Raw genomic sequence first — 144179 nt, 5'->3', positions numbered from 1 at the left:
AAGATGAGAATCAGACGCAGAGAAAGGTCTAGACTGGAACCATATATTTGAGAGTTATTGTAAAAAAGATATGCTGAAATGGAAGCTAGAATTTCTACCTCACCACACCCACGTATACACAAAACATAGGCCTGTCCTTGCCTAGGTAGGTGAGGAAAAGACCTCATTCTGATCCGTGTGTTGGACAGGTCTTGCAGAATGCTACATTCTTAGCTCATCTAATAGCACCTGCATGGAATGGAGTCAAGTACGTGCAGTTATGCAAGTTCAATTGTTCTCACCCTAAGACTAAGACATACCCAGGCATAACTGAGAACAGAGGCTATGTGAACCAGGGTCAAAGGAGTCACAGGAGAAATTACCAAAGTTAATGATGCTAGGTCCATTTCACAATAAGGAGCCAGATAAGAGAGGAAGATGATTTCTGAATAAAATATGTGCCTGTTGCACAGATTACCCTTCCAGTCTTAAGGACACATGCCTCATGTCCTAAGTTGAGATAGGTTTATTGAAAGGAAAGAAACACCCACAGACACTCCATGGGGCATTGAGAGCACAGAGGAGTCAATGGCTTTCCCAGAACTACCTCTGTGCAGAGGTGAGCACCATGAGCAAGAGCCACGGCAGCCCTAGCATGAGATTCGCCAAGCGCCACCACTGCGGCAGGCATCCCAATTGGCAGTGGTGTCATGACAGGTAAGGATTAACAGTGATGCTCCTACCACAGACACCAGAGCCTTAACACTAGCTATCAGGGTCATCAGAAAAGGTAAAACAAAAAAGTGACACCTTTTCCTTCCAGTGTGAACCATACCTGAAAAGAAGGGAAATGGCAGGTGCCATGTAGCATCCAGAAGCACATGAGTCCATGTGGACTTCTTCCAACACTATTTAAGAAGAATTTGAGAATCTGGAATTTTCAGAGTTTGTAGAGGTAGAGCCTATTTGTGACTTATTTTCATCTTCATATTAACCCTAAGCCAGTGTGACTTTGGAAGGGCAAGTAAAACTGAAAAACAGGGCTACCCAAGTAAAGAAAAAATAAATTTTAAAACTCCCACCATTTCCCCATGCATGAAAAAGTATCTATATCCAGCCACCCTCATAATGCAGAAGTTTCTGATTTTTTTCTATTAAAAATGACATAACCATTCCCTTTCCTGGCAATTAAATGCTTACAGCAGTTATTTGTCTCAAAAGCTCTCTTGTAGTCATATGGGCCCCTTTTGCTTCAAGACAAGAAAGAAGAATCTTGTAGGATCCTGCTTTCTAATATTCATAGTGATCAGAAAAGCACGAGTCCTTCGAGAATTCAAGGTAAACCTGATACACAATAGCAGGCACTGTTCTCACAGCTAATTGGGGGAACCTGGATGGTGCCCAGGTTTGAACCACACAGAAGTAATTATTCCTTTCCCTTCACAGATAACTTTAGAAAAGCATTCGCTTATATTCATGAACTTTTCCCACTACAGCATGAGAAATGCAGGAATGTAGCTCAGCTTGCCTTGCTTAGAGAAGTTTCCCAAAATTGAGTGCATTTGTTTAAGCTCGTTTCCAAAAAAAAAAAAAAAAAAAGAAAGTTTAGCTCAAAATTTGCTTTTGGGGAGTGGAGGGATGGAATTTTATCAGATTGGTGGGAAAGTCATGGTGAGTGTGCCAAAGAATCATATTGCTTTCTTTTTCTTTAAAAAAAAAAAAAATACCAAAAAAAAAACCCCTCATGCTGATTTTGCAGTGGGAAGCCTGCCCAAATGACAAATTAGGCAAGATGAAATGCAGTGGTTTGGCCTTTCTGGAAATTTAATTCTCAGGTTTCGAAAAATCTGGGGAAAACAAGAAATCTTATTGTTAAAGGACAGTAAATTAGCATACGGCAGCAACCCTAGTAAGAAAAGCTTGCCTGCAAAACAGGAAAAGTATGGAGACATTTTGAAATGCAAAGGCTGCCTATGAGACAGCCATTTAAAATAACTACATGGAGATAATCCAAAACATGGAGAGAAAGAAGCACAGGAGTAAAAGAAAGAATGAGGAAATGATGTCCAAGGAACTGAAAGTCTTATACGGTTTTCAGCCTTTGCTTTCATTTTGCCCAAATGTCAGGAGGACCCAGGTGCCTTAGGCTGAGATTTTAAACAGAGTTTAGATCAGTAAAAACTTAGAGATAAAAAATCTAAACCAAGGGATTCCCTGGTAATCCAGTGGTTAGGATTCCGAGTTCTGACTACTGAGGGCCCAGGGTTCAATTTAGTTGTCAGGGAACTAAAATCCCAATAAGTTGTGAGGTGCAGGCAAAATCTGAATCAGAAAAGAAGAAGAAAGGTCAAGAACGCAAGAGGTGAGAACCAAGTGGCCAAGCCAAGGTCAGGAACACTCAAAGTCACACTCAAAGTCATAGGAAAGGGGCAGAAGACCACCATGTTCAAGTTCACTTACTCAAAGAGACCAAAGCCAAAGAGGCCAAGGGGTGGCTTTAACACTGGCCTTTTCAGACTTTTCCAAAGAAACCATAGATAGAGGAGAGTAGAGTCACATCCCCTAGAGAGCCCGAAGCACTTAGCCAGCATTTGTAAATATCATATAGCTTAAAAATTAATGAAAATTTTGCATTGTCCCCATACAGCAACCTTGTTCTTATCAATATAAAGTTAATATAAGGTCAGTTTCTCCCACTGAGCAAAACAGAATGCTCAAGAGGACACACCATATGCAAAAGCACAGGAGAACCCCCACCCTTGTGCTAAATGAATTTTTTAAAGGAGAAGAAATCAGCCCAAGAAAGAAGAAATAAAGGAACAAAAACCATAATTCATGTCCTAACTTAGTAAAGATATTTTTTGTAGATTCTCCATTTTAGTAAAGGACAAAGGCAGACTGGATATGGAATAGAGTTTGGGTGTTGGTTACCCAGAAAGCAGTAATCAAGGCAAAGTTAATGAACAAAACATTACTGGGGTGTGGGATGGGGATTAAGATAAAGAGTTATTATTTCATGGAAATGGGAATTCAGCTGTATAAAATGAAAAGTTCTGGAGATGGTGATATTTGCATAACAATAAAATGTATTTAATACAACTGAACTGTATACTTTAAAATGGTTTAAAATGTGATATACACACACATATATAGGAATATTATTCAACCATAACAAAGAAGAAAATCCTGCCATTTATAATAATATGGGTGGTCTTGAGGGCATTATGCTAAGTAAAATGTCAGACATAGAAAGATAAATACTGTATGATCTTGTTAATGTGAAATTTAAAAAAAAGCTGAATTCATAAATACAGAGAAAAGATTAGTGGTTGCAAGGTGGGAGGTGAGCAAAATGCATGAAAGTGATCAAAAGGTACAAACTTCCACATGTACAATGTGGTGACTATAGTTAATAATACTGCATTATAGTTTGAAAGTTACTAAGAGAGCAGATCTTAAAAGTTCTCATTATAAGAAAAAAGATTAATTGTGTGAGTTGATGGATACTGACTTACTGTTGTGATCATTTTGCAATATATACAAATATCAAATTATCATGTTGTACACCTGAAACTAATATGAAGTTATATGTCAATTATATCTCAATTAATAAAGTATATTTTATATTATGCATGCTAAGTTGCTAAGTCATGTCCAATTCTGTGAGACCCTATGGACTATATCCTGCCAGGCTCCTCTGTCCATGGAATTTTCCAGGCAGGAATACTGGAGTGGGTTGCCATGCCTCCTCCAGGAGATCTTCCTGACCAGGGATTGAAGCCACGTCTCATGTCTCCCGCATTGGTAGGCAGCTTCTTTACCATTAGTGCCACTTGGAAAGCCCTACATTATGTATTGTTGCTGTGTTCAGTCACGAAGTCTTGTCTGACTCTTTGTGACCCCACGGCTGCAATCATGCTAGGCCTCCCTGTCCCTCACTATCTCCTAGAGTTTGCTCAATCTTATGTCCATTGAGTCAGTGATGCTATCTAACCGTCTCATCCTCTGTCAACCTCTTCTCCCCTCAATCTTTTCCAGCATCAGGGTCTTTTCCAATGAGTTGGTACACATCAATAGGAATCAAGTGGTTTGATTGTCCGGAGCAAGACACAGTTGAGTGGCACACATGTGTAACTGCTCAGAGTCCTATAGCCGTAGGGGGCTAGAGGAGGCCATAGGGACCTGAAATGATGTTCAATCCACAGATGAAATGTAAAAACAGAGGGAGACAATAATACTCTAAGTAATTATCTAATGCAATATTAAGCAATGCTCCAGTTTTGAAATATCATTAAATACACTGTTTTACAATTTCTGATCATTTGCTTGCCATCTTTTACCATTGCTGCATACCACCTTTACAGTTAAACATTGGATATTGTCTTCAAACTAATGCTTTTGATTTGATTTTTGGCAGGTTATTGAGATATAGTCTACATACAGTAAAATTCACTCTTTTAAGGTGTTGAGTTTGATAAATTTTAATAAACACAGTTGTGTAACCATCACCACAATCAAGATACATATTTCTATCATCCCAAAATTTCCCTTGGGCCTATTTTTATTGTCCATATCCACCCCTTTCCCCAGGTTTTGGCAATCAGAGATCTGATTCCTGTCCCTATAAATCGGCCTCTTCCAGCCTGTTTTTTTCTTTTTAAAGAATCATACAGTATGCTATTTATAATGTGGAATATTACTCCAGCCATGAAAAAATGAAATAATGCCATTTGCAACAACATGTATGGACCTAAAGACTTATCACTTTTATGTGGACTCTAAAAAAAATGATACAAATGACCTAATATGCAAAACAGAAATAGTCCCACAGACATAACAAACTTATGGTTACCAAAGTGGGGGAATACTTTAGGAGTTTAGAATTAATATAAACACATTACTGAATATAAAATAGATAACCAATAAGGACCTACTCTATAACACAGGGAACTATACTTGACACTATGTAATAATCTATAAGGGAAAAGAATGAATATCTCTATATAAAACTGAATCACTCTGCTGTATACCTGAAACTAACACAACACTGTAAATCAACTGTACTTCAATAGTTGCTTAAATAGGACTTCCCCGGTAGTGCAGTGGATAAGAGTCTGCCTGCCAATGCAGGGGACACAGGTTTGTCCCTAGTCTGGGAAGATTCCATATGCCATGGAACAACTAAGCCTGTGTGCTCTAACTACTGAGCCTGCTTGCTGCAATTACTGAAGCCCATGCACCTAGAGCCTGTGCTCCACAGCCAGAGAAGCCACCACAGTGAGAAACCGTACACTTCAATGAAGAGTAGCCCCTGCTCATAGCAACTAGACAAAGCCCATGCAAAGCAACAAATAGCCAGCACAGGCAAAAATAAATAGATCTATAATTTTTTTAAATATATAGGATTAAATAAACAAGTAAAGTCAACATCACCAAATAAATCATGCAGTATGTGATCTTTTTTACTTAAATTTGTTTGATATGTGAATCCTACTATAATACATATCAAAGCACAAACACATTATAAACATGAAAATATACCATCTATATCATATCTTCCAGAGAAGGCAATGGCACCCCACTCCAGTACTCTTGCCTGGAAAATCCCATGGACGGAGGAGCCTGGTGGGCTGCAGTCCATGGGGTGGCTGAGTCGGACACGACTGAGCGACTTCACTTTCACTTTTCACTTTCATGCATTGGAGATGGAAATGGCAACCCACTCCAGTGTTCTTGCCTGGAGAATCCCAGGGATGGGGGAGCCTGGTGGGCTGCCGTCTATGGGGTCACACAGAGTCGGACACGACTGAAGCAACTTAGCAGCAGCAGCAGCAGCAGCAGCATACCATATCTTCTACCATTCTTTGAGAAACATCAAGGGGATTCAACTGGGCTAGGCTGGGAGTCCGTGTAAACTAGGATGAGACCATCAGGTGGATGTGAAAAGCACAGGCAAGCATCAGCTGCTAGAAACAGAGGTGAGATGGAGTCTACCATACAGACAAAGGAGTCTACCATGATCAGGTAGGTGGGCAATGGGAACAGAGGACTCATAAAAAACTGAGCCCTGGAATCCCAGGCAAGTGTTCCTTGATTTAGACCCAGGGTTTATGGGCTATTTACAATCTCTGTGTGGACACTGGCCAGAACAGGGGAATGATCTTTCTCAGAACTTCTAGAATACCAGACTGGTGTCCAAGAGAAGGACTCAAACTTGGGGAATAAGTCTGGTTTCCAGTTAGTTCATTCTCTTGTTCAAGAAATATTTATTGAGCACTTACTATGTGCCAGGCACTATTTGTGAGTTTCAGGGATACAACACTGAAGAGAAAGAGCAAGTCTTCAGTGGAGTTTACATTCTAGACTTATAGACAATCAATCCATGAATATATAATATGATTTCAGACACTGATGGGCTTTCCAGGTGGCACTAGTGGTAAAGAACCCACCTGCCAGTGCAGGAGGCATAAGAGACCTGGGTTGCATCCCTGGGTTGGGAAGATCCTCTGGAGGAAGTCATGGCAACCCACTCCAGTATTCTTGCCTGGAGAATCCCATGGACAGAGGACCCCAGTAGGCTACAGCCCATAGGGTTGCAAAGAGATGGACACAACTGAAGCAACAGCATGCACACATGCACAGACAATCATAAGTCCTAGTTACAGATAGGAGCGCTCTTCCTCACTCATAGACAGCCTCTTTCTTGCTGTTTTTCCATTTGGTCTTTGCTCACTTCAAGTGCATGAATTGAGAGAGAGAGAGAGAGGGCAGTCTGTGGTATCTATTTAAAAGAGCACTAATCTCATTGGACCAAGAACCCACCTTCATGATCTCATCTGATCCTAATTACTTCCCAATTAAGGCCCAATTTCTAAATACACACCATATTGGAGATTACAGCTTCAACATATGAATGTGAGGAAACACAAACATTTGATATTTAACAGGCCATAATTTTTCAAGTGAAAACCAATGTTTTAACCAAGTCTCATTTAATTAGTTGCAACTTTGCAGGTAGCTCAGTGGTAAAGAATCTGTCTGCCAAACAGGAGACACAGGTTCTTTCCCTGGGTCAGGAAGATCCTGTGGAGAAGGGCATGGCAACTGACTCCAGTATTCTTGCCTGGAAAATCCCCTAAACAGAGAAGTCTAGTGGGGTACAGCCCATGGGGTCACAAAGAATCAGACATGACTGAGTGGCTAAGCACACGTTTTATCAGTTAGGTGTTTTTTTTTTAACCCATCCTCTGAAGAATCACAACAAAGAACCTCTTTCCAGAGTCAGCACAGAAAGTGCTGAGTATCACTTCATCTTTCAGTTAAAAATAGGTCTTTTATTCAATGTAGGAGCAAAGGAGGTCTTATACTACCTCTAAATGTCAGTAAGTACTCATTTAGATCCCACAGCGCATCAGGCACATAGGAGATTACAACTTGGAATTCAAACTAACCTTCTTTACTTTGCTGCCTTTTCATTTTCTTCCCCTCCCATCTCACTCTAGCCCCATAATATTGTTCTACTTATTCTTCACCAATAGGTAAATCACCAGAGATAGAAAACCTAACTGAAAAAGCTACCTAATCAAGAGCTGTGATGAAAGTTAATGTGTGTTTTCCTCCTTGTGATCCAAATAGAGAAACATCTACTCTTGCAATTGTGTTCATCTGTTTGTCTTCTAAACCCACAAGTCCCATTCATCTCTTAGAGCAATTTGGAGAAAATGGGTAAAAAAAAAATCTATCTGAGCAGGAGCTAAAGGGGACTTGTATTTGGACTGTATACAATTTCTAAGTTCTCATCTCAAGAACAAATTAAGATCAGATGGGAATAATTTAAGCTATTTATTCATATTATATTTTAAAATAAGGAGCCAGCTAGAAAGGTGGCAGCATAAAGTCAGCATATTCCCTAATGTCCCTTTCTAAAGTAATATTTCTAAAATAAAGTAATGTTTCTAAAGTAATATTAACAACTTGAGAAAACAAGGTAATATGAATTGATTTACCTCTTAGGGAAGGTAATATGCCACTCTCTATTAAAAAGTAAAAAAAGCATACCCTCTAACTCAGGAACCCCACTTTGAGTAATGTGGCAGTACATAAAGATTTATGTAGTAGTCCTTTGATTGCTGGTTATTTGTAGTGATTTAAGCATTGTGAAAGAAAATGCTAACCCAAAACACAGTGCATTATGTTTGGGTTTACGGACAAAAATTGCCTTTTTTAAATCTACTACAGTAAGAGATATCCAAGTGTATTACTCATCTAACAGCCCCAAGACAAAATGAGCTTCACTAGATTTTAAGTACAATGGACCTTTATGAAAAATTTAATAAGCTTCTTGGTGAACCATTTACATTAGCTGTTACATTTTAAAATCATTATCAATTTTCACAATAACCACTGTTTCATGGCTTATGTAATTATCTAACAGTATTCCTAAAATGTTTGAAATAAGAAACCTCTATAAAGAGTGTATACATGTGTACAAAATAAAGTTTAGAGGAAAGTTCTTGCCTTTTTCCTCTTACGTGTTAGGACCTTGAGAACAAAGTTTAAATGCACTTTTTTCCCCTAAGAAGTGAGGATGCATTTCTTATGTAATATCTATCCATTACCTGAATAAATTGTGATAGCTAAGTAATATGAAATATTACAGTTTTATTTTTTAAAGTGAGTTTGGATCTATATTCATCACCCCACAGAAAATCCTATGTTATGTAAAGTGAAAAAATAAACTTGTTGAATTTCTTCAAGAAAGAAAATTTTGGGTACAGCAAAGAAAAATGAAAGCATAGGCCAAAAAAGAATCCAGCATAATAGATACAGAATCTGTAATATTGTAATCCTAATTTTAAAAAATAACCAAAAATTATCTCCTTGTAGATATATGAATATATGTGTTTTATATACATACATAAAAAAATATATAAAGATATATATGCATATGTATATGTCTATCAAGATATATATATGCATATATATCTTAGTATGGATCACAAAAAGGAACCAAAAAAAATTTTATTCTAGGCTATTGAAAGTGAAAGTCACTCAGTCATGTCCAACTCTTTGAGACCCCATGGACTATACAGTCCATGGAATTTTCCAGGCCAGAATACTGGAGTGGGTAGCCTTTCCCTTCTCCAGGGGATCTTTCCAACCCAGGGATTGAACCCAGGTGTCCCGCATTGCAGGCAGATTCTTTACCAGCTGAGCCACAAGGGAAGCCCATTAATAGTTGGAGAGAGGGGATATCATAAAAGTTTTCTTTATACATCTTTATATTATTTAGTTATCATGATCATAAATTACCCTTACAAATAGCAACAGAAGAAATAAAAGTAAAAAAGGAAAATGAAGGGGGAAGGGAGCATAAATGGTGCCAAAAGATTTTTTCAAAGTTTCAAATGCAAATAATTTATTTCCAGTAGCCTATATTTGCCCTTATTTTAGTATTTTCTTCCTTAGGTTAATTCTTTCTACCTTGAATTCATTCAGGATTATTTTTTATAAATTAGATTTATCTAATTTAACAGTTCTCAGCTTTATAAAAAGGATTTATACATATTCATGAATAATCTAGCATTAAATAATGCTGTGTAAAAAGGAAGAACACCAGAGATCAAATTTCCAACATCTGCTGGATCATCAAAAAAGCAAGGGAGTTCCAGAAAAACATCTACTTCTGCTTTATTGACTATGCCAAAGCCTTTGACTATGTGGTTCATAATAAACTGTGGAAAGTTCTGAAAGAGATGGGAATACCAGACCACCTGACCTGCCTCTTGAGGAACCTGTATGCAGGTCAGGAAGCAACAGTTAGAACTGGACATGGAACAACAGACTGGTTCCAAATAGGAAAAGGAGTACGTCAAGGCTGTATATTGTCACCCTACTTATTTAACTTCTATGCAGAGTACATCATTAGAAACACTGGACTGGAAGAAGCACAAGCTGGAATCAAGATTGGTGGGAGAAATATCAATAACCTCAGATAGGCAGATGACACCACCCTTATGGCAGAAAGTGAAGAGGAACTAAAAAGCCTCTTGATGAAAGTGAAAGAGGAGAGTGAAAAAGTTGGCTTAAAGCTCAACATTCAGAAAACGAAGATCATGGCATCTGGTCCCATCACTTCATGGGAAATAGATGGGGAAACAGTGGAAACAGTGGCTGTCTTTATTTTTTGTGGCTCCTAAATCACTGAAGATGGTGATTGCAGCAATGAAATTAAAAGACGCTTACTCCTTGGAAGGAAAGTTATGACCAAACTAGACAGCATATTAAAAAGCAGAGACATTACTTTGTCAACAAAGGTCCACCTAGACAAGGCTATGGTTTTTCCAGTAGTCATGTATGGATGTGTGAGTTGGACTATAAAGAATGCTGAGCGCCGAAGAATTGATGCTTTTGAACTGTGGTGTTGGAGAAGACTCCCGAGATTCCCTTGGACTGCAAGGAGATCCAACCAGTCCATCCTAAAGGGGATCAGTCCTGGGTGTTCATTGGAAGGACTGATGTTGAAGCTGAAACTCCAATACTTTGGCCACCTCGTGCGAAGAGCTGACTCATTGGAAAAGACCCTGATGCTAGGAAAGATTGAGGGCAAGAGGAGAAGGGATGACAGAGGATGAGATGGTTGGACGGCATCACTGACTCAGTGGACATGAGTTTGGGTAGGCTCCAGGAGTTGGTGATGGACAGGGAGGCCTGGCATGCTGCGGTTCATGGGGCTGCAGAGTCGAACACAACTGAACGACTGAACTGAACTGAAGTTGTAAGCAATCAGTTTACATGTTTCTAATGTGAGAGAGAGAGAAAGAAAAAAAAAAACTTGAAGAATGAATCAGGGGCCATAGCACTTTGATTTCAATACATTCATCTATAATTTGCCAGTGCCTTCAGATCAATCCTTATAGGTATATATTAAGTTGCTGAGAATTATCAGGACTTCCCAGGTGGTGCTGGTGATAAAGAATCTACCTGCCAATGCAGGAGATGCAAGAGAGGCATGTTTGATCCCTCGGTTGGGAAGATCCCTGGGTTGAGAGCAGGAGATGGCAACCCACTCCAGTTTTCTTGCCTGGAAAATTCCAAGGACAGACGAGGTACTGAGATTTATCAAGTAAAATCACTCTCCAAAGTTCAAGTAAGTACGTATAAATGTGTCCACTAGTGAAAACATTAAATAACATTTGGAGAGGATTGTAGAGAAAAGTGAGTACTGCCTTAAGTACCATAGCTTAAAAGGGTGCTCTTTGGGAGACTGACCTTGAGAACTGGAATAAAATGATATAAGGACAAAGATGCCCACAACCTTCAGTACCCTACTGTTAAACACCTCCTTTGTCTTTAGGCAGGATCAAGCACAATTCTGACTCCACAGTCTGCTCTGGAAGCCTGAGGCTATGGGGTGCTGGGAAGAGCAGAAAAAGCAACCTTAGTTGCAGGCTGTCTGATGACAATGACCTTGGGCCAAAGTACTCAGGACAACTGAGAGGAAATACGTGCTTCTTCCCTGGCTTAATCCTTGCCTGTTGAGTAGAATATACAAGATACTGTGAATATGTAACTTCATGATTTTGATCAAAGGCAGAAGAGCAATTACAGATAAGCATCTCTTTGGAAGGAATGATACTAAAGCTGAAACTCCAGTACTTTGGCCACCTCATGCGAAGAGTTGACTCACTGGAAAAGACTCTGATGCTCGGAGGGATTGGGGGCAGGAGGAGAAGGGGACGACAGAGGATGAGATGGCTGGATGGCATCACTGACTCCATGGACGTGAGTCTCAGTGAACTCCGGGAGTTGGTGATGGACAGGGAGGCCTGGCGTGCTGCGATTCATGGGGTCGCAAAGAGTCGGACATGTCTGAGCGACTGATCTGATCTGATCTCTAGGAGCTCTCTACAACTTCAAGTTGACTCTTTTTATAACTCAAATTCCTCCCCTCATGACCTCCTTCTTCAGGGAAGAAATCTTACCAAAACTCATCCCAAGAATTTTCTTCATGGTGAGCTAACTAGATCACATGTACGTGCTGTCACTCAATCATGTCCGACTCTTTGCAACCCCATGGACTATAGCCCACTGGACTCCCCGTCCATGATATTTTTCTGACAAGAATACTAGAGTGAGTTGCCATTTCCTCCTCCAGGGGATCTTCCGAACTCAGGGATCAAACCCTCGTCTCTTGCATCTCCTGCACTGGCCGGCAGATTCTTTACCACTCGCCACCTGGGAAGCTCACATCACATGTAACTCTGCCTTCAATTACTGCTTATGATATTTGCATATGGTTTCATGTATTGGAATCCTATTACCAAAAAGAACCAAGAAAATTGGAGACAAGGAAAGCACAGACAGATTTTTAACTCCACTTGGTCAGACTTCTATCAGGTAAATAAGTCCAGAGCTCTGCCTAGTTTCTCAATATGATGTTAATAATATACCCTTTATTACAGTTCCTTACTCTGATTTATGTAAGATGTTAATTATCCCATCTTCATAAGGTGACAGACATCCTCTTAATCAGGCCCAATTACTGCGTTGAAAAGCATAGTTATGACTACTGATAACTCTGAGATAACTCAAAGTATTTCATTGTTCTGTGCTCCCCTACTTTGTAAGGTCTCCATCATTCCTTTACAGAACTGTTTGATTTTGTTGTTTTGGATCACCACTCCAACTCCCAGCTGGGGTAGGAGGAGACTTCTCATACTCCTCAAAAGAGATCAGATCTCAGTCACTTATCTCTGATCATTGGGTTTCATCTTGCCCTAATTCCACTTCAAGACCAGTCCCTGTAAAGTGTTCAGTTCCAGACAACTCAGGACATGTCTCAGAGGATCCAGGAAACATCCCACAGCCCCATCAACCTCGCTCCTATGTAGGTCAACACTGGTTACCTAAGAAGTGCATAATGGGGATCACTCTGAATGCCCATGGTTGAGTTACAAAAACCACAGAAAGAGGCACCACTCAACACATAATTATTATGAAAGTTACTTGGGATAAATATGGTGGCCTGTTCTAGGCTCCATTTAGTCATTAAAATAAGCTCTTCCATCTGATGAGCAAGACCTATATTCTTAACTCCCACTCCCACTCTAACGCCACAAGCTGGAAAGTGCTGGCTAATTTACTTCTTCTTGGAGAGGAGACGCTGGCTTGAGTTTTTGCTTCAAATTTTCATTGACAGCAAACATTATCTTGAGCTCTTTCTCTGCTGGGAAAAGGGTGACGTTGGTTTTGATTTCCTGCCCCATAATTTGTGTCATTTTCCAAGAAAATGTGTGAATATTCACAGCTGACAAACAAATTCGGGTATACGTAAAATCCTTACTCATGTGTGGTTCATACTTTCCTCACCTCTGCAAATGGGGGCTGTCAAAAACAAATTAAGTAATTACAGAGTGTTGCTGCAGCTGTGTGTATCCTTCATTACATTATATGACTGTGGTTAAGGGATGACTCTCTTCTGCCTAGTTTTTAAAATATTTATAATGGAAGGTGGATTGTCAGGGCATGTTCCACTGTTGCCAGAAAAAACAAAAAGTAAATGAAAATGACGTCAATGGCATGGCATGGCTGTGTGTGTGTGTGTGTGTGTGTGTCTGTCTGTCTGTCTGTCTGTGCATCTACACTAAATGTTCTGCTATGCTATAAAAGTTACTCTACTTACCTATTTCTTCTAATTTATATAAAGATGTTCTATTTTCATAAAAATAGAACAATTTTTTTAAAATAGAACAAATTGTCAATTCTCAAAAGACTCAATAAATAAAATATACTTAGTACAAACAGTAGGATTAATTAACCCAAATTTATCATTTCTTTTAAAAATTAGCTATCTCCACTGAAAAATAATATATAATTATAACAAATATTTATCCAAGAAAATAGCACCTTTAAGACCTAATAATCTTACAAGATGAGAGGTTGATTTACTTTTTGTTGTTTGAAATATATAAGAGGAGAATAAAAGGTAAAAAGGATTGAAAAATGGTTGATTATTCTAGAATGTCTTGCTTTAAAACTCCTACATTAACCTTTGGACACGGATATCCTCAAAATTCTTAATTTCAGCATTCTAAACTAATAAGAATGAGAGAAGAAAATTTATCATTTAATAATGTGTGTCTACTTTCTTAGAGAAAGTTCTCCATTTCTTGGTGGGCAATTTTCAACAAACTGGATTTTCACAACTGTAACAATACTTTCACTTAATGTAAATACAATACAAAAGGCATCTGTATAAAACAGAAGTTGTTCTACAAGTATTGTGAATTAAATTTATATCAAATTTGTAAGATACTACAGCTTATTTTAAAATATATCACACAATGAATGTTAGAGTTTCAGTTAGAAGCAACAAAAAAAGGTCAAAATTAAAAGGCAACAAAGAAACGTAAGCATAAACCAAGAAATGGACCATAATCAAATGAATAAAATGTAGCAAAAACAAAAAAAAATAAGACATAACCACTCTAGAAAAAAATAGAAAATCCCCATTGTGCCAAATAAACAGAGAAACCAAGGCCAGAGGACAGAGAGGACCCAACAGCAGCTTCAACTTCAATCACAGACAATAGAGGCTCAGGATTAATGAATGTTTCTACGGGGACCAGAGATAGAACGTCTTCATGGAGCAAGATCTGTAGTTGGACTTCCCAGGTAAGGCATGGAGCCTTGAAGAACTACCTCCTCCATGAAGAGACTAAAGTAACTCCTTCCACCTAACTGTAAAAGCAGTTCAAAAGATTGCCACCTCTCCAGGGCCTTGAGTGAAAAACAAATCAACTGTGAGAAATCAAAATGCAAGGTACCCATTAACACAGATGTAGGGTTTAAGTGTGTAACACCCACACGATTAAGACACCACAAACCATGCAATTGATATGAACATAAAAATTGTTGCTATAAAAAGCACTTTTTGCATCCTAAAAAATGTGAAATCATTCTTTGGGAATACCTTAAAAATAAGGATTTAAGAAAATTCCAGGAAAGTGGGGGTGGAATGGAGGTGGGGAAATTACCATAGCTGAAAATCATTTATAAGTTCAGTGAGAAATCAAGACACAATGGAAGAGATTAAGAAAATGCAGTCAGTAGGAAAATTAAGCACTCCCCAAATATAGATTATATACAGTATGAAAGGGACTACAAGGAAGTATAATAAGATACTTAAAGGAGATAATGAAGGAACAAAAACCATAAGGAAAAGCTTAGAAACAGAAAATGAACAGGCCAACTTAAATATATATATATATATAACTTAAAACATCTAGAAAAGAAGGGCAAACTCTTTGAAGTTAAAAACAAATAAAAATATCCACACCCAGATATGTTATAGAAAACTTTCCAAATTTCAATGATAAAGGAATAAGAAAGTAAAGACAAGTTATCTATAAATAAATGGTGATTAGAATGACAGTAGACTTCTTATTAGCAATCATGATTCCAGAAGGCAATGAGACATCTTGAAGCAATGAGGGAAAATAACCCAAGCAGAGGATATACATGGCTTCCCTGGTGGCTCAGTGGTAAAGAATCTGCCTGCAGTGCAGGAGATGCAGGTTCAATCCCTGGGTGGGAAGATTCCCTGGAGGATGGCATGGTTACCCACTCCAGTTTTCTTGCCTGGAGAATCCCCATGGACAGAGGAGCCTGGCGGGCTATAGCCCATAGGGTCACACAGAGTCGAACACAACTGAAGCGACTAAGCAGCAGCAGCAGCAGAGGATACACATAGCTAAACCATATAGATGTGATGGTGAAATGAAAAATTTTTTCAATTTTTGAATTGAAAAAGTTTACTGCCCACAGTTTTTCCGAGAAATGACTATTAGATTGAACCACATGAAATGTCTGATATTCAGCCATTTTTGATGCACAAAAATGTCAATGTCTTATGATTCAATGAAAAGACATGTGCTTCAAGGAGAAGAAAAGTGAAGCATTGATGAGCAGTTATTTGTAAATCTAAACAAACATTGATTAGTAAGGGTGGCTCAGTTTGGAGAATATATCTGCATTGCAGGAGACTCAAGTTCCATCCCTGGGTCGGGAAGATCCCCTGGAGAAGGAAATGGCAACCCACTCCACTATTCTTGCCTGGGAAATCCCAAGGACGGAGGAACCAGGTGGGCTACAGTCCATGGGGTCACAAAAGAGTTGCACAGGACTTAGTTACTAAACAACAATAAATAAAAATATTATTTAAAAAATAATAAAATAACCACGGAAGTTGGAATGAGAGGAGAAAGCTAATATGTATCTAAGGGTATGAGCATAAAGCTACTAATTAATATTAAATCATATTAAGTCATGTGTTGATGTTAAGATGTTTTAAGATCGACTTTTTAAAGGTCAGAAACAAAATATAGAACTTCCAAATTGGTAGTTGGAATGGGGGATAGGAATAAAGAAAACTCAGTCTTTCCAAGATAATTAGGAAAAGAAAGTGAAGTTGCTCAGTCGTGTCCAATTCTTTGCAACCCTATGGACTATAGCCCACCAGGCTTCTCTGTTCATGTGGATACTCCAGGCAAGAATACTGAAGTGGGTTGCCATTTCCTTCTCCAGAGAATCTTCCCAACCCAGGGATCAAACCTGGTCCCCCACATTACAGGCACATTACCCCCCTTTACCCTCTGAGCCACCAGGGAAGCCCCAAGTTAGGAAAGCAGAAAGTGAAAGCAAAAATAAAAGCCATGAGATATAGACACATAAGCCCAATGTTCTAGTAATCAAAGCAACTGTGTAATGAAACAAATAACCCTATAAGGGAGAAGATTCCCAGGCAAGATTTTAAAGAACAGACCAGCAAAACCCAGCTATGTGCTTTATATAAACATATCTACAATGGCTCAAAAATGTCAAGAATAAATTAATAAGAGGATGAAAGAAGATACACCAGGCAAATATTCAGAAAGAAGAGGAAGATGAGGATGAGGAAGAAGAGGAGGAGAGGAGAAGGAAAGAGAAGGAAGAACAGGTAAAAGGAAAGAAAGGGGAGGAGAGAGGGAGAGAAGGCAGAAAGGAGAGGGGAAAAGGGCAGGAAGAAATCAGTATAACAATATCAGACAGAGACTAACATCAAAAAAGATATGATTTCACAGGAAGAGTCTTTGAAAGTGAAAGTGTTAGTCTCTCGGTCGAGACTCATTGCTACCCCATGGACTGTAGCTCACCAGGCTCCTCTATCCATGGAACTCTCCAGGCAAGAATATGGGAGTGGGTTGCCATTCCTTTCTCCAAAGAAAGTCTTTATGTAATGATAAAAAGAACAATACACCAAGAAAATACACTTGCTTTAAATTTGTATGCACCTAACCCGGTAGTCACAAAACGTGTTAAATATTAATAGTCTTGAAGAAATACTGACTGAAATTAAGACCACATTTTATTTCTTCTGTTTACAAAAATATTTTCCACTATCAATTAGTTTTAATTATGTAATAGCTTGTTCATTGAAAAAGATGTTGGTGACAATTATGTCCTCAACTAGAAATTAATGGTGCACAAAACAATGTCCCTGTCCTCATGGAGCTTAAATTCCAGTGAGCAGAAACATTTATTTAAAAGTAAAATTTGAAAACACATGGCTCACATGTGAGAAATTATATCTAAAATAATACATAGTGCTCAAATTACTTATTCAGTCATATTGCCCAATATCTAAATGGTTCTCTGATAATAAATTGGATATCATTAAGAGATTTGTTAATGTTTTAAGAGCTTCACTTTGTTCAATGAGTTTCGTATGTTTGTTCACATATTTGCTTCTCACTTTTATTGAACATGTTTACAAGGATGATATCCCAAAAGATGAAACAGTAAAAGACAGTAAGAATTATCTAATGTTAAATATACAAACCATTTTAAAAAATAAGATATTACTGCCAAACTGTGTTTGCAGCCAAACAATAATGGTTATAAAAATAATTGTTGTTGTTGTTGTTGTTCAGTCGCTCAGCCATGTCCAACTCTTTGTGACCCCATGGACTGCAACAGGCCAGGCTTCCCTGTCCTTCACCTCTCCTGGAGCTTGCTCAAACTCATGTCCATGGAGTCAGTGATGCTATCCAACCATCTCATCCTCTGTTGTCCCCTTCTCCTCCTGCCTTCAACCTTTCCCAGCATCAGGGTCTTTTCCAATGAGTCAGCTCTTTGCATCAGGTGGCCAAAGTATTGGAGCTTCAACATCAGTCCTTCCAATGAATATTCAGGGTTGATTTCCTTTAGGATGGACTGGTTTGATCTCCGTGCAGTCCAAGGGACTCTCAAGAGTCTTCTCCAACACCACAGTTTGAAAGCATCAATTCTTTGGCTCTCAGCCTTCTTTATGGTCCATCTTTCACACCCATATATGACGACTGGAAAAATCATAGCTTTGACTATATGGACCTTTGTTGGCAAAGAAATATCTCTGCTTTTTAATATACTATCTAGATTTGTCATAGCTTTTCTACCAAGGAGCAGGTGTCTTTTAATTTTATGGCTGCAGTCACCATCTGCAGTGATGTTAGAGCCCAAAAAATTAAAGTCTGTCACTGTTTCCATTGTTTTCATAATTACCAACTTGTTACATGAGAAATGTAGCTAAGATCCACTACAGTTACATGGTTTAGGAAGTATAAATAGCAACACAGCACTGTAGGACACTTTCATCATTTGCTTTACTCTCTTAATGTAAAAAGCATAGATCCATTTACAGTTCTTCTTTGTACATATGTGTGTGTTTCCATTGAATCATATATTAAGATGATATAAGAATGTAAATACTTAAATCTTCATGAAGCATATCTCTTTTCATTAACTGCCAAAGTATATCTAATATATACCAAAAGAACAAATTGCAGCATAAGTTTTTTAGATATGGTCGAAACATAGTTGGCATAAGCTACCAAAAGAAAGGTAGTCAAGTGGCAAGGGATATTTAATTTACATCCTGAAATATTTACAGAAACTATCAAGTATTGATGATGATTGATAAAATGACACAAATAAGCTCTGCTGTAAATAACATGCATAGTTTTAGCTAGTATAAACACAGTTGTAACAATTAGAATGAAAAAAAGTCCTGAGATTACATCTGGTTCCCCAAAAAACAACTTGATATGAAAAAAAGACGTTTCCATATGCTTAGAAAGCTTACCTTGAATAGAAATGAACATTTCAAATTAACCTGGCATTTATGGAGCCCCATTTCTCTGTACATGCATGCTAAGTCACTTCAGTTGTGTTTGACTCTTTGCTATCCTATGGACTGTAGCCTGCCAGGCTCCTCTGTCCATGGGATTTTCCAGGCAAGAATATTGTAGTGGGTTGCTGTGCCCTCCTCCAGGGGATCTTCCCAACCCAGGGATCAAACCCACGTCTCTTACATCTCTTGCAATGGCAAGCTGATTCTTTACCCTCTGGGAAACCCCTATTTTGCTGTATGAATGATTATTTGTAATCTCTGAATTAGTGATCATTTCTAAAAGCTGTTTTCCTCATCACCGTTGATGAGGTCAAGTAATTGAGAGTTAAATCCGAGAATATATGTCCACAGATGGTCCCGCATTTGATTGGAAGAAGCTTTCCTTGGATTTAATTTTCTGGTCATCATGCACTGAAATGAGTCATGATGCTTTTGCCTATTTTATCCAGCCAGGTCCACCCAGAATCTCTATGTGTGAGTTACTTAACTTGCACCAATTCTGAGGAAGAGGGAAATGCCAGATCTGCCATTACCTGAAGTTTCCTGTGCATTCCTTGAGCCACTGAGTTTCCCTTTTTGTGTCTTCTAGGAGGAAGTGGTGCAGAGAGAGAGGTGGTGAAGCCAAAGTTCTGCCAAGGTGAAGAATGTGACAGAAGATCCCTGCAGAAAGTTGAGGCCCCACAGGGTATCACCTACCTAGTAGAACTGAAAAAGAGCTAAACTCCACCACACAGGAAGAGGACAGCATGTAAACCTGCCCACCCCATCTTTGAAGCTAAGGAAATGGAGAAAAGGGAAAACTCTCCTGGCAGTGAGACTCACTAGGTGGTTCTCAGTGGGGTTTGCAGTACCAATTCTTAGTGCTTTAGGCAGTCCAAAGTATCTTAAGTGGAGGAGTCAGCTTAAAGTAGCTGCATAAGGAATTACTAGTGAGAATAAAGAAGAAATTATATTTAAAGAGATAAGATTTTTCAGAATTGCTGACAGATAATGGTCTTCAGATCATGGTGCTCAGTGAAACCCAAGAAAACACACACTAGACACATCACTGAACAATGTCAGAGATGAAAAGAATTTTTAAAAACAGCCACAGCAGGTACATAGATCTACAGAGAATTGGCATTGGGGTTGATGACTGACTTCTTGATATCCAGCCACTGGAAGTCAGAATAAAAGCCACTGAAAGAAAGAAAATAACCAGCAAACTGGAACTCTATATCCAGTAAATACCCTTTTCAAATAATAATGGTAGAATCTAGGTAGGTATATGGGTATTCCCTACAACACTCTTTCAACTTTGCTATGTTTGAAAATCTTCATAATAAAATACTAGAAAAATACTTTTCAAGAATGAGTTAAATAAAGACATTTTCAGATAATTGAAACATTATAAGGACTATACTTCAGACAAGAGAATTGTCTAACATCAAAAGGATTTAATGTAAAAACAAATGGTGAGCAGAGATATTGTAGTAGTAAATAGGCAAATAAATTTTTAAAATTCTGTCTAAACCAATGGTAATACTCTGGTTTGTGGCAGAAAACATTCTATAGATAAAATACAACTGCAGTAGTATATAAAAGGGAAGGAGAATGGAGTTTAAGCATTCTGAGGTCCCTTTTATCAGAGAACAATAAGGATACTGATTAACTTAAACTTTGATAAGCATATACATTAAAGTAGCTTTGATAGTGACATAAAAATAGAGAAGGCATAACTTGCAAACAAAAACAGAAAAAAATTCAAAGGCAAACATCCATGTCATTGCAGATGGAATTATTTCATTCTTTCTTATGATTGAGTAATAGTCCATTGTGTTCCATTCCAATATACATATACCATATCTTCTTTATCCATTCATTCAAATAACCAGATGATGGACATTTAGGTTGCATCCATGTCTTGGCTATTGTAAACAGTCTTGCAACGAACATTAGGATGCACATATCTATATCTTTACAAATTACGTTTTTCTCCAGATATATGCCCAAGAGTGGGATTGCAGGATCACATGGGGGCTCTATTTTTACTTTTTCAAGGAAACTGCCTACTGTTCTCCATCACATCAGATCAGTCGCTCAGTCGTGTCCGACTCTGCGACCCCATGAACTGCAGCACACCAGGCCTCCCTGTCCATCGCCAACTCCCAGAGTTCACCCAAACTCATGTTCATCGAGTCAGTGATGCCATCCAGCCATCTCATCCTCTGTTGTCCCCTTCTCCTTCTGCCCCCAATCCCTCCCAGCATCAGAGTCTTTTCCAATGAGTCAACTCTTCACATGAGGTGGCCAAAATACTGGAGTTTCAGCTTTAGCATCATTCCTTCCAAAGAAATCCCAGGGCTGATCTCCTTCACAATGGACTGGTTGGATCTCCTTGCCGTCCAAGGGACTCTCAAGAGTCTTCTCCAACACCACAGTTCAAAAGCATCAATTCTTCGGCACTCAGCCTTCTTCACAGTCCAACTCTCACATCCATACATGACCACAGGAAAAACCATAGCCTTGACTAGACGCACTTTTGTTGGCAAAGTAATGTCTCTGCTTTTTAATATGCTGTCTAGGTTGGTCATAACTTTCCTTCCAAGGAGTAAGCGTCTTTTAATTTCATGGCTGAAGTCACCATCTGCAGTGATTTGGGAGCCCAAAACAATAAAGTCTGACACTGTTTCCACTGTTTCCCCATCTATTTCCCATGAAGTGATGGGACCAGGTGCCATGATCTTTGTTTTCTGAATGTTGAGCTTTAAGCCAACTTTTTCACTCTCCTCTTTCACTTTCATCGAGAGGCTTTTTAGTTCCTCCTCACTTTCTGCCATAAGGGTGGTGTCAGCTGCATATCTGAGGTTATTGATATTTCTCCCGGCAATCTTGATTCCAGCTTGTGCTTCTTCCAGTCCAGCGTTTCTCATGATGTACTCTGCATAAAAGTTAAATAAGCAGGGTGACAATATGCAGCCTTGACGTACTCCTTTTCCTATTTGGAACCAGTCTGTTGTTCCATGTCCGGTTCTAACTGTTGCTTCCTGACCTGCATACAAATTTCTCAAGAAGCAGATCAGATGGTCTAGTATTCCCATCTCTTTAAGAATTTTCCACAGTTTATTGAGGTCCACACAGTCAAAGGCTTTGGCATAGTCAATAAAGCAGAAATAGATGTTTTTCTGGAACTCTTTTGCTTTTTCCATGATCCAGCGGATGTTGGCAATTTGATCTCTGGTTCCTCTGCCTTTTCTAAATCCAGCTTGAACATCAGGAAGTTCACGGTTCACATATTGCTGAAGCCTGGCTTGGAGAATTTTGAGCATTTCTTTACTAGCGTGTGAGATGAGTGCAATTGTGAGGTAGTTTGAGCATTCTTTGGCATTGCCTTTCTTTGGGATTGGAATGAACACTGACCTTTTCCAGTCCTGTGGCCACTGCTGAGTTTTCCAGATTTGCTGGCATATTGAGTGCAGCACTTTCACAGCATCATCTTTCAGGATTTGGAATAGCTCAACTGGAATTCCATCACCTCCACTAGCTTTGCTCGTAGTGATGCTTTCTAAGGCCCACTTGACTTCACATTCCAGGATGTCTGGCTCTAGGTGAGTGATCACACCATCGTGATTATCTGGGTCGTGAAGATCTTTTTTGTACAGTTCTTCTGTGTATTCTTGCCATCTCTTCTTAATATCTTCTGCTTCTGTTAGGTCCATACCATTTCTGTCCTTTATCAAGCTCATCTTTGCATTAAATGTTCCTTTGGTATCTCTGATTTTCTTGAAGAGATCTCTAGTCTACCCCATTCTGTTGTTTTCCTCTATTTCTTTGCATTGATCTCAGAGTAGAATGATGAATTTCCTTCACCGAACTGAAACTCCCAAGTCGCTAGTAATGACTCTTTAGACATGGTAACTTTGTTTTTAATCCTCACTCTCTACAACCCTCTGCCTTTATTTCCCTTTGACACAAGACATACCTGGAGGGACAAAATATGGTCCCTCATTCTGAGTTCTCTGTCCCAGTTCTTCCACCTCTATTATAATAACCTTAACCTCTGATTTTCTGTCCTTCTCCAAACCTATTCCACTTCAGCAACCCTCAAAACTGAACTTTTCCAGCAATTTTTTTTTTGGTGGTCCAGTGGTTAAGACTCAGTGCTTTCACTGCCTGGGCCTCGGTTCAATCCCTGATCAGAGAACTAAGATCCCACAAGTCACGCGGCATGGCCAAAAAAAGAAAAAACAAGCAAACAAACACCTTAACTTTTCCATCACAATCCTGGTGCTGGGGATTAGACAGATTAGACAGACCCAGATCCCTTCTTGATCTCTGAGCCAACTGCAGTATTGAGTAAAACTGCTTTAAAGGATAAAGCTGCTTTCCAAATTCTTATATATTTAAGATATTTTCTGAATACAGTAGCCAAAGACATTTGTAATGATTTTGTCACTACAGCTATACTTTGAGAATAGCCAACAGTGAGTCTATCTCACAAAGCATGTCACATGAGAGTGATTAGTGATTAACCAAGCAGTAAACTGGAATTCTTGCAAGCATACTGACCCGAAACAAGCAGAGGGCAGATTCTGACCTGGTAGGAGAAAGAAATGGGAGAGGGGCAGTGGCTAAAGGTGATGGTGAGAAAGAACCAAGGAGAAGGAGAACAAAACAGAGTCTACTTACTTTTTAACCTGGATCAACTCTGAAAATGTTAACATATTATTGGAGTGGAACATTTACCAAAACCTGTCAAAAGGGAAGGAGAAAATAAGTTGATCCCCAAAAGTACAAATCCCTTTTCTCTAAAGGGTAGAGAACAGAATTACTGATTAGTATTGAATTTCTATATTTTTTTCTCTGAAATACTTTTAGCCAAATGAGAAAGGCCTTAACTCTCATGTAGAAGACCAGGATCCTAGGTCAAAAGAGCTTCTTTTCAGCCACAAGTATTAATTCACCTTCTAGCTAGATTCAGAGAGACAGCATAAACCAGAAAAAAAAAAAAAAAAGCTAAATTAAAAGGAGAGATTTAAACACCTGCTCAAGAAATACAAGAGATATCACAAGACAAAAAATGAATGTCAAAAGCATAAGATCCCCAAGAAATGCTAAAAAAAAAAAAAAAGATGGACTGATAATACTATTACTGCATTCATTTCCATGCTGAAAGTAAGTGAAGGGAAAGAAAAGACCTCACATGAACTCCTCTGAATAAGTACCTGGAAACTGGGAGAATTTGATGGAGAAAGAATGAGCAAAATGTTGCATAAACAGACAGCTTCAGAAGGTGGTGAGCTGGCAAGCGGGGGGTGCTGCCTCATTTGCTCAGCCCACTGCCCTGTTGCTAGGGGAGAATAACACTGTGGGAGTGAGTCAGGCAAGAAAGAAGAGAACAGGAGGCGTCCTATCTCTGCTAAGTCAGCTGTGGAGATAAAGTAGCACAGACACTGGAGACTCATGGAATGGAAGCTGATGAGCCAGAGGGGAAGAATGCATCCTAGCTCCCAGTCAGCAGCCACATCAAAGATTTCAAGGATTAGTAAAAATGCCCAACCCATTACGCAAGCAATCCTGGATACCCAGAATCTAATCTGGTTGATGAGTTTAATCAGGCCAGTTTTTTGTGGACTTGGTACAAAATGCTCAAATGACTTTTCTCCAGGGAAGCAAAACAGAAAAACAGTCTTCATAAAGCACCAACCTCAGCATTCTCCAATGGTAATAAAATGATTCTATATATCTGCTAATTCCTGAACATAAAACCGAGATCACCAAAGACCATATCATAGTCCCAGACTCCTTTCTCTCTAGATGAAATGAAGTCTTGTTTATCTAGGTTATTTGAGGAATATCCAACCTATGCACTTATTTGCAATCCCAGAAATCAAAGGATAGGTACACTGCACCCTCTACTGGCTTTGCAACTGCAGTTCAGTTCAGTTCAGTCACTCGGTTGCTCCTACTCTTTGTGACCCTGTGGACTGCAGCACACCAGGCTTCCCTGTCCATCACCAACTCCTGGAGCCTGCTCAAACTCATGTCCATAGAGTCGGTGATGCCATCCAACCATCTCATCCTCTGTCATCCCCTTCTCCTCCTGCCTTCAATCTTTCCCAACATCAGAGTCTTTTCAAATGACTCAGCTCTTTGCATCAGGTGGCCAAAGTATTGGAGTTTCAGCTTCAACCTTAGTCCTTCTAATGATTATTCAGGATTGACTTTCTTTAGGATTGACTGATTTGATCTCCTTGCAGTCCAAGGGACTCTCAAGAGTCTTCTCCAACACCACAGTTCAAAAGCATCATTTCTTTGGTGCTCATCTTTCTTTATAGTCCAACTCTCACATCCATACATGACTACTGGAAAAACCATAGTTTTGACTAGACAGACCTTTGTCAGCAAAGTCAGCAAAGCAATTGCAGTTAAAGAGAAATTTAACCTCAACTTTCAGCCTTTCGCTAGATTCCTTTCTCCAGTGGCCAAGAAATTGAAGGATGAAGCATATTTCTTTAAGGTTAACTTTAAGTTAACCTTAACCAAAGATTTATACAACATAAAATCTATAAATATACAAGATTTATCTCATTAAAGAGCTAACATAAAAATGTTCAAACCCTTAAAAATAAACTCTATTCATGTATTTTTGCTGATATTTGCTGGAATTATTGAAGTTTTCTGCTTCTGATGACCCTGGAGAGTCAAGGACTAGAAAGTGAATTAAAGAAAGGAAAGTAATAGAGCCATTTCAGATGTTTCAAAGCAATGTTCCCACATATTTCTCATTATCTCTCTTCTCAATATTTGCAGAACTTTTGTCACCCCATTTCTATCACTGAAATGTACAGACACAAAAGTATCTACCTTCAATTTCTCTGAACTCCCAGAAAAGAATTTAGAGTACAGATTTTAAGTAAAAGTGAAAATTTTGCAGTGTCCCTAATAACTGAAAAAGAATAGGCTATTTCCCTCTTATCAATTACCTAGCAAATAGTCCATCTCTCTTCCAAGGTTGCAGTTACACCCCTAACTGATGTATTCAACCAAATTCACTCATTTTGTCATCTGGTCAATATTTACTGAGCACCTATAATGTGTCAGGCAATGTTCTGGGTGCTACAGACAAACAGTAAACAGATAGCCTCATCCCCTGTTTCACTGAAAAGACAGAAGACAGCTTAGAGAGTTCCCATTCATTCTCCTTACATTTCAGTGAGTTTGTACACCTCCACACCTACTAGATCAAATTTCAACTCCTTAAAGTCTTCTTTGATCATCTTCACACCAACTCTGATTTTCCTGAAATGTCCTATTATTAAGCCACTACACATTTCCTATCTAGACATGTGTAGGTGTACAACTGTAGGTCAATAAATTAGTTGTTACTCATGTCTGTTATTGTCTTGAATTAATATTTAAATATTTCATTGTCACTGGACTTGACATATATCTGTGTTTTTTCCTAAACTAAATTAAAAGTTCTTTGAAGCAAGACATACATGACTTGACATGGAATTATATAAGAAATGTTAAAAGAATATAAAAATAAATCATATTTAGCAACTCATGTGTTATGAAAAGAATAATATTACATTAAATACAATCCATCAGCAGAGTTTTATATACTGTGATAGTGAGCTGGTTATTAATAAAAATTAGATTGTTTTATGCTAAGATGTTAATTGTAATCCTCAGGGCAACTTCAAATAAAATAATGCATCAGTTCAGTTTGGTTCAATTCAGTTCAGTTGTTCAGTCGTGTCCGACTCTTTGCAACCCCATGAATTGCACCACACCAGGCCTCCCTGTCCATCACCAACTCCCCGAGTTCACTCAAACTCATGTCCTTCGAGTCGGTGATGCCATCCAACCATCTCATCCTCTGTCGTCCCCTTCTCCTCCTGCCCCCAATCCCTCCCAGCATCAGGGTCTTTTCCAACGAGTCAACTCTTCGCATGAGGTGGCCAAAGTACTGGAGTTTCAGCTTCAGCATCAGTCCTTCCAACAAACACCCAGGACTGATCTCCTTTAGGATGGACTGGTTGGATCTCCTTGCAGTCCAAGGGACTCTCAAGAGTCTTCTCCAACACCACAGTTCAAAAGCATCAATTCTTCGGCGTTCAGCTTTCTTCACAGTGCAACTCTCACATCCATACATGATAATGCATAAAACATAGTAAAAGAAACAACAGCAAGAGAATTTAAATGGGATACTAGAATCTATCTATTTAGTACAAAAAAAAGCAATAGAGAAATTAGAGGAACAGAAAGGATATAAGATGTATAGAAAGTGAAAGAAAGTGAAAGTGAAGTCGCTCAGCTCTGTCCGACTCTTTGCGACCCGGTGGACTGTAGCCTGCCAGACTTCTCTGTCCATGGGATTCTCCAGGCAAGAATACTGGAGTGGGTTACCATTTCCTCCTCCAAGGGATCTTCCCGACTAAGGGATCAAACCCAGGTCCCCTGCATTGGAGGCAGACGCTTTAACCTCTGAGCCAGCATAAATGCTAACTTAGCAGTAATTATATTAAATGCAAATGGACTAAACATTCCAATCAAACTCACTGGATTTTTTTAATGATCCAATTATATTGTGCCTACAAGAGACATTTTATTCAAAGACACAAATATATTAAAGTTTAAAAATGGAAAAATGATATAGTATGCAACCAGTAACAAAAAGAGAGCTGGAATCCTATATTAATATTACATAAAATTGACTTTAAGGGCTGGAGGAATCAACCTTCCTGACTTCAGATTATACTACAAGTCATCAAGACAGTATGGTACTGGCACAAAAATAGAAATATAGACCAGAGGAACAAAATAGAAATTCCAGAAATAAACCCATTCACCTGTAGGTACCTTATTTTTTACAAATGAGGCAATAATATACAATGGGGCAAAGACAGTCTCATCAATAAATAATGCTGGGAAAACTGGACAGCTATGTGTAAAAGAAATTAGAACACTTCCTAACACCATACACAAGGATAAACTCAAAATGGATTAAAGACCTAAATGTAAGACCAGAAACTATAAAACTCTTAGAGGAAAACATAGGCAGAACACTCGATGACATAAATCAAAGCAAGTCCTCTATGGCCACCTCCTAGAGTAACAGAAATAAAAACAAAAGTAAACAAGTGGGACCTCATCAAACTTAAAAGCTTTTGCACAGCAAAGGAAACTATAAGAAAGGTAAAAAGACAACCCTCAGAATGGGAGAAAATAATAGCAAATGAAACAACTGACAGAGGATTAATTTCCAAAATATACAAGCAGCTCATACAACTCAATCCCAGAAAAACAAACAACCCAATCAAAAAGTGGGGAAAAGACCTAAATAGACAGTTCTCCAAAGAAGACATACAGATGGCTAACAAACACAAGAAAAGATGCTCAACATTGCTTATTATTAAAGAAATACAAATCAAAACTACAATGAGATATCACCTCATACCAATCAAAATGGCCATCATCAGAAAGTCTACAAACAGTAAATGCTGGAGAGGGTGTGGAGAAAAAGGAACACTCTTGCACTGTTGGTGGGAATGTAAACTGATACAGCCATTATGGAAGATGGTACGGAGATTCCTTAAAAAACTAGGAAAAAAAAAACCATATGACCCAGCAATCCCACTCCTAGGCATATAACCTGAGGAAACCAAAATTGAAAAAGCATACGTATCCCATTGTTCATTGCAGCACTATTTACAATAGCTAGAACATGAAAGCAACCTAGATGTCCATCCACAAATGAATGGATAAAGAAGTTGTGGTACATATACACAATGGAATATTATTCAGCCATAAAAAGGAATGCATTTGAATCAGTTCTGATGAGGTGGATGAACCTAGAACCTATTATATTATATACAGTGAAGTGAGTCAGAAAGATAAAGATAAATATTGTATTCTAACACACATATATGGAATCTAGAAAAATGATACTGAAGAATTTATTGGAGAAGGCAATGGCACCCCACTCCAGTACTTTTGCCTGGAAAATCCCATGGACGGAGGAGCCTAGTAGGCTGCAGTCCATGGGGTCGCTAAGAGTCGGATACGACTGAGTGACTTTACTTTCACTTTTCATTTTCATGCATTGGAGAAGGAAATGGCAACCCACTCCAGTGTTCTTGCCTGGAGAATCCCAGGGACAGGGAAGCCTGGTGGGCTGCCGTCTATGGTGTCGCACAGAGTCGGACACGACTGAAGCGACTTAGCAGCAGCAGCAGTCACTTTTACTGTAAAAAAAAAAAGTTGGCCTAAAGCTCAACATTCAGAAAACCAAGATCATGGCATCTGGTCCTATCAGTTCATGGCAAATAGATGGGGAAACAGTGGAAACAGTGGCTGACTTTATTTTTGGGGGCTCCAAAATCACTGCAGATGGTGATTGCAGCCATGAAATTAAAAGATGCTTACTCGTTGGAAGAAAAGTTATGACCAACCTAGACAGCATATTAAAAAGCAGAGATATTACTTTGCCAACAAAGGTCCATCTAGTCAAGGCTATGGTTTTTCCAGTAGTCATGTATGGATGTGAGAGTTGGACTATAAAGAAAGAATTGAAGCTTTTGAACAGTGGTGTTGGAGAAGACTCTTGAGAGTCCCTTGGACTGCACGGAGATCCAATCAGTCCATACTAAAGGAAATCAGTCCTGAATATGCATTGGAAGGACTGATGTTGAAGCTGAAACGCCAATACTTTCGCCACCTGATGCAAAGAACTGACTCTTTGGGAAAGACCCTGATGCTGGGAAAGATTGAAGGTGAGAGAAGAAGGGGATGACAGAGGATGAGATGGTTGGATGGCATCACCGACTCAGTGGACATGAGTTTGAGTAAACTCCAGGAGTTGGTGATGGACAGGGAGACCTGGCATGCTGCAGTCCATGGAATTGCAAAGAGTTGGATATGACTGAGTGACTGAACTGAACTATCCAGGGAGGACTCTGAAGTCAGACTATCTATGTTGAAATCCAACTTCTATGGCTTAATAATGCTACGGTCTTAGATGAATAGCTTATCCTCTGTGAGGCTTGTTTTCTCTAAGGACAGGATTAATGATAATAGTAACCACCTTTTAGGGCTGTGTGAGGCTTAAATGAGGCAAGGTGTGTAAAGCACTAACATGGCCTTATTCATTATAGAGCTGCTCAACATTCATTGAGTGTTGAACTTAATGCTCTGTCCCCAACAGACAGAAGTAGAAGATATGTAAATAAATTAATGCAGTGAAGCACTCTAACTCTGAAAGACATCCAAAGAACACAGGAGGGGTTCCCAAGGGGTGAGAGACCCTGTGTGTAAGTGGGATGGTCAGGGACACAGGATATAGGAGTTTTATGGAAGAAGTACCATTCGAACAGAGCATTTATTTTATTTAACATCAAAGAAAATTATTCATTCCCCAGGTTGAGAGAAATAGGGAAATAGGACATTTCAAGTGAATGGAGGGAGGGATAAGAGGAAATCACCATTTGTTCAGGGGGCTGTGATTAGCTCAGCACAAAAACAGATCCAAGGTGAAGAGCAGTCACTCTTTATGACCCCATGGATTGTAGCCTGCCAGGTTCCCATGTCCATGGGATCTTCAGGCAAGAATACTGGAGTGGGTTGTCATTTCCTTCTCCAGGGGATCTAAGGGATCAAATCTGGGACATCTGCATTGCAGGCAGATTCTCTACTGTTTGAGCAACCAGGAAAGCCCCAAAGGCTAGGTAAGCAGGAGCTTAAATCCCTGTTTTCCCCCTCACGAGGGCAAAATGAATCACCCCTTTCCCACTCCAACAGAGGCATCTGCTTTGGTTGGTTTTCTTTCCAAAGATCATAGAGAAAAACAGAGGAAGGACTAAACCCGGAGCCAGCTTGTGTATTTCCAGAGTGTTCTGGTCATGTCAATGCTGATAAGGAGAGTCATTGTTGGCCTGAGTCATTGTCATCACTGAGCGTTCAAAGGCCACAGGACAATGATTATGAGTGACAAATTTCCTTGATAAATGCATCTGCACTTTGTACAATTCCCAGTTTCCCTTGTGTGCCTCCAGCATGCACTACTTCCACTGGACACCAGAGGTTGACACAAGATGGCAGCTCCCAGAGGAGTGCCTTCAATTACCTACAGCAAATATCTAGGCATAAGCCCTCATCATAGGTGATTCTGGCCACAGGTCAACCTAGCGGTTTCTCCTAATTAATAGCTTAGAGTATTGAAGAAGCCAGAACTGACCACAACTCTCCAAGTTTTTGGAAAAGCCCAGCTGGCTGGGTGTCAGCCTTCTGTAGACCAAACCTTAGTGTGTTGTTTAACCACATCACCCTTTCCTGGAATCTGGCCCTTTGGCTGACACTCCTCTGTGGAGACACAGTGTCCCTCTTGCGGTTCAGAAATGCCATTTAGGTTTTTCGTCTGCCTCAGCATTCCCAGTTCTCATTCTTTCGATTTCTTCCAACCCATTCTTCTCTCAGAAATAAGCTCAGTCTTTTCTCACTCATTTCTTCAGTTAATTTCTTCAGACTTGCTTTATTTTTTTTCTTTTCCCTCAAAAGACCTGATGTCCCATTCTTTTCTGACTCTTTGATTTTTCCATTTCTCTTTCCCTCTGCCCTCTCTCTCACTTACCATTTTTTTTTCTAAATTGACCTCAGATGAAAACAAATAGATTAATCATGTTATATGTCTCATGACACTCTCAGCACATTCTATGTATGGCCCTCATTTATTTGGCTCATGCTTTTTCTAATTTCTTGTTTTTAATAGTGTAGTAAGCACCAGTGAATCTAATAACTGCTGAAACAAAAAGGGGGGGATCTCACAATATTCACAAGACAACATTTAGTAGCCGTCTATCCTACCCCCTGGTTCCCCAACCCAGAATGGCCAGCATACCAAATCCTGGCCATCATCCCCTCCTTTAATACAATTTTATTATTTCTATATGTAGTTCTTTTTTAGAACATCTTACTCTAGTATCTTAAGTCTATGAAAGGTATAGTGCTATATCTACTGTTTTGTTTTAGCTTTATTTTATAGATTTTTTTCCTTTTTATTATGAAATAAGTTCAAAATTACAAAAATATTTCAAGGATAGCACAAAGAACTCCCCATATAGCCCTGATATAACTTTATTTATATTTGATTTATATATTTGTTTATAGAGTTATTATTCTCCAACGCATTTGAAAATAAGTTGCATATATCTTGCCTCTTCACCCCCTAACACACCAGTGTGTATGTCCTAAGAACAAGGAAAATCTCCTACATAACCACAAATGAGAACATGTAACATTGATTCTATACTTATATTTTAGCAACAGTCCATTTTTAAGTTTTTTCAACTGTCCCAATAATAGTGTTTACAGCAATTTTTTCAAGTACAAAAATCTGATCCAGATTCAAAAAGCATTTAGTTGTGTGTCTCTAGTCTTCTTTAGGAGAAGGCAACGGCACCCCACTCCAGTACTCTTGCCTGGAAAATCCCATGGACAGAGGAGCCTGGTAGGCTGCAGTCCATGGAGTCACTAAGAGTCGGACACGACTGAGCGATTTCACTTTCACTTTTCACTTTCATGCACTGGAGAAGGAAATGGCAACCCACTCCAGTGTTCTTGCCTGGAGAATCCCAGGGATGGGGGAGCCTGGTGGGCTGCCGTCTATGGGGTCGCACAGAGTCAGACACGACCGAAGCGACTTAGCAGCAGCAGCAGCAGCAGCAGCAGCAGTCTTCTTTAATCTCAAACATTTCCTTCACCATTCTTTGCTCTTTACGACATTTAATATTTGTCTGGTATTTTATTAACATCACTCAATTTGGGTTCTCCTGATGTTTCCTTTCTATTGCATTCAGGATTTATATTTTGGCAGGAATATCACAGAAGTGATGCTATGTGCTATGTTTTTCTCAGTAAATCACATTCAGAGGCCCCTCACTGGTGACATTAGCTGCCCTGTTTCTCCAGATGGTATGTTAGCATACATTCTTTGGGAAATCACTATTGCACTTCATATTATACTGCTAAGATTCACCCATAATAATACATGTCACTTTTCTCTTTCTCTCCCACACACACATATTTTCTTATTTTCTTTCTCCCTTTCATTTTCCAGCCACATTCTTACTCAAAATCAGTTTGGAAGTATACAACTCTTAGTTGAAGTATATACCTTCTGTTATTCAATTACTACAGACTAAATCTCCAAAGATTGGTGTATAACATGCCAAAGATATGTATTGTTATGAAAACAGGTGGCTTAGCAAAGCAACAGATGACAAAGAGATCAAAAGGGGCCCCTTCAACCTGTCAACATTTATTAACTGAGTAACTATATATTCCCAGCACCATGCTTGACTATAAGGGGCCATATAAGGTACAAAACCACAAAGGGCTTAGAAGCCCAACGTGTTGTGCGCCTCCTCCCACCAGCAGTGCGCCGTGGACACCTTTCTCACGCGTCAAGGCTCAGCTCAAAAGTCACTTTCTCCATGAAGCTACCCATCCCTGCCCCAATCCTGGGTACTTAACTGAGAACCTACGACTTGCCAAGCATAGTATTACCATATATGCTCTCCTCACAACGTTTAAGAGGGCTCTGCCTTCTTATTTCAGCTTTCATGATACAAACTGTGTCCTTTACTTGGTCTATGTAGTGCCATGCTTTTCACAACTTTTTGCTTTTTGTTAATGCTTTCACTGTTTAAAATGACCCCCAAGCATAGTGCAGAAGTGCTGTCCAGTATTCCAAAGTGCAAGAAGGCCGTGATGTACCTTACAGAGAAAGAATATGTGTCAGATAAGCTTCCTTCAGGCATGAGTTTTAGTGCTATCAATGTGAATTCAATTTTAATAAATCAACAATAATACATTACATAAAATCTCCTTAAACAAAAACAAGTTTATGTATTGACCAATTTACCTAGTTGTGTAAATATTATGACCAGAGATTGTTAGGACCCTGTATTTTCCCTAAGAGTAATGCTTTGGTATTGCTAATTCAGTGTTCCCGGTGACTGTAGAAAATAACAATACTGTAATAAAAATAAAAGATGAAAACATGAAGAAAAGAAGCCATTTGTTGGAGACATGATATTAACAGATGAAAAGTTGCTTCATGAACGAACCCACACAAAGCCCAACATATACAGATTTTATTATTGATATGATAAAGAAGTGCCAGAAAGTGGATTATCATATAATAAAGAAAACATACAAAGGGGAAGGAGTACATTTCCTACTCAATGGGAAGAAAATATTCTGTAACAATTTCTTTCCAAAAGAGTGAATATTTATTATGCAAATTGAAGTATATCAGGCTGCCCTGAATTTAACACTCCATAATTAACAACTTTTCTCCTTGTATTTCATTGAGCACATTAGAAATCTGAACGTTTCACATTTGCAAACATATAATAGCACCACACTTTTAACCACAAGTATTTTCAAGGGCCCACTATAATTCTCTCCCAAATTTTTATGAATACTTTTTTCTTATAAAAAAAACAACAACATTATCTCCATTGTTTTAAAAAATGCACTGGAATATTTATCTCTGACCTCTTCATAAAGCAAGAAGAGAGTTTTCCATTGACTTTGTAAAGCAGATTCTACATTGTTGCATGATGGGAGAGGGCCTGACCTGACAGTTCCTTATCCATATGATTGTGGTAAAAGTAGACATAACATTATGGCTCAAACAGAACAAAGATGAGCTTCCAAAGTACATGGTTTAAATAATTCCAGAGCTTTGGGACACAGATCTCTTTTTTTAAGACACGAATCTCATGTAACCATAATCATGATTGGTGGTGGGGAAGTTTAAAAACAGAGTGTCCCCCAAAACCTCCAGACTTAGTTATACCACAGCTAAATCAGGTGATTCCAACACATGATTCATATCCCACAAAAAATGAAATGTTTACAAAAAAAGGCTCCCAAAGTAGCTTTTTCTCAAAATCCATTCAAATTTTTAAGCCAATCTTTCTATATTTTGTTTGCCATAACTACCATGTTTCCTATTCTAAAATAAAAGGTTCATTCAAACACATACACACACACAATTTTCACATCTAAGTTTTAGCATTCTGACATATTTTAAAAGCAAATTTGCAGATGTAGGTTGCAAGTCAAGCCTATTACTACAGTGATGTGTATACACATACATTATTTTATCATGGAAACTTTTCAGTTCAGTTCAGTTGCTCAGTCGTGTCTGACTCTTTGCGACCCCATGAATCGCAGCACGCCAGGCCTCCCTGTCCATCACCAACTCCTGGAGTTTACCCAAACTCATGTTCATCGAGTCAGTGATGCCATCCAGCCATCTCATCCTCTGTTGTCCCCTTCTCCTTCTGCCCCCAATCCGTCCCAGCATTAGGGTCTTTTCCAATGAGTCAACTCTTCGCATGAGGTGGCCAAAGTACTGGAGTTTCAGCTTTAGCATCATTCCTTCCAAAGAACACCCAGGACTAATCTCCTTCAGAATGGACTGGTTGGATCTCCTTGCAGTCCAAGGGACTCTCAAGAGTCTTCTCCAACACCACACTTCAAAAGCTTTACACATACACAAAAATGGAAGAGGGAATAGGATAGCAAATTTCTATACACCGATCACCTAGTTTCAAAAATTATTAGAGATTATATTTTTAAATGCAAAGAAAAGCATCATACCTTTTCCTACCTACAACTGTAGAAACAATAACATGACCACCAACACTGAATGCTTTGCAGAATATGAGCTGTTTGACCTGCAAACACATTAAATTTTGACCTGAAATGCCCAGGAGAATAGCTGCATAGAGCAATTTTCCTAAATCCTTTATATAAAATTGCTTAAATCTCTTGCATAAAATTAATGCTAAAAATTCATGTTGACTCTAACAACATCTGATTTTTTAAATAAATTTTTTAGTGTTACAAAGTTATGCATTTTCATTTTGTGAAGTTTGCAAATGCAATTACACAAATTTGCATATGGTTGGGTATTCTATGGTATTATAAAATAATTGTTCATTTCTTGGTACAATAACAATATTACATTTAGGTAAGTAGTGTTTTGTTCTTAGGAGATGCATTAATAAAGTTAACTGAGGGAGAAACGTTATAATGTCTGCAACTTGCTTTTCAAATGATTCAGCAAAACTCTGCTTGTGTGTATGTGTGTGTGTGTATACATGTGTCTGTAGATCCAAGGCTGGCAAAACTTTTCTGTAAAGGACCAGATAGTAACAGTTTTAGGCTTTGTAGATCAAAAGACAAAATCAAGGATGTTTTGGAGGCAACTGTGTAACTAGTTAAAATGTTGCTGCTTAAAAATGTAAAAAACCTTTGTACAAAAACAGGTAATGAGCCAGAATTGGCCCTGACTTTAGTTTGCCAACTGTGACATACAGATACATACAGATAGATATACTTAGGGCAAACATGAGAGAGCTGACAATTGTTGAAACTGCGAATACGTGTTCATTGTATTAGTCTTTCACATTTTCCGAATGTTTGAAGAATTCCATAATAAAAAGTTGGAGAAATGCAAATACATGAAAACACAATGAAAATAAATCTCTTCCACTGTAATAAGCACATAGAGATTAACATCGTGGTAAAGTAGCTTTTATTTTTAGTTCCTGGAATGTGTGTTTCTTGCAACTATAATGAGATCCTACTCCGTATAAAGTTTTATAGCCTGCCATTTTCATTCACCATTTAGTCATAAGCATTTTCACATATTATCATATAACAGACATATATTCTATTGACCAAATGTTTTAAGATATTTTAACTATCTCCCAATTATTGAACATTCCACCTACACTAGTTTGTTTTTGTTTTGTTTTTTCTATTTTCTATTCTTTACTTTTAAAAATTTTAAAGCTCTGGAAAAATTATAAGAGCAATATAACAATGAACATCATATACCTTCCACCTGGGTTCACCAACTACTAACAGTTTAACAAATTTGCATTATCTCCACTCTGTATAATTGTTTTTATTGCTATTTTGAGAATCTTCAGTACACTAGCCTTAAATTTCTTACTAAAATATTTGAAAACTACTGAAGAGCTGATTTCCTCAGGGTTTCCAATGTTCACATTAAATGTCCTCTGAGACCTAACTGATCTCGCAGGAAGAAGACTCGAAAATACCCACATATACTAACAAACCCAGGAACTATTTTTAAAGGAAACTCAAAATCTTCACCTTGCCAACCAAAAGTTACATCATGAATTAGGAGTTAGATTTAACAGGCCCCTAATGCTTTACTTACTCTGTAAAGAGACATGGCACCAAACATATTTTTCCAAAATGAGCATGTGACATGTCAGAGTGTCATATCACACCTCTGTAGTAATTTAACCTTCTCTTTATACTATTTGTCTTGGTCCCCATCTTCATCCCAGCCTTGTGGAAAAATTCACCTAAACTGCTTTGCATGTTTCTCTTTGACTCTACTGCCACCTAGCGTGGAGAAAAAAGAATTCTGGGCTCTGTAAAAAGAGAAATTCAATGTGCTTGTCTGGATTCAAAGCCTGTTTTATTGCAGAATATACTCTTGGGAACTAAATCCACCATGGTCTTCTTGCTTTGCATCATGTAACATTTCTAAGAAAAAAGTCATACTTCAAAAAGTAGACTATATTTCACATTATGGTGCAGAGAAGGAAATGGCACCCCACTCCAGTACTCTTGCCAGGAAAATCCCATGGACGGAGGAGCCTGGTAGGCTACAGTCCATGGGGTCGCGAAGAGTCAGACATGACTAAACGACTTCACTCTCACTTTTCACTTTCATGCATTGGAGAAGGAAATGGCAACCCACTCCAGCGTTCTTGCCTGAAGAATCCCAGGGACAGAGGAGCCTGGTGGGCTGCCGTCTATGGGGTCGCACAGAGTCAGACACGACTGAAGTGACTTAGCAGCAGCAGCAGCACATTATGGTGAAACAAGTTAGATGATAAGGCTTTGTTTTTCCAACGTCATGTGGCCTGTTTGGCCCTTTCACTCCAATCATGCACTTGTGCCTTTCAGATGGTATTTTCCTTCTTTCCAGTGTGACAAGTTGGAAGGAGGGTGGAGAAAAGAGGGAAAGGAGAAATTCAAAGGAAAGAGAAGAATGAGAGGGACATAGATGACAGGGAAAAATAATAACAACACTAAAGATGGGGTATAGACACAGGAAAGAAAATGGGAGAGGGAAAGCACAGGGGGAAATGCCAAACAGCCAAGGTATAAAGAGGAAAGGAAAGAAATGGAGATGGCAAGGGGGGGTGCCAAGATCATGTGATCATTCACTGATCAGCCTTGGGAAGGACCACAGGGCCAGGCCTGCACACATTGGACAGTTTAGAGAGCTCAGGCCTCACTGAGGCCCCATATCCCACCTCAGTGCACACTGGCTCCTGCTCCCCCTCACCCTGCTCCATCCTTTCCCTCCCCACCTCCTTTCCCACAGGACAATGGTGTTATCTGTTACACATGCTGTCCTCCTGCACTAAAATGTAAGTTTCAGGAGGGCAGAGATCTTGGCCTTTTTTCTTCCTGTTTTGTTCTTTGACATATCCCAAGTGTGTAGAGCAATGGATGCTACATTATGACATGATTTAATAAACATTTATTGAATAAATGAAGACATGGGGAGCACTCTAGAAATGGACAAGATGTATTTATAACATTTGTTTTGCTTTATGACAGTGATACTGTTCTCCTGGGTAGAACACATTTTCCATCACAGGTTGCTGCTGCTGCATCACTTCAGTCGTGTCCGACTCTGTGTGACCCCATAGACGGCAGCCCACCAGGCTCCCCCATCCCTGGGATTCTCCAGGCAAGAACACTGGAGTGGGTTGCCATTTCCTTCTCCAATGCATGAAAGAAAAGTGAAAGTGAAGTCGCTCAGTTGTGTCCAACCCTCAGTGACCCCATGGACTGCAGCTTTCCAGGCTCCTCCATCCATGGGATTTTCCAGGCAGGAGTACTGGAGTGGGGTGCCATTGCCTTCTCCACCATCACAGGTTACCACCTAGTTTTTAACACATCCTGCTACAGACTGAATATTTTTGCCCTGCCCCACCCCGCTCCCATTTATATAAGGAAACTTAACGCCCAATGTGATGGATGGTATTAGGAGGTGGGGCCTATGGGAGGTGCTTAGCTCATGAGGGTGGAGTCCTCAAGAATGGGATTAGTGCCCATATGAGAGACCCCACAGAGCTCCCTCAGCCATTCCACCATGTGAGGACACAGGGAAAAGTCTGCCCAACCACGCTGGCACTTTGATCTTGGACTTTCAACTCCAGAGCTGTGAGTAATAAACTAACTATTTTTCGTAAGCCACACAGTATTTCACTATCAGTTCAGTTCAGTTCAGTCACTCAGTTGTGTCCAACTCTTTGTGACCCCGTGAATCTCAGCACGCCAGGCCTCCCTCTCCATCACCAACTCCCGGAGTTCACCCAGACTCACGTCCATTGAGTCAGTGATGCCATCCACACATCTCATCCTCTGTCGTCCCCTTCTCCTCCTGCCCACAATCCCTCCCAGCATCAGAGTCTTTTCCAATGAGTCAACTCTTCACATGAGGTGGCCAAAGTACTGGAGTTTCAGCTTTAGCATCATTCCTTCCAAAGAAATCCCAGGGCTGATCTCCTTCACAATGGAGTGGTTGGATCTCCTTGCAGTCCAAGGGACTCTCAAGAGTCTTCTCCAACACCACAGTTCAAAAGCATCAATTCTTCGGCGCTCAGCCTTCTTCACAGTCCAACTCTCACGTCCATACATGACCACAGGAAAAACCATAGCCTTGATTAGACGGATCTTTGTTGGCAAAGTAATGTCTCTGCTGTTGAATATGCTGTCTAGGTTGGTCATAACTTTCCTTCCAAGGACTAAGCGTCTTTTAATTTCATGGCTGCGGTCACATTTCCCTTCTGAGGAGATAAGCACTTCCTAGAAATTATCTTTGGAACATTGTTTTTAGTCGCTAAGTTGTGTCCGACTCTTTTGCAACCCCATGAACTGTAGCCCACCAGGCTCCTCTTGTCCATGAGATTTCTCAGGGAAGAATACTGGGGTGGGTTGCCATTTCCCCCTCCAGGGGATCTTCCTGACCCAGGGATCAAACCCACCTCTTTTGCATAACAGGTGAATTCTTGACCACTGAGCCACTAGGAAGTCCAATTGGAAACATTAGGAGCAGCTGAATTCACAAGTCAAAAATCAATAAAACAGTGTTTTCAAGTATCTCATGGGTGGATATTCACTAGATAGATAGATATACAAAGGCTGATCTGGAAATGTGGCCCTTGAGGCCTGCTTGTAAAATGATGCTGACTCGACAAGTGCTCACACAAGAAAGTCTTGCCAGCCAGATGCTAATGCTACTTTCAGATCACACATCATACTTTTCAACTGTACTGTTTTGTGGCTTTAAAGGAGGGGAAACTGGATTTACCCTATTTCTCCCTTTCCATCTTGGCCTCCCATGTCATGGACATGATAGTCATGACAGCCCAGGGCCAGGGGTCTCTCCCACCTTCCACCAGACCACTGTGAGTCCTGCAGCAACTATCATGGTGTTACCAATCCTAGTGGGGTTCTATAACTCAAATGGGACTTGTAAACAATTTGGATGAAACTGCCAGCATAGTTTGGCAACCGTCTGTGACCATGGGCAAGTTAAGTAAACTCTTTAGGCTTCTGATTCCTCATTTGTAAAGCAATAATGTAGTTCTGTGTGGTTTTTAAGATAGTGGATTCCAGACAATGAGTCCATTGGTCAGTTACAAAAAAATTTTTTTGGATGACCCAGAGGGATGGTATGGGGAAGGAGGTGGGAGGGGGGTTCAGGATGGGGAACACGTGTACACCCGTGGCAGATGCATGTTGATGTATGGCAAAACCAACACAATATTGTAAAGTAAAAAAAATATATATATATATATAAAATAATTAAAAAAAAATTTTTTTTAACTTTAAGGATTCACATGGGCTTGCCAACCCTTTTACGTTCAAAATAGATTAAAGATGTTGACAACTACAATCATCTATCACCCTTCCTCTCACCCTCACTACAAACAGTGAAGAACTGACAGAGATCCAAATGAGGACCCAAAAGTAATTTTATTAGGGGGTTGGTTACGTGCCAATACACCACATAGTAACAGGGAGCCTTACAAAGCTGAATAAGGGGACACCGGCTGGCATCTCTGGAGGAGCTGGGCTTAGCAACCACACCTGATGCCAAATCAGACACAGCACAGCCTATTGGATAAGTGCCTCCTTTGCCCAGACAAGCTGGACCTTGCTCTCCACACCTGCCCTGGGGGCTGTGAAGTGGGCACCTCAGCTACTGCCCCAGAAGACCCCAAAACAGGTCAGAACAGAATGTTAAGATAGCTTCAACGCCACACACACTGTAAGCCAAAATTCACTGCCTTTTCTGTTTTCCATTCCACATGATATTCCATTTAATGCTCAACATCACTCACCAGATGTCCTGCAATGAACATCAGAAAAAAGTCTAAAATACTCTAAATAACACAAAGCCTGTGACACAAAAACACCCAAATATTAACATAAGCCTACATTAATGATTCGAAGAAGGCAATGGCACACCACTCCAGCACTCTTGCCTGGAAAATCCCATGGACGAAGGAGCCTGGTGGGCCACAGTCCATGGGGTCACTAAGAGTCAGACACAACTGAGTGACTTCACTTTCACTTTTCACTTTAATGCATTGGAGAAGGAAATGGCAACCCACTCCAGTGTTCTTGCCTGGAGAATCCCAGGAACTGGGGGAGCCTGGTGGGCTGCCGTCTATGGGGTCGCACAGAGTCGGACACGACTGAAGTGACTTAGCAGCAGTAGCAGCAGCACGTTAATGATTAGATATCCAGAGAGGTTGAATTGTTCTGTGGTAGGAATCTTCTTCTCAAGAACATAATCCTGACAGCAGAACTGTCTCTCTCATGAGTGTTACAGACAGAAGGTCCTGGATCCCAGTGGCACAAAAGGCACTTTTAGGACAAGTCAGAAGTTAGAGGTACCATCCACATGCTAGCTTCCCAAGGGATGGATCCTGAGAGAGGAACCATAGAAATGGTGGCACCCCTCTATCTCCTTGATTGCTCTGTGCTTCTCAGTTGAGGTAAAGAATGTATCTTACATTGGGTTTTTTAGGTCACATGAGGCACCTTTGCTCATGACCTAAGCATCATGATATACGATGTGTGATATATGAGTGATATTGTAATATACGAGTGTGTTGGGTATGAACCATCACGGGTGGTGTCCCTGGCCCTGAAGAGTGTTTTAAGACAGTAGGTGTTGATGGTGGACAATGGAAATGTGGATGCTGTGATTCAGAGACCATGTCAGTATGCAGGGTCTTCTTCCACTGCTCTCTGAGCCACAGGTCCATGCAACACCATCCATCCAAACAGGAGCCAGATCACAAGACTGAGATCTGCACCTGGATGACAAGGAATGGAGGGTAGGAGCCGCAGACCCCATGGGTGCTTCCATATTTAGTCCAACAAGTACTGTCATTTATGCTTTTATACATGAATATATCTGTGTAACCACAATTCAGATCAAGACATAGAACATTTTCACCAATCTAGAAACTTCTTTCTGCCCCTTCCCATTCAATATACTCCCCCCACCCACCAGAGTAGCTATTATTCTAAATTCTACCACTGTATATTATTTTCTCTGTTCTTTATTTTCACAGAAATGAAACCATATAGTAACTCTCAAAAAGAAAATGTATCTTACAACTCCCAGAAAGATGCTAGGACTCTGGTATTTTTAAGCCATTCTTAGAACTATTGGTTCAACAGGTACCAGCTGCCACGTTGAAGCTCTGGCTCAAGTTTCCACAGAGAACAGTCAGTTAAATACATACAATGGAATTATTAGCTAGGCTTAAAAGGAAGGAAATTCCAACACCTACTACAGTAGAAACCAGCCTTGAAGACATTATGCTAAGTGAAAGAAGCTACTCACAAGAGGATATACAAGGTATTTATCTTTGTATATAGGGCATTTGGCCACCTGATGCAAGGAGCTGACTCATTTGAAAAGATCCTGATGCTGGGAAAGATTGAGGGCAGGAGGAGAAGGGGATGACAGAGGATGAGATGGTGGGATGGCATCACCAACTCAATGGACATGAGTTTGGGTAGACTCCAGCAGTTGGTGATGAACAGGGAGGCGTGGCATACTGTGGTTCACGGGGTCGCAAAGAGTTGGACATGACTGAGCAACTGAACTGAACTGAGAAGGAATATATATGATTCCTCTTACATGTGGTACTTAGAACAAGCAACTTAATAGAGGCAGAAAGTAGAACAATGGTTGTCAGGAGCTGGAGGAAGGAGGGAGTTATTGTTTCATTAGTTCAGTTCAGTCGCTCAGCCATATCCGACTCTTTGTGACCCCATGAATTGCAGCACGCCAGGCCTCCCTGTCCATCACCAACTCCCGGAGTTCACTCAAACTCACGTCCATCAAGTCGATGATGCCATCCAGCCATCTCATCCTCTGTCATCCCCTTCTTCTCCTGCCCCCAATCCCTCCCAGCATCAGAGTCTTTTCCAGTGAGTCAACTCTTTGCATGAGGTGGCCAAAGTACTGGAGTTTCAGTTTCAGCATCATTCCCTCCAAAGAAATCCCAGGACTGGTTGGATCAGAATGGACTGGTTGGATCTCCTTGCAGTCCAAGGGACTCTCAAGAGTCTTCTCCAACACCACAGTTCAAAAGCGTCAATTCTTCAGCGCTCAGCTTTCTTCACAGTCCAACTTTCACATCCATACATGACCACTGGAAAAACCATAGCCTTGAATAGACGGACCTTTGTTAGCAAAGTAATGTCTCTGCTTTTTAACATGCTATCTAGTTTGGTCATATGGGACCAGATGCCATGATCTTAGTTTTCTGAATGTTGAGCTTTAAGCCAACTTCTTCACTCTCCTCTTTCATTTTCATCAAGAGGCTCTTTAGTTCCTCTTCACTTTCTGCCATAAGGGTGGTGTCAGCTGCATATCTGAGGTTGTTGAGATTTCTCCCAGCAATCTTGATTCCAGCTTGTGCTTCTTCCAGCCCAACGTTTCTCATGATGTACTCTGCATAGAAGTTAAATAAGTAGGGTGACAATATACAGCCTTGACGTACTCCTTTTCCTATTTGGAACCAGTCTGTTGTTCTATGTCCAGTTCTAACTGTTGCTTCCTGACCTGCATATAGGTTTCTCAAGAGGCAGGTCAGGTGGTCTGGTATTCCCATCTCGTGAAGAATTTTCCACAGTTTATTGTGATCCACACAGTCAAAGGTTTTGGCATAGTCAATAATTTCACTGGGTACAGAGTTTTAATTTGAGATGAAAAAGTTCTAGAGCTAGATGATGGTTATGGTTACCCAACAATGTGAATATACCTAATATCACTGAACTGTGCACTTAAAATGGAGAAGGCAATGGAAACCCACTCCAGTACTCTTGCCTGGAAAATCCCATGGACGGAGGAGCCTGGTAGGCTGCAGTCCATGGGGTTGCTAAGAGTCGGACACGACTGAGCAACTTCACTTTCACTTTCCACTTTCTTGCATTGGAGAAAGAAATGGCAACCCACTCCAGTGTTCTTGCTTGGAGAATCCCAGGGACAGAGGAGCCTGGTAGGAGGCTGTCTATGGGGTCGCACAGAGTTGGACACGACTGAAGCGACGCAGCAGCAGCAGCAGCAGCAGTGCACTTAAAAATGGCTAAGTCTGTAAATTTCATATAGATTTCACAATTTTAAAATTTTTAATTATGAAAAATCTCTTAGTCTGATTGTGGAACTACAAACTCCATTCTATGATTCTCTTCTATGATTCTCTCCAACTCTCAGCTATGCAGTAATGCCAGACACAATGAAACTGTCAAAGCACTGAGGCTCTTTTAGTAAATTCTATAGCCAGCCCTGCCCTCTTGAACTCTCCACTTTGGCTCATGGAGGATCTTCCTCCAACATTTCCACATCTAGGCCAATGCTGGAAAGAGTTTCCACTCCACACACACGCCATCCAAAAGGAAGAGAAGCACCAACAGATGAGCTGACATTTACTGTGCATGGCTCACTGGTGGGCAAGGTCTGGGTAAGAGTTCACTGCACCTATGTCTCTTTCAGTGGTTAAGTAGGCTAAGCCCAGCCCACTGTGTTGTTGTTTAGCTGCTAAGTCATGTCCAACTCTTTTGTGACCCCATGGACTGTAGCCCATCAGGCTCTTCTGTCCATGGGATTTTCCAGGCAAGAACACTGGAGTGGGTTGCCATTTCCTTCTCCAGGGGTTCTTCCCAACCCAGGGATTGAACCCACATCTCCCACATTGCAGGCAGATTCTTTACCACTGAGCCCCCTGGGAAGCCTGGCCCACTCTAGCAAGCCATAATTCTGTCTCTGCTCCACCTCCTCTGCTTGTGACTGGGTATGAGTCAGATTAGCCTTGTGGAGAGGATTTGGTTGAATCTGGTTGCAAAGGAGGGAGAAGGAGACTGCCTTCTGGACTGGATTTACAGTGTTACTGAGCCCTTGCCCAGCCCAGGGCCAAAGTGATACTTTGGGTCTGACCCACCTGGGTCTCAGTTTCTTGAACCTCTTCTCCTCTGACAGGTGCAAGAGAAGTAAAACTTTAGCGATCTTAGGTTTTCAGCTGGGGCTCTTAACAACAACAACAACAAATTAACAAGAGAAAAACGAAGCATGCAGCTCACATCAGTCAGGAGAAACCTAAAAGAACAGTAACTCAAAGCAATGGCTGAGAACTCCAGATTGTATAGCAACTTCGACAAAGAACAACAAGTCTTTAGAGAAATGGGACAAAAGAAAGTAGTTTTAGGCTTCAAAAGTGGCAGGCTGTGGGGAGGTAACTATACGGGAGGACACTAGTGGAGTAAGGTTTGTTCCTACATTTTCTGGTGTCTCTGGGCTGGTAAGAGCCTATCTCCAATAAAAGGAGAATTTATACCCTGACTTGAGGCACAAAAGGCGGAGCTTTTCCTACATTTGTGCTTCTTAATTGCTTTCAGCTTAAAATAATTTTTCCTGTCAGAGACATATTTTGGGGTGACACATTCTGGTTTCATTCACAGAAAAGGGGGCAGCAAAGAAAAGGTAGAAGATGAAGGTTTCATTCCTCCCAAATTAGAAAAGTAGGACAAATATTCTTTTCTTTAATCTCCTTTTAAATTGAATATATGTTGCGTTACACAAAATATATTTTATTTGCTTTTCATTTTGTTCAAGTGCTGAAAATCTCCTAATTATCATCAGTTCATGAAGATACATTTGAGGGACATTTGAGGAGTATTTCCTCTGAAGCACATTTTGATCTAAAATTCTGTGATACTAATATTGTTGCCTCTTCTTCCACTGGGGCTTCCCTTGTAGCTCAGATGGTAAAGAATCTGCCTGCAACACAGGAGACCCAGGTTCAATTCCTGGGTTGGGAAGATCCCCTGGAGAAGGAAGTGGCAATCTACTCCAGTATTCTTGCCTGGAGAATCCTATGAACAGGGAAGCCTGGCAGGCTACAGTCCATGGGGTCACAAGAGTCAGACACGACTTAGCGACTAAACCACAACCACCTTTTCCACCACTCCTCCCAGAATCCCAGGAAATAAGGGGGTAATAAAAGATGGGAGTGGAAACCAGGATTTAGTGCCTTACAGAATGCTTTAGTAAAGACAAATACTTGACAAATAGAAGAATAAGCTTTTCTCCTGTGATAGCACAATCCAGGACCTCATCTGATCTGTTTATCTAAATCTAGGATCTGCTTAGACTGGGACACTCTTATGTAGATGGAAAAAAATACCAGGAGTGACACAGCCCAGGGCATACTGCACCAAAAATGATTTCACAATAGGTACCCAGTTTATTTTTGCTTCACAAGGCTATGCACAAATTCAGGTTTCTCTGGTTCATCTCCTTTGTGTTAGTATTTATCTATTAAAGTGAAATAACCATGTCTTCATCACTTTATACACCCCAGGACTAAAGTTAAAATGAAATGACTTCATTTCATGAAGTTCTCCAGGTGTCTGGGTTCATAAGAACTCATCTATTTCTCTGAGAATTATTAACTCATTCTCTTCACCATGTTCCCACATGGAGAGGAAGAAAGAGAACTCTGTGTCCCCATCCCCACATAAAAAGTATGTGCAAAGCACTCTTTGCAAGTAACTTTTCTTTCAGCTGACATGTACTAGATTGTTCTAAAAAGAGCAATGGCATAAGAAAATACAAGAACAGATGATTCAAAGACTCCCTTGGAATTGCCACAGCCAGCTCCTAACTTAAAATGCAAGGGTAGGCGAAACATCTGTATTCTGAGTCACTCCATTTTTCAAGAAGGGAGCCTGTCATTAGCCATCCTGTTGCATAAATCTTTGTGGTAAGTGGGCTCCAGAGCTGGTTCACAGTGTGCTCGATCTTGACACTGCAACTGACCCCCACTCCACTCTCACACAAACTCAACATAATTTGAAGTCATTTTAATAGACTACCTGAACCCAGGAGTTTAAGTTTATATTTTTAATAACCATGAGGCAGTGTGTGTGTGTGTGTGTGTGTGTGTGTGTGTGCGCGCGCGCGCTCACCTGTGCACACGCACATGTATGGAGGGGGGAGCTGGGAGAAAGAAGTCAATTACCTTAAAAACCTACACAGGTTTCTGACCCTGGTTCACTAATGCCAGGAATGATACAAATTCAAGGATATTGCCTTTTGTGGGAAGAGATCTTATAAAAAAGTGAAAAGGGAAGCAGATTTTTCTCTAGAAAACTATAGATAGTTTTTCCAGATGAGAGCTTGGTTGAGACACTTTGATTAACGAAGAAAAAAAGATGATGGCAAAAGAAAAGACACTGATGCACAAAAAAAGCTAACAGCAGTTAAGACAGTCAAGTTCACCAGTGTGCTTTTAGGACTTACTGCCTCTTCTGATGTGACTCCTATGGGGAAATTTCACTGTTTATATGGAGAGTGTAAACATATCTGTTGACCTAACAAAATACTGGTTTTCATTCCTCATCCCCTCCTCCCCCAGCCATGGTAAATAGCTTCACATTTAGGCTCACAGGCTTTGGGGTGAGTTGGAGGTTCATAACCTGGCTCTGCTATTCATAGTTGTGTGTCTTGGGACATGATTACTATCCCCTGAGTCCCAGTTTCTGCCCCCATATGATGGAGATAATGGCCAGGTCTGTCTTGAAGGGCAGTTGTAAGGATATAAGGAGATAATGCAGGTAACCACCACAGTTCAGCTCCTGGCACATAAAAAGGGCTCCATAATGGTTGAAAGTGGAGTGAGATGGCAGTTTGTTGTTGATTTATCTAGATAAAGGCTCACTCTTATGAGCACCTGGAACAGAATAAAACTAAAGCTCTCCAGGGTAGGCACCAAAACCTCAGACCCTAAAGTGACAGTAACACAAGACATGCTTATTAAGATAGCCTTGGATGAAGAGATGCAACAAAACTTGAAAGAAGAACTGAGGATGGCAGAAACACCTACTTTGAAAATTCCAGCAGGCTCAAATGATTGCAAGAGGAAGATGGCACATTACTGCCTCATCAGTACCTGAACCAAAAATTTCCAGATGTACAAGCCGGGTTTTGAAGAGGCAGAAGAACCAGAGACCATATTACTAACATTCATTGGATCATGCCAAACGCAAGGGAATTCCAGAAAAACAACTACTTCTGCTTCATTGACTACCCTAAAGCCTTTGACTGTGTGGATCACAACAAACTGTGGAAAATTCTTAAACAGATGGGAATACCAGACCATGTTACCTGTCTTCTGAGAAACCTGTACGCTGGTCAAGAAGGAACAATTAGAACTAGACATGGAACAACAGATTGGTTCAAAACTGAGAAAGGAGTATGACAAGGCTATATATTGTCACCCTGCTTTTTTAACTTATATGTAGAATACATCATGAGAAATGCAAGGCTGGATAAGTCACAAGCTGAATCAAGATTGCTGGGAGAAATATCAATAACCTCTGATATGTAGATGATACCACTCTAATGACACAAAGTGAAGAGGAACTAAAGAGCCTCTTGATGAGAGTGACAGATAAGAGTGGAAAAGCTGGCTTGAAACAGCACTAAAAAAAACTATCACTTCATGGCAAAGAGAAGAAGAAAAAGTGGAAACAGTGGTAGATTTTACTTTCTTGGACTCCAAAACCACTGCAGACAATGACTGCAGCCATGAAAGTAAAAGATGCTTGCTCCCTGGAAGGAAAACTATGACAAACCTAGACATCATATTAAGAAGCAGAGACATCACTTTCAACAAAGGTCCATAGAGTCAAAGCTATGGTTTTTCCAGTAGTCATGTACAGATGTGAGCTGGACCATAAAGAAGGCTGAGTTCCAAAGAACCAATGCTTCAAATTGTGATGCTGGAGAAGACTCTTGAGAGTCCCTTGGACTGCAAGGAGATCAAACCAGTCAATCCTAAAATAAACAAACCTGAATATTCATTGGAAGGACTTTTGCTGAAGTTCAATACTTTGGCCACCTGATGAGAGGAGCCAACTCACTGGAAGAAGACCCTGATGCTGGGAAAGACTGAAGGCAAAAGGAGAAGGAAATGGCAGAGTATAAGATTGTTAGATACCATCACTGGCTCAATGGACATGAATTTCAGGAAACTCTGGGAGTTAGTGGAATACAGAGGAGCCTGGCGTGTTCCAGTACATGGGGTTGTAAAGAGTCAGACATGACTTAGTGACTGAACAAGAAAGAACATGTCTTAGGAAGTGTGAGAGTTATTCACTACCCTCACTTCCTCTCATCCTCCCTTCCTCCAATCTCTCCTCAGATGCCATGGGCTAGAGCACTGGACAGTCTTCAAACTTTGACCAGAAATGATATTCTAATATAGCACGGCAACATTGCATTTCTCTGTTATTACTTACTTTTAATAGCTGGTACTAGACTTCATCTTGCACAAAGTCTACCTTTGTTGGGAAAGGGTCTGGGGGGTCACAGATGTTGGTTGGAATCATGGCTTCTGCTAAATGATCCTGCATGGGGTGAGATGCCTGTTACACTGCTGGAGTGGAAGAGAAAGAGTCAGGAGGGAAGAGGAAACTGGGATAGAGAGAGAATAAAGAAGAGTCAGTGAAATGATGAGAGGGTAGGTAGCAATGGAAGAGACAGCTCCTCAAATTCTCACCAAAACCACTAAATCCATGAAAGCTTGAGTGGGTTATGGTATGTGTAGGGTTTATGTCTGAGTTGAGAAGTTACAAAAGAGAATACAACCTGCAGAATCAGGAGCTAGAGAGGCAACATGATTACACAAACATGTATCTACTAAAGACCATGTCATGAGCAGATATGCAAAAGTCAAAAAGACCTAGAGAAAATGAAAGTGAAAAGTGAAAGTGAAGTTGCTCAGTCCTCCGACTCTTTGTGACCCCATGGAATGTAGCCTACCAGGCTCCTCTGTCCATGGGATTTTCCAGGCAAGAGTACTGGAGTGGGTTGCCATTTCCTTCTTCAGGGGATCTTCCCAATCCAGGGATCGAACTCTGGTATCCTGCATTGCAAGCAGACGCTTTACCATCTGAGCCACCAGGGAAGATGGGAAGGTATGAAAGTGGTGCATCAAGCAAGGGAAGTGCCCAGGTCCATGTATGCATGCAACCATGCGCACCATCACTGATACATCAGTACTGGTTGAACTCTTTATTATGTGCTGGGCACCGCACCAGGCTGTGGAACACCATGGAGACAAAACCAGAGTTCTTGCTCTCCTGGTGTTTGTGCACAAGTGGGAGAGATGGACATTGATCAAGTGATTGCACAAACTTTGGTAACATTGTGACTATGAGGGGACCTATAAAGAAGGAGTACATGACACTATGAGAGGAGATAACAGAGAGACTGGCCCAGCCAGAGAGGTCAGAGAAGCTTCCCTGAACAAGTGATCTTACTGATGTGAACATTGAGTGATGAGACATTAACTGGGTGAAGAAAGGAGAGAAAAGCATCCTGGGAAGACAAGTACATATACAGGCCCTGGGTGGCAGGTTTCAAGACTGAAAGAAGGCAAAGTGTGGCTAGGGCAGACAGCCCAGGAAAATGGGCAGCGTGGCATTGGAAGGCAGGGAAGGACCAGCCAGGTTCCTTGGGGCCTGTGGATCATGTGATGGTATCAGTCTTTATTTTAAGGGCTGCTGCTGCTGCTGCTGCTAAGTCACTTCAGTCGTGTCCAACTCTGTGTGACCCCATAGACGGCAGCCCACCAGGCTCCCCTGTCCCTGGGATTCTCCAGGCAAGAACACTGGAGTGGGTTGTCATTTCCTTCTTCAATGCATGAAAGTGAAAAGTGAAAGGGAAGTTGCTCGGTCATGTCCGACCCTCAGCGACCCCATGGACTCCAGCCTTCCCGGCTCCTCCATCCATGGGATTTTCCAGGCAAGAGAACTGGAGTGGGGTGCCATTGCCTTCTCCGATTTTAAGGGCAGTCAAAGGGAAATCGACAGAAATCCCCAGGAAAGTCTGAAAATGGCAAATGAAACATGTTTATACTTTATTTCTAGTTTTCTCATCATTCCTACTGACCACCAATCAATGTGTAACAGCACACCCCAAATCAGAAAAGTAAACATTTGTTAACCCATTAATTCCATTTAAATCATTTGTATTTTTAAATGAACTTTCCATCAAAGTTCATTTTTCCATACAAGGAAAAACTCCCAATTTTGAATTACCATCAAAACATAAACTCCAAGTGTGTAAATTCGTAATTCAGTATTTAGTCATCAGTTACTGAAAGAATACTGAATTAGAAATCAAACAACCTGAGATTTTAGTTCTGACCCTAGCAGTTATTAGTCACATGGCTTTGGATTAGTCCCCAAAACTCACTCAGTTTCAATTTCCTCATCTATATAATAGGGTAATAACTCTTGCCCAATGTACTTCACAGAATTAAAGTGAGAGCCTTTTGTAACACCAAGTAGATTATTATTAACCTTTCACCAAACTGCAAAGCAAATACACAACTTACTCAAATCAGAAAACGTTTCATTTTTAACCTATCAAACTGTTTTGCAATACTGTTACAAAATGAAGCTTCATCTTTAAGGTCATTGCCCTCAAGCTCCTTATAAAACTTATTCTTTTGTACATAAAATTACTGCTGCTGCTAAGTCACTTCAGTCGTGTCCGACTCTGTGCAACCCCATAGAGGGCAGCCCACCAGGCTCCGCCGTCCTTGGGATTCTCCAGGCAAGAACACTGGAATGGGCTGCCATTTCCTCCTCCAATGCATGAAAGTGAAAAGTGAAAGTGAAGTCACTTAGTCGTGTCCAACTCGTAGCGACTTCATGGACTGCAGCCCACCAGGCTCCTTCGTCCATGGGATTTTCCAGGCAAGAGTACTGGAGTGGGTTGCCATTGCCTTCTCCACATAAAACTATGGACAGACTGAAAATTTTGTCTCATTTGATTGTAGCATGCTGCTGCTGCTAAGTCACTTCAGTCGTGTCCGACTCTGTGCGACCCCATAGACAGCAGCCCACCAGGCTCCCCTATCCCTGGGATTCTCCAGGCAAGAACACTGGAGTGGGTTGCCACTTCCTTCTCCAGTGCATAAAAGTGAAAAGAGAAAGTGAAGTCGCTCAGTCGTGTCCGACCCTCAGCGACCCAATGGACTGCAGCCTACCAGGCTCCTCCGTCCATGGGATTTACCAGGCAACAGTACTGGAGTGGGGTGCCATTCTGTTCAAAGTTCTGTTCATATATATAATAAGACCCTGTTGGTTAATTTTAATGTAGTTGGCCTTCCAAGGTGGCTCAGTGGTAAAGAACTCATCTGCCAATGCAGGACACAGGTTCCATCCCTGGGTTAGGAAGATATCCTAAGGAAATGGCAACACATTCCAGTATTCTTACCTGGAAAATCCCATGGACAGAGGAGCCTGGTGGGGTAGACATGATTTAGCAACTAGAACAAAACAAACAATTGTATATGTTAATTCCAAAATCCTGATTTATCACTTCCCCCTCTCCTCTTTGGTAGCCATAAGTTTGTTTTCTATGTCTGCAAGTCTATTTCTGATTAATTTGTACTATAATCTCCAGGCTCATCCATGTTACTATAAATGTCATTATCTCCTTCTTTTTATGGCTGAGTAATATTCCTGTGTGTGTGTGTGTGTGTGTGTGTATGTATGCTACATATTCTTTATCCATTCATCTGTCATTGGACATTCAGATTGCTTCCATGTTTGGCTATCGTAATTAGTGATACAATGAATGTTAGGGTACATGTATCACTACTTTACACAAAAAATAAACACAGAAAAGATTAACAGGAAACAAGTTTGATTATCTATGGGGATTGGGAAATGAAATGGAAGAGATGGAAAGGGGACAGGACCTGTCTGAATATAATTTTTATATAGTTTCAAATTTTGAACCATGTTAACATTTTATATATTAAAAAAATAAATTAAATAAACAAGAATGGGTGGGTAGGAGGACCTTAAAGTGAAACAAATAAGCTTAATTATAACCAAGTTAATAAGACAATTACAAAGAAAAAAGAATCCAAAAAAACATCTGAACATAGTAACAAATTATTCTGACTATACACTTTCAGTGGGATATATTCTAAGGACAAAAAATCTTGACCTTTACTTGGTAAGCTTGTTTTGCATAATGTTGATGAAGCAGTTCTGAAACTGTTTTGGGTATATTGTAGAAAGGAGCAAATGAGTAAACATAGTGATGTTCTAAGGAAGCAGGGAGTTCACTGTGGGAGAACAAAGATACAAACATGAATGGAGGTAGAATTCTATCAGACTGGGTATCAATTACAGCATCATTATGAACTCATGATCTTTAAGTGTTTCTAGTCCTGTCCATTGAGAGGACCTAAAAGCAATTTCACTCCAGAGCAATGAGCACACAAGGGTGTGTTTTCTAAACACCATTCTCTAAGTCCTTTGGAAAACTAATTTCAAGCTAAACACCATTCTCCAAGCCCTTTGGAAAATTCCTAATTTCAAGGTGAGCATGGAGCATTTTCTTGTGCCAGAAATTAAGGAAGTACCCAAAACTGAGGAGGATATGTCAGAGATATAAGAACACATTTAAGGGGCTGCCACTTGCCAAATTTGGGACAATATGAGCATCAAGGTAAATAATGACAGGATTATAACACACTAAATAAAATAGAATCCATGAGTCCACAGGTGGTATTGTTTTTCTTTTTTTTTCTGAAGCGATTAGAAGAGAAAGCTCTCCTTTAGAGAAGAATGCCAATAAACATAAAAGAGATGAGAGAAATTTAAAAAAGCACTATTTCATAACCACCACGGTAATGTATGATGGATACTAAAACCATTGGGTGAAATACAGTGAAACAGGATCTTCACATAGCCCCAAGTATTCCATCGCAAGTCACTTATTAATGACAAAGGGAAAAGGAGTCTTTATAATGGAGAAAAACAGTAGATAACACCTTAATCAAATAATCCAACTTATCATCATTAAAAGGACATATTCGTGTCTTATGTCCTCTGTTGTGACACGCTCAGATGTGTGATACATCATCTGTGTAGCACTCCTGCCAAAAATGTTTAACGTCAAGTCTAACCATGGGGAAACACTTAAGACATCTGCAAAATAATGGGACTGGACTCTTCAAAAATATCCATATTACAAATGAAATACTAAAAAAAGAAGAAGAAAATACTGTCAACCTGTACTACAATAAAGAATACTAAAAAGACATGAAAATAAATCCAATACAATGTATGATCCTTTCTCAAATCTTTAATACAAAAAAAAATAATAAAACAATGCTAAAGGACATGACTGGAACAACTGCAGAAATTGAAATATGGACTGCATATTTAAAAAGTAGTATTACATCAATAATACTAAGAGTGGTAACTGAATTGTGGTTACATAGGGAAATATCCTCACTTTTAAAAGATACATGCTGAGTCTGGGGGCCAAGGCATCCAGATATCTGCAACTAACTCTCAAATGGTTCAGCTAAAGAATATACATATGTACAAAGGGAAGAAAAGAGGAACAGCAGGAAAGGAAGAAAATGTGACACCAACAAGTAACTCCAGTTTGGCAGATCTTTGCCTAGAGTTTAAGCTCTAGCAGAAAGCCTCCCAAAAATATTGGAGACAGCCAAAGTTAGCAACAAAAAAATTAACTAATTAATACAGGACACCCAGTAAAGTCTGAATTTCAGCTAAACAAGCAATTGTTTTAATATAAGTATGTCCCAAGTATTTTATCTGGCAGCCCCACCCTGAGAAGCACTTCAGACTGTTCCATGCCTAGGGGATAAAGTACAACAGTTAAAGAATACTAGAACAGTTCAAGATTAGAGCCATTAATATTTTTGTTTACTATTTTTATCAAACTCTACTCCATTTTCTTTAATGAAGACTACTCTTCAAGTTATACTTTATCCTTACATATTGTTGGTACAATCCTAATTTAGGCTTCATTCTTCTCACTGCATTGCAAAACCTTCCCACACTTCCACCAACTTTGACTTCTAAATACTTTTCCCATCCCCTTCATTTTTCTCTCTTCTGTTTCCACCTGTTTGGCCCAGGACAGGATAGTTGCAAAGCAATAGGTGTTACTTGGCAGGGACTGCTTCAGGAAATTTTTGTTAACCCCACCCACTATTGGGCTTCCCTGGTGGCTCAGATGGTAATGAATCTGCTTGCAATGCAGGAGAACTGGGTTCAATCCCTGAGTTGAGAAGATTCCCTGGAGGAGAGCATGGCAACCCACTCCAGTATTATTGCCTGGAGAATCCTCATAGACAGAGGAGCCTGGACAGTCCATGGGGTCGCAGAGAGTCAGACATAACTGAGCAACTAAGCACAACACAGCACAGAACCCAATGTTATTAAATGTCTTGACCTAGGCTGGTTAGGGATCCTCCCCTCCTAAGGGGACATAGCAGTTTGGGTACATTTGGCATCCATCAGGCCAGAACAGCTCATTACACTCTCTTAAAAGCCCTCTTATCACTGATTCTCTTCCTTCTTTGGTCTTATCAGCTTCTCTTATTTTTCTTAATGTCTAAATGTTGGACAGCCTCAGTGTTTAATTCTGGGCATTTTCTCTCTCAATTTGGGGTCCAGTGCTTCCCAAAGGTCAATCATATGTATATCATCTTTATTTTTGAAACCCCTCAATAATTATTATTTTCTTTAAATGGGTAAGATTTTTTAAACTCATATATTTGAAAAAAAGATTTTATATCACAGGTATAGAGAAAGATTTAATATCATAAATACAAGATAATCTAAAAATAAACCACAAATACATAAATGCAATCTTCTTAGATTTAAAGTAATCAATTAAGTCATTATTAATATATATATACTAAAATGCACACCCCAAAATTAGTTACTAATGAGAACTGAGCTGTTCACAATCAGTCAAGAATACTGACTGGATGGTTGGCATTATGTTTCTTTTCATGCTTACAGTCAAGGAACCTGAAGACCACGAGGGAAGATAATTTGCTGAAAATCAAGGTAGAGGCAGAGCTGAAGCCATGGCCCAAGCTGACTAAACTGCAGTTTCAGACAGTAGTCTCAAGGAAGGAGAATTCAGAAACACTGGCTCCTGTGGGTATTGAAAGGTTATTGCTGAATCACACAAAGATGCAGGGATTCTTGGCCTCCGGAGGAGAAAAATTCAATCCGGGGCCAGAGACAAGGCTTGATCGCTCAGAGCCTTTGTGTAATAAAGTTTTATTAAAGTATAAAGGAGATAGAGAAAGCTTCTGACATAGACATCAGAAGAGGGTAGAAAGAGTACCTGCTTGCTAGTGTTTAGTTAGTCAGTTCAGTCACTCAGTTGTGTCCGACTCTTTGCAACCCCCTGAATCACAGCACGCCAGGACTCCCTGTCCATCACCAACTCCCGGAGTTCACTCAAACTCATGTCCATCAAGTCGGTGATGCCATCCAGCCTTCTCATGCTCTGTTGTCCCCTTCTCCTCCTGCCCCCAATCCCTCCCACATCAGGGTCTTTTCCAATGAGTCAACTCTTCGCATGAGGTGGCCAAAGTACTGGGGTTTCAGCTTTAGTATCAGTACCTCCAATGAACACCCAGGACTGATCTCCTTTAGGATGGACTGGTTGGATCTCCTTGCTGTCCAAGGGACTCTTAAGAGTCTTCTCCAACACCACAGTTCAAAAGCATCAATTCTTTGGTGCTCAGCTTTCTTCACAGTCCAACTCTCACATCCATACATGACCACAGGAAAAACCATAGCCTTGACTAGACGCACCTTTGCTGGCAAAGTAATGTCTCTGCTTTACAATATGCTATCTAGGTTGGTCAGAACTTTCCTTCCAAAGAGTAAGCAGCTTTTAATTTCATGGCTGCAGTCACCATCTGCAGTGATTTTGGAGCCCCCAAAAATAAAGTCAGCCACTGTTTCCACTGTTTCCCCATCTATCTGCCATGAAGTGATGGGACCAGATTCCATGATCTTAGTTTTCTCAATGTTGAGCTTTAAGCCAACTTTTTCACTCTCCTCTTTCACTTTCATCAAGAGGCTTTTTAGTTCCTCTTCACTTTCTGCCATAAGGGTGGTGTCAGCTGCATATCTGAGGTTATTGAGATTTCTCCCGGCAATCTTGATTCCAGCTTGTGCTTCTTCCAGCCCAGCATTTCTCATGATGTACTTTGCATAGAAGTTAAATAAGCAGGGTGACAATATACAGCCTTGACATACTCCTTTTCCTATTTGGAACCAGTCTGTTGTTCCATGTCCAGTTCTAACTGTTGCTTCCTGACCTGCATATAGGTTTCTCAAGAGGCAGGTCAGGTGGTCTGGTATTCCCATCTCTTTCAGAATTTTCCACAGTTTACTGTGGTCCACACAGTCAAAGGCTTTGGCATAGTCAATAAAGCAGAAATAGATGTTTTTCTGGAACTCTCTTGCTTTTTCCATGATCCAGCGGATGTTGGCAATTTGATCTCTGGTTCCTCTGCCTTTTCTAAAACCAGCTTGAACATCTGGAAGTTCACAGTTCACGTACTGCTGAAGCCTGGCTTGCAGAATTTTGAGCATTACTTTACTAGCATGTGAGATGAGTGCAACTGTGTGGTAGTTTGAGCATTCTTTAGCATTGCCTTTCTTTGGGATTGGAATGAAAACTGACCTTTTCCAGTCCTGTGGCCACTGCTGAGTTTTCCAAATTTGCTGGCATATTGAGTGCAGAACTTTCACAGCATCATCTTTCAGGATTTGAAACAGCACAACTGGAATTCCATCACCTCCACTAGCTTTCTTCATAGTGATGCTTTCTAAGACACACTTGACTTCACATTCCAGGATGTCTGGCTCTAGATGAGTGATAACACCATCATGATTATCTGGGTCATGAAGCTCTTTTTTGTACAGTTCTTCTGTGTATTCTTGCCACCTCTTAATATCTTCTGCTTCTGTTAGGTCCATACCATTTCTGTCCTTTATCGAGCCCATCTTTGCATGACATGTTCCCTTGGTATCTCTAAATTTCTAGAAGAGATATCTAGTCTTTCCCATTCTGTTGTTTTCCTCTATTTCTTTGCATTGATCATTGAGGTAGGCTTTCTTATCTCTCTTTGCTATTCTTTGGAACTCTGCATTCAGATGCTTATATCTTTCCTTTTCTCCTTTTCTTTTCGCTACTCTTCTTTTCCCAGCTATTTGTAAGGCCTCCTCGACAGCCATTTTGCTTTTTTGCATTTATTTTATGACAGAATGTGGTCCACTGGAGAAGGGAATGGCAAACCACTTCAGTTTTCTTGCCTTGAGAACCCCATGAACAGTATGAAAAGGCAAAATGATAGGATACTGAAAGAACTTCCCGGGTCGGTAAGTGCCCAATATGCTACGGGAGATCAGTGGAGAAATAACTCCAGAAAGAATGAAGGGATGGAGCCAAAGCAAAAACAATACCCAGTTGTGGATGTGACTGATGATGGAAGCAAGGTCCAATGCTGTAAAGAGCAATATTGCATAGGAACCTGGAATGTCAGGTCCATGAATCAAGGCAAATTGGAAGCGGTCAAACAGGAGATAGCAAGAGTGAATGTCGACATTCTAGGAATCAGCGAACTAAAATGGACTGGAATGGGCGAATTTAACTCAGATGACCATTACATCTACTACTGTGGGCAGGAATCCCTTAGAAGAAATGGAGTAGCCATCATGGTCAGCAAGAGTCTGAAATGCCATACTTAGATGCAATCTCAAAAATGACAGATAATCTCTGTTCGTTTCCAAGGCAAACCATTCAATATCATGGTAACTCAAGCCTATGCCCCAAACAGTAAAGCTGAAGAGGCTGAAGTTGAACAGTTCTATGAAAACCTACAAGACCTTTTAGAACTAACACCCAAAAAAGATGTATTTTTCATTATAGGGGACTGGAATGCAAAAGCAGGAAGCCAAGAAACACCTGGAGTAAGAGGCAAATTTGACCTTGGAGTACGGAATGAAGCAGGGCAAAGACTAATAGAGTTTTGCCAAGAGAATGCACTGGTCATAGCAAACACCATCTTCCAACAACACAAGAGAAGACTCTACACATGGACATCAGCAGATGGTCAACACTGAAATCAGATTGATTATATTCTTTGCAGCCAAAGATGGAGAAGCTCTATAAAGTCAACAAAAACAAGACCAGGAGCTGACTGTGGCTCAGATCATGAACTCCTTATCGTCAAATTCAGACTTAAATTGAAGAAAGTGGGGAAAACCATGAGACCATTCATGTATGACCTAAATCAAATCCCTTATGATTATACAGTGGAAGTGAGAAATAGATTTAAGGGACTAGATCTGATAGATAGAGTGCCTGATGAACTATGGACAGATAACAGAATTAGCCAGGTTTAATCCAGAGACTGTACTCAGGCAGGATATATTATTGTTATATAATCCTAAGGAACAATAATATATCCTGCCTGAGTAGTCTCTGGATTAAACCCTCTGGCTAATCCTGTTATCTTAAAATGTAAATTATGGGAGTAGGTCTGGTCTTTAAAAGGATTATGTAACAATAATGTATCCTGCCTGAGGACAGTCTCTGGATTAAACCTGGCTAATTCTGTTATCTTAAAATGTAAATTATGGGAGTAGATCTGATGAACAACCTTCAGACATTCTTTGGAATTGTTATGTAATTATTATATATTATATATATATATAATATATATATTATATATATTATATAGTTGTTATATAATCCTAAGTAAAGGGGCTTCCCTGGTGGCTCAGACGGTAAAGCATCTGCCTGCAATGCGGGAGACCCAGGTTCGATTCCCGGGTCGGGAAGATCCCCTGGAGAAGGAAATGGCAATCCACTCCAGCACTCTTGCCTGGAAAATCTCATGGACGGAGGAACCTGATAGGCTACAGTCCACGGGGTCGCAAAGAGTCGGACACGACTGAGCGACTTCACTTTCAATCCTAAGGAATGTAGAGGAAAAAAAAGTTTATCCTTTCTTCCTCCTTGAGAATTCCAGACCCCTCTCTCCTTAGGGACCCCTAGACTTCTTATCAACCTGCCTAGGAAATAACTCTCTGTTATCAGGCTTCAGTCAGGGGAGAGAAGCTTGGTGCATGGTAGAATAAAAAAATAAAAAGTGAAGTGCTAAAGGTTGTGGTCACATTGCATACAGACCAGTTAAGCCATGTTACTATATGCCTATGACTTTACCCTTTGAACCTGTTTCCTGGCATAATTCAGGAACAGTGGAATTGTGAGAAATCAGACACACAGTACTGATTGCTCAGCCCAGTTGGTTACACAGTCAGTAGCAGTTTCCTTTCTTCCTCTCTCATTTTTATATCACCAACATTGCCACAGACCTATGCATCAACCAGCTCTATCTCCTTTTGAAGATATAGCTAATTTCCCTCCACTGCCTTGTGTCCAGTGCTGGGAGAAAGGACCTCATCTGTGCTGGGCTAGTTGGCAAGGAGATGCAGCAGCTTCCTGGTGTCTTTTGTGGGCTGAGTCTGTAAAGACAAAGATGGCCTAGAGACAAATTTTGCAGCCTCAGATAACCCCCAATTTTCAGTTGCAATGGGAGAGTTGCAGGCTCTATGGGGGAAGTATATGAGGCCAAGGATATTCCCAGGTTCCTGATTCAGTGAATGCTGAGACCTCTTGGGAAGTTAAACCCAAAAAAAGCCCTGGCAGAGCAGGGCTGTGGGGAACCTAAAGTCAAGCAGAGGAAGCTGAAATTGGCACTTTCGGGCATATCTTGGGATTCCATGAGTCCCTGAAAAGAGTTAAGATGTTTCTGGATTCTTCTTGATACCAAGGAAGACAGATGGTAAAGCAGCCAGGAGACTGCCAATTAGGAAGTAGTTGACCACACACACTGAAAATCTCCTGGAAGTTGCAGCTAGATCTCAGGAGAGATGCATGATGCCATCAAGTGCAGGATGGGTCAAAGTTGGCAAACCACTGGAGATGGACTAAGCTGGGTGAACTAACCACGAGTCCCTGACTATCACACTTCAGTATCAGATACCCAGCAACAAGGCAAAGAACAGACTGGAAAGACCAGAGAAGCAAGAAAACCCCTGAAAGAGCTTGTGGATATGCATCCAGGGACACTTCTTTTCAATCATTATGACTCCAGATCATCACAACCCCACATGGCATGCAAAGGGAATGGAGAAAGAAATGTGAACTATGGGGCATATATCCAAGAAACCAAATCATCAAAGATGTGACTTAAATTAGCAAAGACTTGAGATATGTTAACTGACAAGTTAAAATTTTTTCCCCATAGTTCCCAGAGGGAAGTAGAGCCCAGGGTAAGATTAGCTCAGTTTTGGGGGGTCTTGGGGGGTGGGGTGGGAGGAGTACATTCATCTAAGCAAAGCCCTAAATTTTCAATTTCAGGACATTCTGTATCTTTACTGTATTTTTCAACACTTTGAGAACAGAGACTATTTCCATATATCAGGCACATATCAGGTGTTCAACATTTGTTGAAAAAACGAAAAGGATGAATGACCCTAAATAAATGGCTGATTCTGGAACAGTACAGTCTAGGTTTTAATTATTTGCATATACCAACTCACCAATTTTCCCAAGGTTTAAAAACACATACTGGAAATAAAATTTTTTCACTTTACACAACTTCTTAGATAATAAATATAAGATCCTGGAATAATTTACCTAAGAGATTTTATAGCAGGCAGAAGCAGGAGATTTTGTTAGACCTTTGCAATTTGTTAATGACCTCTAAACTAGATAGCCCCCACAATGCTAATTCAAATTGTTGGAAACACGTCTGGATCATGAAGCAATCACCTCAAAGATTCAAAGTGAAAGTTGCTCAATCTTGTCGGACTCTTTACGACCCCATGGACTATATCATCCATGGAATTCTCCAGGCCAGAATACTAGAGTGGGCAGCCTTTACCTTCTCCAGGGGATCTTCCCAACCCAGGGACTGAATCCAGGTCTCCCGCATTGCAGGCGGATTCTTTACCAGCTGAGCCACAAGGGAAGCCCTCAAAGATTCAAAGAAACTCAGTATTCTCTCCAATGACATCCCAAAAGGAATCAAACCAAACTTAAAAATGCAAATACAAATACTTTAGACCCTTAACAAGATGTATCCTCTACTACTCCTCCAGAACTCTGAACAGTCAAGACCAACTTTTCCTAAACCAGTTCTTCCATATAGAATTACTCGACTAGGTGTGGTGGCCCATATAATAAATGCAGTTATGTATCATCACACTCCCTTTGGACTCTTTATAAAACGTCAGTCTGCCTGTCAGATCCTTGGCTTGTCACATATTTTCAAAACCAAAGCATCTAGAAAAAGCATTATACAAAAGTTGTACCTACCTACTAAAGGTGTTTTAAATCACCTTTAGTATAGACAGTGGTTAAGAACAGACTTATTAGTGTTTGGACTCCAGTGGTTCTATTTACTTCACCATAAACACTATTTCCCCACCTTTAATGGAGGTAATGATATTTTCCCAGTGGAGCTGTCCTGAGGATTAAATGAGTAATTATTTGTAAAGCACTCACAACGGTGCCTGGCAACAGCCAGTACGTACGTGTGGGGATTAACGCCATAATCCCCACAGAATCTCATGGATTCAAATTTAAATGCTCTTAAAAAGCAGATAAATTAAAACTGTCGCATTTTCTAGACACTCCCTAATTAGTTGCTCGAGGCTTTCAAAATATTTATAACACGGCAGATAGCAAGGAAGGTAAACTCAACAGAAAAGAGAGAGGGAAAAAAGGAACACAGGTTGTTTGCTAATTCCATTAGAAAATTCTCCGTTCAAAAATTCGCGTGTATGAATGTCCTCCTTGGTCATTCTACGCGATTATACATTTTTTTCAAAACAAGATTTTGTTTTTAAGAGAAACTAACCCGCACACAATCTAAGGTGGGGGGTGGGGGGAGAGGGACAGCATTTCCCTGAGCCACACGGAGACCTGGGTGAACAGTGGACGCTTAAACGTTAGCGTTTCTAGAGAGTCGGTAACTAAGACCTCACAGAGACGGTCAGTCATTCGAATTATCAGAAAAACAGCAAGTGCTACGAGGCCTCAGACCCAGGCTGAACTTGCCCACAGACAACCCCAAGCATCCAGGGGTAAAGCCGAGCCTCCGAGCCGACCCGGGCGTATTGCTGCGCCCAGACCGCGAGCTTCGCGTCTCCCCGTGGAGAACCAGAGGCTTCCTCCGCACGCTTTCCCGGTGCTTTCGAGATCCAGGAGAAAAAGGAAGCGAGGTAAGTACACCTCCAAGCGAACAAGAGCTGATAGCCGAAGCCCCGAACCCGACCGATCCCCCGACACCCGTAAAACGCGCGGGCGAAGCAGCGTCTGCGACGGCGGAAGCGGGAGGGGCGGGGCGGTGGGCGGCCCTCCGGGTGAGGCGGGCGTTTCCGGCGTGCGCGACGGAGCGCTCGGGCGGGGGCACCGCCGGCTCCCAATCGCGCACAATGAGACAGCGCTGAGCGCCGGAAGTGGGGCTGAAGGAAAACACGGAGAGGGAGCCCGGCCGGGACAGGAAGAGGCGGGGGGCCGCGGCGGAGTGGTGAGTGTTCCTGGGCGCCTTTTCCCCTGTGTCCCTTTCAGACTCGCGTCCAGGGTGGCTCTCCGGTGGGTTCTCCGGTCTCCAGAGTTGAGGGCGGGCCTGGCCCGAGAGGTACGTTGACTCTATCCTCTGCCGGCCTCCTCGCCTCAGTTCCGAGGACCAGGGATCCCCCAGGCCGGCGAGGACTGAGCTCTCAGGCTTGAGTCCGCACCTTCACTTTGTGTCAAACCCTGCGGGGACTGGAGGAAAAGGGATCGGGGTGGAGGCACTCGCCCCCAGCCCCCTGTCCGGCCGGGGAGGACCCCGGAACCCCATCGAGGAGGCAGGTCACTTCCTGCTTCCTGGTCCCCGCGGTGGCTTCGTGGCCAGGAGTGCGGAGACGCCTCCTGTTTCTCCGTCTCCAACTCAAAGGATGGAAACTGAGGCAGATCGGGGGTGGGGCGGTCACTTGAGGATCGAGGAAGGAGAATTGCTGTTTCATGACAAAACCAAAGTTGTTTGGGGTGGGGAAATGAGGACTGGGGTGGTTACCGGGAGTTGACCCTTGGTCGTAAAGCCAGCCCCTATAACCGGAGCGGAGCCTTGGTCGGAAGCCCAGCGTCTCCCGTAGCCCAAGCGATCGGAGCCTGTCGGTCTGAATAGTGGCGAGCGGAGCCGAGGCCCCAGGGTACCGAGAAGGGACTGAAAAGTGGAGTCGAGAGAAGTACTGCCTTCACAAAGTTTCGGTTACTCTCTATTAACACTTAAAAGTAATTGCCAGCTTGTTTTTTTTAAAGACTGGGGAGTTCTCTGAAGTATAGGCTCGGGGTGAGGTATTTGGTTTTTGGGGGGGAGAAGGGGAGGTGCTGAAGAAAAGAGCTTTCGATATATAGGTGAATGCCAACCAGCTTGGTATGAGTGACATTTTTTAATATTACAGTTTTTAAGACAGATTTAGTTTTCATCTTCATATTAAATAGTACTAATTTCTATGAAGATATAAAACTAAGCCTCCCACTTCTAACATAACATAATTCTAACACTGATTATTGGAATGTGATGGAAATTAGGAAAAGGGTTTCTTGCAGGCTTTAATACATCTGTACAATGTGTGTGATATTTTGTGAATTTGATATGATGCCTTGTTATATTGATAGTTTGATGTTTCTCCAAAACACCTTCTTTCAGGTGAAGAGGAAGAAAACTGAAGTCAAAGACCATGGGAGATGCCACAAAACCTTATTTTGTGAGGCGTCCTAAAGAGCGAGGGACTACAGATGATGATGATTTCAGAAGGGGTCACCCCCAACAAGATTATTTAATAATGGATGATTATGCTAAAGGCCATAGCAGTAAAATGGAAAAAGGCCTTCCCAAAAAAAAAGTAACACCGGGGAACTATGGGAATACCCCCAGAAAAGGACCGTATGCTGTTTCTAGCAATCCATATGCATTTAAGAACCCAATTTACAGTCAACCCACTTGGATCAATGACAACCACAGAGATCAGAGTAAGAGATGGCTATCTGATGAACTTGCCAATAATTCAGACAGTTGGAGAGAATACAAACCTGGACCTAGACTCCCTGTTATAAACCGACCAAGAAGAGACTCTTTTCAAGAAAGTGAAGATGGATATAGGTGGCAAGATGGAAGAGGCTGCAGAACTGTAAGACGACTATTTCATAAAGAGCTGACAAACCTGGACACCATGTCAGAAATGGAAGCGGGAAGCCCTGGTAATGTTTCCAACTTGTCAAGTTACAACCCTGAAGTCAGCAGTCTTATTTTTCATTCAGAGGAGCTTTATTATTTTCAGCAATGCAGTTCCAATTTTTCATAGTTTTGGCTTATTTAATGTGATTATTTTAAGGATAATCATGTTATTTGGGAAGCTTCAACACACTGCATATATTGATCCCTTTAAAAGTTAACTTTGCCACAAGGCTCATTTTACCTTAGTAAAAGTATGTTTCCCATTGGTGCTTTTTAAAGAAGAGGGTGTGATCATATCCCCCTAGGGATATATCATAATTTCTGAGTGGTATGTATGTGTTTTCTAAATTATATATTGTAATTTTGTACTTGAATTATGTATGTATCCATAATATAAATGACAATGTAAAGCTTAAAAAAAAACTTATTCGATATAAAAACATAGTATAGACTGCATGTATCTCCTGGTACAGAGGAATACACATCTTTTGTGTGAAGTATCAATGTCTAGAGGAGGAGAGTGCAAGATTTTTTTTTTCTCAAAAGTGGACATGGCAAACAGGTTGAAAAACATTGGTTAAAAAGTTGGAAATTCAGTTAAAAGCTTTGCCTTTTAGATCCCTTCTTCCAAAACACAAATAGATTTTGTCCACGTAGCAGAGAAACAGAAGAATCAAACAGCCTTGTAAATCTTTAAGCCGAAAAGAACTTGAAGGAATTGCAGTGCTGTCATGATGTATCAAAGGTAGAATCACAGTTTTACAGAGCAGGTAGCTGTGTCTCCGGTGAGGTTAAATTTGTCCCCACTTGTTTACGCAAAGTGGTAGATGAGGAAGTGGAACTGAAATCGTGTACTGTGCTGCTCTGGCCATGAACTCAGCCTCACTGACCTGGAATCTGACAGAGAGAAATGAACACGTATTCATAATTTCTGGGCTTTCAAAGTTTGTGTATATTTAAGTAGTTCTTTATTACTGTGTCCAAGTGGGACATGGACATTTTAATTTAGTTACCAATTGTTGGTCTTTCAGAAAAGGTTGATTTTGAGCAGCATTATAAAAAGAAAGGTTTACAAGTCAAAAGTTTGCCACCAGATAGATATTATAAGAGACTGAAAATCTGTTTTTCTTTATTCCTGTCTAGTCTTAAAAGGAAACCTTAAGTGATATTGAATGGGACCTGCATTTTTACTATCTTTTTGTTGAAGTCAATCCAAAATGCCAATGTTTTCTCTATAATGAAATTACAGGCGTTTGCTTTCAGTTTGGAAATTAAGGACTGTTCAGTTTTTATTCCTTTAAAAATCTTTGCAAAGAAAATATTAAGCCCGTAATATTACTTACTGTAGCAAGAAGTTCAGTTTAAAGTATAAACTTTAAAGTATAACCTAAGGATACTCAGAGTATCCTTAAAAGGCTCTCATTAAAGGAACTGAAATTTTCTTAAATCAAACTTATACCTTAATAACAAAGGTTCTATTAAATGATACGAAAAGATGTAATGAAAATTACTGTAGCATTGCTTTGTTTTTTGATACTAAGTTTCTATTTTTCAGTTCACTTTACTGCCCCTACCTATTTCATTCCTCAAATATCCTAGATTGCCAGCTTAATATAGTTGGGACAGTGCCATTAATGATCTTAGCTGGAAACATCCATTCAAATACATGTGTCTTTTGTAAATGGCATAATGGACCATATTCAAATAAAATATGAGAAACTTGGAATACTGTATGTAGAGAATTCATATTACTTACCTAGAGCCTGGGAGGAGCCAGATAGTCTTCCTCTAAGTAATTATGGAAATTTTTTTTAGCAATACCCAGCTTTGCTATTTGACTGTTTTTACCATGCAGGACTATGAGATTCAGTTTAGGATTTTGTATAACCTTGTCAGTTCTGCTTAATTTAATTAATTTATTTGTTTATTTTACAAAGTAAAAGGGAGTTCTAGTCTATTTTAGATGTGAATAGCTTTCCTACAAGAAAGGATTTTTTCTTGTATTGTTATATAGATGAATTTCAGAATTCCATCCATGTGCTAATCTCTGTTTCAAATCCCTTTATTTGCTTTAGTCATGTGTGCCTGGACAAGATACTTTCTTGGACCAGCATTTTGTGCATCTGTATGCTGGGGATAATATTAGCATCCATGATAGGATCACTTCAGGGATTAATCTGAAGCCACCTAAAGTGCTTACGTTGCATCTGTTGCATGAAAAAATACTCAATATTGGTAGCTGCAGTTGTCATCATCAGGCAGAATTTCTGCGGCCCTCCATTTCTCTTTGTAAAATAAGTTAACTGTACGTTTGGAGAGAAATTAAAGTCACTCTCTCTAGAAAAATTATATAGCAAATATAGCAAGAAGCCTTTGTAAGCGAGAGAGAGAAGTGAAAAAAGTAATTTGGTTCCATATCAGTTTTTGTGTTGGTGAACCAACAGTGGATTTTTCTGATTGTGTTACATGTGTCAGTGTAAATCTTTAAAGAGAGTTTTGCCTAAGAAACTTCTGCCTGGAATACTGAAGTTAGATGCAGTTATTCAGAGTTTGTAATGATAAATTAGAATAGACACACCTCTGAGTTAAAAGAATTGCTTATCTCAAAGCTTTATTCAGACCAGGAGTACCACGCTTAAAAGATTGTGCTAATTTAGTTGTGAATAGAGGGAGTGTTAAAAAGCAATAGACTGATTTTAACTATTTGTCTTTTACTATTTTGTTTGGTCTATTTTGATTCCTATTTTAAAAAAAAAACTATTTGTCCTAATACTTCTTTATTTTTTTAATTGCTGCTTTATTGTAGTATCGAAGCTGTTTGCAGAATTTCATTATATTCATCTCAGGGTAGTTTGAGTACACTGTGTGCTGCTTTTCCTTCAGAGCTGTTGGTGATAGCTCTTTTTTTAAATTAAGGGCCCTATACCTCCCTTTCCCAACATAATTTCTTTTCAATTAACTGATTCATTGTACCTGCTCTACAAGGAATGAGTTCCACTGAAAACCTGTCGTGGCAGCTGCTTCATGCAGAGCATTTCAGTTGGTTTATATTTTCAGAGAATAATTTTTGATAAGCCATTTAAAAACTATTCAGTCCACTTAATCATAATTTTAATTGAGGAAATGAATTTCATTTTACTTTTATATGGTACTAGCAACTTCATTTTCAGAACTTGATGGAAATTACCGAAGCTGTTTAGAACAGTTTTTTTTTTTTTTTGTAGATGAATTGCACAAATGTCTTCAGTTTTACTGAAGTTGAAAAGTCCTAACTCTTAAAAAAGGAACAGATTTCATTTATTATAAGGACTATAGAACTAACAGCAGAGTTTATAACCAGATGAATTAGTCTGTATTTGCAGAAAGCTTTTATTTCAATTGCTAATTTGTTTTTGTTTTTTCATTTGAAATGTGCTCTGTGCAGGCTCATCAAAGAAGCTAAAATGAAAGTAAAGATAAAATGGTTAATAGTTGTCTTCAGTAAATAAAATTTTGGCTTCAATTTCTTGAGGTTAACATGGGGGAGGGCCCGATTCTATGATTGCATGATTTACAATTTAGTGATGGACTTTCACTCCAGATAAGAATGAAGTTGATTTCTGAGTTCTTTGGAGATATACTGTCCATCTTTACTCCATTGGGGTTGTTTACTTACAAAAAATGAAAGCAAATGTGGACAGTTTTCTTTTGAATACCAAGTATCCTTACAGATATATTAGAAATTATTAAATATGTACATTATACATTATATTATGATATATTAATTACATTAGAATTACTGATGTACTTGCTTTCAAGTGATAATTTTTACTATTGCTTGAGTAAGCTCAGCAGTATACCAGGAAGAAATGATAGAATCAGATTTTATGGTTGAAGTAGAAGTCTTTTGTTTTCCAAAAAGATGGCTTCCGTGGATTAGTGTATCCACATGTTGAGGTGCTTAATGAGCATAAAATTAAGCATTTTATCCATGGGAGAGGTGTACCTTCCCTTTTGCTCTGTGTTCAGATGTCATTCAGCTATCACGTGAGTTCATGAATAAATATGTAAGTTCTGCTTTTGACTTGGGGTTATTCAGTATCGCCAATAATATTTTCCCCCTAACTTAAGAAAACAAGAAACCGAGGTCCAGACCTCGGAAGCCACGGAGAACTAGAAATGACGAAAATGAACAGGATGGAGACTTGGAAGGCCCTGTGATCGATGAGTCTGTGCTTTCAACGAAGGAGCTGCTGGGCTTACAGCAGGCTGAGGAGCGGCTGAAAAGAGACTGCATTGACAGGCTGAAAAGGGTAACAGCTTTATTTGTTAGTTAAAATCCTTGTTTTGGTTTAAACTATGTTAGTAATTGGAACATGTGCTTTAATGAATTATATATCCTACTTTGGTATATAAGCACTATAGATCAAAAGTGATGTTCAGTTTGACTTAATAAAATTTCTTTTTTTAGAATTTCTTTTAAAAAACAATCATTAGCATAATGATAGTGACAGTAATTTATTAACAATTTAATAAGTGTACAGGAAATCATCTTCTGGCCAGCTTTTGTTTACCTGTATTTTGTCTCTGTACATCTTTCTCTCTACATGTCTCTCTAAATATGTATTTATATACAAATATATACATGTCTGTAAATCTCTTCAAATTGTAGCGACCAAGAAACTACCCTACAGCAAAGTACACCTGCAAACTTTGTGATGTTTTAATTGAATCCATTGCATTTGCTCATAAGCATATCAAAGAGAAGAGGCACAAGAAAAACATTAAGGTAAGTGTAATGTAACCTAAACACATATGTTTGTCAATTATTACTTGTCATCTTTATGACTTTCCTTAAGACTGTGATACTAATAATTTGGTTATTTATATTACTGAATTTATGTTAACCAGAATACTTTATACTGGTCAGATATGTTTTGCTGGGTAGTCTTGTGAATTTCCTTAGGACAGTATCAGGACGAATGAAGCCAATGCTGGAACCTAGATATGTGTCCTTATGCCAGTAATAACAAAGTAAATAATTTGCCATTACTGTTTCTAATGTTCTTTCCTTACACTTTTTCCTTATTCCTCCCTTCCCTCTATTATCATTTTATGTGCATAAAGAAATGTGTGCGTGTTTGATAAGATGAAGACTAACACAGCTAAAGGGAGAAGGAGGGCTGAGAAAAATATTCGAGGGTACTGTGCAGGGTGTTGTCTCAGTGACTGGTAGAAGGTAAAAATGGTGTGAGTCATTTTTAATCTCAACATTGATCTTAAAAGGAGAAGCAAGAGGAAGAGTTGCTCACCACGTTACCCCCGCCTACACCCTCCCAGATAAATGCAATTGGTATTGCCATTGACAAAGTGGTACAGGAGTTTGGCTTACACAATGAGAACTTGGAACAGAGACTAGAAATTAAACGTATCATGGAAAATGTGTTCCAACACAAGTTACCAGGTATTTTCTAGATTTGCTTTTCTTTTTAGCTACCTAAAATACCCCATTCATTTTTCTTACATTAGTAATTTTTGCCTAATAGAAATCAATTTGCCATGTTCTAAAGCTCTCAGTTTTTTGTTTTTTATGTTTTTGTACTGAAGCTCTTTATGTTTTTGTTTTTCCTGGCTTACCCTGGGGTAGTAAAGACTTTTACATATGTTGTTATTAACCTGTCTTCATTGTGAATTTCATTGTGTTCGTTTACATGTCCCATATTATTAGAGCACCGTGGGACTCTTGTGTATATGTTTTGTTTACCTTTCTATTCTCCATCTCTAAGTTCAGTTCCTTTTTTAGTTGAAGTATAATTGACTTACAGTATATCAGTTTCAGGTGTACAGCATAGTGATAATATTTTTTATACATTACAAAATGATCACCACACCTTTCTACCTATGTACAGTGACAGAATATTTTGAATTAAAGTGTCCTGGAGTCATTTTCAAGTTATTTCTTTCCAGAAAAAGTTCTGTTTAACCATGCTTAAAAGAATTGCACCATCTAAAATGAGCTTTGAAAACTAATGTATAATAAATAAATTTTGTGCACTGTTGAATTGATGTTTCTAAGTTATGTCTATGGAGCCATGAAAAACTATTTTTTTATAGAAAGCTCCACAAGTGATTCTAATACACAGCCAGGGTTGAAATCATTATTTGAGTTTATCATTGTACTACCCATCAAACTATTCATTTTATTGAAATATTCATATAGTATGATTCATATTCATATATTTGTGTTCAGAAAAATAAAGAACAAGAATCTGTTCATTTCCTTATATTAGATATCTCATCTTTGATGTTGTAGACAAGTTCCTGAGATGTCATTTGTAATTTTGATTTTTGTCATAGATTTCCATTGTAAAATTGAGTGTACTTTGTCTTGGAAAAAATTGTTAAAACCCAAATAAATTACTTTACTTAACCTGGGAAAGAGAAAAGATACAAAGTTCCCTTTTTTGGCCCAACAGTAGTAAAACATTGGGGGGGAAATGCCATAAAATAAATATAGGTGGTACCATACACATATCTTCCTCTAAAGAGTGACTCACTTGCTGCCTAACATTTTAAGTTATATCAGTGATATTATAATCACTTTCTAAAGTTTTCCTGAAAAGATTGTATTATGTTAAATTAAACTTTTTGTTCATAATGTAATGAGTATTCATATTGAAATGCTGATTTTTATGATTATTGTTTTACTGAACCATGATCTTTATAGTAAATTACACCTATGTATGCTTTCAAAAAGGTGAATGAAGTATCTGCATTAACTCTTCAGTGTACTCCGAGGTTTATAAACATATAACAAAGTTAGACATCTCTTTTCGACTTCCATATTTTAAAAATCATTTCAGCCAGTATTTTCTCTGCAAAATGTGAAGTAATAAAGGAAGTATTATTGTATTTTACAACTGGTATGAAAAGAGTGGCTATTAAAGTAAACTGCATTCAATGCAGTCTTCCCTTTTAAATAATAACAGTGAAAACAAGAGCAAAGAGTCACCCATTCGTGTCCTTTCCTTGTGCCAGACTTGAATACTGTTTTTCTTTTGTGTGTAGTTTTAATTGATGGTTCCATTTCTGAAATAGCAGTGTCTTGCATTAACTTTTGAGAAATTTTACTTTATAAATGACTTCTATTTATTTAAAACAATTTTTTTTTTAGATTGTTCTCTGAGATTATATGGGTCATCCTGTAGCAGATTGGGTTTCAAAAATTCGGATATAAACATTGACATTCAATTTCCAGCCATTGTAAGTACAAAATAAATCTTAGAATTTTCACAGAGTGGTATGGAAGTTCTATTTTTTTTTTTCTCTAAATGTGAGCTATATGTGGATATATTTTAGATGTTTGAGGACAGTTTAAGTGTAATGTTGGTTTTTTTCCCCTAAAACTACTTTGTTTCTAAAAGTATAATTTTTTCCCAAAAATTTTTTTTAAGATTCTTCTGCATGCCTTCAATTTTAAAGAGTATTTCTTCTTATTCTACGTATCTTTCATGCTTTCTTCAAACACTGGTTTTTTTTTAACCATGTGAATCTGATGGCGTTACTTGGCTCTATTAACTTGAAAAGATTATATTATCTTGACAATTCAGCTTTGCAGTGACAGGATTTCAGATTTCAAACGGGTGTGGTGTGTGTGTATATATATGTACACATATACATATATATAAACATTTAAGACCTGCAAACTCGATTTGTTCCTGAGTTCCCTCTTACATACACCCACCTTGTAAAAATAATTACACTTTTGAAGAACTGCACCTAGCCTAGATTTCTGGTTTAAACAGGGTTCAGAAAGATGTTGATGAGTCAGAACTTTAAAACTGGAAGGCACTTTAATAGGTTATTCATTTACTTACTGGTGGTTCCTGCAGGCCAGTTTGCAAATGGTTTATGCCCATTTACTTGGGTTACTGCTTAAAAATAGAAATAAAGATTTCTGACCTCCTCCCCCAGATTTTCTGTTTCACACTCTCTCAATCCTTGCCATTCCCAATTGCTATAGCTACCTGGTCAGTTGACCAAGATTTTACTTTTCTTTTAATCTTAAATTCTAATTAGTATTTTACCAGCATGGCAGTTATTTTGATTTCATGTCATTCATTCTTTGAGTCTGTGTGATATGCCAGGCACTATACTAGGTTCTAGAGGACAAAAAAAATATGATTGCTTCTTCATGAAATTCATACCTAGTGAAGGAGATAAGTAATTATGTATAGATAATTTATTATAATAAGAGCAATTCAGGAAAACAAGGTTCTGTGACAGAATACAAGCAGTCCTGAAGCCCCTTTGAATGGATAACATTTAAGCTGAACTCTGAAAGATGAAAAGGGATGGAGAGAGTGAAGGAGTGTTTTGGCTTGAGGGCACATCATTTGCAGGCATTAAGCATGGCCTGTTCAGGGAGTTAAAGGGAAAATTGTTAGGGCTGTGAAGGGACCTAGAGAAAGAGGAGCATAAGATTAGGATAGAGATGTAGCCTGGATCCCAAAATAGGGGAAGCTGGAATTTCATTTTGGCCTAAGGGCATTAAGTAGCCAGACAGAGTTTTTAAGGAGGGTCAGAACTGGATCTAATGCATGGTTTTAAGTGGTTTTGGTTCCCTGTGTAGCAAGGATTAGAGAAAGGCAAGACAGTAAGCAATTTGTTGAAGTAGTCTCACAGAATAATAGTATAGTATTAACAGTTTGACAGCTTCTAGCCACAACTTCAGAGAAGGCAATGGTACCCCACTCCAGTACTCTTGCCTGGAGAATCCCATGGACGGAGGAGCCTGGTAGGCTGCAGTCCATGGGGTTGCGAAGATTTGGACACAACTGAGTGACTTCACTTTCATGCATTGGAGAAGGAAATGGCAACCCACTCCAGTGTTCTTGCCTGGAGAATCCCAGGGACGGGGGAGCTGGTGGGCTACCATCTCGGGTCGCACAGAGTCGGACACGACTGAAGCGACTTAGCAGCAGCAGCCACAACTTGGGAGATTTGCTGAGAGGCTAATTAACTCAGGAATTAGTGAATCAGGAGTTAACTGAGTAGTCAGTCTCTTTTTACCCACAGTCATCATCTTTCAGTGCTCATCTCTCTGTGTCTGACTGTGTGCACATAGCATAATGATTAGTTCCTTTACTCAGGTAGTAAGGTGCTTTCTAGTTTGGAGAGGCATTTGGGTAAATTCAGATGACTGTGTATTATCTCAGTGATGCCAAAGTACTTATGAATTATTTGATGTATTCATTGATTTATTTCCTAGATGTCTCAGCCAGATGTTCTCTTACTTGTCCAAGAATGTTTAAAGAACAATGGTAAGGCCAAATTCTTTCCAAATTTTGTTGTTAATTTTTTTTTTTTTGTCTGTAATTTAAATATATCTTATTTCTCAAGCTTTGAAAATAGGAAGTCATGTTTTTTGATTTACTTGTATGAGTAATAGCCAATAAAAAAACTAAAGCAAATGCCCATGAATTATTAGCAGGTTAATTGGAGTCTTGTTCTACTATGCAGTTGTTCTACTATGCAGAATAAGTATTTTGTAAGTAAAGCTTTTTGCTTGGTGATAATGTCACAATTTGTAAAGATTATACAGGCCCTAGCCTAAGACTGATAAGAGTCAAAATATGTAAAATTTACTCTTGAGGTTAAAACTAAAGGATGTTCATCTATATTCCATGGCTCAAATTAATACTTTATGAATAATAAATAGTGTGACTCAACTCAGATTAATGAATCAGCAAATAATTGTTCCTAGGTATGTTATCATATGTCCAAAGTAATGTCCAACTGGGACTTGACAGCTTGTGTGCTTTCCATAGGCCTGGTTAAATTGTCTCATCCCTGAATTAGTCTTTCCCATCCTTTTTGTTTTGACTGAATGAAACGTTTAAACTTTTCTTCTTAGTTCAGTCAGTATGTATTTTGACGCCACATGTTTTAGTAGCTTTTGCAGCAGTTTTGTTTTTTATTTTCCTATCCGTATTTATAATTATGTTAACTGACCTAACATTTAAATGTTCTAGTTCAATAATGTAGCCATTTCTAATCAGACATTAATTTTGTAAAATAAGGGTTTTAAATTAATGTGATTACTTGATTCTTGAGTAGAATACTTTTTCCTTTTCAAGTCATTTTTATTTCATAATCATCTCTTAAGAGCTTTATTTCATAATGGTCTTTTGAAAGACCCAACAGATGATGCACAGCTGGTACTTGTACTTTATCTAATTGTGCTTTTATACAAAGGCTTAATTAACTAATCTGTGTAATATTCTTTTCTTCTTCCAGACTCTTTTATTGATGTTGATGCAGATTTCCATGCTCGGGTGCCAGTGGTGGTGTGCAGAGAAAAGCAAAGGTCTCTGTCTTTTTAAGCTGTTTATTAAGTATCAGCTTGCCAAAAGCACTTGTACTTTACTACATCTTAATGTCCAGTTTCTAGAATTACAAGCTCCTGTGTGGTTAATTTCATAAGCTTACTATTAGCTTTCTCCCTCTACTGTTGGTGTTTAACCCAAGAGGAAAAAGTGTTTTATCTTAAAAAGAAGAAAAGTACTTAAAAGGAAAAAATATAGAAAGGAAGCATTTTGATCCATTTCAGTAAAAAAATTAAAAAACTATCAAATAGTTACTTGCTCTGATCACCTTTATTTGCCATTCTTTTTAGCAGCATTTTAAACAGTACTGAAAACAGTTGGTATGACTTCACCCAGCTCTCTCTCTCCATCTGGAAACACTCCCATTCCCACTGTAGATGGGTGGTTTGTAGGCTGTAATCAGTCACCATCAAGCAGATTCCTCTAGCTAGGGAAAACACTTTTGCTCCTACTAAGATGAATTCATACTCCCGTTTGAAACATTTTACACTTCTTTGCATTTCCCCCTAAAAACTGTTTTAATATAAGAAAACGTGACAGTTTTAGTTCTTAAAAAAAAAAAGTTTACCCAGAAAATAGCTGCCCTGTCTTTTTAAAGCCAGTTATTTAAATGACCCATAAGGGTTTAATGAGTTTTTTATTTTCATTTTTAAGGTATTTATTTTCAGTGTAAATTAGTTGGTAGTAGTGTAAAAGAAACCTGATACCTGTATAACACTTTATCTTTCTCTTTTTCCTTCCCATTGTCACGCTCTACCCCCCACCAGTGGTCTTCTTTGTAAAGTGAGTGCAGGAAATGAAAATGCTTGTCTGACAACAAATCATTTAACTGCCCTTGGAAAACTAGAATCAAAGCTGGTTCCTCTGGTGATTGCATTTAGGTACTGGGCAAAGGTAGGTTTGAGTTCTTTAAATGAATGAATACATTCTACGTATGCCTAAGCAGTACATTTTGATTTTTACATGGTTCATTTAATCTTAAATGTTTGGATGCATATTTATAGACATCAAGAGAGTTGGCATCTGAGTATTAGAAATTTTAATATATATAGAAAGAAAAACATACTGTTTCTGTTTGACTATAGCATATTGTTCAAAAGATCAATGATTTATGATACTTACTAAAAATTAGATTTGTAGGTCAAATCTGAGTTATAGCCTACAAGTTTACATTTTAACTAGTTTCCTGAAGTGAGTCTCAGATACAGGAGAATTGAGATAAAGTCTCTCATACCATCCAGTAATAAACCCATGCTTAGTCAGTCATGTTGACTCTTTGCGACCCCATGGACTGCAACCCTCCAGGCTCCTCAGTCCGTGGAATCTTGACAAGAATACTGGAGTGGGTTGCCATTTCCCTCTCCAAAGTATCTTCCCAACCCAGGGATCTAACCTGCATCTCCTGTATTGGCAGGTGGATTCTTTACCACTGAGCCACCTGGGAAGCCCCAATAATATACCCAAAGACTCCCAAAAAATGAAAGCCACTATCTAATCTTGCTTTACATTTCTACAGTATTTTAAACATGGTATCCTAATGAAATGCTCAGATGAACACGAGAGTATCTAACGTTTCTCCAAAATGTAAGGTCCCATCACGATTATAAACTTGAGATTCTGTGTAGAAAAAAGCCAAAGGCTTTATGGATTAGGACATGGCAGTGACAATACATAATTCCTGTTGCTTGACTCAAAGATGCAACAGGGACAGAGGATGCCCCACTCTTAATTGAGTGAATTGGTAATCACAATATGATGTGCTTTGAAAGCAGCCTCCTGCTTCATCACTAAGTTGTTATTTTCTGCTAGTGCTAATTGGTTTGCCTGCTTTCTTTCCTCTAATTATGTTTCTGACCAAAGCATGCATTTTTGAGGTAGCAGCTAAGCATGAGGGGGCCATTAAACTGAGCAAAGCCAGTTGGCTTACGTTTATTTTACGAATCATTATTTTGACTTAATTAACAAGTTTTTGAACCAAGTGAATGGATTTACCGTGGATATCAAAAAATAAATAGATTTTTAGAGCCTTTCACAAGTGAGTTTAGTTAACAAAATGAAAAATTTGAAGTGGAACTGTCACTGAAAACCACAATATGTGTTTACAACACAAGTATAAGGAAGTTGGGTATTTTGTCATTGTGGAGTTTCATTTTGAAGAGTAAATCACGTGATAAATGGAAATGAATTAACAGATTTTAGACCGGATTGCATAAATGACAAGCTGGTACAAAAGAATGCTTATCCTCTTTTCTCTCATTTGTAGCTTTGCAGTATAGATCGCCCTGAAGAAGGAGGTTTACCACCTTATGTGTTTGCTCTGATGGCCATTTTCTTTCTTCAACAGAGGAAAGAACCCCTTCTGCCTGTTTATCTAGGATCATGGGTATAAAACATTTTTTGCTTTTGTATCCAATATTGATTTTATTATGGGGCCACAATCCCTTGTGCGTAATTTCAAAGTCTAAAAACCTAACCAGAACTGACATGAATTTATTTATCCTATTATTGTGAAAATTGATGCCTCTCAATGCTGAAATATTAATGTATTTGGCTACAAGATGCTGCCATATACTCTGCTAGGGAGACTGTTACTTTTCTAAACTGAAGAAACTTAAAATTTATGGAGCACATGATCTTGAGGTTTACAGACAAGAGAATATGAACCTACATTATCATTTGCTACACATTTTATTTGGGTACAGTTTTATAATTTGATACTTGAATTTATGTATCACCTCCAGACAGACCATAAAAAGCATTCAGTTGGCTCTCACTTTCTTTTACTGGTCTTTTTGTTCTCTTTCTACCCTGTGAAACAAAAGAAAATGTAAGTGCTGAGATTGCTACTCATACTACAAGATGCAGAACTTATAAGTCTTAAATAATATTTTGCTGTAATCTTTAAGATGAAAAAGACTTCAGTAAGGTGACCACTCTTTCTTTCTGGATAAATTAAAGTTGAGCTGATTTATTCAAGTAGTAAGATTTAAGAAGGAGCCATCTCAAAGTCAAAATGAGGTTATTTTCATTCTCTTGAAATGCCTCACTTTTAATCCCTAGGTAAAATTCCTTCATAAAAGTCTTATGTGTATCCTTATTTTATAGAAAGCCTCACTTGGTAAAAGCTTACTGTGATACATCCAATATTTTAACTACTTGTCTTCTTACCATATGCAGGATTCTCATCATTTAAGGAGGAGATGTTCCACAGCCATAGTTCTTAATTATGGATATTATGTATATAATTTTTTTCTTTACACTAAATATGTTGAGAATTAAACAAGGACCTTTATCAGGCAGGCCCTGAGAACAAAGGCTGAAGCAGAAACACTGTCCTGTCTTTAGGAATTGCAGTCTGCTATGCTGCGACCCAGTTGCCTAAAGGGAGTTCTCCTTGTGCTTGTGGTACTGAAATGAAAAAATTCAGGGTATCCTTTCTAGTCTGTTCTGGTGAAAAAAAGGGTCAGAGAACAAAGTCAACCCTTAGTTGACAAATAACCCTTTTCATCAGACCTAAGTCTGATATGAAAGTCTTTGAAAAAGTCTTTGAAGTTTTCTTTTCACTTTGATCCAAGAGAGATAGGAGTTTAAGATACAACCAAACCAGTTGGACTCCTGGACCAAAAAAAAAGGCCAGAGAAGAGGTTGGCTGTGTTGCCATATCACTGCTGTCTTAGTGAAATCTGCCTTTTCTTGTGTCTTCATCATCTCTGAAGTGGGCATCTGTCACTGATGTGAAGATGCAGGAAAAAAAGCATTTCTCTTCTGGTGATGGTAATCTCCTCAGGGTTTGCTTAAGAGAAGCCTGAATACCTTGTCTATAGCCAAGTGTATTATTTCCTTGGCAGTAATACTAGAAGTTCTCTAAGATGACAGAATTTGGTTTTGATTATGCCATTTATTTATTGAAAATTTAATGACAAAAACAAGTATATAGTGGTCAAACACTGGATTGAACTGTATATATCAAATAAGGCAGACTACTGCCTGAGCCAAAGTGATCTTAGTTTTCACCTTTTTAAACTAGTCAGGTATCGGTGTGCTGGTTTCTGCTAGAATATTAATCAAAAATATACAGCAAGTGACAGAAAAGAAGTTCAGTGCCTTGTTCATGCCAAATATTTTTTATCACTGTTTCTGTAGAAAATCTACTGAAAACCTCAAAATTATGTATATGAAAGTATCCAAACTGTTAACTTCTTCAAAATCTTTAAATCACTCTGTATGTTAGTCATTGTACTAAGCCCTGAAAGTAATACATGGGTGAATAATATTAGATTCTTTGTCAAGAAGTTTAGAGTATCATATTTCTGTGCTCTGATCTGTGTTTTCAAAAATCTTTTGGCCATTTTCTCCCAACCTACTCAGATCTCTTTCATGTTGGAGACTGTCTCTCTGACCTTTTACTCCCAATTAAAATTTCCGTTTTATTATCATTTGATACTGATATGTGAGTTGTGAATGATGACTAGCTGTAACCCTGTCTTCTTAGCTTCTTTTATTCCCTACAACAATATTTTACTAGTCTCCTAGTAAATATTTTTTTGAATCGTTCTTATTTTAGATTATATAAAGTTAACCCTTAGGAAACAATTATTTTCACTTTAAGAATGCCAGATAATACAGTAGAAAGAAGAGTAGCGTCAAGTGTTAAAAGTTTGCCAGCCCTGAGAGTCACCCAGGATTTGCCACTAAAATCCTTATAACCTTGAGCAAGTTGTTTAATCTCTGAGCCTTGGGGAAAGACTCATCTGAGAAATTTTGAAATGAGATCATGAATGTGGAACTCCTAGAACAAGGTAGGAGAACAGATGTGGTCCTTTTCCCCTTCAGTAGAAAGTCAAGTTCCTCTTATTGGGTGGAGGCTTGAACTCCTAAACAAGTGATCCTTCTGGAAATAACAGCTGTAAATTCTCAACAAAACACATAAAAAAACAACCTGAAGGCTCTGGAGACTGAAAAACTCAGACAGACTTTAGAGAGAAGCCAAAAATTAAGCAAATGACCAACACAGAGTGAGTTCCTGTTTTTCAGTGGCTTTACCCTAAAGGCTTTACTAGTAGAAAACCCATTCCTCTTTCTGGGCAGAGGACCTTGGGCCACCAAATAATAAAGGGAAAAAGAACAAAGAGGGAAAATACAGAGAAGTGGAACCCTTAATTCTTTCTGGCAACTCAGCACATCTCTGACTGATTGTTGATCAATCCAGTGCACCATATAAGGATCTTGGAAGTCATCACTCCATCCTCACAAAAAGAAAAAAGCTGAGCATGCTGAAAATCAACAACTCTTATTAGATCCTTCAGAGAAGTGGGGTCATGGAGAAAACCACTGGCCCCCAAATTGGAGAGACAGGCAGGTATATAATTTGTCAGAGTAGAAACCCAGGAACAGAATCCTGCCACTGGAATGACTACCAGGCTAAAAAAAAACTGTGATTCTGGAAGTTCAGTTTGGTTAAGTGTGAAAGTGGGAAAACAGCAGGGGGCCCATTAATAGGATGCTCATTTCATGAGTTTTATCTCCAGAAATACCCACCAGGTTCTCAGGATAAAGATCCAGGAAAAATCCTCTATCCAGGAAATAGGTTGTCAATTTGACATTGCCTAGAACATTCTGCTGTCTTAGGTAAAAGCCTGCCCTCAAGGGAAACAATTTTACCAGAGCCAAGTTGGACTATAAAGAAAGCTGAGCGCCGAAGAATTGATGCTTTTGAACCGTGGTGTTGGAGAAGACTGTTGAGAGTCTCTTGGACTGCAAGGAGATCAGTCCTGAGTGTTCATTGGAAGGACTGATGTTGAAGCTGAAACTCCAATACTTTGGCCACCTGATGTGAAGAGCTGACTCATTTGAAAAGACCCTGATGCTGGGAAAGATTGAGGGCAGGAGGAGAAGGGGATGACAGAGGATGAGATGGTTGGATGGCATCACCGACTCAATGGACGTGAGTTTGAGTAAACTCCCGGAGTTGGTGATGGACAGGGAGACCTGGTGTGCTGCAGTCCATGGGATCACAAAGAGTCGAACAGGACTGAGCAACTGAACTGAACTGAACCTCCTTGTAAAGTGCTGAACTCAATATGCCAGCCAATTTGGAAAACTCAGCAGTGGCCACAGGACTAGAAGAGGTCAGTTTTCATACCAGTCCCAAAAAAAGGCAATGCCAAAGAATGTTCAAACAACCCCACAATCGCACTCATCTCACACACTAACAAAGTAATGCTCAAAACTCTGCAAGCCAGACTTCAACAGTATGTGAACTGTGAACTTCCAGATGTTCAAGCTGCATTTAGAAAAGGCAGAGGAACCAGAGATCAGATGGCCAACATCTACTGGATCATCAAAACAGCAAGAGAGTTCCAGAAAAACATCTACTTCTGTTTTATTGACTATGCCAGAGCTTTTGTGTGGATCACAACAAACTGGAAAATTCTTAAAGAGATTGGGAAAACCAGACCACCTTACCTGCCGCCTTAGAAATCTGTTGCAGGTCAAGAAACAACAGTTAGAACCAGATATGGAACAATGGACTGGTTCCAAGTTGGGAAAGGAGTACGTCAAGGATGTATATTGTCACCCTGATTATTTAACTTATATGCAGAGTATATCATGCGAAATGCTAGGCTGGATGAAGCACAAACTGGAATCAAGATTGCTGGGAGAAATATCAATAACCTCAGATATGGAGATGACACCACCCTTATGGCAGAAAGCAAAGAAGAACTAAGAGCTTCTTGATGAAAGTGAAAGAGGAGAGTGAAAAAGTTGGTTTAAAGCTCAACATTCAGAAAACTAAGATCATGGCATCTGGTCCCATCACTTCATGGCAAATAGATGGGAAAACAATGTAAGCAGTAAGAGACTTTATTTTGGGGGGCTCGAAAATCACTGCAGATGGTGACTGCAGCCATGAAATTAAAAGACGCTTGCTCCTTGGAAGAAAAGCTGTGACCAACCTGGATAGCATATTAAAAGGCAGAGACATTACTTTGCCAACAAAGGTCCATCTAGTCAAAGTTATGGTTTTTCCAGTAGTCTTGCGTGGATGTGAGAGTTGGACTATAAAGAAAGCTGAGCAGCGCCAAATTAATGCTTTTGAACTGTGGTGTTGGAGAAGACTTGAGAGTTCCTTGACTGCTAGGAGATCCTAAAGGAAATCAGTCCTGAATATACATTGGAAGGACTAGGCTGAAGCTGAAACTCCAGTACTTTGGCCACCTGTTGTGAAGAGCTGACTCAATGGAAAAGACCCTGATGCTGGAAAGATTGAAGGCTGGAGGAGAAGGGGATGACAGAGGATGAGATGGTTGGATGCCATTACCGACTCAAGGGACATGAGTTTGAGCAAGCTCTAGGAGTTGGGATGCATAGGGAAGCCTGGTGTGCTGCAGTCCATGGGGTCACAAAGAGTCGGACACAACTAAGCAACTAATCTGAACTGAACCACCTTGAGATTTATCAGGGCCTGACTGACCTGGGGCAAGGAAAAATACCCGACTCCAACATTGTGTTGTTCCCTGTCTCACCTCACATTGGCAGGACTACTAAGAAACACGAAGTGACGGTTGAGCCCAGGATCACAGTCTCACTAAAAGACTGAGACATCATAGAACTGTAGGATATCTCCCCTCTCTTCACAGCTCACTGCAGCATCATTTGGCCTCCTGTATAATAATGAGGTTACAGTAGAAAGAGTTCATTTAAGAAGTCTCTTGGGAAACCCAAAAACAGTAGAGCAGACAAAAACAAGGATACCAACAGAAGTTATAGCCCCTTGATGTCTACAGCTGCAACAAACAGTACATTGCCTGACTCCAGCCAGATAAAGGAAAAAAACCTCACACCACAGGGTTTTACGCAGCTTTCAACAAAAAAATTATAAGGCGTACTAAAAGGCAAAGTCATAGGTTTGAAGAAACAGCAAGCATTGGAATTATTTCACCAGGAATTTTAACAATAAGACTTAATATGTTTAGGGCTCTAGAGGAAAAAAAAATCAGTAAACTTTACTCAGTAGAAACTTCTTAAACTGAAAAGCAAGGACGAAGAAAAGAATGAATAAGAAATAGAACGGAATATCTAAGAGTTGCAGAACAATTACTAAGGGTTATAGACTCCACTGTCTGGGATATCCTAGGCAAGAATGCTGGAGTGGGTTGTCATTTCCTCCCCCCAGGGATCTTCCCAGCCCCAGGATTGAACCCACATCTGCATTTCAGATGAACTCTTTTTTTACTACTGAGCCACCTGGGAAGCACCACCTAGGCCCTAGAAAAGACCACATTTCATCCTGAGTTAGAAGGAAATTTTTTTGAGCAGGGGAGCGACATGATGTCACGTTTTAGGATTGTTCTGTCAGGTAAACCACAGAAGTTGTCCATTTAATGTGAAAATACATTGGAGAATCAGGCTACCACAGTCATACCCTAACCCATAATTCATTATGTACGTTAGCATGTTTAAAGGCTGTGAAAAATCCCACTATACCTACAGTAAAGAAATCTGTTCACGTTTGTTCCACATTTCTTAGACCTTTTGAGCCTAAGGTTTTCTTTAGCATCTTAACCATGTCCAAAGAAATGCTTTATGTTTATTGAGCACTTACTATATGCCATGCCCTGTCTAAATGCTTTATGTCCATTATTTTTTCCTTAACTGTCCCATTAAGGAGATGCTAGTGTTAGCCCTTTTTACAAGAACCTGAGACATAAAACAAGGACCTTACTGAAGGTGTCACAGCTAGTGCCTAAGAGAGTGAGGTTTGGGCCTAGGTGGTTTTACACCAGAACCATGGCCTTAGGCCTAGGCCGTGGTCTGTTAGACTATTTACTAAAAAATTATTTCCAAAAGGTCTTCCATTGTGGCTCAGCTGGTAAAGAATCCACCTGCAATGCCCAAGACCTGGGTTAGGAAGATCCCCTGGAGAAGGGAAATGCTACCTACTCTGGTGTTCTGGCCTGGAGAATTCCATAGACTGTATAGTCCATGGGGGTTGCAAAAAATTGGACATGCCTGAGCAACTTTCACTTCACTATTTCCCAAAATCACCATTTCTTTTGCAAATCAAAACCTTGAATTTTTCTCTTTAAATTTACAGATGTCTCAAAGATAATCTTTTGATAAAAGATGCCTTTCATATTTTCAGTGAACTGTGTTACTTTTCATGTCTTCCAGGATTTATGCTGTGATTGTTTTAAAAATCATTTCTGCCTTATAATGTGTGTTTAATTTTTCCTAGATTGAAGGATTCTCACTAAACAAATTAGGAAACTTCAACCTTAAAGAAATTGAGAAAGACTCTGTGGTCTGGGAATACACTGATAATGTTGCAGGGGATGTGGACTCAACAAAAGAGGAGGCACCAAAGGAAATGGCCATTAAAAGGGGACAGGTCTGTTCTCTCTCATGTCTGGTCTTACCATTTATTTTTAATTCAGTTGTTAATTGTGGAGTTTATGTGTTAGTCTTCCTTTCTTTTCTCAACTATCTTTAATTATTTCATAACTGTGTAATTTCAAGTCTGTTCAGTTCTTTGAATAGACAAGGAATAAAAGGTAAAATTGCAAATCATTGAATCCACAGTTACGTGGTTTCTTCTCTGTGTAAGGTGCTATGAAAGAGGCTGAGAATTCAAAAATAAGTTCCTATCTATCCTGCAAGAGCTTAGGTCTTAGGTTATATTATGAGGTTTAAATATAAGAAAAGTTAACTAACCTCAAATTGCTAAAATAACAGTGAATAAGCCTATGCTAGTATACTTGTCCTTACTCATACAGTTAGTAGTGAGAAGGAGAATTTATGAACAAGGAACAAGCTGTCATTAGAATTTCAAACAAAAATCTAAGCAACATAACAGTAGGATTCTGACCCAAATTGGTAAACAGTCCTTGACTCCATGAGCTTTCCCATATCCCTTTGGGATAAAATGACAGTAATATCCACAAAATACCTCTGAGACTCGGATTCTAATCCCAGCTCTTCACAAACAGGTCATGTCACTCCTGTAGCCCTTGTTTACTCTGGCCTAAAATGGGGAGATATTGGTGAATCACATATTCTTGGTTTTGTTGAGGGGAAGAGAATGGTGGTGGTGGCACCTACCTGAGTTGCCACCAGAACACACCATTTGTGTCATTTGTCTGTGTGGGGTTCCAGTGTTGGCTAAGAGCACAGACTATGGAGCCAGAATATTTGAATTTGTATCCCAGCTCACCCACTTCTAGCTATGTGTCTTTGGGCAGGTGACTTAATCTTTCTGTGTCCCAGTTTCCTCACCTGTAAATGGAGATGATATTGGTACCTTCTCATAGGGTCATCAATGTATAGAATGCTTAACTCAGTGCCGAGCATATGGTAGTTCAGTTCAGTTCAGTTCAGTCGCTCAGTCATGTCCGACTCTTTGCCACCCCATGAATCGCAGCACACCAGGCCTCCCTGTCCATCACCAACTCCCAGAGTTCACTTAAACTCACTTCCATTGAGTCAGTGATGCCATCCAGCCATCTCATCCTCTGTTGTCCCCTTTTCCTCCTGCCTCTAATCCCTCCCAGCATCAGAGTCTTTTCCAATGAGTCAGCTCTTTGCATGAGGTGGGCAAAGTACTGGAGTTTTCAGCTTGAGCATCATTCCTTCCAAAGAACACCCAGGGCTGATCTCCTGGAGAATGGACTGGTTGGATCTCCTTGCAGTCCAAGGGACTCTCAAGACTCTTCTCCAACACCACAGTTCAAAAGCATCAATTGTTTGGCGTTCAGCTTTCTTTACAGTCCAACTCTCACATCCATACATGACCACTGGAAAAACCATAGCCTTGACTAGACGGACCTTTGTTGGCCAGTTAATGTCTCTGCTTTTCAATATGCTATCTAGGTTGGTCATAACTTTTCTTCCAAGGAGTAAGCATCTTTTAATTTCATGGCTGCAGTCACCATCTGCAGTGATTTTGGAGCCCAAAAAAATAAAGTCTGACCCTGTTTCTACTGTTTCCCCATCTATTTCCCATGAAATGTATATGGTAAGCATTTAGTAAATGCTAGCTACTAGTCTTACTTTATTTGAAAAATACAGTGTTCTGTGTTTTAAAAAAATAACAATAATGTAAGTACCACTAGTCTACGTATGTCAGAGGTCTCTTAAGTTCCGTGTTATGATATTGTGAAGTCATTTCACAATATGAAATGTTGAATATATGGATAAAGAGGTGAGATCTAATGGAAGTTTCCATTTCTGGGGTTTTCTCCGTGTCCTCAACTGTTGTTTGTGGGACCAAAACAACTACATTTTTAATCTGGTTTAGTTTGTAAATCCACCTGATGACTTTAACTTATTTCACAGAACCTTTGTGTTGAGATTTACTGAATAAATCTGTGACCACACCACTTATTTTGAAGCTTAATATACTAAAGTGCAATTGGAAGCAAATTTGTATACCCTATAAGGAAAGGCTACTGCTGAAAGACCACTTAAATACTTTTATCTTCGCATTTGAATGCTAATTGGAGAGATTAATCATGCTGCCACTTCTAAAATTAAGTGAGGTCTGGACAGTGTTGACATTTCATAGTGTGGTGAAAGAGCACTGGCCTGGGATCAGGAGACATTGTTCTTCTGCCACACAAGCCACATAAACTCGTTGGGTTTCAGTTCCTTCTCTTGTAGCATATGGGAGTTGAACTAAATTACCTCTTAAGAGCATCTTACAGTTGTGACATGGTTTCAATGATAAATGGATTTCTTGTATTTAAAAAGACTATACCTAAATGAAAAAATACAGATAGCAACCAGTCTACCAGATGCTTTCCCTTGTTTCTGATTTAATCCTCATAACTATCCTGTGTTATAGGTGGTATCATCCCTACTCTGCAGATAATGATAGCGACCATTTTTTGAACATGTGTGCCAGGCACTGTGCTAAGCTCTTAACAGACTCTCTCTCACTCAGTCCTCCCAACAGCCCTATGAGGTGGGTACTATGATCCTCATTGTTCAGATGAGGAAACCGAGGCTTAGACAGCTTATATACCATCACCAGGATCAGACACAGCTAGTAAATGGAAGAGCTGGATTTGAAAGCTTAGCATGTACTATTCAAAAGCCAGTTCTCTTCGCTTCTGAGCTATACTGCCAGTCCAAGAATGAAGAAGCTAAGTCACAAAGCAGTCAAAACCTGTGACGTGACAAAGTCAGTATTTGGACCCTCTTTTTCTTTTCTAAGTCCTTTGAACTTTCCACTGTATTATATCACAGTATGTCACATCTTATCATGAGTCTGTGAGTGGAAAACTTGTATTAATTTCTGATATCAAGGGTTATTTATTCGACTTTAAAATCAGTTGCTGCTGGAAGAACCAATGAACTTAATGTAACTTCTCAGAGCAAGTGAGAGGAGCATTTTTCCTTCTACTCTATGCAAACAACTGCAGTCCATTTCTGTGTCTTAACAGTGTAAAGGCGCCCTCTGGCGGCAGGAACAGGGAGAACTCAGTGCTGAGAGTAGTAGCAGTGGAGCACAGTTCTCTCCACCGGCCCTTAAGACTTCAAAATTAGAAGTGCTGCTTGGTTATGTGCTGCCCGTCTATTCCTATGATACTGACTAGGTTTTAACATAACTTTAATCCCGAAATTCAGTGAAGGAATGCTGTTTCCTCACAATCAAAATAGAACCTAGAATGTGATTTATCAAGATAGACTGCTGATTCATATCCTTGCTAAGGTTTTTCAGATATATTTAATTTGATGCTTGAAGATCTCTGATTTTTAAGATTGTACTGACATTTGAAATAACCTGTATATTTTCTCTTTGCTGTTAATAGGTACCATTAATATTTGATTCAAAACAGCAGCCTTCAGTACCAATTGGGCAACTCTGGGTGGAATTGCTTCGATTCTATGCTTTAGAATTTAATTTGGCTGATTTCGTGATAAGTATCCGTGTCAAAGAATCGATATCTCGTGAATCAAAGGATTGGCCCAAAAAACGCATTGCCATTGAAGGTATCTCAAAATATTTATCTTTAATTCCCATCCCCACCCCACCCCCTTTTTTTAAGGTATCAGTCTAACAGCATGCTTTTTTATTTCGATCTTTTTTCAGCTTCTACATGTAAGGTAGGCCTGACCCCAAAGATGAAGTAGATAGCGAGAATCTTGCATGCATTACAGTAGATCTTTCCAAGGGACCAAATTGTTCATCCTGAGTTTTTTAAGTGCTGTGATAAAAAATAATTATTCATGCAACTAAAAGGAATAGCTGTGTGTGTCCTTATTTTCTTTGTAAATTGCTTAATAACTTTAAATGCTTAAAAAGTCTTTTCCAAGTGACATGTAAATCCCCCTTTCCTCTTCGCTGTTATCGTTTCTGAATCTTTAGATTCAGTCCTTTCGTGAATTGTTATTGATGTTGTTTAGTTTTACAGAGGTTGAGGAAGATACCTTTTCTCATGAAAAACAGCATTCTTCATTAAATTTCTCTCCATGGAGAGAGTTTGTTTTTGGAATACCTGCAGTAATATTTAGAACTTATTCATAAAAACACCTTTTCTCTTTAAAAACACTTAGCTCTTAAATGAGTTTGAAACCATTATATGAAAGACATACTGGTGTGCCCTGTAGACTCCTCTAAATGAACGAGCTCCTATCAGCTTTACAAAGTCAGGAGATGGGAACCCCTCTAGAAATCTTAATTCTCCTCCTTCAAATAATTTAAAGAACCTCCTAAATGGAATTCTCTTATTTTTGCTTGATTTTTTTCAAGCCTTATATTGCATAAGAGGGTTTTTTGCATTTTGCATAAATTCTGTGTGCAGTCATGGGGATCTCACATTTTTAAACCCTCCCCTGCAGTTTCTCTGGCTCAGCTCTTCTGGCCAATTGCCTAACCTGCTGGAGTTCTAGGGGAGGAGAAAAGATTGAGAGAAGTGGTGTCTCCTCCTGGTGCCTCCCTCTCGCCCCTGAATTCAGTCCAGCCAGTTCAGTGATGGGGCTTCCCAGGGCAGAAGAGTGGAGGTAAGCTCTACAAACCACAGGGCCTGGCTGAGTGGGGAGGCAGAGCACTCAGCAGAGCCCAGAGGGAAGACCCCGCTTCCCAAGGGCATGAGAGCCACACTGATGACTTTTTTTTTTTTTACCTCCACGGTCATAGGACAGAGTAGGGAAGGGGTAATGGTTCTGAATAGAATGGGTTCTCGTCATAGAGCAGATGTTTAAGAAAGCATTTCTTTTTGTTTTTAAAACTGTATCTTCTTACTCCCCATCCCCAGTTTTTAAAAAAAAGCACATAAGATAAATGATAAGTTGTACTGTTATTTGTTGTCTTTATCTATGTAGCAGGCTGGTTTTTAAAACATAAAATAGAAATGTGTGAAGTAGTGGATTTTTTTTTTTTTTCATTACAGATCCCTACTCTATAAAAAGAAATGTGGCAAGGACCCTAAATAATCAACCTGTGTTTGAATATATACTTCATTGTTTAAGGACAACGTATAAATATTTTGCTCTTCCACACAAAGTTATGAAATCCAGCCTTCCAAAGCCTCTGAGTACTGTCAGCTGTACTTCTGAACGTTCTAAAGAAATAGCAAAACATGATCCAGAGGTACAAGCGAAAGGTGATAAACTCAAAAACTCAGTTTTGGCTCAAGGTTCTGGTGCTGCCAGTTCAACTGCAAACACCTGCAAGGCCCAGCCACTTACTCTTAAAGAGACTGCTGAAAACTTTCAAAGCCCATCAGCAGAGAAGATGGGAAACTCACACATCAGTGTCCACCTGGAAAACTCTGACTGTATTAAGGCAAAAGTCAGTTCTGGTGACTCTAAGGACATTGAAGTACATCATCAAGAAACAGGAAGTAAAAATAAGAAAGAAAAAAGTGGAAAGGAAAGCAAGCATCCTTTGACTGCTGATGATCAAGCTTTAAGTAGTAGCAAGTGTGGAGCGCTTGTTACCTGTGGCAGCCCAGGAACTAAGGAGACAGATACCACTTTGGGTCTAGAAGGCTTCAAAAATCCTATAGCTAAAGAGTATGATGAATTTCCTACTTCATATGCCAAGGCTGATGTTGATGAAGAAAGCATAGAAGGTACCAATGAACTTGGAGATGCTGTAAGCCACTTTACCCCTTCAAGACAGAGCCGGATATCAGGAATCCTTCACTCTGATGAGGAAGAGGAGGACGAGGAGGAGGAAGAAGAACCCCGGCTCTCCATTTCCCGAAGGGAAGATGAGGATGACATTGCTAATGGAGATGAATTAGACAACACCTTCACTGGATCAGGTGATGAGGATGCCCTGTCTGAAGAGGATGTGGAATTAGATGGATCTGCTAAGTATGAAGACTTGAAAGAATGTGGAAAACACCATGTAGATGGAAACCTACTAACGGAACTTAATAAAATCAGCCTTAAAGAAGAAAGTGTATGTGAGGAAAATTCAACTGTGAACCAGTCTGATTTCTTCTATGAATTTAGTAAACTCAGCTTCACCAAAGGCAAGGTAATCAGTACCACTCCTATACATGGAACTAGGAGAGTTGAAAGAGTTTTAATGCATGTACTTTGGATTTTCATGTACTAAACCAGGGCTCTCACCTGTCTCAGTAGTGGTTCACTCCAGTGCAGCCACTAGGTCCACTGCCCTCATTAATCTCTTGGGAATTTGCAGAGGAGAAAAGAAATGCTGTTGGGTAGTCAAAATAACTACCTTTTTCTCCTGAGTGTGTTTGGAGTGGCCATGCCACTATATTTTCATTCCTTTGGAATGTGAGGTGGACAATGTGTACTTTGGAAAAAAGATTCAAGGCTCCATTATTTAAGTCTTGTTTTGCTTTGCCATCTTCCTGCAGTCTCCTACAGTAGTTTGCAGTTTATGCAAACGAGAGGGTCATCTAAAGAAGGACTGTCCTGAAGACTTCAAAAGAATCCAGCTGGAACCTTTGCCACCATTAACACCCAAATTTTCAAATATCTTAGATCAAGTTTGCATTCAGTGTTACAGTAAGTTATTAACATTTCTTTTTATTTGTCAAAATATTAAATTGATGTTTTCTCAAGAGTTAATCTAATTCACTAACCCATTAGCTTCATTATCCAGGCTAAGTCTTTGGCATTGTGTATTGTATCCATAGTACTCTGTGTATCGTGTTCCATTTGAGACATGCAATAAATACTTGTTAAAGAAAGACAGGGAAGGAGAATCTTCTAAGTCTTATGATTGGAGTACTATCATTTCCCAACTGGTGTTCCTTGAAATGCTTTTCTAGGTACCTGCCATTAATAGTATTTAGTAACAAGAAGTATTCCAAAGGTCAAGGGGGAATAACTGTATATCCTGCCCCCTCCCTTAGAGATTTTCAGGGCATATTAGCATAATAAAGGCTCCTGGAAATGTTTAGGTAAAAAGCTTATTTAATAACTTTAATATTTCTAAAATGTGAGCTTAGAATACTTTTTAATTAATGCTAGTTAATAACCTTTAAGGAACATCAGTTTGGGGAAATGTTGGTGTGCCAAGGTTTAAGTTCTACAAGGAAAACCATTTGATGGAGAGGCATGCAGCTGCTAAGAGTGGAAGATTATGACACATCACATTACTGCACGTTAAGATGTCTGTCTGTGCCATAAGTCACTTGTTCTTAATCAGAGATTTGTTCTTTAAATCTCTTTGGAGAGTGTAAGTGATGAAAGAAAACTACTAGTTCTCCTTAGGGGGAAAAATGTGAATATATATATATACACACAGACACACACACATATAAAATGTGTTTTATATATATGTATAAATACATACTCACAAACTGTTGTGTTCACCCTCTGCCTTTTTCGGGCTCTGGGCCTCTGTGAAACCCAGGAACAGAACCCTTGTGCAGACTGGTTTCCATCTCAGGAACAGTTCTTGGTGATAGACTCTTTGAAAAAGGCATCTTTATTGTACATTGCTTAATACTGTCTACTGAAAAGACACAAAATTTAGGGTTTGGTTGTTTGTTTGTTTTAGCTAATTAGGTTTATTGAAAAATATTTTTCAGAGAATGTGAACAATCTTTGTTTCTCAGTGTATCTGTTTATTTTAAACAGAGGATTTTTCTCCAACTGTTCTAGAAGATCAGGCACGTGAACATATTCGGCAAAACCTAGAAAATTTCATAAGGCAGGAGTTTCCAGGTAAATAATTGTTCAGCTTTAATAAAAGCATTAATTTTGAGCATAAGAGAGCAGTCTTGCAGTGACGGTGGGGACAGGGCGTCTTTGTTTTGTGATACTCCTAGGATGGTTTTAGGTCTGTTCAGTCCTAGTTTGCCAACAGAGAAGACAGTTGCAGTGTAGTATTTCACTTAGCAGATACATGTGAACTTCATTTATTAGTTGAGAGTCAAGATTCAGACCTCTAAAAAGTGAATTTATTTAGAAAGTAGTAAGCTTACATTATTAAATGTGCTGAGGTGATCCACATTTTCCTTAAAATGGCCTTGCATCTAAGAATAAATTGACATTTGATAATCTTTCATGTCTTCTATAGCTTGTATTTATTTATAGTAAATTTTGAGAGGAAGTAATTTATAATAAAAGACTAGTTAATAAAAGAAAATAATAATTATGAGATTATTATAGAACACTTAATAACTGAGTACTTTTGATTCATAGGAGAGTTGCTTTGATCAGAAAATTAAATGTACTCAGGTTAGTTGTTACTTTTCATGTATCCCTAACAGGAACTAAATTGAGCTTGTTTGGCTCCTCCAAAAATGGATTTGGGTTCAAACAGAGTGACCTTGATGTCTGCATGACAATTAACGGACTTGAAACTGCTGAGGTACAGTGACTACATAAAACTTGGATTTGCTGTGGCATGTGTTTTGACAATCTTGATTCACAATTCAGCATGGTATTTTCCAAATTTATCAGGGTATATCATATGGAGTATGCCATTTGGCACAATCAGTCTGGCCAAATAAATACATTAGAAGTTTAGAGGTGAGCATGAGGAGTAGAAAGGCTTGTGCTTCCAACCTGTAATGCAAACTGGATATGAAAGCCACATCTGGGAATTCTAGAAAGCCAAACTAGCCTTTCCAATGTCCCTTTGGCATAGCCACTAGGCTGACTCAGGTGCATAAATACACCCACATAAGGTTTTCGGTGAAGTTTTAGCAGGCAGCCAGTGTGATACAGTGATGAAAGTGGAAGTCACTCAGTCGTGTTCGACTCTTTGTGACCCCATGGACTATACACTCCAGGGAATTCTCCAGGCCAGAATACTGGAGTGGGTAGCCTTTACTTTCTCCAGGGGATCTTCTTAACCCAGGGATCGAACCCAGGTCTCCTGCATTGCAGGCAGATTCTTTACCAGCTGAGCCACCAGGGAAGCCCATGGTACAGGGATAAAAGAGTGCTAGGATTCAAGACAGACTTGTCCGTCTTTGGTTGCTTATCTCTAATACAGAAATGAGATTTCCCTTGCCTCAGAAGATCGTTGTGCACCTCAGCATGGATCGTGTATGTCAGGAGTCAGTGAACTACAGCCTACTGCCTGTTATTTTTTTTTTTTTTTATGTCAGTTTCATTGGCATTCAGCTACACCCTTTCATATATGTATGGTCTACATCTGCTTTCACTCTAACTCCAGGGTTGAGTCCTTGCAACATGGCCCACAAGGCAGAAAAGATTTGCCAACCTTGATGGCATTTGTCAAATATAAAATACTGTGAAAAGGTGTAAAGTTTAAGAAGTACTAAATCCATCGCCTTTTTTATTTACAACAGTAGTCCAAATGCTGCGCATCCAAATCAGTGGTGCTGCTGTTGCTCTGGATCTTCTTATGCCTTTTCTGAGTTTCAGGGTTTTGTCCCTTGAGGATGCATCTGATTTGAGAAAATAGCCACAGGTGATCTGGTGTGACTTTGGTGAATAAGGTGGATAAGGACGATTGGGTCCAATATATGAATGATTATACATCATTGAGATTGAATTTTTACATGATTAATAAACTAGTTGTGAGGGCGTTTCTAAATTAAATTCCAAATTCTGGTAAGTATATAACCAACTAACCAACAAAAGGACTTAATGTTAAAAAGGTCAGCCCAAATGTTTTTAAATATTTGAAATGTTACTCATATTTGCTGTATAACTTTCTTTTTGTGTGTTATATGTTCAACTAGTCCTATGGAGAAATAATCTGAGCTTAATCACACCCCAAAGCAGTTCATCAGCTCTTAATTAAGCTATAATGAAGATCTACCCAGAATGAATAAGACAGGCCACAGAAGCTCTCTCTTATTAATTCTGTCACATAGAGGAAAGAAATTGGAAGTTCTTAGTGGTTCAGAGACTTTTCTGGGGACACTGATTTCAGCCTTTCCTGCTCTTTTAAGAGCAGTTAGTAAGTAGGGTGCATGAGGGTTTCCATATCCTTAGGATATTCCTATGAGTAGGGATTAATGCTCACCTAAAAAAGAAAAATCAATATACAACAATTTGAATTTAATTTTGTTATTTCTGGAGGAAATGAAACCAAAACAGGGTTAAGAACCTGTCTTCTGTTTTTGATTCAGTCTCTGCCATTTTTGTTTCAGGAGTTGGACTGTGTAAGAACTATTGAAGAATTGGCAAGAGTCCTCAAAAAGCATTCAGGTACCTCTATAAGCTTTATCTAAAAAATATTCTCATCTTTTTTATTAGTGTTTTGCATACTTAAAATTTACAAATGACTGAAACAGTGTAGTGGCTCATATAACATTTATAGCATTGGTGTCTTTGAAACAAATCTGTGTGGTTATGTATGAAAAACTGAGGAATTGGTTATAATTTGTATGCATATTGTTGCTTTGGTTTTATTTCATGACAAAATGTATACTATACACACAAGAAACTTTGGGAATCATTTTGCCTTATCAACATAGTGTAAATCAAAGTGTAGGTAGAGGTTGCTGGCCATGACGTGAAGTTTAGTGAAAAGTGCTACAGACTGGGGTGATGGATTGATTATACTTGCAGCTGTTCAGCAAGTTGTGCATGACCCTGGACAAGTATTTACAGCTGCAAAAAATGTACAGGTTCTGTCATTGTGCACAAAGCTGAAATGCCATTAACATATTCTTCTGCCTCTCTTTGTCAGAGGTAGCTGTGGATGCTGTTAACAGTGAGAGTCTTTTAAAATGTGGTACATCAAACGTCTGTGCTAAGAGTTAAAAATGAAAGTGAGCAAGATGTGGTCCTTGCCTTTGTGAAACTTAAATCTACGGACCATCCATAAAACGCTTTCTTATATCTTAGTCAAAAGTAGATTTAAATCCACAGCATGGGCATGCACACATAAGTATGCACCTGGAGTACCCCTTTTATTTGCATTTTTGATTTCCAGAAGTTTAAAGAGGATACCATGTGATTTTAAATAACAGGGGCAAAATCTTAATTTTGTTTTATTCCTAATGAAAAGTAACCTAGAGCATCAGTGTTTTTTTTTAATGTGCTTTGATATAATTTTTATGGTCATTAAAATAAGCATTATGGGAATTTTACCTCTCAAAACTATATGCTTTTTTATTTTTGTTTTTGAAGATTATGCAAAGAAACTAGATTGCTACGTTGCCATGACTATTAGGTATTTCATAGTGAGGTAGGTTTTGACTTTTGATTTTGAAATAATTTCATATGTAAAGGAAATCAGCAAAAATTGTACGAAGAATTCTGTCTGCCCTTCGTTCAGATGCACCAGTTGTTAACATTTTACCACATTTGATTTATCATCCTATCTCTTGCTTCCTCGTAATTTTTTTCTGGACCATTTGCGGTTAAGCTGCAGACATCACTTCCCTTTCTCCTAAAAAAACCTATACTTTCTAAGAATGAACCATGTTAAAAATAGGTCATTTTTAGACTGAAAATGACTTTTATATGCAGATTATAATGTAATACAGATTGCATGGAGCAAAAACTGAATAATAGCTAGAAAGCAATGATTAAGAAAGCAATTTTCCCACATATTTTATTGGGTGTTTGTTATGTGCTCAGCACTGTATTGGGCATGTAGGTAGGATAGAAAAATAAGTCTACAGGTCTTTCCTTTGACAACTTTCGGATCTCAAAGGTAAGATACTCTCACAGGGTATGGAATAATGTATGATGGTATTCATTTATTAAAATAATTTGTAGAGCCTACAATAAGTATTAAATAACTTCTGAGGAGAGAGAGATTTGGGGAAAGAGTTGGGTAGGGGAGGTTCATGGAAGAGATGGGCTTGTTCTGATCTCATGATATTGATGAACTTGATTTGCAAAGGATAAGATGAGAAGTCATTCCAAAGTTGCATGGATGTGACTATGAGAATCACTGTAATCAATTTTGTAGGACAATGAGAAGATTGATACATTTTGAGAGGAGTTTCAAGTGGGAACTAGTAAGAAAATGTGAACTGCGTTCGAGAGAAGAAACCCAATAAAAGCAGAACTTTTTAGGCAGCTGGTATGCTCTTAGGGAAGATACAGTCTAAAGGACAGGGCAGAAGGATCTTAACCAGATGCCAGTGATCCTAAAAGGAAGAGAATATGAGAGATTCCAAAGGCAGATTTCCTAGATTCAGAACCTGCAAGTAGGAAATATGGGTTCAGCCTGAAGAAATGGGAATGGGAATGTTTGTAGAGAACACCAGTGTGGAGTGATCGTTTGCCATGAAGCTATAATCTCTAAGAGTTAACAACAGTCCAGCAAGCAGTTAGAAACATAGAGTTAGAAATGTAGAGTTGCCAGTTAAGATTGAAGAACAAAATGAAACAGTTTTGTATTGAAAACCTTGAAGGAAGAGGCCAAGAATAAAACAGTTCTGTGGGATTATGAGAGAGGTTGAGGACCAAGCTTTAATTTATAAGGGTCGAAATTAAGCAAAGACACTGAAAAAGGAGCTGTTGGAATGGTAAAATAGGAACCAGGATGATATACTGTGAATAAATCCTAGAGGACAGGTTTATAAATGTCATAATGGTGAATTAACAGTGTCAAATTCTAGAATTTCTCCATCTAGGAAGGCGATGGAAAAAAAAAAGGATACTTCATTTAAAGCCACCATAGCAAAGTAATTTAATGGTGGCTTCTAAAATCAGACTCCCTAATTTTAAATCTTGGGTACCTGCTTGCTGGCTGTGTGATTCCAAAAAGTCACTCACCTTCATTGTAAGCACTCAATTTCTCATCTGTAAAGCAGGAACAACAACAATAGGATTTAAGATTAAGAAAAATAATACATTACAGTACAAGGCCTGACTTGTTGAGTGTTTAGTAAATAGGAGCTTCCTTGCCCCTTCTCCCCATCAGTATAAGTTAGACTTCTTCTGTCTCCCATGCAGACCTTTTCTGCTGAAATTCCTTTCATCTGCATACTTTTTTTTTTGAATTCTAGATCACTAGGCATCTGTCCTTCTAGATGTCACCATTTAACTCTCTCAAAAGGAGCTCAGACCTTAGCACCCAGAATAAACACATCTTTCTCTCTTCCACTTCCCTTCTGCTACAACCGCCACTAGCTGTTCTTCCTTCTACATCCTCTTTCTTGGTTGTTGACATTGACATCCATGGAATCACCGAAATGAATGAAGTGATAATTAACCTGTCCTAGACTAGGTTCAATAGAATCAGACATACCTAGATTTGAATTCCCACTTCACAATTCACCAACTGCATATTCCTAAGCATGTTCATTTCTCTGGGTCTGTGTCATTTTTGGGGTAAGGGTGAATGGTCTTAGATGGTGACGTTTGTAAAGGAATCTGGGTGTTCAGGGAATGTTCTTTCTGTTATAGCCTTCCTTTCCCCTACTTCTTCTTCCCCAATCCATCCAGTTAGAGGTGCTCTCAAACATGTCTTGCTGCTTCTCTGCATTCCCATGCCACCATTATAATTCAGTCCCAGGTCAATTTTTATAATGATCATCCTGACTCTCTTCCATGTGCCTCCGATGGTCAGTGATTCTTCCCAGATTTTGCCAGTTCATTGGCATCTCTTTGCCTCCAAGGATATATTTGTTCCATATTTGGGCTCTACTCAGTTTTTACCACTTATCCTGTTACTCATTATTTCTTTCCCTCAAGTCCACTCTGTAGCTTGCACAATTCCATGGAAGTTCCCTGAGCTTGTCATTCTGTTTCAGGGAGCTACCCTTTCCCTGTGCAGTTTTCCTTGCCTGGTAAATTCTCTCAGCCTTCTCTTTTTTTGCCTATGGTGAAAACCTAGCTGAGGCAATATCCTTATCTCCTGTTGACACTGATTCTTTTCTTACATTGACATAGCTTCTAGCTCCATGATGAGGAACTTTTGTTTTGGGCATTCAGATGATTACTCATATGATGTAGGGCTTTTCTTCATATAATGTGTGAATGCGTAGGGCGCACATAATCCAGATTCTGTAGTAGTTTCCTCTGTTTTGAATCAGACTGACAGCTCTATACACATACACAAGATCCGGTGTGTTCCTGAAGGACAGTGGCTGCCTTGTTGATTCTTGTACTTTAGATATTCATGTGTTTAACAAATGTAAACTTTGCCAGAAGTGTCATGTTTGTTAATAACAGAATTTTTTGACTAGTCTTAGTGACTCACTGAGACAAGCCAAAGCCAGGTTTACTTCATTCTATGTTGGAACATAAGAGCAACTTATACCCTCTGCTGCTGGATTTAATAATACTATCTTGTTTCCCAACCTAGGACTGAGAAACATCTTGCCTATTACAACAGCAAAAGTGCCAATTGTAAAGTTCTTCCATTTGAGAAGCGGTCTGGAGGTGGACATCAGTTTGTATAACACATTGGTAAGATTTCCCCTAGACTTTTTCTTCATGCAGATTAAGGGGAAGAAGTATCTCTTAATTTATTCAGTCTTTAAGTAAAATTAAGCCATTCATTTCATCCTATTCATTCTTTTAGTAGTTATTAGTGTTTACTAAGTGTCTGGCAGTGTTCTGAGACTGGGGATATAACACAGAATTGAGTTAATATTAGTATTCATTAAAAATGAGGTCAGAGTGGCAAGTGTTTTTTTTGTTTTTTTTTTTGCTTGAACTTTGTTTAATTCTGGTGTGTGTGTATGTGTGTGTCTTTGGTCTCAGACCTGGTTTGTTTTCGAGGCTCTCTGGAACCTCTCTGGCCCCTAAGGACATTTAATGTGAATAATAGGCAGGGATACAGATCTTACGTTGAGTTAAAGGGAACTGATTATTTTTATAGCCCATATTTTCTAGGTATGTTTAGACTAAGGTGGCCTGAGATCAGATGTCACTTGTAATTATTATCTAGTAAGTTAGTAAAGCTACTCTGTAGGGGAAAAATATTAGTTTCAGTCTAAATGACTTCATCTTAAAAATGAATTAAAATGAATAACACTGTAAACCTATTCAGAATATTTCACCTTAAAACTTTTTTTTAAGGTAGTATAATTTCCCTTTTAACAGGCCCTTCATAACACAAGACTCTTATCTGCTTATTCAGCCATTGATCCCAGAGTGAAATATTTGTGCTATACTATGAAAGTATTTACAAAGGTAAGTATGCTTCCTCCTGAGATTTCCTCAGGAGATTTCTTTACATCTTTAAACCTTGTTGAAGACGTAAGAAACAAACTCAGTCATGTAGAAAACAAACTAGTGGTTACCAGTAGGGGAGACAGGGATATTTTGGGATTAAGAGACACAAACTACTATATGTAAAGTAAATTAGCAACAAGGATACGTTGTACAGCACAGGGAATGTAGCCATTGTTTTGTAATAACTTTTTTTTTTTCGGCTACACCACAGAGCTTCTGGGATTTTAGCTTACTGACCAAGAATAGAACCTGGGCCCTCCACAGTGAGAGCATAAAGTCCTAAACACTGGACCACCAGACAGTTCCCTGTTTTGTAATAACTTTAAAAGGGAGCATAAAAATATTGCATTACTGTGTTACACACCTGAAACTAATATAATCTTGTAAACCAACTATACTTCAATTTTTTAAAAAAAAAGAAAACATAGGCCTAGATTTTTAAAGAACCATAGCCAACTATTTGAGAAGCCCTACTGAACAAACTAAAATATTACCTTAATTTTACATGATAACCTAATATTGCTTGCGGCTGATAGTTCCACAGCTTTGTTGGGGTTTGTTTTACTTTTTGATTTTTTTTTTTTTTTTGGTTGGTCTTACTTGGTTTTGTTGACATATATTAGCATTTTAAAAGTGTGATTTTTATATTAGTGCCCTCTAGAAGCACCTTCCTTTTAGTGACAATAGAAGAGCTGCAAGTGTAGCAGAAGACATTGGTGATCTTGCCTTTGTTCCTCCTTTTCCTTACCCCCAGATGTGCGATATTGGCGATGCTTCTAGAGGCAGCTTATCGTCATACGCATATACGCTCATGGTGCTATATTTTCTCCAGCAGAGGAATCCACCAGTTATTCCTGTCCTTCAAGAGGTATTAGTAAAGGAAATTGTATTTGTCATCTGTAGAGCTGGATGATTTTTGAGCCCTCTTCCTTCTCTAAAATTCTGTGGTTCTGTAGTTAAAATTTTTACTATTTTCCTACAAGTTTTTGTATCAATGCGCTAAGTTTGTAATCCATACTAATAGTTTAAAAATTAATTTCAGATATACAAAGGTGAAAAGAAACCTGAAATATTTGTTGATGGCTGGAATATTTATTTTTTTGATCAAATAGATGAACTGGTACGTATTTTAATAGTAAAGATTTTTTACATCCTTGACTGAAAGTTAGCTATACTGTGCTGTAGTGTAGATGGTCAACAATTATATTATCACTTGTTATATTTATTTATATTGTGATAGTAAAAAAAAAAACTAGCATATACAGATGATTCCTTTGAAGTTGAAAATATTTTTTAAGCCAGGTGAGTTTCTAGGGACTATATCCAGGATTTCTTTACTGACTAATAATTCAAAAGGTTAAGTAGCTTTACTCCAAATGAACAAATAATTTGCTCTGTGATTTCCTACAGAATTTAGAAAAACTCTTGAGTTACAGAGGTATAATAACTAGGTGTCACCAAGGCTCTAAAATTTATTTCTATATTCTTCCACAAACATGATTCTGAGGTTTGACCTTTAAAACCCAGAGCACTTTCTGTCTCTGGGTCATAGGGTAGAGATTAATAAACTCATGTAAATGATACTTTAAAATAGAAAAGTTTTATAATTGTTTTTATATATTTTAACTCTAGTTAATTAAAATAAATCCAGATTTATTCCCTAAGATACAAATGACTATTAACACTTTACTATAGAGCATGATATCTCTTGTTCCTTCTATTTCTAGCCCAACTATTGGCCAGAATATGGAAAAAATACAGAATCTGTTGGGCAGCTATGGTTGGGACTTCTTCGTTTCTACACAGAGGAATTTGATTTTAAAGAACATGTAATTAGCATCAGGAGAAAAAGTCTGCTTACAACTTTTAAGAAACAGTGGACATCAAAATACATTGTTATTGAAGGTACTAATAAAATCTAACTTAAAACTGAATAGAATATAGAGATTGAACTGTTGAGGGTACTCTTGGTCCTTGCAGATCTCTTCCCACGCCACCATGAGCCACTGATCAGGATGCGCCTAGCAGTTGCCCCATTACTGTCCATGTCAGGCAGACTTATCTGTTTCCTTTTTTTTTTTTTAATGACTGATGCCTTCGTGTGGGGTTTCTTACAAATCCAAAAATCTTTGTTCACCATAATAAGTCCTTTATCTTTGTTTAACAAGCTCTGGAGAATAAGGTTGCTGTAGAGATAAGCCAGCTTCAAAAATTTGTCATTTAGTTTGCCCATGCTGAATGCTAGGATTTGTGGGCCATTTGTGTTTGTATTTGATTGTTTATTTCCAATTTGGGGGATTTTTGTTTTTATCTTTGTAGATTTTTTATATTGACTTTATATATATTTGTATGTACCCAGATAAATTTATATATACATACACTTTTTTCTTTTAGATGTTTGTGGTCATTATTCTGAGACTTGCTTTTTACACTGAATGGTTTTACTTTGATCCTCTATTCTGTCTATACACCAAATTATTTTCAGTGGTTGCTCAGTATTGATTTGTATAGTTGATTTACAATGTTATACTAGTTTCCTGTGTACAAAATAGTGTTTCAGTGTTTTTATAGATTATACTCCATTTAAAGTTATTATAAAATATTGGCTGTATCCCTTGTGCTGTACAGTATATTCTTGTTGCTTATTTATTTTATACATAGTAGTTTGTGTCTCTTAATCCCATAGCTCATCTTGCCCCTCCACACTTCACTTTCCCTACTGGCAACCACTAGCTTGTTCTCTATATCTGTGAGTCTGTTTCTGTTTTGTTACATTCATTTGTTTGTTTTATTTTTTAGATTCCACCTGTAAGTGATCAATTTGTGTGATTTTAATTTTAAAGACAAAATGGAGATAAAATGCTTAAAAATGGAATTGAAAATGCTTGAAATATTTTGTTGATTTTAGTCTTCTATAGTTTTTTCAACTGTAATCACCTAAATAATGTATTACTTTAGATGTTCTATTGTCATTACTTCTGCTTATTGACATTATTAAAATACAATGACTACTTAAAAAATTAAATTCAGATGACCATGGATTATGGATATGGTTATAACTTTTTAGTATCCCATAGCTAAAAACAGAACTTTGTCTTAAACCTTTCCATTATCACAGTGGATTCTTACGGTCTGCCAATTATTAATTTTTTTTTAAATTTTTGAAGCCTCATTACGTTTTGCTTTTAACTTTATTTATAAATGAGCCGTTAGTAATAGGCTGTCTTAGAAGGAAGACTTCTGACTAGTTTTTCGAGAAATGTCAATGGTGGTAGTTTGTAGTGTTTATACAGTAACTAATATTGTAGCATCTCTGCTACACCAAGCAAACACCAAAAATGCTTCCACATAGCACACACATAAAAGTCACCAGAGGAAAGCATGACCAAACCTACTAGAAAGGTAACCTTATAGCAGTTATTGGTATAGGGTTAAACTGAGTGAAGGGTGCTTTTCTCCAATAAACTCATAGTGGGTCTAAATCCCAACTGGTATACCCCAGTTACTGTACATTAGAAGCATAGCAAGACAACCAGAAGGATGCCTCTTTTTACTTCTTTACTCCTCTTATATGTACTGTATACATCCTCCATTTTCTTAAGTAATGAGATGATCCTCAAAAAAGGTTTGGTTTTGTTTTCCCTTTGCTTGTTTTTGGTTTTGTTTTGTTTGTTTTGTTTTGTTTTTAAGATTTATTTATTTATTTTTGGCTGCATGGGTCTTGTTGCCATGCACAGGCTTTGTCTAGTTCCGGAGACTGCAGGGCACTTTCCAGTTGCAGAGAGTGCAAGGGCTTCTCATTGTGGTGGCTTTTCTTGTTGTGGAACATGGGCTCTAGGGCTTCAGTACTTGCAGTGTGTGGGCTCAGTAGTTGTGGTACACAGGCTTAGTTGCCCTGCAACATGTGGAATCTTACTTCCCCAACCAGGGATCTAATCTTAGTCCCCTGCATTGGAAGGCAGATGCTTAACCACTGGACCAACAGGGAAGTCCCAATAAATGTATTTTCCAAAATGATTTTTTGTAAGGCTGTTAATTAGCAGGAACATTCAGTGGGAAAATGTTTTAAATGTATTTGTGTCCTCTATATGCCTCTAAAACTAGTATGATTTGGTGATATCAGACTTATATGTCTTTTCCAAATAGTATTTTGTTGTCCAAAATGAAGCGCCTTCTCATAATATGAAGGACTCTTTAAGAATTCAGATATAAAGCAATATCCTCATTTTTGATGGATACTTTTAGGGAAAAACTATATATTTAGAAATATATAGCACTTAGCTGTATTATAGACTTGAAGCTCATTTAAAAGGCACTCATTTTAATACTTGTAAGTATGTAACACTTTCTTTTTGTTATATAGACTTCACTTAATGTATAAATAGTGGTATTTCCTATTTATCCTTTTTTTGTTTTCATTATTTCTTTACTTAGATCCATTTGATTTGAATCATAATCTTGGAGCCGGATTATCAAGGAAAAGTAAGTTTTGCTTTGTTTATAAATAATAATGCTTTCTCTTTTCCTGTTAATCCATTTAATTGACACTTCACTCTTTTTTTCTAAGTGACAAATTTTATAATGAAAGCGTTTATTAATGGGAGAAGAGTATTTGGGATTCCAGTCAAAGGATTTCCAAAGGACTACCCCTCAAAAATGGTAAGTGTCTGTTGGAAATACCAAAAAACCAGTTCCAGAAGCCTTTTAAGCACCTAATTTGTATACATTACTTCAGTAATAACCTAAATACTCGAAAGTTTGGTGAGTCTAGCCACAATTAAAGCCTTTTCATAAACAGCTATTTTGAAGCCATTTGTCAGCAGCATGGGGAGAGATAGCCAGAAGTGAAGTTTGGGTGGATTTTCCTAGATTTAGGAAAATCTAAATTTTCCAGTCTGCTTGCAAAGAGTAATTAATAAATACCTTAATGAAGCTAGGAGAGACATAGTGCTCCCTGTGCTAAAAATCTGTCCTCATATAACCTGATACTCAGGTTTTTATGGAACCACACTCAAAAGCAAAACAGAATTACATTATAAAAATTCATTTCGGTGAGAAAAAAGGGAAGGGGCTAGGAACTAGAGCGTTGCATGTTAAAAATAAAGGGGTTTTTCTCCTGCATTAATTTTCCTAATTAAGACTTTTTAAATGAACCTTATCAGGTGTGTAAGCATGTTCAGCATTTTATCACATCTCTGCATCTAGCTTTTGCTAGATATTACTGTGGCAGTCTTCTACACCCTGCTTCTAAAACTTGTTCTAACAGATCACCTGGGGATTTTGTTACAAATGCAGATTCTAATTCAGGAGGTCTGGGGTGGGGCCCAAGACAGCATGTCGTGCAGACCCCCAGGTGATGCCACCTCTGCTGGTACCCAGCTTCATTTCAGTGGTAAGGAGGCTAGAATCTAGGCCCTTGTCTTTCCTTTCCTCTGATACTTTGCTGCAGAAGCCACAGCAAAGCAACAACACATAGCTTCTTTCTTTTTAGGTTTTAGCCTTTTCTTTTTATGAGAAAATGAAGTTTTTGTACCTGGCCTCAGTTTTCCCCAAGTCCTAGGAAGCTGACTCACAGGCATATGTAATGCTCTTGTTTAGAGTTGTGCTGGGGGAAAAGGTAGGGTTAAAGTGTTCTGCACGGTGAAAAGGAATGAACCAAAATGAATTCAGGTAAACCTATCCTGAATTACACCTCTTAGTGATTTTAGATTTTTGGATTTAAACAGTATAATAATAATTATTAAAAATAATGATTTGTCAATGTTGAGATATAAGATCCCTGATTGATACTGGTTAGTTTTTGTGTTTGGATCTGATATTAGTAGTTTAGGTTTTTATGTATTTATATTCTGCTAGGAGTACTTTTTTGATCCAGATGTACTAACTGAAGGAGAGCTGGCCCCAAATGATAGATGTTGCCGCATTTGTGGGAAAATCGGACACTTCATGAAGGACTGTCCTATGAGGAGAAAGTAAGTGAACATTCAAAAGGGTGGTTTTGTTTTTATTTCCTTACTGTACCAGTTTTCAAATGAGGTTCTCTTGTACCAGGAAATAAACTTATATTAAACCCAGAAGTTCTCAGATAACTTTGAGATTTTTTACAAGGAAAATGAAGTGATTTAAAACCTGGCTTTAAGTCAGATGGCTAGGATTAACTTGAGTGTACAGGAAACAGTCTTCCAGGCCTCGTCCCTTTTCCTAATTTTGGACACATCCCTAATCACCCCTTGATCATTTGGTTATTACGCTCTCCAACAAGGATGGAAGAGCAGAAGAGGAAACTGAAATTCTTCCATTTTACAGCAGTGAAAAGCCCAGAATCATTTCAGTCATTGAAAAGTAAAATGGGGTTTTTTTTTAGGATCTCAGTTATATTTCTGATGTACAATAACTGGGGTGTACTGTGGGAATTTAGACTCAGTAATACTGTACTGTGCTATATTGCGCTATAGGACCCTTCACTTGTATGCATTTTAATTCTTAATAATTGTTGTGGTGACCTACACGATTTGGTCGTCATGCTTTCTTCTGATAATGTTTTCAGGAGAGCAGAGGGAGATGTTTTTGGTTGCTTGCTTGGGACATATTCTTGTTTTGTGGTGGTGGTATTTTTAAGTGGATGATAATATTCTCATTTGAAAACATGGTACTTAAATCACCATCTGGAATTCGAGGCTCTTATTTATTACTTTTATTTTTTATTCAGATAATAGCCACTGATTCTGTAGGGCAAGGAAAAAATAATTTTGACAGTTTAAGAGCACAAAGCTCCTTCTAACCATTGTTCCATTGTGAACCTAAAGTTTTATGTCTCAAGTTTCCAGTGCTAGTAAAAAATGCTGCTGCTGCTGCTGCCGTTAAGTCACTTCAGTCGTGTCTGACTCTGTGCGACCCCATAGACAGCAGCCCACCAGGCTCCCCATCCCTGGGATTCTCCAGGCAAGAACACTGGAGAGGGTTGCCATTTCCTTCTCCAGTGCATAAAAGTGAAAAGTGAAAGTGAAGTCGCTCAGTCGTGTCCGACTCTTAGCGACCCCTAGTGGGCCAGAAAGTTTTAAGAAATCATTCCAAGGATAATTTGAGTTTCATCACATCAGTACCAGAGTAGGTATTAAGGAGTTCCGCTAACAGCAAAAACTGGTTTCACAGCATTAGAGTAATTGTGAAAATGAACAACTACACCCTTAAGCTCTGAGGGTACTTCTTAACACATTATTAACCAGAGACATATTAATGCCACAGGTGATAGTTTCTGCAGAAATCCCCCAGTCAAAAATATGTTAATAGAGAAGATGGACTTAAATTCTTATTTTTCCCTCTGATGCCTTCTGTATCTAGTTGTCTCCTAACCTGGAGGGGTCTTAATACTTTGTTAGGTTTCTGTTCAGATTTTTCCTACTAGTATTATATCTTCTACAGAGTGAGGCGACGGCGAGATCAGGAAGATACCCTGAACCAAAGATACCCCGAGAACAAAGACAAAAGAAGCAAAGAAGATAAAGAAATTCAAAACAAGTACACAGAGAGAGAGGTATCAACAAAAGAAGATAAACCCATGCAGTGCACACCTCAGAAAGCCAAGCCATTGAGGGCAGCTGCTGAGCCAGGAAGAGAAAAAATCCTCAGGCCACCAGTGGAAAAGTGGAAGAGACAGGAGGACAGAGACTTAAGAGAAAAACGTTGTTTTATTTGTGGAAGAGAAGGGCACATTAAAAAGGAATGCCCTCAGTTTAAAGGCTCTTCAGGTATGGATGCCCATCATGCCTTGATGTTTGCACTCACATCTCAAGGGAAATCTCTTTTTTAGGGTTCTTAACTATTTTAGTTATATGTACAGATCTATTTACTGGATAAGATTTTGTTTTTCAGAAGGTAAACGCACCTCTCCCACCTTTACTTCTAATTCTCTATGTGTTTTTAAACACTTATTCCTGGTTTTTTTAAGAGGCTTCTCAGTCTGGTTGACTCGGATAAGTTTGGTTGACTTTTCAGATAAGATTATCAATGAATTGAAGACCTAGTAATCCCCAGTACTTAAAAAATGTAACTTAAGACAGGGGTCCCCAGCACCCCCCAGGCCATGGACCAGTACTGGTCCGTGGCCTGTTAGGAACCGGGCTGCACAGTGGGAAGTGAGCAGTGGGTGAGCAAGTGAAGCTTCGTGTGCTGCTCTCCATCACTCCCCAGGGCTGTCATTACCTCCTGAACTACCACCGCCCTGCCCACCATCCACCCCCCAGCACCCAGGCCATGGAAAAACCGTCTTCCATGAAACTGGTCCCTGGTAACAGAAAAGTTAGGGACTGCTGACCTAATTGACCAGAAAACAAGCTACCACTTACTTGAGCTTTCCAAACTCAGTATGTACATTTTTGAAATGGAAGAGCCATGGGTAGGCATAGCTGAAGTGATCTCAGGACACCATACTTTGTGTGCAGGAGCCACTTACATTGTTGTGTAAACACATACTCACAGGCTAAAAAGGGGAGTAGAAGAAGGGTGACACAGTTAACGGTGCCTCTAGCTGCAGAGAATTACCTTTGCATTTCATCATTTTTTTCAGTGAGCATGGTTACTCTTACAATGAGGAAAAATGTATTTTCTGTCTATAGTTGAACATCATCCATAGATCTTGCCCCTCTGAGTTGTTGGATCTTAATTTGCTTTTTCTATGAAATGGGTGAAGCATCTGTTTGGGGCATATTTTTAACAGACTTAAAAGTAAGGGTACCTTGGAGAGGGAAGGGTAAGTTACAGTTTACAAGGCAGTTTATACACTCTTACTTTTTTCTCAGAACAAACCTGTGAAAGTGGATGAAATTTATTTAGCATAAAAATGAAACCCTGAGAAATAATGTTTTTTTATTAAAGTAGTGACCCTGTTCATGTCCTCAACTGTTAAGTGTTTACAGACAGCATAAAAAACGTCGGCACTGAAAGTTTCCTTAAAATACTCACTCTAGTCCTTGTCGTTCCTGGAACACTGATACCTCTCTTCCACTTTATGATACCATATCAGCAATATAGTGTCTCTTTTTTTAAGATAGGAAAGTTTTAGATCAGCCATCCTTATTTTTTTAAATGAGCTTTATATGAAAAGTAAGTTCTTAAATTGTTTTATTATTAATTTTAAAATAGAATGTAAATGTTTATGAAATGTTTTTACAGCTTCAGCTTGTCCTACTTCTAAGGAATTCAAACTGTTATTGCCCTCACAAGGGACATATAGCAGAATAAAATGATGTTATAATTATAAGGGTAAAATGTTTAAAAGAAATTAAAAGCAATAGCTAACATTCATTGAGCACTTTCAGTGGGTCAGGCACTATTTAAGTACTTTACATGGGTAGACTCATCTAATTTTCACCAGAGCCCCATTAACTGTGGTATTATTTTGATATCCTCAGGTACAGATGAGGAAACTGTAAACAGTATATATAGATAAGATGTAATACAGTCTCATCAAAATTCCTTTTGTAGGCTACCCTTCAGAACAGCTCACTGTCTGCTTTTACTCAGAGCAAGAAGTACATGGGCATTGCCTTCCTCTTTGGTACAGCAAAGTGGTGCAGGGATGCTCCTGCACTCCCCCAGCTTGGATAGATCTCTTCTTACTAGCTAGTAGCAAGTTTTAAGTTGCCAGTAGTAAGTGGAGTAAATAAAATAAGTAAAGCTCTCAAAATAGTAAAAGTAGGGAATTCCCTGGCGGTCAAGTGGTTTGAACTTGGCACTTTTACTGCCATGGGCCTGGGTTCAATCCCTGGTCAGGGAACTAAGATCCTACCAAAATTTTTAAAACATAGAGCAATGATCCTGGCCATCTAGAGGATAGCAGCCAATCAAGAGGGACAGGGAATGTCCTGGGATGGGAATGAGGTATTATCAAATGTACAGAAAACACTAGAATCTTGGTTCCTTCAGACTGCCATGTTTTCTTATTAAATCGAGTAGTCATAATGTAAAACAAAAAGAGGAAGGGCTTCCCTGGTATCTCAGACAGTAAAGAATCTGCCTGCAATGCAGGAGACCTGGGTTCAATTCCTGGGTCAGGAAGATCCCCGGAGAAGGGAATGGCTACCCACTCCAGTATTCTTGCCAGGAGAATTCCAGAACAGCCTGGCAGGCTGCAGTCCATAGGTATACAAAGAGTCAGACACGACTGAGCGACTAACACACACACACACACACACACACACACACACAGCAAAAGGAATTAAAAGAGGAGTGGAGCTAAAGTATGGTAAATTTCCTCCAATAGCAATTAAAAATAATCAGCTTCTGTCTAAAGATTATGTTCTTCCATCTCATTTCTTCTAATACATTAGAATTTTGTCCACATAATATTTTGAGTAGAGCTTCTGTCATCTCAACAGAAAATCTTTCTGTGAAAGTTTGAAACAGGGCCACTGCTTTCAATTTAAAGTAGGAACAAAAAGTGCTCATTTCTTTCTCAGGTCTGTCTAAATCAGATTGTGTATTTGGATCCCCTTCTTCACCTAACCCTTTGAGACCAGCTGGCACATTTGTTCAGGTAAACCTAGCTCAGACCCGAGCAGGAAACCCTCCCGTCTCTGCCTCTCCCGCAAACACTCTGAATACAAGCAGCTCTGTGCCAGGTGCTCGGGAGGGGCTGGGCAGTTCAGGTGGCTCCTCCACTCTGCCCGAGGTGCCATGTGCGGTGAGCTTGCTGTGCACCGGCTGCCCGGCGTGCCTTTCGGGGTCCTGCAGATGTGTCTTGCTTGTCGATTAACTTGCAAAGTTCTGCCACCCACATGCCTAATTTCAGCTCTCCTTGGATTTGGTTACAGTTTTCAGACTGTTTCAGATGCTGTTCCTTTCGACTTTGTAAACCAGTCTATTTCGTTTTTTAGGCAGTGCTTTTACATGAAGACCAAAAGCAACAAAAAACATCTATATTTTTGAGTCCCCAGTCAGGTATGTGGGTTTTTTAAAAAAACAAATGTGTGTTGTTTTATTTACTGCATAGCGTACCACATGCCTTTTGAGGCGCTTCCTTTGAATAAGTGGTTTTAACAGCGATTGGACATCAGAATAACTTGGGGAGCTTTTAAAAATACACTTGCCCTCGACCTTCATTTCCTAAATCAGATTCTTCGAGGGTTAGGCTTAAGCCTGTTTTTTTTTTTTTTAATGTTCTAGGTGATTCTTATACCATCCTTGAATAGGAACCATAGGGAACCATAGTCTCTAATTATTTGTTCCTCTTCTACACTTTTTGTTTCTGCTTTGAAATTGCCACTGGCTTGTCAGCAGTGTATTCTCATGGAGATTATTTGCCACCAAAGAAAGTAATTGTGGGTCTGAACACTCTGTCTCAACTATGTCACTTATTTACTGGTTCCTTCAACAAATATTAAGCCACACCTCCCACCCACCCGCCCCCTCCAGGTGTGGGGTGTGGGCCTAAATACTGAAGATAAAAGCCCCTTCTCTCATTTACTCTGCCTTCTTGTCAGAAAAGAGACAGACATATTTCATGTGGCGACAGATGTTAAAAAATATAAAGAAGGAAAAGGAAAAGAGAATGTTGGGAAGGAGGCACCCTCTGATAAAGTAACATTTCAGCAAAGAATCAAAGTAAAAGGAAGAAGCAAGTCAAGAAGAACTTGGATTTAGACTCTTACAACAGAGCTGAAAACAGTTTTGTCCCAAGTGGTGACACTAAGCCGGATGAGGGAGGAGGGTAACTGGAGGTGAGGTCAGGGTACACGACTGTGGGTCACACAGCTCCTTCAGCGGTGGTAGGGATGGGTTTTTTCCTCTACATGAGATGGGCAGCTGTTGGAGGCAAAGGAGTGGTAGAATTGTCTTAAAAGGTTCACTATGACTACTGAGGAGGCAAGGGTGAAAAACCAACAAGGAGGCTCCTTCTGTAGTTCATGGGAGAGATGAGGACAGCTTGGACAGGGGTGGAAGGGATGGAGGAAGTGAGGTCTGCTCATATTCTGGAGACTTTAAAGGTAGTGCCGACATGATCATTGATGAGTTGGATGATAAGACATGACAGAAAATCATGAGATTTTGAGACTCAGAGGTGACACTGATTTTTTGTCCTGAGCAGCTAGAAGAGTGAAGTTTGAATTTCCTGTGCTGAGGAACCATCAGGAAGAACAGATTATGGGGAGAAATAGAGTTCAGCTTTAAATGTGTAAGTTTTAAGAGACCTGCTGGATATTGTGGTAGAGGTGTTGAATAGCCAAGTAGATATAGGAAGGAGCCTGGCAATTAGAGCAGAAGTCCCATCTGCAGATACAAATTTGAGGATAATCAGTATGTAATTGATGATAGTTAAGCCCTGGATCTGACTGCAATCACGTAGGAAATACATGCAGATAGAAAAGAGAAAAGCATGTAGAGGCTTAGGCAAAATAAACCAAGGAGACAGAAACACACCCCCAGAAAAAAGTGTTTAACAGTGGGGATGGAGAAGCAGCGAGTTTGATCTTTTAATGGAGTTTTAATGGAGAAAGTGCCTCAAACGGGGGGCAGTTGGCTTTGTGCAAATTGCTTCTGACAGACCTGTTCAACAAGGACTGAGAACGCTGCATTTTATTTGACAACACAGAAGTCCCTCACTGTGACTTTGAAAAGAGCCATTTCTTTGAAATAGGGGGCAGAAAGACCTGATTGTAGGGAGTTGTGCTGAGAAGTGCTGGAAGAATTGTAGGGTACCTGACCTCAGCTATGGCTGCATAGTGCCAGGACCCCCAATCCCTACCCAGTCCCCCCAGGCCCAAGGAAAGGAGGGGAAAATAGGATGCTATGAAGGCCTTTCTTGGTGTTTCAAGAGTAGTTTTAATCCTGAAATAGAAGGGAGAAATTTGAAGAGTAAAAGAAAAATCAAAGTAACTTTAACATATAATGAATCACTTTTTCAGCTTTTTTTTTTTAAGGGGATGAAACTATAAATCATGATGCAAACAGCTGGCCTTTAGACACTTAACTAGTTTTGTTTAACTAGTTTTGTTTAATATCTCTTTCTCTTCCCCTCTCTAATTTTCAATAAAGTAGGATTAAAGAAGGGAAATTGTTTTAAAAAAATAGAGCGTGTGTACTCTTTTTAAATTGATTGTATAGTTGATGAGAAAAGTTTTTGAAATTTTAAAGCTTCATTGATAAAACCTGACAGTTTTATATATAATGTAAAACAAGCCACCTATTTTGTGGTCAGCTTTTACGTGTTGTATGTTATTGCTAAGGTGCAAACAATGTTTGCTTGTAGGTTGGAGAGATGCCTGTGTTAATTATAAAGAATGAAGAGGCTAAGCCACCTCTCCAGTCAGGTGTCAGTTTCTGAGAGAGAGTGCTCCCAGAGCCTCGGCAGCCTCCCCAGCCCCGCAGCAGATAGAGCTCTTCCCTGCTATCGCCAGCCCAGGCTGCAATAAGCCAGGGTGCAGTGGTCTCACCCTGGGAAAGCTAAGGAAGCTCCAGGCGAAGGGCATTCGGTTGTCTCTACTTCGAATGTTAACAAGGAAAATAAATTGAATTATTAAATTATTTAAGTACTTCTTAAGATGAATTACCTCAAGTATATAAAATGATCTATGTAGAAATAGGCATTTATTTTTATAATATGTGAATATTTTACAGTTGTGTTTTTTTAATGATTGGGAAAAACATTCGAAATGGCATCAAGTTTCTCTACAATCAGACTGAGGTAGGACGTCCCAAAGAGAAACAGAAATCTTCAAAGAATTGTCACACTTACCCAAAAGGGGAATGTGGTATCCATGAAAGGTGAAGACATAGGAGATTCTGTAAGAACAGGCAAGAGCAGCTCTTTCCTGGGAAGGTTTTGTAATTGTTCTCATTGGAATGCATGGACTTAAAAATAAAAAAAGTTCTACTGGGAAAACCCTCAAAATGAAATAGAGTGAAATGAGAATGGGGTCTGTTCTGAGAGGATTTGATTGACAGTGGGAGTAGCCATGAAACATGGATGAGGAGATTGACAAGCTGCCTTGGAAGCTACTTCAGCAAATGAAAGTGTATTGGAGACAGACTCCACTGCAGTTTGTGGGGTTGTTTCCGATAGATCCTCTCAGAGTTTGAAGGTCACATAGTTAACAGATGTAAAGAAGCCAAAAGACTTGTTTTTACAAGCTTCAGCCTTGAATAGGCATTTCCAGAACACTTTTCTTAAGAAAATACTGGTCCTTACTTAGTTGAGATTTGTTTTGTCAAAGATAAGATGTTGATGAATATCAGCTTTTGCTGTCAGATTGCACAGTGTGATTTCTGGCTCTGTGATCTTATCCTCCATTGCTTCAGTTTCCTCATCTGTTAAAGGGGATAATAATAATACTAATCTTGTAGGACTGTTGCAAAATCTATGTAAAAGCACTTAGAACAGTACCTGCATGATTTGAGAGCAGAGGTTGGTGGGCGCCAGTGGTGTTTGGTGTTCTGCAGGACATCTGTCAGCATTGCTTATGCTAAAGATTTTATGCATTTTGAAAGTAAAATTTTAATATAATTTCTTAAGTGGGGGAAAAGTACAGATGTTAGACATATACCTAGAAATGGCAATACCAATTGACAGTAGGCTAGGATTTCAATAAATTATCTTTTGAGTGAAAGATTTACATCTTTATAAATCTTTTGAGTAACCATAAAACTTAAGCTTACTACAGAAAAAAAAATGTTACTGCAATAAATAAGGTTTGCTTTCTACCAGGAAAAAAAAAAAAATTACAGGTGGTTAAAACTTATCTTTTCTAATAAACTCTTCAAGTTAATGACAACTGTTAATACTGTCAAATTTATCCATGAAAAATTTATACAAGTTATGTATGTTGTTATGTGAAATGTCTCAACATTAAGTAGGATTAAGTTTCCAGAAAGCTCATTCTTTTCACAGACTTGATCTGTGATGCATGGGTGGTTTCCTAAGGAGAAGCTCCTAGTGTGTACAGCCCCTGATCTTCCGCAATAGCTGAATTGACCTTAGAAGAAAGAGGTGAGCTCCTCTGAGCTCCAGGTGTCCTGTTTATAAAATTGGCAAAAGCACCATCTGTCTCGTGCTGCTGTGCTTAAAGCAGCCACCCACATCCAATAATCAACCAAGTTCTCTTTCCTCTCCTGATACTTCCTCCATTCCACTAAGCTACATATTGTTCCTGAGTCTCAAATGAGACAGCAGTAGATAGAAAATCCCACAAGTTTCCTTGCTCTTTTCCTCCCTCCCTCACATACACACAGCTAACAGTGCCTTAGATGTTTAGTAAGTTTTATTGATTAGAGGTGGACTCATTTTGACAGAGTAAAGAAGAGTGGGAGCGTGATCAAGAACATGAGCTTTAAAGTCAGACTTACTCTAGTTTGACATCCAGCCCAATCATTTACTAGGTCTGTTACCTCTGTCATGTTAGTGAGCCTCTCTGCCTCAGTTTCCTTGTCCATAAATTGGGGCTAGTAGCTCACAGGGCAACTGTAAGGATTAGTTTCATATATGTAAAGCCCTAAACACCGTATCCGGCACACATCACTCGATAAATTATTACTCTAATTGCTGTAGTTAACAGAAAGTCTCCAACTATGCTCTGACTGTCTAACTCTTAGGACAAATACATAATGAAAACTTTTAACGAAAGAAGAGTATGTGGAGATTGAAGAACCATAGTCATAAACTGTTCGGTATGAGAATCTCAAGACTAACATTTTTCTATTTCTTAATCCACTACTGTTTTTTGGAAAGAAAATTATTTTTCAAAAGAAACTACCTCTGTGTCTTTGTTTATTCCATTTTAATCCAAGGGTTTGAAATCTTAAATATTGGAGATGCTATAAGAGATTGGTGAATATCTTTTCTCCTTTATGATAATGTATACTTTTTTCCTTGACCAGAATGTTATAGCTTACTTATTAAAAACAAAAGCACAGTGGTCTTTATGACAGTAAATGTAAAATAATATAAGCACTTTTTGAAAACCATATGGGAAGATCTTATCAGTGAATATATAGATCATTGTTTTTCATACCCTTCTTGATATTCCAGTATATGAACATACATTATGTATTTAACCATTCTTTATTAATGGAACTAGTTCTCTTCAAATATTTGTTATATCAGTGTCTTCAAAACTTTTTTGCTTGCATACTCGGTCCCAAAATGTTGAACCACCCATATATCTCCTTGTATGTGTTTAAGTTGACATCTGTTTTTCATCATAGTTGCAAAACATGTAATTTCTGGAGGTTTTTTTTAAAATATTGGCATTTTTAAAACAAAACTTTTAAATCAGTCTTTTTAAATGTATCAAATGAAATATAAATATTGCAGAAATTTTACATCTTTTTTTTTCTCCTTGAATTCTTTTGTTTCACTTCCATGGAATTTTATCTTAAGATGATATATTTTTATCATATAAATTTCAAGCATTTTATTGACTGGCCACAAAAGTGTTCATATAAATTGAGTTTTTCAGCTTTTTGTTAAATCTCAAAGTGTAAAAATGTCTTCTAAATTGTTTTTATAGTTGGTAGAAGAATATAATTGACCAAAACCAATGTTACAAATTTTGATTAAAAATTGCTTCCTATGTTTACTTACTGAAAATGCCTGTCATTTAATTAGATGAGATTTTTATCCCATGCATTCATTTATCTTCGGAGTAGTACTGCTTACTGCATGAATGAAACAGTGAATCATTTCTATTCCTAATCTTTTTGTTTTATACTTCATAAACATTGTGAAGCCTCATTAGTCTTTATAATGGCAAATTAAAAGGGATTTCTTAGAAAGGGGTTTTGGAGTCTGAGAGGGGAAGAGACACAACAGTGCCACTCAGTTGTTTCCATTCCTTTTTAATCAAATCACCAAAAAATCACGTAAATCGTATCATCAGAAGTTATTCTGATGGTCATCAGCTATCAGTGTAATTTTATGAAAGCTAAAAATTTGGGCTTTTATTAGATGTATTCCCATTTTGCTACAGATCGCAGCATTTTGTGTGCTTCTCTGCCTCCCAAGGGTTTTTTTTTTTTTTCGCCCTAGGGTAATGTGCCACATTAAGAGATGAATGGTTGGAACACACGTGTCTCTCTCTGTCTTGTGAAAGGGTAAAGAGAAAGTGGTATGATTCCTGAGAACCACCCCAAAGCCTGGTCCACAAAGACATTCTCAGATAGAACTCAGATAAAAATTGAAGCACTGTGGGCAGCTCTCTTAAAACTCTACCCACTTGTCCTCTTACGCTGTTCAGGAATAGCTTAATACCATGTACCCAAGGTTGAAGACCACTGTCTATATAAAACACTGCAACGTCAGTTTGCATATTTGTCTAGTTATTGCCTCAGGACAAATTCCCACTTAGGAGAATAATAGGTTTAAAATTAACCATATTTTGACAGTGATACCAATAATGCCACATTGTGATTGTGGACAGTTTCAGAGAGTCATTCACAATTTTTCCACACCCTTGCTTCATTGAGGATAGTCTTTTTTTGCCAGTCTGCTTGAAGTTCTGTTATTACCATTGAATGCTAACAATTTCCCACATTTTCATTTGTATTTCTTCATGTTACATCTTGGTATTTTTGAGTACTCATTTTTGTCTTTAGTTCTTTCTACTTAGAAATTTATTCATGCTTTGTCAAATATGTTACAGTATCCTTCATCACCAGTTTATTATTTTTTCAGCCTCATTTATGATTTATTTTGCCATGCATACACTTGTTCTAGTAGTTTGATCTAGCCAACTTTATGGTAGTTTCAAGTCATGCTTACACATTTTTAAGAATTTCATGTTCTTCCCCCAGATTACATAAAAATTCATATTTTATTTATAGTAGTTTTATCTTTTTTTCTTGACTGAACCGTGTGGCATGCAAGTTCTTAGTTCCCAACCAGGGGATCAAACCCTGCAGTGGAAGCACAGAGTCCCAACCACTGAACCAGGGAAGTCCCATAGTTTTATCTTTTTATGTGTAAATTTTTTTACATGAAGCTTCTTCAGGTATGTTGAGATTTTATATACATATATACACACACACACCTATATATATATATATACACACAGGGGATTACATGTTTAAGTGATAAGTAATAGAACTATAAGTATTATTAGAATGGTTTCTTAACATTTGGGCAAAAAATTTTTTAAGATCTAAATAATATAACAACTACTCATCTACTAGAGAATAGGCTTTATTTTTTCATATTTTCTTTTCACTCATTTATTATTAATAAGAATTCAGGTACCCATTCTTTTTTAAACTCTTACATATGTATCCTTTAACATATATATCCTTTAATATACATATCCTTGGTGAATTTTTAAATTTAAATGACTCACTGTATAATATGAATGTTTTACAACTTGATTTTTTATATCTAACAAAATGATTTTGAAATTTATATATGTTGTATATGAATTTAGTCTCTTTACAGTATTGCATCGTATGAATACAAAATATTTTATGTAAACATCACCTAGTACATGAGCATTTAGATTATGTCTGGTGTTTTGCTGTTATAAGCAGTGTCGTAGCGAACACTCTTGTGTGAGTCTTCTTGAGCATATTTGAGAGATTCTATAGGATTTGAGTTCCTAGAAATCAATTTGTTGTGTCGTAGAGCATTTTCATATGTGCATATGTGCCTTTTCAACTTCGTTAGATACTGTCAGATACCCCCTCATTGGCTGAAACAGTTGCCACTTACATCAGCAGTGTTTATTCATACAAATATGATGAGTGAAAAAAATACTGTGGTGTTCTAATGGATTTTTTTTTTTAACTCTGGTGATGCTGAGCACCTTTTTATATGCTTACTAGCTGTGAATACCATGTATTTATTATCATATACATTCTAAATATTTTTCTCCAGTATTTCTTATCTTACATCATTTCAGTTTTTAATTTTGAAATAGATGATTGGTTTTCCCTGATTAGTTTTCATGAACATGTGATTCATGATTTTAGGATTGTCTTTCAGAAATTGTTCCTCACCTGAAGTTGTAAAGATATCCATCTATATTTTTTTTCTAATAGCTTTAAAACTTTATTTTTCTTATTTAGATCTTGATTCTATCTGGTTGTATATAGAGTATGAGGTACTGATATAAATTTTTGTCCCTTAAGTGAAAAGCCTTTCCTCAGTACTTCATGCAGTTTAGAATGTCACAGACGGGTATTTTTGACCAATAGACACTCTGTGGTATGAATATGGTATTTATACCTATAGATGCTTTGATTCTTCCTGCCATATCACTGATTTTTCACTGTGAGTTGACTCTCAGGATATCTTGCTTTGGAAAGTTTGCTTTCGAGGGGGCATAAATTTGTTTGCATACTTAATAAGTTGACTTTGGACATTTTAGAAAGTATAGTTTAGGCAAATTGAAAGTAAAAGCCATTTATACTTGTCCCATTTTAGAGCATTAACTATTATTTCAGTTTTGGAGATAAAATCTTCCCATCTTTTTACATCAATGTAATGATAATAGTTAGCATTGATTGACCACTTTCTATGTGCCAGGTACTGTTCAGTTGTTTTACCTATATTAATGTATTTAATCTTCACAGTAACTCCAAGGGGATAGGTATTATTGTCTTCATTTTACAGATAAGCAAAAATGAGGCAATACATACCTGATTAGTGGTGTTTTTCAAATGTGTTTTTTTATTAATTTTTAGTTTAATGAAAATTCATGAGGATTTATAACCTTCATTTTTCATGTTATTAATTATCCTTCTCTGTATACCTAACATGTTACTGTGTTTATAATATAATTAGGCATATTCCAAGTTCTGGATATTTGAGTTATTTGCATGCTTTACAAGGTTTCTCTGGTTTATATGAATATTCCTTTAGCAAAATTTCTGTGCACCTACCTGTCCTCCTGCTCTTCTTTCAGCAGTTAGTGGTTAAGAATTGATACCTTGTTTTACTTTGCATCTCTTTGATTACCCACTGATATTGATTAATTTTTATCTACTTACATGCTTTTTTTTCTCTTTCATATGTTGCTTTTTCTTTCACCAGCTGTCTATTAGTGTTTGTCTTTTTTCTATGGATTTGTAATTTCTTTAGTGCTAAGAATAGAAAGCCCTTTTAATAAGTAAAGCATAATGTGGTATACTGAGGAAACTCTTTCCCCCTCCAGAATATTCACTACTTCTTATACTTTGACTCTCTCATATTTAATTCTATAATTCATTTGAAATTAGGTGAGGAGGAAAGGTATGATGTGAGGAAGGAAACTTCTCTATCCCTTTCCTTCCAAAATTACTTGTTTGACACAATACCAGTTATTGAACAATCCATACTTTCCACCATTGGTTTGAAATGTGTATAATCAATGTGTGTATATCCTTTGTCAGATACTACTTTCTTGTAAGTAATCACTTAAGAATTTGTCAGTTTTATTGTTTCATTGAACTATTTGTTTTGACTCCAAAACAAAATTTATTAACTGTTCTGTGGTGTGCATGTAATTAGCAGTCCCCATTTCTGTCCAGCAGCTGTAAATACAATAAATTTCCTTTTTTTCTTTTAAATCAATAAGTTATGGCTACCATGTCACCATTCACAGCTTCATGTCTGCAGAGTAATGACACAAGATATTTATTTCTGACCAAAGAATTCTTTAGAGTTTATTCTGTTTGGTTGCAGATGCAAAGCAGAGCTTTTAAAAGTTCTCCTGGCCTCTATACCAGTAGTGAGCATACATGTCATAACATGACGTCACTCTAGCAGCTCATCTGCATTTAGAAAGAATATGACGAGGCTTTTGTTGTACCTTTTTATATCTAGCCAGATGACTTGATTCAAAACAAGTGACAAGTATGAGGTTTCTGTAAATAATTAACCATAAGAAGTAATTGTATAGCGTTTACGATAAAGTGAGGCCTGTTTCATTTATGTTGGGTTTTGTTTTTTCCCCTCCTCTAGGTAGCCTTTCCAGTAAATATATGACTCAGGGAAAAGCCTCAGCGAAGAGGACCCAGCAGGAATCATGAGGGAAGGAAAATGCCGCATTCTAAATGGCCACTCAGGCGTTCTATTCACTTTGAAAATTAGGTTCATTTCACAGGACACAGCAGCATAGATCAGGCTTCGACTTAACATTTAAGGGAAATGTCAGATTTTTTTAACTTAATGAAATTGTTAATGAGGAAAAAATGTTTAATATAGTCTTACCTACTACAGATCCCTATAGATTTAAGGATTTCAATAGAAAGCCATGATGTATGTATTTAAGACAGGTTTAAAAAAAAAAAAAATGTAACTATGGGCCAGTATTCATTGAATACAATTTCAAGCTTTTTAATTATTTCAGAGCACACTAAAAATAGTGGGCTGATAAACTCCAAGTAAATTAATCCTTTATAAATCCTTTTTGTTTGTTTTAAAGAGGGGAAATTATATTTATTGTTGTCAACTGAATCCTTGTGTGAAAGCGTGTCAAAACGTGTGAACTGCTACTGCTGTATTTACGATTTACAAACCTTATTTTATTGATATTTGTAGAATTGATAACGTGAACATGAGTACCTATTATGTGAGTCTCCTACAGATGAGCGGTGCCACTGAAGGGCTTTTGATTTTTTCCCTCTCTAATTTTAAGTTGACATATAACTAGTATGGTCATAAAAATGAAATGACATATAAGTACTATGGTCATAAAAATGAAGGAAAACAATAGTCCTGTTTGCTGCTAAAAACATTTGCAAAGGAAAAATGACAAAATAAAAGTAATTTTTACTTTTTATGATACTCCGAAATCAGGGTGGGTGACTTTTAAAATCCCTGATGATTAAAGAGGCTATTTCTGCCAATCACAAGTTTGATTGGTATCATTTTGATCTGACTGGAGCCTTCATGGAACTGTTTCTCTAATTCATGAGCCCTTCAGAAGTGGTCAGAACCATGCCTCGGATTATCATTTTGAAATAAAATCAAGATTTCAACCTGTAATTTTATCCACCTTACTTTCCAATGAGAGTCCTAAATTTCATGAGGAAACCAGGTGAAGGATTAAGGGCCGTACAGCTCTGCTCCCCTTTATTCCTCGCTACATCTCCATGTGCTCATGCTGTCTGGTGTTCACTGACAGCCAGTGCCTGCCAAGTCCCGTGAGTGTGCAGATGAGTCACACAGACTTCAGGGCATGAATGCATAGGGAGGGCTGCTGGGGGTGCTTGCTGGGCAAGCGTTCCCAGATAGAAGAGGGCTCGAAAGGAGCACACCCGTATGCTTTTCTTTTAAACAAATTCCTTGAAGACATTTTCCAGCTAAAGAAGAATCATATCAAAATTAACTTTATTTATTTGGGGCAGCAGTGGGGAGGGCTTCCCAGAGGACCCAGTGGGTAAAGAATCGGTCTGCAGTGCGGGAGACACGGGTTCGATCCCTGGGCTAGGAAGATCCCCTGGAAGAGGGCATGGCAGCCCACTCCAGTAACCTTGCCTGGAGAATCCCATGGACAGAGGAGCCTGGTGGGCTACAGTCCATAGGGTCACAGAGTCTGACACGATTGAAGCCACTGAGCCTGCACGCGCGCACACATTTCTTTTTTGGCTGCGTGGCTCTGCAAAGTCGACTGGACATAAAATTCTCGTCACTTTCCTTGAAAAGATTTGATACCATTCTGTTGTCTTCTGGCATAGTCACAGAAGACTACAGCCAATCTTATTTTTGTTCCCTTATAGGTTTTATTTTTCTGTTTGGATGCTTCTGTGTTTATTTCTCCTTACACCTTTTGTATCAAACAAAGGTTTGACATTAACTTTTGTCTGAAACAAAAGTGAATCCAGTGTCTCTCCCCACCTAAGTTTTGTTTGTTTGTTGTAGAATATATCTTTTTCATAATTTGTTTCTCAGAAATATTTTTCTTTCTCAAATGCCTCTCCCAATCATCTTCTTCCTTTCTGTTGGGAAAACTTGTCAAGCTTGATCTCCACGTGACTGGCTTGATTTTTAGTGTCATTCTGCCATTTCTCACATCAATTTTTTTGTTACTGTACATTTAATTTTCTTGAACTTACCTAACCTACCACCCATCACCTTCCTGTTCCTGTCTTTTAGTTTTTTCTTATCTTCCTTTTCAGGATGCCATTTTCATATATCCTTTTAAGAATGTTTAAAAGTTCCCTACATTTTATTCTCCTAGAGTAGATTCTGTCCAATGAATTTGATAGCTTTTTCAATTCCTCACACTGAATTAGTGGGACAGTGACGAATGCTTGCCAGCAGACCTGGATAATGTGTTGCCCTTGGTTCTTCACTCCCTTTACTTGGGTGCTGGTCCCAGCCCCTTCTCAGCACCCTAGCTAGGGGACAGGTATATCTGTTCCATGCTGAGTCCAGTTTCCAGGGCGTGGCTATCTTGCAAATGCAGCTGGCCTGTCTCGTACAAGATCCAAAAATGCCCCACTACCAGGGTTCTCCCTTCCTCTTCCTCTCAAAAACAAAAATATTGAAATCCATTTTCATACCTCCAGTCTGCACTTTTTAATCTCTTGCTGAGTGTTCACAGTAGCAGCAGTATGCACAGTCAGAGGTACTATTAAGGTGTTCTGAGATACTTCAATTTATTTAAAATAAATAAATATATTACCCTAGTGGAAAAAAAATCCTGGGTAGGTAAGTCAATAGGGTTCATGTTACAAGCAGAAAATTGTTGAAAAAGCTAACAATTTAACAAACCTCTCTAAAACTGCAAAGATGTGCTCAGTACTTATTTTTTCTTCTAAAGCTGGCTCATTTGGATAGCAGCAGTCAAGAATTTAGCACGCTTTGCACTGATTAGAATGCTTGACTTAATTAGGTTCTGGCTCTGCCATTTTTCCCAGAGAAGGCACTGGTAACCCACTCCAGTACTCTTGCCTGGAAAATCCCATGGGCAGAGGAGCCTGGTAGACTGCAGTCCATGGGGTCGCTAAGAGTCGGGCACGACTGAGCAACTTCACTTTCACTTTTCACTTTCATGCATTGGAGAAGGAAATGGCAACCCACTCCATTGTTCTTGCCTGGAGAATCCCAGGGATGGGAGCCTCGTGGGCTGCCGTCTATGGGGTCGCACAGAGTCGGACACGACTGAAGCGACTTAGCAGCAGCAGCTGCCATTTTTCCAGCTGAAGAGTGTAGCAAATCCCCCTGACCTCTAAGCAGTTCATTTTCCCTGACTGCAAAATGGAAATCATACCTGCCTTTCCAGAGTAGTGACGATCCAGTGCAGTCTTACCCAGAGGACACTTTAATGTATAGAACTCTGAAATTAAATCCTAAAGTGCAGTGTTGAACATTTCCCCATTGTAAGTTTTTAACCTGTTAGTGGAAATCTAGACGTGGTTATACCTTGCAACCACTTCAGCAGTTCCCACACATGCCTTATTTCGACCCCACAGAACAGCTGCTGCTCTGAGATAAGCACATGGTTTTTACATAGTCATGAAGACACTCTTCTAACGTGTCAGTTTCTTTCAGGGATCTGCACCAGTTTCAAATAACATGAGGTATATCTCATCCACTGACAAGTAGATTATGTGATTGAGTATGTACATGCAAAACCGCCAACAAGTTAAAAACTGAGTTGTTCAGTCCAGTTGCTAAGTTGTGTCGCACTTTGTGAGCCCACGAACTGCAGCACACCAGGCTCCCCTGTCCTTTACTACCTCCCAGAGTTTGCACAAATCCATGCCCATTGAGTTGGTGATAGTATCTAAAAACTGAGTAGTGTGTATTAAATATTAGATTGGTGGAAAAGTAATTGTGATTTGGACCTTGAATTTTAAATTATTATAACTAGGCTCAAACATCTTTATTAATTAGAATAGGAACCATTACAATCAACACAGTTTTGCCAACAAGAAATAAGTTTGTTTACTCCTGTAGTGTAAAAATCCATCCTTCGGGATTCGATGAACTCTTGCAAAGCCTTTCCTGCATCCTGCGGGTTGTGTAAGTGTTTTCCCTGCAAAAAGTTGTCATGATACTTGAAGAAGTAGCTGGTTGCTGAGAGGTCTGGTGAATGAGGCAAAACTTCATAGCCCAATTTGTTCAACTTTTGAAGTACTGGTTGTGTGACATGCATTGTCATGGGGAGAATTGGGTGCTTTCTGTTGACCAGTGCTGGCTGCAAGTGGCTGCAGATTCAGCAGTTTTCAGTACCTCTCATCAATTTACTGAGTATATTTCTCAGATGTCATGGTTTCACCAGGATTCAGAAAGCTGTAGTGGATTAGACCTACAGCAGACCACCAAACAGACCATGACTCTTTTTTTGGTGCAAGTTTGCTTTGGAGCTTCTAGGTCCAACCACTGAGCTAGTCACCGCTGGTTGTATAAAATCCACTTTTCATTGCACGTCACAATCTGATCCAGAAATGGTTCGGTACAGTTGCATAGAATAAGAGACAATTCAAAAATACGGTTTTTTTTATTTGCAGTCAGCTCCTGTGGCACCCACTTACCGAGCTTTTTCACCTTTCCAATTTGTTGCAATGCAAAATGACCATAGAATGATTGATGTTGAGTTCTTGGGCAACTTGTAAGAGGATTAGCTTCGATAATGCTCTCAATTGGTTGTTGTCAGCTTCTGATTGCTGGCCACTGCATTCCTCATCTTCAAGGCTCTGGTCTCCTTTGCAAAACTTCTTGACCCACCACTGCCCTGTATGTTCGTTAGCAGTTCCTGAGCCAAAGGTGGTGTTGATGTTGCAAGATGTCTCTTCTGCTTTACGACCCATTTTGAAGTCAAATAAGAAAGTTGCTCAAATTTGCTTTTTGCCTAACATCATTTCCATAGTCTAAAATCAGCAAGTAGTAAGTCATTAGCAAAAAACATAAAGTGAGAAATGCACATTAAAATGGTATATAACATAACCACATTTATTTAAGAATGTATCCCAGTATCAAATGGCAGATTTCAATAATACAAAACCGCAAACACTTTTGCACCAACCTACAAAAGCTTCCCAGTTGGCGCTAGTGTTAAAGAACCGCTTGCAAATACAGGAGAAGACATAAGAGATGGGGCTTTGATCCCTGGGTTAGGAAGATCCCTTGGAGGAGAGCATGGCAAGGCTTTTTTTTTTTTAACTTTTTTATTAACCAACTTTACTTTTTAGAGCAGGTTTAGGTTCACGGTAAAACTTGAGCAGAAAGCAGAGTTCCCTTAAGTGTGCAGTGCCCCAACCTCCACCACTGTCCACACGCTGTACCAGAGTGGGACATTTGTTAACAATCCACAAACCCACAGGGGCAGATCATTATCACCCAGAGTCCATTGTTTAAGATTCATTCTTGGCATAGCACATTCTGAGGGTTTAGACAAATGTATAATGGTATTGTACCATATAAGGTATTTTCACAATTTATGGCATCTTCCAGTATGCATTACCCATTAGCACAGTTTATGGAGTGCTCCTGTATGCCCTGTACTCTTCCAAGAGCTTTTCGTTTAATTTTCACCATACCTGTAGGAGAAAGGGGATGAGAAGGAACATGCCTTGACCTAGATCACCAACCTAGTCGAAAATGAGCCAAAATTCCATGCTACCATCGCCTAATCCCAGTTTCTTATGTGTATAGCAGGGCTTGGAAAAATAACCATCCTCTTACTGTCAGTGCGATTGCATCTCGATAGAGAGACAATCACTTAATGAATTCTTAACTAGCCAATTATGTAGGATCTGAGGGATGAAATATAACTGGGCTCTAATAAACAATTCACACTCCACTCGCGGTGGTGCGCACAGCGAGGGACAAGCGGGAGCCCTCTCCTAGCCCAAACTCGTTACTCCAGCCCTGGCCTGGCATTTTTAGATTAAAAAAAAAAAAAAAAAAAACTTCACTGAACAGTTCTTTCCACATCAAAACACGGCTCAAGAATCCATCTTCCCCAGCACCACTCCACAGAACCCCTTCTTTCCCCCTTTACCTCTAGCACTTCCAAGAGAAATGCCTCCTTTCCTGGTGGTTTCCTCCCATCTGCAACCGCTGCTGCACTTCCTACCACTATCTCTCTCCTCCTTCCATTTACCGGGCTTCCTGTTAATAATGCCCGGGTATAGTGCCTGGGGTGGAGAAAGCAATGGCAACCCACTCCAGTACTCTTACCTGGAAAATCCCATGGACGGGGGAGCCTGCTGGGCTGCCATCTATTGGGTCGCATAGAATCGGACACGACTGAAACGACTTAGGAGCAGCAGCATAGTGCCTGAGGCTCTGGAAATATTTGTGGATTAAAGGGTGGCACAAAATCTGACAAGCAACAGGTATTCAATAAAGTTATCGACTGATACTCGCTATAAAAGAGTATCCCCCAAGCTGCCCAGTCACATCTTACAGTAAGACTGGATTCCAACCTAAAGCGAACTTTGCATTAGTACCATCTTTCAACCTCCCGAGCAGCTTGGGGGAAAGCGGAAGGGTTGTTTATTGATCTGCGGTAATCCTACACTCCTAAAAACTGCCTCGCTGAACCAAAAAGGAAGACGGGACTGTGTGGAGCTGCCCGGGCCTCGGATCCATTCTGTCCTTGAAAGCTGCAGCTCTCCGGCCTGTGGACTTCTCTGAGCTCTTAATCGGCGGCGCCACACCTTGTCCAGAGGGCAGAGCAAGGTACCGAGCGCCCCCTGAGTCCACAAGGCGGAGCTCATTCCACGTGCCCCAGCGCTGCTAGAGACTGCGAGCCAAGACAGCCGGCAAAGTGACGACCTTTCTTTTGACCCCTGCGCCCCGCGTCACGTGACCGAGGCCCTATCGTCGCGCCCCGCCCCCGCCCGTCACTCACACGGGCCGCCCAATAGCGATCGCGAGGGCGGGCCCTCGAGGGGCGGAGCCTAGGGCTACTTGCGCAGGAGCTTGTGGCGTCAGAGCGCCCGCGGTGTCCATGGAGAGAGGTTGAGATGGCCGACCTCCAGCCCTAGACACCGGGGCGGCAGGACGGCGAGGATGTCGGCTTCGTTAGTCCGGGCCACTGTCCGGGCTGTGAGCAAGAGGAAGCTGCAGCCCACCCGGGCCGCCCTCACCCTGGTGAGTGGCTGGGGCGCGTGGCCGGGCCGGTGACATTGGTTCACCTCTGCCCCCCACAAGGTGGGAGGTCAGGGTGGCGGGACACTGCACGGCCCGACGACTGCGCCCTAGACCCGGTCCGCAGCCGCCGCATCGCCCTCACAGCCTGCTCGCCCCTGCTGCTGAGATAAACAAGCGCGGGCGGGCGCGGCTCCGGGAACCTAGGCCCGGGAACTACGTTTCCCAGCAGGCCGCGCGCTGTCGCGTGCGGAGGTGGGAGGTGCGCTGTGAGCGTGGCCCCCGGCAGTCCAGCGCGGCTTTCCGGGACCTGGGGGTCGCGCAGGGGCTGCAGTGCTGGGGATCGCTGGTGGTTTAGAGGTTGATATGCCAGGTTCCAGGCGTAACGGGTGAATGAACCAGCTTGAGGCCCTTATGAAGGAGCCGCTTCGAGCCCAGCCGGAGGACCTCAGTGGTGTGCGTGAGCGCCGTGAGAGCAGACAACAAAGCCCACCCCCCTTGCGAAGATCAAAGCTGCAGTGCACAAAGGGTTGCTTCCTTATGTCTCGGGTGGAAGAGGCTTTGAGATACTCTGTGCCTCCAGCAGTCCTAGGCCGTAGTGACTCTCACAAAGAACAAAGAAGGATACATTTCTGTCCTGAGTGAGTTTACAACGTACTCGGGGTGAAAGGTCAAACACTCAAAGGGGACTAGAGTACGTGCTGTAGCTCCTTAACAGGATTAACTGTGCATGCTGGTTCCTCGACGTACTGCCCAGTTTTGTTTTGTTTTTAACTGAGGGAAAATTCACAGAAAATTAACCATTCTTAAACGTTCGATTCGGTGACGTTTAATACATTCACAGTATTATGGAACTGTAGTTCCTACACACACCTGGCCTCAAAGGAAAACCCCCTGCCCATTAAGCAGTCACTATTTGTAGTTTTAAAAGATTAATTTCATAAGAAAACTTATAATCAGCATTCTTCTCACACACACACACACGACTCTTGGTTAAGAAACCTTTGCGCAAGCATTTGCTGAAGACTGGGAAAAAAAGATGAGAATGAATCATGGATTTCATTCAATCTAATGCCATCAATAACCTCAGATATGCAGATGACACCACCCTTATGGCAGAAAGTGAAAAGGAACTAAAAAGCCTCTTGACGAAAGACGAGAGTGAAAAAGTTGGCTTAAAGCTCAACATTCAGAGAATAAAGATTATGGTATCTGGTCCAGTGACTTCATGGGAAATAGATGTCAGACTTTATTTTGGGGACTCCAAAATCACTACAGATGGTGACTGCAGCCATGAAATTAAAAGACACTTACTCCTTGGAAGAAAAGTTATGACCAAACTAGATTGCATATTGAAAAGCAGAGACATTACTTTGGCAACAAAGGTCCGTCTAGTCAAGGGTATGGTTTTTCCATTGGTCATGTATGGATGTGAGAGTTGGACTGTGAAGAAGGCTGAGCGCCAAAGAATTGATGCTTTTGAACTGTGGTGTTGGAGAAGACTCTTGAGAGTCCCTTGGACTGCAAGGAGATCCAACCAGTCCATTCTCCAGGAGATCAGCCCTGGGTGTTCTTTGGAAGGAATGATGCTAAAGCTGAAACTCAAGCACTTTAGCCACCTCATGTGAAGAGTTGACTCATTGGAAAAGACTCTGATGCTGGGAGGGATTGGGAGCAGGAGGAGAAGGGGATGACAGAGGATGAGATGGCTGGATGGCATCACCGACTGATGGGCATGAGTTTGAGTGAACTCCGGGAGTTGGTGATGGACAGGGAGGCCTGGCGTGGTGTAATTCATGGGGTAGCGAAGAGTCGGACACAACTGAGCGACTGAACTGAATGCCATAGGGCTTGCTGCCAGAAAATTAGGATTTAGGGAAACAGAATAAAGTCACAATCAGGTGGGAGAATTTGTTTTCATAATGGGTCACTGTTTTAGGTCCATAAGGAGGTGATCCTGTATTCTACATTCCTATTTTCTGTGCCACCAAGCCCATTTTCATTTCTGAAGGATACACCATTAAGTCTAAGACCTACATTTCCCACCCTCCTGGGACACAGTCATGGGCCAGGCCTTTGGCACCTCTAGAAATGACTGGGAATGATAACGTAGCTCACTTTCTCAGACCTGAGCTCTCAATCCATGCTTGCTCCTTTATACCCGCTGACTTGTTCTAGCTTACCAGGCCAGTTCTGTCACCAGCACTGCTTTATCGTATCAGTGCTCGGTTCACAAGGACTGTGTTGCCTTACTTATATCAACATTTCCAGTTAGCATGCAGGAGTCCATTGTGTGAATTTATCCGACTTAACTCTCTAGTACACTTCAGTCACTTTCCCTGTGATCTTAGCTAGTGCCAAAGCACACCCCTGTTGCTTTCCACCACAGGTCTGTGGTTAGCAGGCTTGCAGTCATTTTAAACCTGGCATGTGTTGCCTAGTCGTAACACACTGGCCTTAACACATGTATTGATGTCTGCCTAATTTTCAAGTGTTTGCAAACATTTAACACCACCATGTTCATTTAAGTGCAAAAGGGGTGAAATCATCAATGGACTAATGAGTGAAGAGAGATGAGAGCAAATTTAATGAGATAATAAAACTGGTAAGGAGAGAAATGTTAGCTAAATATATAAGTTTTGACATAGATGTATTTTGACAAGAATTAGATGTATTGCAACCGTGGAGAAGTGCTATACCTGTCAGCAAGAAGTATGATTCCATGTTTTCAGCACCAAATTATCAGCAGTAACTGATGTTAATCCAGGAGAAGTTGGCCGTTTGCTGGAAAGAAAGACTTAAAAGACTAGTCCCAGGCGCTTTTATGCAGCCCAGGGTAGGTCCTTGATAGAATACGTAAGATTTCAACCCACCACATCAAAGGCAGTACCCTTGACACCTGCAGAGAACATCCAGGGTGGATGACGTCCCCTTCCCCTACTTCCCTGCAGACCCAGGAATTGATGAATGGTATTGAACATACAGAAGCCAGAGTAATTTTACTCTGGCTAACCAAAGAATTTGAAGATTTAACATTCCACTGTTGGCATGCATACATGCTCAGTCACTTCAGTCGTGACTGACTCTCTGGGACCCTATGAACTGTAGCCCGCCAGGCTCCTCTGTCCATGGGATTCTCCAGGCAAGAATACTAGAGCAGGTTGCCATGCCCCCCCTCCAGGGGATCTTCCCAACCCAGGGATCGAACCCACGTCTCTTACATCTCCTCCGTTGGCAGGCACGTTCTTCACCACTGGTGCCACCTGGGAAACCCCCACTGCTGGCAGAGCCCTTTATTTCCATTATACAAATTAGAATCATTGCAGCCCTACTTTACTGTTAGAGATATACCCACAGCTGGCCTAAGGCTCAGCTAAAGCTCTAAAGATTAATGGCACATAGCCAGCATCATTCTTGATGCACCGGAGAGAAGTTAATTTATTATATACAGTGAGTGTCTTAAGGCTTAATTTTTAGCTGCACCTGGTTGAGAAGGGTATGGAAACAATATAAGTTAAATACACTGGGGCTCAAGGAACTGTTCACTGAAGAACTAGCCCAGAAGTCCTTTGGAACAGTGACCAGGCTGTGAGATTTGTATATGGAGATAGTTTAAGGGGTATTACACAGGAAACAATTGGAAGTAGCCTGAATATCTAACGATGAAAGGTTGGTTACATTAGAGTGACTCCTGTTGGTGAGATAGGTAAATCATGATTGTAAATCATGATTTTTTTTTTTTTAAAGGTTTGGGAGTCATAATTCTTCATTCTTTGACTTGGTAGTCCTGTGCAACTTTTTGAATATTTAATCTTTAATACCTAAATCACAGAATCGAAAAAATAAAACGATGATGCATATAAACCATTAAGCATCTGGAAAGTGCTCAGCAAACAGTGAATATATGTATGTTATTATACTATGTGTCAAATAAGAAGCATGTTAAACTTTCAAAAGTAGGCTACAAATTGTGAATGGATACAATGATTACCTGCAGACACAGGAATAGTAAAAGGCAAAAGGGAAACGGCACCATAATGCCATAGCTGTTAAAGAATGAGTTAAACAGAGTATACTGTAATATATTCACTGGCTACTCCTTATCTGCCATTTTTTAAACTGTAAAATGTCAGATTTATTATGAAACTAAAATAGGTTGTAGCTGTTGGCTCATATTTAGTATACATAATCATGGAGTTAACTTTGGGTTTTAATCTTGTTTCTTTAAACAGCAAAAAATGAAAATTGCCTGGGGAATGACTAAGGAAATACAGTATTGAGGATGGAAAGTTTCTGCTACAAGGAATAGAAACCCTATGGCATTGGATAAAGTAAAAGTATGTTGCTATGAAGTAGTTAAAGTTTTTTCATCTACAGTGCTTTTTCCCGTAATTTCGGCAACAAAAACAGACTGGAACTCTTATTTTTTTAAGGCCAAAATGTCTCACTCAAAGATACTCTCACTTGAAAGAATGTTTTGTTCTGTGATACACATATAAAAGACATCATTATATTTCATTGAGTTTCAGGGGCTGCTCAAATTTTAATTCACTGACCAAATCTCAGGTGAATTAGACTCATTAATTATACATAAATTTCTTGGACAGATGTGGGTTTCTGAATTATTTGGGGGAGTATGTTGAAGTTGGAAAGCCATTAGGCATGCAGCATGTTGTTTTGAAGTTTTTATATTATTTCCTGGAAGGATCTTAGGTCCCAAATGTTTCCTGTTCGGTCATTCTGATTTGTTCTGAAAGTCTATCACTTGGAAGATTCTTTCCCCTGAATTGAGTACTCAGCAAGGTTATCCATCCTCATTAGTAGCACTCCTCCCAAGGGGGTACGTTTGGTTTCTGCCTGACGCTAGACAGTTAAGACACGTTTTGATTCCTGTAACGACAGTTCCCCGACACAGGTTATTTTTCCCTCAAGCTCCTTTCAGTATTAGATGTTGAACATCAACCACTTTGTGATAAGTGAACCACTCTCTCTGAATTGTTTTTGTTTGGTTGCTTAAGTGTTTTCTACCAGGAGTTGAGAAAAAAAGGAAACATGTTACTTTTGTAAAGGCAAATTAGACAGGTTAGAAAGTTATAGGGCTCAGGAGTTCCCTGGTTGTCCAGTGGTCAGGGTTTGCTGCTTTCATTGCCAAAGACTGGCCCAGGTCCAGTCTCTGGTTGGGATGAAAAGAAACACCAGGGGGTGTAGGAGCAGCATAGCGTGCATGCCCTGATCTTACATCACACAGCGGCACACCTCCAAGCCACCAGCTATAAACCAAGGTTCCACATCAGGTTGGACTTGCAGCAAATATTTTCCGGTGGCTGTGCCATTTTTTTTTTTAATTTACTGAAAATCTGTTGATTGTAATTTGATAGTAATTAGGTTAATTTCTCTCACATGGGAAATTTGACCGGGAAATTTTAGAAAGCTAGTTTTTACTGGCAGTCATTTAGAAGGGTAAATAAGCACTTAAATTTTTTTTCACTAATATTTCTGTGACTATTTGAAGCTGACATACTGTAATCTCAAAAAAAAAAAAAATCCATAATCCTTCAGCATTTCCTCCTTTCCCTGACCACCATCCCATTCCAAGTTGTTGCTCTGTTGGCTTCTGTTCTGATAGAACCGTGGGAAATGGCCTTTTTAAACCTTAACCCACTGTGATTCATTTAACTTTTTTTTCAATGAGGCACAGTAAGGAATATGTACACAGCGTGTATTAATAACCGAAGTCAGAGTTTCACAAACTGAATCGAGTTCAGTGCATTGGTTTATCTTCTATTTTGGTGGGGAGGGAGAGGGTTGCTTTTTTAATGCCAGTCTCAACCTTCTAAATTGGTTTCATGACTTTTCTTGGGCCCAGACTCTGCTTCAGCATCTTCATTTCTGGCCAAGCCCCCACAAGACGGAGTGAAAGAGCGCACCTGGGCCATCCGTGGAGTCCGCTCCCCCAGCACAGGCATGAGTTACGGCCCCAGTGATGGTCATAATGTCCACTCAATTTAATGACCAGGGAAATGCATGTATAGAAAATTAGAGAGCCAGCACAGCATTGCCAGCTGGAGGAGCTAGTAAAACAAAAAGTAGGAAAGATGCCTCTTCATGATGACATACTCTCATCGTTGTAGTAACAGCTGGCTTATGTTGAGCTCTTTGTTCCGGGCACTGTTCTAGATGCTCGTTAATTTGCTCATTTACTCTTCACAAGAATCCTGAGGAATAGGGACTTTTATCCCTGTTTAAGCCAAGTACTGAGCTAAGACACAGCTAAGAAGTAGACCAAGAATGCCCTGGGACAGGCTTTCTCCCTGGAAAAGCTTTTTCCTCAAGGAAGTTTATCTATACACATGTAATAAGTACATCAAGACATTTTATTTTGAGAAAACTAGGCTCAGTTAAACAGCATTTCTCCTGAAAACTCTTGTGTGTCTTTCTTTGTATCTTTGACTAGCATAGTTCTGGTTGTTTAGATACCCGAGATGCTGATTTAGGAATCTCTGAACATTTGGTGGGACTGGTATGAGAGGCACACTCTGTGTTATTTGATGTGTTATTACTCTATGTCACTTTTTTCTCTAAGTATGCATTTGTTGGCTCTGAATAGGTTTAGGGTAAGCAGAATGAGCAACAGAGTTAATAATGATCAACAGGGGAAATGCCTGAAAGTTGCCTCTCCCAGTGCAGTGCTTGATGTCACTCACTGAGTGTTGAGTGCCTTCTGGCTGTCAGGCAGAGTGCCTTTTGCTGAGCATAATGTAGGGATACAAAGTATATGCTGACCAGAAAAACTAAGTTTGTGATCTAAGTAGATAGTACCATAGAGATTATGACAGGGAGCCCTCCTTGACCAGATTAGAGGAAGGAGGGATGAAGAGGATGTTGCTAGTAGATATTTTTTTTTAATTTTAAAGTGCTTTTGATTGAGTAGAGTTCATATGCCTCCATAAAATCCAGAAGGTACTTTGGCAAGAATGGAACATAAATTCATCCCATGAATTTGTTAAAGATTAGTCCTGAATTCTTAAAGCCTAGGAAATACAATGCTTTGAAGAACGTAAAATTTGTAACTAACAACTTCGATAACCTTTTCTTTTTTCAGACACCTTCAGCAGTAAACAAGATAAAACAACTTCTTAAAGATAAGCCTGAACATGTAAGTAAAACCAATCAGACAAATATTTACTAACAAATTGAAGGTGTGTTTCCACAATAAGTTTATCTTGTGATAAACAGTATACTTTCATTAATTAGGGGTTTTTATTTAAAAAGTGAAATATGCTCATGATTGTTACATGCAAATAACACAGGTCGTTAGGAAAAGGAAGTCACTGTCTCACCCCACATTCTTTATTCACTCTCCCTTCTAAGAGGCAGCCTTCTCGTGTCTTTGCAGAGACATCTGTAGTTTATTTATACCTCTACCAGTGTTTCTCAGCCTCAGCACCGGTGATGTCTTGGACTGTGTAGTTCTTTGTTGAGAGTGAATTGCAGGATGTTTAGCAGCATCTCTGGCCTCTGCCAGAGTAATTCCCTGAGGGGAACCACCAGCCTGGGCTTTGCTTGTTATGTTTGCATGTGTGTCTCTTTTCCTACCTGGGTGAAAACATACCATGCAGGCTGTGGTAACTCTTTGCTTTGCCCTGATAATATAGCGTGAACATCCTTCCCTGTCCTTATGTAAAGTCCTCATGCTTTTTCATGGCTGCATAGACTAGTATATTCCACTGAACAAATTTAGCCAGGCTCTCATATAAAAGGTCTTTGGGGTTGTTCTCTTTCGATGCTGCCACAAATATTATTCAGCATATATTTACTGTCTATAGCATGCCCATTGCTCTAGACCTGTAGGCGTAGCTTAGTTCATCTATGTCGACTATATTCTTAGATGTAGAATTGTTCAACAAGGGGTATGCATATCATCTTAGTGCATCATTAATTATCTAAGGGATATGTAAATGACTTCCAAGACAATTAATATTTGGTGATTAGACAACAGAGTAAGTTCTGGGTTCTTTTGCACAATCTGTGTTACAGTGTAATAGGAGTTCTAGCATGTTCCTCCTAAGAATTATTAAATCTAAAGTGTATCAGTGTTCCAACTCAGTTTGGGTAGACTAAAGACCAGAGCATAAATTGACCAGTTGACACAATTTTGCTTTGTAGTGTTGAGGAATGTTTGTTCACGACGTGAAAAGGGTTGAGCAAACGCTTCATCAGGTGTTGTTTGTGGCGTAAGCAGTTCCTTTTCCAAACTCCAGTTACCTAAAGTGCCTGAATCTATTCCTGATAGTTGAACTTCCTGCTCCTTTGAGTCTTCCTGTTGTAAAGATAAAAGCTAAGTTAAATATTTATGACATGTGCTCCAGAATTTCAGTCAGGCAGTTTATTATTTGTCATGTTGAGTATGTGGAATTGCCTCGCAGATTCTCAAAGCTGTCACTCTGAAGGTGTGCATAAGACTACTGTCTGCTTGTTTGAGGACAGAAGAGAGTGCTCTGAATGCTTTGGTTCCTCAGAACCCCCAGATGGCTTAGCATCTAACTCACGATCTTCACCAGATATCTTCCCATGTTATAGTTACTTTACTGGAGCAAGCACATGTTACTGCTTTTCAGGGAAACAAGATCAGCTTACTGAAATGATACTTCTTATGATAATGCTATATAAACACATGAAAAAGAAGATGGGACCCTAGAATAGAAATTGGGGAAATGTTAGAAAATTACGCAGACGCAGACATTAGTATTTTTAAGGTGCTCTTTGATCATTTTTTAAATTTCTTGTGTCTGCGTTGACTGCAATCTTTTGCTTTCTGGTAGTCAAGAATGTTTACAGAATTACAGCCCCATGTCACGGAGAGGCAAAATGAGATTGCCAGGTGATGGCCTATCAACCTTGGTGAACCTAACTACAGGGAAACTTCTGGGAGAGGCTCACATGATGAAGTGGAGCAAAAACATTTTTGAGAAAGTCCAATTTTCTTAGATAGTCATCTCTGCTATTGGATATTTTTTTCCTTTAAAAAAAGCAAAGGTGATTATTCCTTTTTGGAATTAAAATTCTTCCCTTAAAAATGGTTATTCCCAGACTAAATGGCTAATAGTAATCGTTAAGTAGTAAACTTGGGTTTAGGTATAGTGGAATATTATAAAGGCATGAATTGCAAATGGTAATTATGCAAGTTAATTACATGGGGAAATGTTTTCAGTGGAAAAAACAGAGAATAAACTTTTTTATTTCTACTCCTAATAAAAGTTATGCTTAGGGAATTCCCTGGAAGTCCATTGATTAGGACCTTGGGCTTTTACTGCCAAGGGTGCGGGTTCAGTCCCTGGTCAAGGAAGTAAGATCCTACAAGCTGTATGATGTAGCCAAAAAAAGTTTAGATTTTATATGACATAGGCTGAAAGAAAACAGGAAGAAACATAGCTCGTTTTTATAGTAGCGGTGACTGTAATTTTGGGGGGCAGTGTTCCCTTTGTATTTTTTCTTTGTATATAATTGGTTTTTATTCTTTTTCAGATCCCTGCCAGCATTGTAGTGATATGTGTAGATAATTGAGATGTTTATATGCTAGTTTCTCATTCTGCTTCCTAAAGGGACATTTTATAACAGAAATCTAATATTTATCTTTCACTTTTGAAGAAATGAATGTCAGATAGGGCTTTTATTAATATAAGTGTTTAATCTGTGCTACCTCAAAACCAAGTTTACTTTTACAATGCCTTTTCAGGTTGGTGTGAAAGTTGGTGTCCGAACCAGGGGTTGTAATGGCCTTTCCTACACTTTAGAATATACAAAGACAAAAGGAGACTCTGATGAAGAAGTTATTCAAGATGGTGAGCTTTAAACAAACTTTTTCTGGGCACTTTGTTCTACCTAAAATGTTGAGCCTTCTGAAGCCTGAAGAGTAATGATGATAATAATAAGAATGGTGTCTAATGCTCACTATGAGGGAGACGTGGTTTAACAAGCTTTCATATGTTAACTGTTTTATGCACAGCAACTAAATGCGAATAGTTCTATATCGCCCCCATTTGGTAGATGAAGAAACTGAGGCACTAAGAGGTTAAATATGTTTGCATAAGGTCACACAGCTAGGAAATGGCCTTGTGAACATTTGAACCCAATCAAGTTTACCCTGGAGCTGTGCTCTTAGTAACCAGTTGATAGATTATTGGATAAACTTACTTGTTTCAGTTATGAAAGGTTATCATTGTGTGTCTAAAGATTTTAAGATGATAAAACTTCAACCACTTGAATGAACCAACCACTTTGGTGTGAAGCATCTACATCAAATAAGTAAATATTTTAAAATCAATGCATAAAAGTATCTTAATCCTGTAATCTTTTATCTGACTCAGTTTCTTGTAAGGAAGAAAGCTTTCTTAATCCATTCGTATTTATGAGGATACCTACCTCCACCTACATAGTAACTGGGAAGTTATGTTATTATCAGTTTAACAATCCGTAAGTAGAAAAACAGAACTACTTGTCCTGATCACTCTGATTTCGTCTTATTAAACCAGTCCATTGTATCATAGTCCTTTGTGTTTCTCTAGGCTTGGAGGTTTTTTGTGTGCACAGATGTCATTTCAGGATTTTCATTAATGTTATTGACTGCATCTTTACAGCACTCTTACTGAGAATATACAGATTTTCATCATGTGGCAAATTTCAGTTTTACATAGAATTGTCATGGAATTTGCTTGTGTACAGCTGTCTTGCCTAGTACAATTGTTTTTGACATAAATTATTGTGTAGGAAAGGGGACAGACAGGAAACTGAGCACTGCATTCCTTAAAGGAAATGAGACAGATTCAAAAGCGTCTTGTTTGACTTCTGTTAGTGGTTACTATTTAAAGTTCAGTTGTGCTTTGAATCAGCACGTTCCAGGGTGGGCATGACTCATGTTCTATGACTCAGCGTTTTCTTCTCCCTCAGGAGTCAGAGTGTTCATCGAGAAGAAAGCACAGCTAACACTGTTAGGAACAGAAATGGACTATGTTGAAGACAAATTATCCAGTGAGTTTGTGTTCAATAACCCAAACATCAAAGGAACATGTGGCTGTGGAGAAAGCTTTAACATTTGACTCCTCAGGACTGCTCGGGCTGTAGGCCGCCGGAGACCTGTGGAAGCTCTGGGGCTTATTGAAGAAACCATGTGACTGTCACGTGATTAAGGTGTGTAATGTATGTCTGCCTTCCAAGGAAAATAAAGTGATGCATTCGAAAATGAAGCCAGTGTGTTAGATTCCAGAGAATTGATACTTTTGTTCTATATACGAGACAGAAAATGAGAATCCATTGCTCTCTTTTGGTCATCTTTCTGATCTGTAAAGAAAAAGTTAAATTCTCCTTCCTGCATCCTTTCTGTTAGAACTGGTTCCATGAAAGTAGCCTTCCTGGGAGGATTTCAGAAAACGTATTCTTAACAGCTGTGCTTTGGTAGATCTTTCACTTCCCAACAAGATTGATGACTAGAAATTCAGAGGCAAGAAGTCTAGACTGCTGGTGTTCTGTGATGGTGAACTGTTTTCCTACCCAGACTTGGCATCGTGTTCCTACATTTTTTATCCAGAATTTCAGCGTCAGATGCCTCATTTGCTTATCACCCTGTAGCATCCCCAGCCATTAGATTAAAATAGTGGACAAAGCTTTCCTTGAACTATAGTGCCAAACAGTTCCCAGTGATGAGATCAGAAGATAAATACTTCACCCACCTGTTTTTAAGTCCATTTCTTTTGCCACTCTTAAGTATCTGCCCAGAGGTGAGACCTCAAGCTGACTCAGATCCTTTCTCTTAAAGTCTCTCTAAGGGACTTCCCTGGTGGTCCAGTGGTTAAGATTCCCCGCTTCCACTGCAGGGGTCATGGGTTCCATCCCTGATCAGGGAAATAAGATCCCAAAATGCTGCATGGCAAGGCCAAAAAAAAATAGCAGAAAGTTCTCTGAAAAGCCATCTAACCCATTCATTCAATTCTTTACCTGGGGAATAAAACCAGAGGAATGCTGATGGGCTTTTGTCCCCCGACACTGCAGGCTGGATTGGGGCACAGCGGGGACCACCTACATCTCCTCTCTTGGAGGTGCCACACCAGCTCTGTGCTCTGATGCAGCCAGTGGAGGTAAATGGGTGATCTGGCTTCTTTACCTGGTCAGCATTTTGATTAGATTTCCTTGTAATTTGGAGAGCATATTTAGCTTTGTTTTATTTAGGGTGAGAAGAGTCTTATTTTAAAACCCATTTATGTGAATTACCATCTTGTTTCACTAAGACTTGGAACAGTAGTTCATACTAGCAGGGAAGAGGACACCGTAGCAACCCAGAATTGTTCTTTTGGAATGTGGTAGTGATTGTGAAGCAGAACACGGGGATCTTTTCCCAGCATGTGTACACTTTCTGGATCCTAAGTCCAGTTGCTAAAAGTTTAAGCCTGATATTTTAACCTAACATTTTTATCGCCACGCTTTCTTAAAGAGTGTTCCTTTTGTCCTTTAGTTATCGATTTTCCTGGATTTGACTTATTAAGTATTCTATGAGATGACATATTTGCTGCTTTTGAAGGCCTGTTCTTATGAATTGAAATAGCCGAGTTCCTTTATGTTTGACATACTTACTAAGGTACCTGGCACAAGATGCCCCAAAACCTAAGAGCAGCAGCTTCATGTAAATGCTTATGAATTTGTATTGTTACTATAATTGTCAACCCACTTATAATTTATGCAATACTGTATATATGTAGAGATTGAATTGCCAATAAAAAAAAAAAGAAAAGTAGCCTCTTTGTGATCATAAAGTTGCCTTTTCTTCTAAGACAGGATTTGGGAGGAGAGCCATTGTTGCTCCTACTAGGTAATGCTGGATTTTTCTAACCGGTCTCCCTGCCGCCAGGATTTTCCACACCCAGTTCTGTTCCATCCACTCTCAGTAGCTGGGTTTCTTGTGCAGCCTGTTGACAGACCATTTCAGACTGCTCTGGGCTCCAGAGTCCTCATCCTCATCCTCAGCCTCTCGTGCATTGTCTTTCTCCCCATTTCATTCTAAGGGTCATTCGCTTCATCCAGACTGCCTACACCCTCCCACGCAGATTTGTTCTTTCCTTTCTCACGTGGTATTACTCCTGATATGGAATGCCTTTTCCAACTCTGTCTCTTGAGCTTTATGTTCATCTCCTACACAAAGCTGCTTAGCAGTTACCTTCAGGCGTATTTGTAAGCACCTGGTCTCTCACATCCCTGAAACGTCACAGATAACCAGAGACAGGCTCTGATCTCAAAGATCTCAGCATTGACAAATTAGACAGACACCAATGAATAGGGTAAGTAAAATAAAATGGTAGGTAAAGGCTAATAGTATTTATTCCATACTTGCTTCATGCCAGGAACTGTTCTGATTAGCATACTCTTCACAACAGCCCAGTAAAGTAACTGATGACTGTCTTTTTCATAAATGAGAAACTGAAGTATAGCATGGATAAAATATTGATAGTTGACCTAAGGTCACATGGTAAGTAGTTGAGTCAGGACAACAAGCCACAGCAATCTAACTCCAAGCCCATGACCCCCACAGTTAGGTCACGCTACACATGATAACTGAGATTGCAGATGCACTTCTAAAAAGGTATTTAAGGATGTGGCTCAGAGGTTAAAGCGTCTGCCTCCAATGCGGGAGACCTGGGTTCGATCCCTGGGTTGGGAAGATCCCCTGAAGAAGGAAATGGTAACCCACTCCAGTATTCTTGCCTGGAGAATCCCATGGACGGAGAAGCCTGGTAGGCTACAGTCCACGGGGTCGCAAAGAGGCGGACACGACTGAGTGACTTCACTTCACTTTATTTCAGACAGTAAAGAATCTGTCTGCCATGCAAGTGACCTGGGTTCAAGATCAGGAAGATCCCTAGAGAAGGGAATAGCTACCCACTCCAGTATTTTTTTTTTTTTTAACTCCAATATTGCCTGTAGAATTCCATGGACAGAGGAACCTGGTGGGCTGTAGTCCATGGGGTCACAAAGACGACTGAGCAACTAACACTTCCACTTTTTCACACATGATAAGAACAGAGATTGCAGGTGCACCTCTAAAAAGGTATCTTAAGAGGTTATGACATGTGAGCTGAGTCTTAGAGGGGAAAGATGGAAGAGAATGAGCAAAAGTAAAGAGGGTTAAAAGCACGCTAGGAAACTAGACACTTAGAAGACTATGAGGAACAAGGTGTAGGAGATGGGCAGGTGGGCCCAGGACCTTGGACTGACTCAGTTCTCTGGGTGTTGGGAGCTGCTAAGGCTTTCCCAAGGGGGTCATGAAAACAACTACATTGTGAAGTGTCGCCGTGGCTCCCCTGTGGAGCTGGAGAAGGCTACATGAAGAAGGCAGGAGGAAGCTACTGCAAAACCCCAAATGAGATCTGAGGGTGGAGCCAGCGTGAGGAAGGCTTTAGGTGAAGTGGGAGGGACTCCACTAACCCACCAACCCCAGCAGGCTATCATTTTGTGACTTTTGGCCAATCACATTAGCAATGTTTGTGCTGGTGTCTGGGTTTTGGTTTGTTGCTTGCACTATAGTGAAAGGTTGTGGAAGTCAGGAGTACTGTCATCTTCTTTGATATTCACTTAGCACCATGCACGTGGTTATTTGGCAGAATAACTCCTACAGCCATATCATGTCCTGTCTGTCCTGCATCCTATTCATCCCAGCGCTGCTTCAGCCCCTGGGTGTCCTATGTGGTCACTTGGTAGCACCCTGTGTGACACAAAGGCCATCAGCTGCTATGGAGGGAGCTTCAGGGGGAGGCAGAGCCGATGCTTGATCATGGTTAGATCAGGTTTAGAAGCCCAGTCAGTCTTCCATACAGGACATTAACTGTGGGGCTCAGGCCACTGTGACTAAAATACCCCTTAAGGAATTTCTTTCAAGAGATGAAGGGTGGGCCCTGCCTTCTATCTCTGGACCCACAAGAATGGCTTTTTTTTTCCCCCTCAAAGAGGAGAGGGTAGAATAGGGTTGGAAAAATCCCTGCAAGATCAGATGTCCCTTAGGTTTCCAGAACTTCCTAGATTTCACTCAACAAGACATACCTTAAAAAACCAGCCTTTCTTGTTTGGAGGCTGAGATCAAGAAATGCAGAAGCCTGTGATGTTAAGCGCTTGGTAATTCCCCTGCCATCTAACAGCTGTAAGGACATTCACTGCCTGCAAAGCTCTTTACTGTCTTT

General features: G+C 39.4%; 2 protein-coding genes across 10 annotated transcripts; both read left to right on the top strand.

Annotated features, from left to right (window-relative positions):
* The first annotated feature begins 64179 nt into the window (after positions 1-64179).
* Positions 64180-122700, top strand: TUT7 (terminal uridylyl transferase 7). Of its 8 annotated transcripts, none has more exons than XM_055578971.1 (30): positions 64180-64332; positions 65500-66050; positions 70138-70319; positions 70679-70795; positions 71293-71470; positions 73181-73269; positions 75278-75329; positions 76306-76375; positions 77162-77288; positions 78658-78777; positions 85633-85785; positions 89207-89387; positions 90788-91884; positions 92234-92384; positions 93465-93551; positions 94100-94200; positions 95960-96017; positions 100081-100184; positions 100824-100913; positions 101710-101823; positions 101998-102075; positions 102683-102860; positions 105390-105437; positions 105523-105614; positions 106812-106927; positions 108378-108703; positions 111413-111489; positions 111830-111893; positions 113041-113127; positions 121876-122700. In XM_055578971.1, exons 2-29 carry the CDS (start codon positions 65531-65533, stop codon positions 113121-113123), a joined length of 4653 nt encoding a protein of 1550 aa, XP_055434946.1. In that variant the 5' UTR covers positions 64180-64332; positions 65500-65530; the 3' UTR covers positions 113124-113127; positions 121876-122700. The 8 variants fall into 8 exon arrangements, with proteins under 8 accessions (XP_055434946.1, XP_055434947.1, XP_055434948.1 ...); XM_055578972.1 differs by lacking the exon at positions 121876-122700 and adding an exon at positions 114202-117537; XM_055578973.1 differs by lacking the exon at positions 113041-113127.
* A 6052-nt stretch (positions 122701-128752) lies between these two features.
* Positions 128753-140200, top strand: ISCA1 (iron-sulfur cluster assembly 1). 2 transcript variants are annotated; one of them, XM_055578980.1, is made up of 5 exons: positions 128815-128964; positions 133194-133298; positions 136064-136117; positions 138698-138803; positions 139909-140200. In XM_055578980.1, the coding sequence occupies exons 2-5, from the start codon at positions 133278-133280 to the stop codon at positions 140055-140057; spliced, it is 330 nt and encodes a 109-aa protein (XP_055434955.1). In that variant the 5' UTR covers positions 128815-128964; positions 133194-133277; the 3' UTR covers positions 140058-140200. The 2 variants fall into 2 exon arrangements, with proteins under 2 accessions (XP_055434954.1, XP_055434955.1); XM_055578979.1 differs by lacking the exon at positions 133194-133298 and having other exon boundaries at positions 128753-128964.
* The last annotated feature ends 3979 nt before the right edge of the window (positions 140201-144179 follow it).

This window comes from Bubalus kerabau, chromosome 4 (genome assembly GCF_029407905.1).
Source record: "Bubalus kerabau isolate K-KA32 ecotype Philippines breed swamp buffalo chromosome 4, PCC_UOA_SB_1v2, whole genome shotgun sequence".
Classification (NCBI taxonomy): domain Eukaryota; kingdom Metazoa; phylum Chordata; class Mammalia; order Artiodactyla; family Bovidae; genus Bubalus; species Bubalus kerabau.
The sequence above is the reverse complement of the archived record's forward strand: the minus strand, read 5'-3'. Positions and strand labels throughout refer to the sequence as shown.

Excerpts from the sequence above, each read along its gene's own strand:
- TUT7 (XM_055578971.1), top strand. The coding sequence starts at position 65,531 with ATGGGAGATGCCACAAAACCTTATTTTGTGAGGCGTCCTAAAGAGCGA. Across the intron at positions 100,185-100,823 it reads TCAGTTTGTATAACACATTG|GCCCTTCATAACACAAGACT; the intron begins GTAAGATTTCCC and ends CCCTTTTAACAG. Across the intron at positions 102,076-102,682 it reads TTGATCAAATAGATGAACTG|CCCAACTATTGGCCAGAATA; the intron begins GTACGTATTTTA and ends TTCTATTTCTAG.
- ISCA1 (XM_055578979.1), top strand. The coding sequence starts at position 128,884 with ATGTCGGCTTCGTTAGTCCGGGCCACTGTCCGGGCTGTGAGCAAGAGG. Across the intron at positions 128,965-136,063 it reads CCCGGGCCGCCCTCACCCTG|ACACCTTCAGCAGTAAACAA; the intron begins GTGAGTGGCTGG and ends TTCTTTTTTCAG. Across the intron at positions 136,118-138,697 it reads TTAAAGATAAGCCTGAACAT|GTTGGTGTGAAAGTTGGTGT; the intron begins GTAAGTAAAACC and ends ATGCCTTTTCAG.